Consider the following 134,958-nt stretch of genomic DNA (forward strand, 5'->3'; position numbering starts at 1 on the left):
AGAAATCTAAAATTTATTACATCACTCAATGATTCATTCATAGGTAAAAGTGTTTTGCCTTCTGAATTAGCTTTCTCTTTTGTTGCCAATGGACTTATGAATTCTTCAAGGTTAGGTCTCTTCGTGTAGCTTCTAAATTATAATATCAATTCAGTGTACAATCTTGGGAAAATTGTTTGTTTGTTTTTTTCATTTCTCTGGATCTCCATTTCCTCATCTGTTAAAGGACACAAATCATCTCTACTCTACCTAGCTCACATTGGTTCTGGAAAGGCCAGAGAAGAGTGCTGAAGTATTTATAAGGAGTTTCAAAATATAGGATAAAATAAATTTTTCAACAAGATGATGAGTTTAAACTTATTCGACATGACTTCAAACTGTAGGGAAAATGTATTCTATTATCTTCTCTTTAGTCAGAAGCATCCGTTTTCAAGTGTACTTTTTTCAGTTGAGAGATGAATCCACCAATTTCTTTCCCCAAATTTGTATCTTGGGATAAAGTTTACTCTGAGTTCTTTAAGGCTTTTTCTACAGAGTAAAATTACCATCCTAAGATATGTTTCCAGGGTAGAAAACTGGGACAGATAATAACATGAACTTCAGTTTGGATAAACGGAAAGTTCTGTCCTAATATTCAAATACCAACTTTAAAAGTACAGGATGATGGAAGGAACCACTAGGTAAAAATTCTCATGAAGATTTCTAGAAGCTTTAGTGGATTTGCTATGGGCCTGCAGTCAGGAAGACCTGAATTGAGGTCCAGTTTTAGACACGTAATAGCCGTGTGACCCTGGGCAAATTACTTAACTCCTGTCTGACTCAGGTTTCTCAATTATAAATTATGATATAATAGCATACCTATCTCCCAGGGTTGTTGTGAGGAGAGAGAGAGAGAGAGAGAGAGAGAGAGAGAGAGAGAGAGAATGAGTGAGGGTGAGCAACGTAGTTCTTGGTTTCTTTAAACTAAGTAAATTTACTTCTTTAGTTCATTTCCTTTAGCCTGACCACAGCTCCTGGTTCCTTAGCCTATTCATCTAAATGAATGACTATTAATTATAACTCCCTCACTGCCTTTGCTTTACCTTCTTCTCCTACTCTCACTCCAAAGGTTTCCTTTGCCCATCCTCTTCTCTCTGAGAAGACTATCTCTTCTACCTTCAAAATTTTTCAGTTTCTACCATGACCATTTCTCAAAACAACAATGACAGTAACAAGAACAACAAAAACAAACAAACAAACAAAAAACCTCCCCAAATCACATGGAATGGAATTCCTTATTAGAGTATAAACCCTCAGGACCATTAGTTCCCTTGTCATTCTCCATGAGGAGAATTTCTAGAATTTAAACCAATATATGTGTAGATTGATGATATTTCATAGCACAAAGCTCTTCTTAGAACATATGAAGACATACTTTGTTGGTGGTCAAATATTCAGCCCATTTTTTTCTTTCCTTTCATCCTTTCTCCCCTAACTAGTATTTTGCTTCTGATCACCCCCTCCCTCAAGCTGTCATCCCTTCTATTAGCTACCCCTTTTTTTTCCCTTTCCCCTCCCACTGTTGCCTTCGCATCTGCCTTCCCTTTTATCAACCCCTTCCCCTTCTTCCCTTTTGCTTCCCTTTTCCCCTTCTCCTTCCATAAAAGTAAGATACATTTCTATTCCAAAATTAGTGTGGATGTTATTCACTCTTTGAGCCAAATCTGATGAGAGTAAGATTCAACAATACTGACCTCTTCTCTTTTTTCTCTCCTATAGGTCTTCCCTGCCTGTTCATCTAATGTAATTTACCCTATTCTGCATTCCACTTCCCTCTTCTCCCAGTACAATCTTTTTTCACTCATTTTTAATAATGAGTCAACATACCTACACCCTCTGTCTATGTATACTCCAAGTGCCCTGATAGAGAGATATAGTTCTCAAAAGTTACAAGTATCATCCTCCCATGTAAGGAAGTAAAGAGTTTCACTTTATTGAATAACATTTTTTCTTTTCCTGTTTACCTTTTTATATTTTTATTGAGTCTTCTATTTAAAGATCAAATTTTCTGTTTAGATCTGGTCTTTTCATCAGGTAAGTTTGAAAGTCTTCTCTTTCATTGGATGTCCATCTTTTCCTCTGAATGATTATGATCAATTTTGCTGGGTAGTTATTTCTTGCTTGTAATCCAAGATCCTTTACCTTCCAGAATATCATATTCCAAGTCTTCCAATCCTTTAATTTAGAAACTGTGAAATCCTGTATAATCCTGACTGTGGCTACTTAATATTTCAATTGTTTCTTTCTGGCTGCTTGCAGTATTTTCTCCCTGATGGGGTAATTCTGGAATTTGACTACAATATCCCTTGGAGTTTTCATTTTGGGATATCTTTCAGGTTATAGGTGTACTGTTTTAATTACTATTTTCTAGGTCAGTTGTTTTTCCAATATTTTATTTTTTTCTTCTATTTTTTTTCATTCTTTTTATTTGGTTTGACTAATTCTTGATGTCTCATAGAGAATTATCTTCTACTTGCCCAATTCTAATTTTTTTTAGTGAGGCAATTGGGGTTAAGTGACTTGCCCAGGGTCACATAGCTAGTAAATGTTAAGTGTCTGTGGCCAGATTTGAACTCAGGTCCTCCTGACTCCAGGGCCAGTGCTCTATCCACTGCACCACCTAGTTGCCCCCCAATTCTAATATTTAAGGGATTATTTTCTTCATTTATCTTTTATACCTCCTTTTCCATTTGGTCAATTCTCCTTTTAAAGGAGTTATTATCATCAATGGCTTTTTTTTCCCATTTTGCCAATTGTATTTTTTAAGGAATTGTTTTCCTTTTCTAAGCTGTTGACTCTATCTTACATAACTTTCTTTTCTTTTCCCAATTTTTCTTCTATCTCTCTCATTTGATTTTAAAAAATCCTTTTTGAGTTCTTCCAAGAAGGCTATTTGGGCTTGAGACCAATTCATATTTCCCTTTGAGACTTCACATGTAGTCATTTAGACATTGTCCTCTTTTAAGTTTATTTTATATCTTTCCTGTTACCATAGTAACTTTCTGTGGTCAGAAGTGTTTTTTGTTTTGTTTTGTTTTGTTTTGGGGGGGATGTTGCTCTTTTTCCTTTTTAGCCTATTTTGTGACTATTAAGGTTGAACTTTGCTCCTGGGGTATGGAGTATACTGTCCCAAGCTTCTAGCACTGGGGGCCAGGGACCTGTTCACTGGCTTTCTGTGCTTTGACCTCTGGGAGACATAGCTTGCTTACTGCACTGGCTTGGCCTAACCTAGTGGTGCCTATTGAGCCCAGTTCTCAGGTTGGCAATTTAATTTCTCTGCTGGGGTTAGAGGCCTTATAGCTGGCCTGCTAGCAATAACTTGCTGATGCAGGACCAAGAGGCCTCAGTTGCTGATTTATGCTGTGGAGAATTGCCTCCTGATAACTAGCCTGGACATCACCTGTACTAGACTGTACTCTTTTTCTACTCAAATGAAGTGGACCTTTCCTGAAATCCCTCTGTGCTATCTTGATCTGGAAAATTGTTTAACTCTGCCTTTTTGTAGGTTCCGCCACTCCAGAATCTGATTAGAGACTTCATTTAATGTTGTTTTTGAGGGAACCTGGGGAGAGTTCAGGCAACTTCCCAGCTTCTCATTGCCATCTTGAGGATTATGATTTTTTTTAGACAAGTATCAATTATTCTCATTTTAGTATGACTTAGTGTAATAGGATTACTCTTATTTTATGCAAATGAAATTATAGTCCAGGAATGATAGGTAAGGCAAGCTGGAAGAATAAACAGAAGGTTGGAAAAGTAGTACGGTGTAACAAATAGGGTATCAGGCTTGCTGCTTCCAAGATTTTGGTTTACATCCTACTTTTGATACAAACTAATTATGTGATTATTTGAAAGTCACTTGATCTCTCTGTATACCAAAAGGAATCTCCAAAACTTCTGTCATTTGCCCTGAAACAAAAGGTTTCCATAATGCAGGATACCTATGTAGGATGAAGTCACAGGTTTCACAAAAGCAAACGTAAATAGAACAAAAATTATGGAAATAAGAGCAATGAGAGTGTCACAAAAGGACAAAGGAGAACATAGGAATTACAGACAGAAAAAGATGCAGGAAATAAAGCCAGATTTCTTCTATAATTTTCTCTTGGCATTATGAATGCCCTAATAGTTTAGTAGTACATATAATGTATTTCACAATTTCTTTATGTATTTGTAATGGGATTTATTTCTGGTACTATCTTCAGAAAAGCAAGGACCAAGAAGTGTCTTCTATATTGCTTATGTACCCGTTGAGTATAAAGTGAGGGAGGGAATAATCCTGCTATACTATACCCTTATCATTCCACAGAGGAAGTATTGTAATATATTTTAGAAAGGGAAATTGACCACTTGGAGTATATTTGGAGCATGTTGGCCAGGATAGTGTGAAGACTAAAGATCATTTCATACAAGAATCAAGGATTATTTAGAATAGTTGGGGGGCAGCTAGGTGGCGCTGTGGATAGAGCACTGGCCCTGGATTCAGGAGGACCTGAGTTCAAATCTGGCCTCAGACCCTTGACACTCACTTGTTGTATGACCCAAGGCAAGTCACTTAACCCCAGTTGCTTCACCAAAAAAAAAAAATAATAAATAATAATAATAGAATAGTTGGTAAGCAATGATTCAGTGAAAGTGATAGATTCCTTCAAGTATTTTAAAAAACACACACACTATAATATGAATGATAACTTTTTTTTCTACTTCATCTTGGATTGCACAGATAGAACCAACCCATGTACTTTTTTTTTTTTTTTTTGGTGAGGCAATTGGTGTTAAGTGACTTGCCTACGGTCACACAGTTAGTAAGTGTTAATTATCTGAGGCCAGATTTGAACTCAGGTCCTCCTGACTCCAGGGCTGGTGCTTTATCCACTAAGCCACCTACCTGCCCCACAAACATGTACTTCTAACTATAGGTATGTCAAAGTCGAATGGGTTGTCTTTGGATTTAAGCAGTAGGTTTGACCTCTCTACAAGTGTTCAGTCAGAGGTTGATGGACCACTGGATGAGGATGATATAGGTGAAATTCATCATTGGGGCAAAAGTTGGACAAGATGGCCTCTGAGGTCTTATGTATATGAGTCTATGATACAGACAGAATGAAAATTCAGATGGAAGGGAAACCCACATGCTCAAAGTCAGGCAATAAATGGACACAAACTATTTGGATATTTCAGTATAGTAAGGCAAGTTATTTCTCCCTGACTCCAAAGCAGTAGATAATGGTAAAGAATCAATGAAGTAGGTTATGTGGCAGACTGAAACAATCCCTTCCTTCACATTACAAAAGAAAAGGAAATCATATTCGACTAGATTCAAATAATTCTTGTTGGTGTGGGTGTGGGATTTTAAGTGAATTGTGATTAGGTCTATCTATTCTTACTATTTTAATATGTTGATTTTAACTAATTTAAGATATTTGTTAAGGTCATGGAAATGAAGCCCTTTGACCTTTCTATGAAAGTCATTATACAAAGACACTCGTTGTTTTTACTTCCCCTGTTAACTAGCAGAACCAATGATCCTCAAGTGGAGACCAGGAAATGTCCAGCAGAAACTACACTCAAGTGACTGAGTTCATTCTTCTGGGATTAACCAGCCGTCCAGAGCTGCGCACTGCTTTCTTTGTCCTGTTTCTCATGATTTACATGGTCACTGTGGTTGGGAATCTTGGCATGATCATTTTAATCAAGATTGATTCTCGACTTCACACCCCCATGTATTTTTTTCTCTGTAGCTTATCATTTCTGGATCTATGTTTCTCTACAAATGTTACCCCAAAGATGCTTGAAAACTTTTTATCAGACAAGAAAACCATTTCCTATACTGGTTGTTTGGTCCAGTGTTACATTGTCATTGCTGTGGTGCTGACTGAACACTGTATGCTGGCTGTCATGGCCTATGATCGTTACATGGCCATTTGCAACCCACTACTCTACAGCAGTAAAATGTCAAAGAGCATCTGTATCCGGTTGGTCATCATTCCCTATGTCTACGGATTCCTTCTCAGTGTGATGGAGACCTTGAGGACTTACAATTTATCCTTCTGTGATGCTAATGAAATTAACCATTTTTACTGTGCTGACCCCCCTCTCATCAAACTAGCATGCTCTGATACATATAGTAAAGAGCTATCCATGTATATAGTGGCTGGTTATAGCAATGTCCAGTCCCTTCTGATTATTCTTACATCATACATGTTCATCCTTGTGGCCATTCTCCGGAGCCGTTCTGCTGAAAGCAGGCGCAAGGCTTTTTCCACGTGTGGGTCCCACCTCACAGTGGTCACCATATTCTATGGGACCCTGTTCTGTATGCATTTAAGGCGTCCCACTGAGGAGTCTGTAGAGCAGGGGAAAATGGTAGCTGTGTTTTACACAACAGTGATCCCCATGTTGAACCCCATGATCTATGGCCTCAGGAACAAAGATGTAAAGGAGGCCCTGAATAAAGCAATTGGAAGGAAAGTTTTGACTAAATAAAAGTGCTAATCTGTTACCTTTTCACTTGTATAAACTAGCTAGATAGATTTACATAGAATTCCATATCCCTTAAATTTAGTTGTATGTGTATATATGGTTAATTTCTGAATTAAATAAAATTTGTAAAGGGAAGAGTCATGACAATTGTCATGCAAATGATGATAAAATCATGGAATTGCTTCTGTCTTTGCCTACATGGGAATGGGGCCAATGAATTTATAGTTGGTTGAACTACCTCAGAAAAAATTACTTGAATCACAAGATAGCTTCATAACTCTCCCATTTTGCCACCAGCCTATATCTTTTTCCATATGATTACCTTGTCACATCAATTCTGTTAATAATCACAATAATAATCATTATTATAATAGATGGCATTAGCACTTTGAAGTTTGTAAAGGACTTTATATTACATTATCTCATTTGATAAAGAAAAACAACTCTTCCTTTCTACTACCACTATAACTCATTTAATTCAGGGTTTTTATTATCTGTCTATAGTGATGGAGGAGACTAAAAAGATTAACAGTTAGCCTAAGACTTGAGTTATCAATAGTAGCAAAAAGAGTTAACAGAGAAACCAAGGTTTGAAGTTTTATCAACTCTAACTAAAGGGTTCGAGTCCCTGTCAACCAATACTATCCACAGAAGTTTAGAAAGTAACCTGGGATAGTTAAAAAATAATAGCCATTAATATTTCTAGATGACAGGATACCTTAGAAACCAGATTTTAGTAAGGAGATACCATAAACAGAGAGACCCTCTTGCTCTGACAAATTTGAACATTTCTTTAGGAACATGTGCAGAAAGACCAAATGTGTCCTCAGGTTCAACTTAAACATTTAAATACCAAAAACACACCCCTTGGGAAAAGGTGCCTGCGTTGGATGATGGCTTAGGACCCCAGGAAGTCCAAAATATCAAAATATGATGTGAATCTCCCATGAACCTCCCATAAGGATAAGATTAAGAAAATGATGGAAAAACCTACTTTTCTCACTATAAATAAAACCATTTTCCTCTCCCTATTGGAGACACCTATCTCCTTTGGGTGACACTCCCTATGGCCTCACAGTCTTTTAATAAAACTTGGGAAACTGTCTTGTAATTTTTTGGGATGTCTCATGATCAATTTGACCAATTAAATCCTTCCCTACTTCAGAAAGGACTACTACAATAGCTCTTGAGTAGTACCTCAGCCCCTGGTATCACCATCAACTTCTTCATCTTCTTCTAATTGTTTTTTTGTTTTTGTTTTTGTTTTCTGGGGCAATGAGGGTTAAGTGATTTACCCAGGGTCACATAGCTAGTAAGTGTCAAGTGTCTGAGGCCAGATTTGAACTCAGGTTCTCCTCAATCCAGGGCCAGTGCTTTAACTACTGTGCCACCTAGCTGCCACATAAACTTCTAATATATTACAGCCTTTACCTCAATGATGAAGTAATCTTCCTAATAGCTCTTACATCATTCTATTGTTGATAAAGCAGAAACAGCACCAGATTAGGAGACAGGATGATGTTGAGAGATATTATAAAGGTAGAAATGTCAGAATTTGACAACTGATTAACCCTTCCCTTTCCTTCAGGGGGAAAATGGTATGATATTTCTTTTTTTTTTTTTTCAGAAACATTTATTTTTTTTTTCCAGTTACATGTAAGGGTAGTTTTCAACATTCATTTTCATAAGATTTAGAGTTCCAAATTTTTCTCCCTCCCTCCCTCCCTTTCTTCCCCCCTCCACAAGATCACAACCAGGTTATATATTTACAGTCCACAAGTGCGCTTTTTTATCAGTTCTTTCTATGGGGGTGAATAGTGAGCTTTGTCATTAGTCCCTTGGGATTGTCTTGGATCATTGCATTGCTGAGAGTAGTTAAGTCATTCACAATTGTTCATTGAACAATACTGCTGTCACTATGCACAATGTCCTCCCAGCTTTGCTCACTTCACTATACATCAGTTCATGAGTATTTCCAGGTTTTTCTGGGATCATCCTGTTTGTCATTTCCTATAGCACAAGACCATTCCACTGCAATCATATAGCACAGCTTCTTCTGTCATTCCTCAATTGATGGACATTCCCCTTATTCTCAATTCTTAGGTACCACAAAGAGTTGCTATAAATATTTTTTGTACAATTTTCCCTTTTTTCTCTTTTTCATGATTACTATTGTCAACCATTTCCCTTCCATCCTATTCCTTTTCCTGTGATATTTATTCTATTATCCATCTTCTTTCATCCTATCCCTCTTCAAAAGGGATTTGCTGGGGGCAGCTAGGTGGTGCAGTGGATAGAGCACTGGCCCTGGAGTCAGGAGTACCTGAGTTCAAATCAGGCCTCAGACACTTAACACTTACTAGCTGTGTGACCCTGGGCAAGTCACTTAACCCCAACTGCCTCACTAAAAAAAAAAAAAAAAAAGGGACTTGCTTCTGTGTCCCCTCCCCAATCTGCCCTTCCTTCTTTTGCCCCTCTTTCTTTATCCCCTTCCCCTATTTTCCTGCATGATTAGAAAACTTACTCCACCCAATTGATTGTGTATGTTATTCCCTCCTTAAGCCAATTCTGATGAGATTGAGGTCTTTGAGCCAAATCTGATGAATGTTAGGCTCATTTACTGTTTATATTAAATAGATTACTCCACCAAGTTGGGTGTGTGTGTTGATTCCTCCTGATGAGTTTAAGGTCTTAGAGCCTTTTCTGATGAGTGTAAAATTCAATTACTGCTCTGCTCTTCCACTACTCCATAAGCCATTTCCTGTTTCTTTCATTGAGGATTTCACCTCTGCCTTTCCCCCTCCCCCAGTGCATTCCCTTCACCCCTCAATTTAACACTGAAGATGTCATCATGGGACAGCTAGGTGACAAAGTGAACAAAGCATCCATCCTGGACCCAGGGGGATACCAGCCAAAACCTGGCCTCAGACTCAAGACAGTCACCCACTGCATGACCTCAGGTATGTCCCCCAACCCCAATATTTTATGGTTCTCTAGAGTCTTGTATTTGAAAGTCAAATTTGCCATTCGGTTCAGGTCTTTTCATCACAAATACCTGAAAACCCTATTTTTCATTGAAGTCCCATATTTTTCTCTGAAAGATTATACACAGTTTTGCTGGATACATGATTCATGCTTGTAATCTCAATTCCTTTGCCCTCTGGAATATCACATCCCGTGCTCTCCGGTCCTTTAATGTAGAAGCTGCTGCATCTTGTGCTATCCTGAGTGGGGTTCCAATAGTACTTGAATTCTTTCTTTTTGGCAGCTTGCAATATTTCCTCCTTGGCCTGAGAGCTCTGGAATTTGGCTATAATATTCCTAGGAATTTTCCTTTGGGGATCTCTTTCTGGAGGTGATTGGTGGATTCCTTCAATTTCTATTTTAGCTTCTGCTTCTAGAATATCAGGGCAATTTTCCCTAAGAATATCTTGGAAGATGTTATATAAGCTCTTTCCTTGATCATGGTTTTCAGGTTAACTAATAATTTTCAGATTATCTCTCCTGGACCTATTTTCCAGGTCAGCAGTTTTTCCCAGAAGATATTTCACATTGCCCCCTATTTTTTTTTTATTCATTTGGATTTGCTTTATTGTGTCTTGGTTTCTCATAAAGTCACTAGCTTCCATTTGTTCAATCCTAATTTTTAGGTAATTATTTTCACCAGAGAGCTTTGCACCTCCTTTTCCATCTGGCCAAATTGACTTTTCAAGCTGTTGACTTTTTTCTCATGTCTTTCCTGCATCACCTCATTTCTCTTTCCATTTTTTCCTCTACCTCTCCAACTTTATCTTCAAAGTCCTTTTTGAGTGCCTCTATGGCCTGGGACCAATTAATATTTTTATAAGAAACTTTAGATATAGGAGCCCTGATGTTTACATCTTCCTCTGAGGGTGCCCCTCGATCTTCCTTATCACAGAAGCAACTTTCTATGGTCCTCACCTTTCTCTGTCTGCTCATCTTGCCTTTCTTTTACTTGACTTTTAGTTCCTAAAAGTGGGTCACTGTTTCCAGGCTGCAGTATCCCATGCTTCAGAAGTCCCAAGTGATATGATTTAAGGAGGATCAGGTTCTTCACTTGCCTGGCCTGTTCCCTGGTCTGTAGATGACCCCAGAACAACTTGTTAATCAACCAGCTTTGTGTGTTGTGGTGTGTCCCTCCTCCACCTGGGCCACTGTTACTCAAGCCCACCTCCTGGTTCCCAGCAAGGGTGAAAAAAACCAAGTTCTGCCTCAGCACCAGCAGAGACCCCTGTAGTTTCCCCCCTGCCAAGGGCTCAGTCCTCTCACGAGACTGTGAGCTTAGTTCCAGATGACACTGGTGCATCAGCTGATTCAGAGGCTCTGGGCATCTCCTTCTCTGGCGAGGCCTTCCTGGGACTGGATCTGTGACAGGGTGACTGTGGGGTTGGGCTTGACTCCTGTGTTAGCACAGCAGTTCCTTCCTTCCAACCTTCCAAGCTGTTCTTGGTTAGAAGATGATTTCAGCACACTCTTCTGTGGATTTTGCTGCTCCAGGCATTATCCTATGGCATTATTTGGATGTTTTTTGGAGTGATTGTGTCATGGGTTTGAGAGCTCACTGCCTTTCCTCTGCCATCTTCTGTATGACATTTATAAGGTTTCTAATTTAATTGGAGGCTTAGTTTAAATTTTATTGTGACATTAAGAAAGTGAAAGGATTGCTAACCTAAAGGATATATTTAGCCTAGCTACAGGCATTTTTCAAAAACATCAAACAAAATATATTGAGCACACTTATATACTCTGGAAACACCATTTACAAAGACAATTGTGCTAATAACAAAGCATTCTTATCTGTCTCATTCAAGACTGGGACTTCTGTTTCTTCCTCTTTCCACAGGCAGAGGAATGGCAAATTGGGACAACTTAAGAGAAAAACAAATTTGAAAAGCCTCAAACACATTACAAGGCCCATGTATATTATGCAATTCATTAATTATATTTAAAAAAAATTTGTCATTACTGTGCACCTAAGTTATCATTTTTATATTCTAGCCCTCCCTTAAATTATTACATGTAGAAGGTAAGGAGACAGAAATTGTCTCATGCCCCAACCAAAGCTGGACATTTTTCCTTTTCCTTTCTTAAAGTACTAATGAGATACTAGAAGATGGATCCTCATTACCTGCTGCCACTGAAAGGTTCCCTTTCCTTAAGCAGCTATTATTGCCCTGTTGTCCAGTTCCTAAAAGTTATAGTAAGTCTACTGTCAAGTGACCCCTCTGTCCCTACCTGTGCTGGAGATAATACAAAGTTTCATTCCACTCTAATCCTTGGAATCATATACCTTGGGTATAGAACCCTATGCTATGCCATGGCCTCCAGGCCTTGCCATTTGCATTGCTGCTTTCTTTATGAGAACCTATTTCCTGGACTTTTCACCTACATTTCATTCAACACAAACTCTTCTTTATTTCTTGTCTCCCCCAGTTAGAATGGGAGCTCCATGAAAATAACAACTGTCTCAATTTTCTGTTTGTACCTCTAGCTGTATGTTGTTCAGTTGTATTTTTTCTTTTGTTTTTTTTTCATTTTGACCAACTCTTTGTGACCCCATTTAGGGTTTTCTTAGCAAAGATACTCGAGTGATTTGACATTTCATTCTGTAAGGAGCTAAAATTCTAGCTAGTCTGTCTAAAATATCTAATGAGTGGTCACCAATAAATTATAAACTTTAGGAAGAGTATTTAAGTGTTTAAGTATTATATTAAAGAGCATTGAGATTAGAGAGAAAGGTAAAAATCTAACTATTTCTAAGACACCCCATCATCTGACCTGCAATGGCGAGGTCAGGAACAAAAAGGACCCAATGCTTCCTCCTTCCTCGCAGAAGCCTCCTGTGAAACTGGGAACATCCCCCATCCACACGCACACACAGCTCCAAGCTAATTGGCTGGTATCTTTGATAGACAGTACCCACTAGCAAACGTCACTTTCTGACACCAAGGAAAAGCTGCATGGCTTGCCTTCAGATGTCTTCTCCTCATGGTGGAGCATTCCTACAGTAACACTCCAGCAGGTGGCATCACTCCAATCATTACAATTCTCCAGCTTCTTTTACAGATGAGGAGACTGAGAGAAACAGAGTTAAGTGATTTGCCAAGGGTCACATAATTAGGAAGTGTCTGAGGCCAGATTTGAATTCAAGAAAGTAAGTCTTCATGACTTGAGGCCTAGCACTCTATCCAATGTGCAGGCTCCTCTCTGTGGTGAAAAGAGAGGGCACCATTCCAACAAGCAGCATATTCCTTTCTTCCAGGGAAGAAGGAAAAATAATTTCATCCAATCTCCTGGTTGGAGTCTTGTTTGGGAGGAGAATAATATAATTCCCTCAGTTCCAGGTACTTCCTCCTTTGCTGAACTGCCTAAGGCCTTGAAAGGATTCTGGACTGAAGTGAAAACCCAGAGAATATTGGCAATTTGTAAAAATCTACCCTTAATGGTTAATCTGCCCCCCATCATTGATTAGTGTGTCTCCCCCTTAGTTCTAGTAATTTTTTTTTTCTATTCTTTAGGCAGCAAGGTCACATAATTGATACAGAACAGAACCAGTGTCACGGAGACATGAGTTCACATCTCTAAAATGAGCTGGAGAAGAAAACCATGGTAGAGAGGAAAAAAAATGGGTTTATGGGAGGGGGGGATGTTTGTTTTTAGAAATTTCAAATTTGTGAAGAGTACAACTACAAAATGAACCCTTCTATAACCAGTGAATGCATTTCCACTAAACTTGGAAATCCTGTAGAGTATAAACCCACATATAAAGCACTTACAAGTAATGCATATTTTCTCTCTCCCATGGTTAAACATGCCATATAAAGAGGAGGGGGAAGAGGCAATATCCATCTCTATAAAACCTTTCAACTCTTTCCCCTTACTCTCTCCTTCCATTGCCACCGAAACCATACAAATTAGCCTCACACCCGGACAGACCTATAGTCTCCTACCACATTTTTCCACATTCCCTGCCTGTATATGAAGGATAAGGGAATTTGTCTTCTGTATCAATGCCAGATTTTTATTTCTTATGTCTAGGTTCAATGCAGGGGTAAACTAGAGCCAGCTCAAATCAGATCATGAGACTTAGTGTTCCCTATTTATATTTAAACTACTGGAAGAATGATGAAAAATTCAAGATGGTACATAATGTGAAGATGCTAAAGTGTAATAATACAACCTTGGTGACTATCAATGAAGTTAGTTATGAACAACTTATCTTTAGTTGTATTTTTCTCAACATTTTCCTTATTTTGTGAGGGATTTCATCCACAACCATAGACATGATTTCCTGTAGAACTAATTAGAAAAGCTAAATATTACCCTAACATATATGTCATTACCTAATTAATTGGAAAACACTGACTTGTAACAACTAGAATGGATCCTTTGTACTATCCTCATTTGTACTGGTTTATTTCACAACAAACCCAATCTATTCAAATAGGTCAAGCTAGTGAATCTTCACCATGTGATAAACAAAATTTACTGAGAACTGGCTGATCCTCACCTACTCCCCATTCCCAGGTTATTGAATTGCCAGATCCTTGATTGTTTTGTCAATCCCAGATCCTTGATTGTTTTGTCAATTCCAGATCCTTGATTGTTTTACAGATCTCCCCCAAACAAAATGCCCCCTTCCAAAGATTCCCCAGCATACTCCCTGGATTTTAGATTATTATGTTAGAGGCCCATTTACATTAAGTAGTTTCTATTTAAAGTCAAGTAGTTTCTATTTAGAGTTAAACAGTTTCTATTTAGAGTTGAGAAGTTTCTATTTAGAGTTAAGTAGTTTCCATACTTAACCCAAGGGCAGTCTTATAGCTCCCTTTCTTCTATTCCCCCATATAAACCCTATCCTCAGTCCCCATCTTTGGGTATTACTAGAATTCTTGCTTTGTGATACTCTGAGTTATAGCTCCTCTACCTTGATTAAAGATCTTATTTTTCCTATATTGATTGCTTCATTAATTTTGACACATGTAACAGTTAAAATTAAGATAGACTGAGATGCAAAGCTCTGAGCATGATCAATTTATCATTAAAGCACTAATTTACCAATAAATAGTATCTCAGCTTCCTCAGGAAAGCTAAGACCCTGAATGAGGGGTATAACTCTTATACATAGTTTTGGGGAATACAGCACAAAGAACAGGACTTCATAGGCAGGGAACAATTTATGGTTGATTTAAAAAACTGGACATCATGAAAGGCAAAATCACTTGCTTCCCATCTTTGAAGAGGTAAGAGATTCTTCCCTTAGATTACTGCATATACTCTCAGACTCAATTGATATAGTGGTTAATTTTGCTGACTTTCTCCCCTTTTCTTATTAATTCTTAATCATAAAGGATGCCTCTCAGGGTGGAGGAGAGTAAAGTGAAAAAAGACTAGAAAGATAAGAAGGGGAAGGGAATTATGAAGGAAATGAAAGGCTTCTAAAAACATGTGAAGGGAACAGCTAGGTGGCAAAATGGATAAAGCACTGGCCCTGTATTCAGGAGGACCTGAGTTCAAATCTAGCCTCAGACACTTGACACTTGCTAGCTGTGTTACCCCAGGAAAGTCACTTAACCCTCATTGCCCTGCAAAAAAAAAAAAGTAATTGGAAGAAGAAGAGCACAGAACAGAAAAGGGAAGGCAAATGTAGGACCAAGGAGAATACTTACTGAGTTACAATAAATTTCAGTTCATCTGGCTCAGATCCTTGTTTCTGTCATTTATGGAGATGCAAGTAATTTTCATTCTTAACACTTTCAAAATTTGGCGTACATTCATTTTTTTTTCCATTACCACACGTTCCCATCTCAAATCATCTACCCCCTGAGTTCTCAACTTCCTTATTTTCAGTGATGTCTGTCTCTAGTTTTTCTCAATCAAACAGAAATGTTCATACTTAAGACTTCTCTCTGTCTCTGGCTCCTCTCTGTCTCTCTGTCTCTGTCTCTGTCTCTCTCTCAAAAGAATTTGTCAGGGGAAAGGATTCATAACAGAAACTGGAATTTCAGGTGACCCTAGAAAGAAGCATAACATTTATCTGATGAGGTAAAAAAAAAAAACTTGAGTTACGATAGTTATTTTATTAACAGTAGCAAAAAAGAGACATTTATTTGAAAGAACAAAAAGTATTTTTCCTTGTAAGTCTCGCTGTCCAATTAGTTCCTTTAACTATGCACTTTTTCCAGTTAGAAACAGCATTAGGTTTTCAGTATTGAAGAAACCCAAAGTAGCTTCTAAATTAACATCCAGTCTACTTTAGGTTCCCCAGGGAGTTTGTACTTAATTTCTTTCTTAAAGACTGACTGAGTCATGATCTTTAGGGACAGAAGACAGTTATCCTTTTGGGACAGAGACATCAATAAAACTTTGTATTTCACTGTTGTGCCTAAATTTTGTAAGGAGACAACTGTTTCCTCATTCTAGGTAGGTAAGAGTATTTAAGATGGTCTATAAACATGAACAAACTGATAATATTTTAACCATATAATTAAGTCAGCTAAATAGCTAGGAGACACCATGTCAATAGTTAAAAACAAATAATAATACCACTGTCAGAATCTACAAGAATGAAAAAGTTGAATGCCATGTTAATCACTGGAAAATCTGAATAGATTTTTGGAACACATTCATTTAAGAATTATGAAAAATTATTTGTGTGACCATGACTTCTTATCATTTCTTGAAAAAGGTTGTATGGTACAGTGGAAAACCCACTAGAATAGGGTTGAGGGTATAAAAGTTTGAATCCTACCTCGATCATTTTATTATTTTAATGGAGGTTCAAATCTCTAACTTCATTAAATTAAGGGGTTGGCGGATAAACCTTCTGAGGACACATCCAGCTCTAAATCTATGATTTGATAACTGGGAATCTTATTTAAATTAAGACTTTTACATAATATATGAAATACTGGGTCTTTGATTAATTCTCAAGTATGTTTTGTTTTTGTTTTTGTTTTTTGTGGGGCAATGGGGGTTAAGTGACTTGCCCTGGGTCACACAGCTAGTAAGTGTCAAGTGTCTGAGGGCTGATTTGAACTCAGGTACTCCTGAATCCAGGGCTGGTGCTTTATCCACTGTGCCACCTATCTGCCCCCCCTCAAGTATGTTTTTATAAACAAAAGCCAGAGGAATTGCTTTGACCCCATGGATTATGTCCAATATGTGGCTAATGAATAATTAGTAATCAGCGAATTAGTGAACATGATTATATTGTCTTTTGGTACCTTAGTAGCCTATCAGAAGAGGTTCCTTTAATATCAGTAAAATTAATGAGGGAGAGATCAAGATTTTAGAAAGAACTATGATTATACTTTATTAAGAATAACTTTTTAAAATGATGACTACAGACAAGTGAATAACATTTATTTATTTTGAAAATATTCTCCCCATTTACATGTAAAAGTAATTGACATTCATTATAAAATTTTGACTATCCCCCTCCCCTAATCCCTCCTTGGCATAGTAAGCAATCTGGTGATACATGTGTAATTATGTAAAACATTTCCACATTAGTATTTTTTTAGCGAAAAAAAAATAGCATTTATACATGGTGAAATATACAAAAAAAAAGTATATTAAAAGAAGAATCATGACGGGAAAATGAGATAATTTCCCTAATAGTAATTTAATGGAAACATGTTATCACTGGTACAATATCTTTCTTTCTTTCCTATTTCCTTCCTTCCTTTCTCTCTCTTCCTTTTTTTTTTTCCTAAAGTTAGGTGAAGATGGCAATTCTGACAGTGACTGAGTTCAAGACAATAGGCATGTAATTACCAGGTGAGCACAATGAACTAATAGGGCTCTGAGGTAAAATGAGACTTTGAAGGGCTGTCATTGATAGTACCATCCTGTATGTGAGTAGATTAGCTTCCTTAAAGGGGCTTTTTCAGTTATCATGATTGAAATTGAGGTCAATTAAGGCATAAAGGTGTGAGCACACTCATTGTTAAGGCTAGTGATTACCAATAAAAGGATTCTTTAGATCCACAGCAAACAAAAAGAACTAGAATGTGGGCAGAGAGATAAATTTTACATGTAGAATTCAAAAGCTAGAGGCAGCATCACTGATGGGGAAAACAATAATTTATCACAAAGCACATAGCAACATAGATGGAAAAACACTATGATTTGCTGGAAATTTGAAATTTGGATCTTGCAACAACATCTCCTTGTCATTGAGGAATGATGATTGATTTATAGAACCAAGTTACATCTTGCAGGGCTTATGAGTAAGATAACAGATCTCCCTTAATTTTATATGGGAAGTAAGATGTGTAGAGGTAATGTTTCTTTGAATTAAGGTGATTAATTAATGTGCTTTTTGAGATAACAGCTCATAAGAAAGCTGAATTCTCAACTCAGAGACAAAGAAAGGGATTTAAGTAGTTATACAAAATCCAAGGGAAAATATCAGCTACCACTAGAATTAATTACAAAAATAGAATTAAGAGGGGTCAGCTAGGTGACAAAGTAGATAAAGCACTGGCCCTGGATTCAGGAGGACCTGAGTTCAAATCCAGCCTCAGACACTTGACACTTACTAGCTGTGTGAACCTGAGCAAGTCATTTAACTCTCATTGCCCTGACCCCCCCCCAAAATTAAGAAATGTAATCAATTTTATTTTCTCACTGTATTGGTCAGTATATAATCATATAGACTAAGGCCAAATAATGGTGAAGGAAACCACTCCATTGGAGCTTAATGAGTTCCCTGTACAGGATTTTGAGAACCACTAATGGGCAGGGGTTGGGAGAGGAGATGGTTGCATTGGGCAAGACCAGTAAGGCTCATGTGCAGAACACAGAGCTTAGTCAGTACAAATTGACATTTCTCCTGGCTTGAGATGTCATTTAAATTCAAGAGTCAAGAACAAGAGTCCAGAAGTCAGAAGTGTAACATTTGAAATTTCATGTGACTAATGTGAAAAGTTTTTGTATAACTGCACATGTATGAAATATTGAATTGTTTGATTTCATAGGGTGGGTTGAGGAAGGAAGGAGGAAGAAAATTTAAAACACAAAATTTTAAAAAATCAATATGACAAAGGAAATTCTAAATAAAATGAAAAGGAAAAAAGAAAAAAAGAATAAAAGTTTGTGCAGTCAACCCTTCCCCATAATGAATTGTATATTGTCTTAAAAGAATTGACAGAACAAATCAAACAGAAAATTCAAACTTCTCTATGGTCCCCTAAACAGGTAAGGTCAAACTTATGTTGATTGCTCTGGTTATCTGTTCCCTGCTGGGTTCCATACTAGATACTGGAAGAATAGGATTTGTAACACTAGAAATCCATTGGCAAAGATCATTATGATTTCATTTAGATTCACTGTCCATGGTTACTGTCATCTTCATTGTTTTCCATTAATGCTATTACTACAATTCTATTGATTCTGGACTTGTAATAAAAGTGAACTTAATCCAAGTTAGAGGCACATGTTTCAGCAAAATTCAAAACATGTAAAACTGTATTCCACAAAGAAACCAATTATGACTATGTCATTTCCTTGATCAAGAATCTCTACTTATTCTTCTCCATCTACCTCCAGATCCAACATTCAGAGTAAGGATTCTTAACCATGTTTGTCTGTTTTTTTGAATCATGGAACTTGATAACAATGAAAGCCAATAGACTATTACTCAGAATAATGTTTTTAAACAAATAAATTAAAATACATATGATTTCGCAGAAAAAAACAAACATGTAGTTATTGAAACATTTTTAAAATAAACAAAACAAAAAACATGAATAAATATTACTTCACTGTAAGTACTTTGTGTTCCAGTCAAACAGACCTATGTGCTATTTCCCTAACTAAACTTTCACTATTTTAGGTCTGTCTATTCATGCAGGGCTTTTTTTCATAACTGAAAACCGTTACTTAATCCCTTTAAGCCATTAGTAGATGGTGAAGTGGTTAGAGTTCCGGGTCCAATTTTGGAAAACCTGAGTTCAAATAAGTCCTCAGATGCTTTTGAACTGTGTGACCTTGGCCTAGTCATTTAGCCTCTGTTGGTCTCAGTGTCTTAAACTGTAAAATTGATATTAATATTACTTGCCACCAAGGTTCTTATGAGAATCAAATGAGATATTTGTAAAGTATTTAGCACAGTGCCTGACATGTAGTAGGCACTTAATAAATGCTTTCCTTCTTTCCTTTAACTTCTTGAATACTCACATTCCTATATGTCAATCCACCAGTCAATAAACACTTATTAAGAGCTTTCTACATTATAAGCTACGTGCTAAGCACTACAAATACAAAGAAAGGCATAAAACCCTTTTAATGTAATTATAATAATAAACTCAGATGCCATTTTACATTGGATATTTCTTTTGTTACCATTTTCTATGTCATTAAAATTCATTATATATTTTTAAAATATTTAAATGTTGTTTCAACATCTGTAGAATATAAACTTCCTGGGGATAGGAATGGTTTTCTGTTTTGTTAATACCTGGAATCTAGGAGAATATCTTGCATTTGGCAGATGACAAAAAATGCTTATTGAATTGGATAAGTGGAGGCTACACACACAGTGTCTGTGCTAAGATACATATAAACATGCTTCTTATGTTGAGGTTAACACATTATCGTATAGTTGGAAAAGAAATATATTGAAGACATTCAGTTGTGTGATCTTGAATGGCAAATTGAGCCTCAATGTTCTCAGCTATGAAATGAGAATTGTAATCTTTGCCCTGCTTATCTAAAATGATTAATTTCAAGCAAAACTGGTAAATTACAAAAGTATTATTAATTATTGATTATTGATAGCTATGATAATGGCAGTGAGGAAAACAATTTACAGGAGAGGAAAAGGGTGACACCTAACCAGTCTATTATCATTAATCCTCCATTTAGGTTCCCTGATGGAATAAATGGCTGAGATTAATTTCACTAGGGTGACGGAGTTCATTCTCTTGGGCATCACCGACAAGCAGGAGTTGAAGATGCCCCTATTCATAATGTTCTTGTTCATTTATGTGTTCACAATGGTGGGCAATCTGGGTCTTATCATAGTCATCAGAATGGACTCACGACTGAAAACTCCAATGTATTTCTTCCTAAGTCATCTTGCATTTGTAGATTTTTGTTATTCTTCTTCAATCACACCCAAGATGTTGGGAAGTTTTTTATATGAGAAAAATATAATCTCCTTTTATGCATGTGCTATTCAATTAGGCTGCTTTATTAACTTCACAAATGTAGAATGCTTGCTGCTTGCTTCCATGGCTTATGATCGCTATGTGGCCATTTGCAACCCCTTGCTTTATATGGTTCTGATGTCTCCTAAAATCTGTGTTCAGCTTGTTGCTATACCCTATATCTACAGCTTTCTGGTTGCATTATTCCATGTTATCCTTACCTTTCGCCTCTCCTACTGTGGTTCTAACATTATCAACCATTTCTACTGTGATGACATGCCTCTCTTGAGGCTGTCCTGCTCTGACACCCATTTCAAACAACTGTGGATCTTTGCCTGTGCAGGAATCTTACTTATTGTTTCATTTTTGGTTATCTTTGTCTCCTACATGTATATTATCTCGGCTATTCTAAAGATGCAATCAGCTGAGGGCAGGCGCAAAGCCTTCTCCACCTGTGGCTCACACATGGTGGCTGTCATGATTTTCTATGGGACCCTGATATTTATGTACTTACAGCCCAGCTCAAACCACTCCCTTGATACAGATAAGATGGCCTCAGTCTTTTATACAGTCATCATTCCCATGTTAAATCCCTTGATCTATAGTTTGAGGAATAAGGAGGTGAAGGATGCTGTGAAGAAGGCCTTAAGAAATAGTAATTATGCCCTTCTTTTAATTAAATCAAGAAAGTGACTTAAAAACTAAGTTTTCTCATTATCTTAATCCTTTAAAGACTGATGAATTATAATAAAAAGAAGAAACATAATTTTACATAGAATGTTAAAACTAGAAGAGACACCGGAAATCTTCCAGTTCAACTCTCCTCTCAATTCACCATCACATAAAAGATGCTCAAAATCACTCTCAAAAGAGTTCAACTTGATCAAATCCTACAACACAACACCATGTATGTGTATTTGTTTTAAAATGTTATCTTATTAGTGCTGGGGGGTTTTACATCAACAATTTCAATTTCTCTCTTCCCCATTTGTCTAACCAAAATAGGTAAAACCTTTACTACTCTTCAGAAACATGAGAATATTTTCTTCAAGAATGAGAAAAAAGGAGGTCAGCAAAAACAATCAACAGTTCAACTATGTCTGGCAATATAGATGTAATATTCTACCTCATTGACTTCTACATCTTTAATAAATATATTATTTAAATTAATATTTTAAGCCAAAGTTATATAGTCTTTAGAATCCATATTCCCTCAAAATAAAATTCTAATTAACAAAAAAAGCCAAAACATAGACTTAAATGAAAACTTAATAACAACCTAAATAATAAGTAGGTTAGGAAACAAATCATAGAAATAATTAGTAACTAGGTAAAAGAAAAATTATAACAATGAGGCAGTATTCCAAAACTCCAGAGCTTCAACAGAAACAATCCCCTCAGAGTTCTGAATAGATGAAGCCATTTTGTAAAGTGATTGGGAACTATGACAAAAAAGTTCCTAAACTCTGTACATTCTTTAATCCAGTTATACTATTACTAAAACTATAAACCAAAGTGATAAAAATGAATGAGGGAAAGAACCTGTTTGTATAAACAAAAAGTGGAGGAAAATAGGAACCTCAATCAGTTCATGATATATTTATGGATGAATCTCCCAACCATCTGGAGGCCTTATAGTAGAAAGTCTCACCACTGTTGAAGGAGAAATAAAATGCTACAAACCATGCAAGGACATGGTAAAATAGATGGTCTCATCTATTGTTATAATAACTCCTTAGTGGAAGATAGCTAGGTGGCTTAGTGGATAGAATGCTGGGCCTGGAGTCAGGATAGACCTGAGTTAAAATCTAGCCTCAGACACTTACTAGCTCTGTGATTCTAGGCAAGTCACTTAACCTCTCTCTTTAATCCACTTAATCCACTGGAAGAGAAATGGCTCTCAAGTATTTTTGCTAAGAAAATCCCATGGGCAGTATTGACATGGTATGGTCTACAGGGTCACAAGGAATCAGACATAACTGAATAACAACAATAAAAACTCTTTAGTATCCTTGGATATGTGAGATTTAGAGCATTATCAATTAGATTTTAGAACTCATAGCTAGAATTTTATGCCCTTACTGATAAGATACCTGTAGTTTTGTTTAAATGGACTCCTTTAACAATTGATAAAAAATATTTGGTCACTTCCTTTTGTTCTTGAACAGGGAATGTTTTCTCATTTTGATTAAAAATGCTGACAGATTTATGGAAAATATTCTCCCCAAACACCCCTCCTCCTTTTTTCCTTGACTGATTCCCACTTTTCTCTCCTCATACTTCTCCTGTGAAAGGTGTTACTTATCAATCCTATAGTGTGCCAGAATGCTGGTGATTGATTGGCCTATACATAAAGAAGAACTGAAAAATTAGGAAAAATTAAATCTGAACCACTAGAAACTGAAATTGCTACTTAGAGAACAGTCCCCTTTGCATGTTAATACACCTCTGTACTTTCAGACTGGCCTCCTATCTTTGATACATAGTCATAAGCCACCCTAAACCCCCAACAACTGATGAATAAACCCCTTGCAAGAGACCCCATCCTTCTTGATTGAGAAAATTATCCAACAAATTGTTATGAGCACAGAGCACCTCAGAAGTTCTCTGGGGCACATCAAGGAATCTTCTCCCTGAGAAACTAAACCAGAGGACAGATATGCCTAGATAAGCGGAACCAGTTGGGACTGAGCTAGCTCTGTGACCCCCACCCTTCATTCAAGTCTCCCTCAACCCCTGGGTGATAAGATTAGGTGTGGCTGCTTCCTTTGTGTTGAAGAGATCTGCAGCCACCCCCCACCCAATCCCTCCAGCCACCACAAGTGGGGGATGGTCCTCCTTCACTAAAGGAACTTTTCACAGTCAGACTATCACCTCCATAAATCTTCTATAAAAGTACCTGCCAGTCTCCTGCTCAAGGAGATTGGTATCTCAAAGCCACATGCTTTGTGCCATACCTCTCTCCCCATGAGAAGTCCAAGGATGTCTTTCATGGTGTCCTTTCCCCTCCCTTCCCTTGCCCCTAAATAAACTACCATCTTATTTTAACTGCTTTTGTGTGCAAGAGGGTGTTATTTTTTAAAGAGGAATTCCTAAGGACCCCAATCCCAAACCCCAAACCCCCTACCCCATTCTCCCATAACAAAATATTTGAAGCAGCTCTCTTTTGTGGTGGCAAAGAATCGAAAACTAAGGGAATTCCCATCAACTGAATAATGGTTGAATAATGGTATATGAATGTAATGGAATGCTATAGTACTGGTTTCAGAGAATCCTGGGAAGAATTACATGAATTAAGGCAGAGTGAAGTTACCAAAATTGTAAATTGTAAAATAAAATCTTTGAAAGAATTTTAAAAAGTGATCAATACAACAACCAAGTCTGATTCCAGAAGATTTATGATGAAACCTGTTACCCACCTGCTAACAGAGGTTAAGAACTCAAAATGCAGATTGAGATGTGTATATGTTTCTCTGTGTGTCTGTGTGTGTTATGTGTGTGTGTATGTGTGAAAACATGGCCAGTGTGGGAGTTTGTTTTGCTTGACTGAGCATATTTTTTTTCAATACAGAATAAGAGTAGAAAGGTAGGATAGAGAAAAGATAAATTTTAGTCATTTAAAAAAAAATTAAAAGAAGAAATAGTTCCCTTGGAAAAAATAACAAAATTGAAAAAAATTAATAAAGTAAAACATTTTTAAACTATAAAACCAAAAGTAGTAGTAGTAGGCTTCCACCTGTCGAGAACAACCATGAATCAGTGCCTTGAAGAGCCACAGGCCACAGTGTGACTGTGCTGTCCCATACAGAAGCCACAGCTCCTGCCACAATGAGGACATTGGAAAACTGCACTCTCTGTTGCCCCTAGGTTCCTGAGTCTCATTCGTTTTTCTTCCTCCCAAGCTTGAAGGCCCATCTCAGCTGTGCGCCAGCTGCTCCTGAGTACTTTAAAATATACAATTTTGAGAGATAAAATTACAATAAAATGAATAAATAGATAATTTTTTGAAAGGTATAACTTTGGTTAAGTTTATAGGCAATAGGAAAACAAGCAGAAGACTGGGGAGAGATTAAAGATAAATAAGAAAGTGGGGCAGATAGAAGAGCATGCTCAGTTTGATACTGGAAAGTAAAGAGAAAAGTGATAAGTCTGAAGCTAGTAATCAGATAAGAGAATTTCAGAATTCATTAACATAGAAGTGTTATAGTTGTGGGTTATGGCAAGATCAAGGGCATAGTTATCTGTGTGTGGCTGAAGTAGAATGGAGTAGGTCATAGCAAATGAATCTGTTAAGAAACTGGGAAGTTTGGGTGTGTGAGGAAATACTAATATGAATGATGAAATACCCTATTATGAAGATTATCAGTGCATTTAATTACCATTTCTACAATGACAGTTCTTAAATGGACCTATACTGGAAATCAATAGAAGGAATCAATCCCCTCTAACAAGAAACAAACAAACAAACAAAAACCTAAACAAAGCACTACACTGAAAAGAAAGAACTGCTTCAAGGAAAGAAACATGCAGTAAGCCAACCACCACCACTGCACATTCAACTGATTTAAATGAAAAACTGAATCAATGGGATGGATCAAATTGGTGCAGGTTTTACTTATTTTCTTTTAAATTCTAAGAAACAGTGAATCTTAAATCAAAAAGGGGATGTTTGTGGGTCCTTAAATAAGGGAAGTCATAAAAAATAATCCCTTTGAGGAAAGCTGAAGGAGGTACATAGAAATGTATTTTAAGTAATTCAAACCCTCACAACTCTGAAAACTAAAAATAAAAAATACATTTTGAAAAAGAAAAATTATATTCTCAACATCTACAAAGTTATATATTATGACTTGTTAATTAAGACCCTGCCAAGGCAAATGGAAATTAAGCTGGCAGACTGATTAGTATCAGGCACTGAAAAAGTATTATCCATAGGCAAAAAAATTATCATCATCATCGTCACCAATGAATCACCACTAAAGCACTCACGTTTAAGTGAGTTTAAGGAAATTAATGAATAAAATAATAGATGGAAAGTCGTATTTTAAATTAGAAGCAAGTGCTAGACAAAATTTGAAGCCATATGTCAATTTGTCAGAAAATAATACAAGTTTCATTGATTTTTATTAGCTTGCTGTGACAGAAACTATGTTTTCTCTGTTATTTTATTCATTTTAAAAACATAATTCAAATCATTTAAATCTATCCATAGAGTATAAATGACAAGGGTAGCAGAGGGCCTTGCAATTAACTAAAGGCACCTGGGATGTTTTGTTTTGTTTTGTTTTGCTTTTTGTTTTTGTTGATTTGTTTTTTAACTTAGATAAAAGATAAGGCGGTAGGTAAACTCAATAGCAGGGACTGTTTTGTATTTGACTTTCCATACGTTGTTTTGCATGCAGTGCATACAACATTAATGTTTATTTAATTGAGTTGAAAGGTTCACAGTAAGAATGATATTTCAGATGAATCATAAAGGGAAGATTGGATTTATCCAAGACATCCACGAAGCTAGAGAGTGATTATGGTTGGTTGTATTCGTATTCCTTGATAGCAGTATTATTAATAACTGAAAATGTTCTGAAAGCAGAATTTACTTTAAAAAATCATTCTTTGCCACAGTGCTCACTCTGTGAAAAGCATGCTTAGATTTTCTGTCCCCACAAAACCCCAGAGCAGCTCATCAATTAAAATTCAGTTTGTTTAGTGTTCCCCATGGTTGCATTTAATTTCTTTTTCAGCATCTGACTGAGTTATGAGCTTCACAACCAGATTCCTTTGGGAAACATTCATCAATAAAACCTGGTATTCAAATGCTATTCTATGGATTTATGAGGATCTAGCTACTTGTTTGTCTCAGGTAAGACAAAATATTTCAGTTGATTTGGGAGAGTAAATCAATTATTTAACATCCTTAATAGCTTAGAATATTTATCACTTTAACAATAAATTGGGGTAGGAACCAGAATTAGGGCAACACAGTAACAGAAATGGTATTGCTCTTGTGGCTTAAAATGGCAAGGCCATAGTTTATATTAATATTTCTAGAACATTTAAACAGAAAACATAAGCTAAAGCACTCTGAGAAAATCTTAGGGGACCATTCTTTCATCTTTTGTTATGTAAGCATTCTATTACAATGGAAAAAGCAGTGGATCTGAATTCCAAGACTCAAGTAACAGCAGATCTCAGCCACTTCTTATCTATATGAATTTAGGCAACTTTCTGGGTTTCACTTTCTTCATTTGTAAAATTAAAGGGTTGGAACAGATGCTTTCTAAGATCAGATCTAGTTTGAAATCTATGATCTCATAAGTGGGAGTATTAACATGAAGAAGAATATTGTATAATACATGAAGTACTGTGTTTTCATCATATCTAAAGGTCATATATTATAGTTTGGGCCAAATAAATTGGTCAAATACAGTTTATTGGCCAAAACATGTATCAAATATGTACCTAATGAAAAGTTAGGAATTAGGAAACTAGCAAACTTGACCACATTGACTTTTGGTGCCCAAATAATCTTCCTGGTATGTCAGCAGTAGACTGGCTTCTTTTATTATTTTATTGGTAGAAGATGGGAGGTTGTGGTCTTGGAAGAATAGGGAAGCAACTAAACTGTTAATCTATTATTTTAAAAAATACATTAATTATTGAAATAAATATCACTCATAAATGATGGGAAGGATACTAATAAGTATTGTTAAAACAAGGACCAAGAAGGGAGGAGAGGATATTTGCTTGAATATCTTACAAATGTTTTATCTTGAGTAAGTTGATTTGTTATTTTTTTTTAATAAGTTGAGATAGAGATCTGAGGTTTTGTGATATTCTGCAAGGCTCTCCTAGATAGACCCATGCTGTTGGTAAGTTAGTTGCTTCAACCTTATAGGGTTTTCTTCTTGCTCTAAGTTAATAAAGAATGAACCACTTTGAACACAGATGACAGTCAACAGGTAAACCCAGGTCAACTGGGCTAAGCTTAAGTGGGGGTGGATCTTGTGAGTAGTGGAAGTAGGGAAGAGGTGGTAGTTATATTATAGGACAGACCTATAAGGGCTGCAGAATTTTTCTTAGTGGGTGGGATATGGAGTGGACTTAAGTCAGTTCAGACTCTGAGGCTGGGGTCTGGAAAGTCCCCAGCCCCCAGTCCCTGTCATTGCTAGACCATTCTGTCGATATTCCATCCTGTTGCTAAGGCACCATCCCCACCCCTTGCTCTGTGGACAAGCAGGAGAGCTGTCTCTTGTCAGTGCAAACCCATCCTAGTACCACCCCTCCTTTCTTGCATTCCTATGTCCAGCTCCTGGTACCATTCCTCTCTTTTTCCCCCTTCCCCCCTCCTTACATGGGTGGAGTGGTTTCACTCTTTTACCCCCTCTCCTTCACTTTCATAACCACCTGCACCCTTTCCCCTTCCCCTTATCCCGGATCTTGGTTAGAACAGTTGGGATTTCCTTTGTATAAGGAAGTTGGTGACATATTCCTCCAATTATTTTTTGATAGCATATGTTCAGAAACCAGAAGGGGATTACCTGATTTTTTTTAAGTTAGTATAATGATGATGAAGTATAATGCAAGATGCCAAATTCCAGATGTGGAATTTTCATGTTCAGATGTCATTTATTATGAATCCCAAACCCTAAGAAGATATCACAATTGCTAAAACAATATCCTTCCTTCCTTTTAAAACAAGCACCAAGCTAGATGACTTGACCTTTTTGCAGCCATCACACTATTGTTTTCTCTGACTCATTTTTTCAATCATCATTGGGAACTCTTCCACAAAAGAACTACATCAGGTAGAGTCCTAAGATTCATTCTGTTTATACATCTAAAACATGGTTTCCTGTGAGTTTAGATTATATCTACAGCATACTAAAATAATTGATTGAAAAGTAGAAAAATATTGCCAAACTAATATTTGATTTACATAATGCACAACCACCGATCTATTTTTTTGTTTCCCCTCACTGAAATGGTTGGTAGTTTAAGGGAAATGTCAAAGTTAAAATCAATAACCTAATTTTAACTAATTTTCTCCTAAACAGAATATGTTATATTTACTATGGCTATGCTGGTACATAGGGTTTCCTTCAGTGGAGAAATCAAATGGGAGACATAATTTTGAGGTCATTAACTATGTAACTGAATGCCCATTTCCTTATCATGGAACTACTAAAAGTCAGCTCTGGTCTTGGTTCTAAATTTATCATAGAAGCAATAAAAAAAAAGTTACATGTGTAGGTACTTAATAAATGATTATGGACTGACAATACTAGGAAAAATTCAATATGGGAAAAGTAGTCCATAGAGTAAGCTCAAATATATATTTCACAAGTGGGTGAACTCTTCACCTATTGCCTGGACTAAATGAATAGCCTCCTAATTGGACTCCTGATTTCTAATTGGATTCCAGTTCTCCTATTTGGATTTCTTACTTCCAACCTTTTCCTTTTCTGATTTTTTTTGGGGATAATGAGGGTTAAGTGACTTACCCACAGTCACACAGCTAGTAAGTGTCAAGTGTCTGAGGCCCAGTTTGAATTCTTGTCCTCCTGAATCCAGGGCTGGTGCTTTATCCACTGTGCCACCTAGCTGCCCGTTCCTTTTCTGAATCATCCTTCCAGCAATTGACAAATTCATCTCATAACAATTCTTTTAATCTGTGATTTATAGTGGCTCCCTAATGCATGAAAGATAAATTACACACTCTTCATCTTGGCATTTAAAGCTTTATCAGTCTGGCTTCAGCTATGTTCACACTTAAACCACATTAATTGTACACATTTAAGTTTGAGCCACAATGACTGATTTGTTAATCCTCTAACTCAAAAATCACAGTGCTACCTTGCTTCTCACCTTAGTTTTTGTTAACAATCAACTGAATAACACCTCCAGTCATGATCCCCTAGTTATCTTTCACCTTTCCTCAAATTGTATAAGAAGTTCCAAAAGTCTTAGTGTTGTTTTAAGCTATTAAGGTATAAAACTACTCTAAGACTCGTGAGAGTAAGATTGAAAAAGAAAAGGAGATGGCAGAGGATGAGTTGGATAGACACTATCATGGAAGGGATGAATATGAACTTGAACTAATTTGAGTATGGCAAGCTTTGGCCCATTTGGTCACAAAGAATCAGATTAGACTGAAAAGCAACAGAATTCTGGAACATCCTGTACTTCATTAATTTATTTATTTAGCTATCTATCTAGCCATTCATTCATTCGTTTGTTTATTTATTTATTAGTGTTTAGTTGTTGTTGTTTTTTGAGGGGGTAAAATGAGGGTTAAGTCACTTGCCCAGGGTCACACAGCTAGTAAGTGTCAAGTGTCTGAGGACACACTTGAACTCAGGTCCTCCCAAAACCAGGGCCAGTGCTTTATCCACTGTGCCCCCTTGGTGACCCCCATTTATTTATTTCTATAAATCAAATTAAGTTATTAAAAGGATTTCAGAGGTAACCTAATGCAATCCCCTCAGTATATAGATGGGAAAACTGATGCAAAACTGAGGCAATTAGTTAAGAGGAACTTAGGTCACAGAGGTACTAAATGGCATAGCTGGGATTTGAACCAAGGTCTTCAGACTCCAAATTTCAGCATTTTCTCCACTATATACCAAATCATCTCCCTTCTCACTCTGCTGTCAGTAAATCATTTTGCTTTGAGCTCATTGTCTTCTCTCCCTGATTATAGAGTAAAAGGAAACACATCAATGGCAGTTCATAATCTATGTTTTTAAGAATTGGCCACTCAGCGTTCTTTCTTTCTTTCTCTTTTGTTTTTCATTCCCCTCTCCCCTAGTTCCTTTGCCCTCTGGAATATCATATTACATGCCCTCTGGTCCTTTAATATAGAAGCTACTAGATCTTGTGTTATCCTGAATGCGGATCCATGGTATTTCAATTCCTTTTTTCTAGCTGCTTGCAATATTTTCTTTGACCTGTGATCTCTGTAATTTGGCTATAATATTCCTGGAAGTTTTCCTTTTGAGATGTCTTTCCAGAGGTGATTGGTGGATTCTTTGAATTTCTATTTTAACTTCTACTTCTAGAATATCAGGGAAGTTTTTCCTGACAATTTCTTGGAAGATGATGTCTAAGCTCTTTCCTTGATCATGGTTATTAGATAGTCCAATGATTTTCAAATTATCCCTCCTGGATCTATTTTCCAGATCAGCTGTTTTTCCAAAAAGGTATTTCATATTGTCCTCTATTTCTTTATTCATTTGGATTTGCTTTATTCTGTCTTGGTTTCTCATGAAGTCAGTAGCTTCCCTTTGTTCAATCCTCATTCTTAGACAATTATTTTATTCAGAGAGGTTTTGTATCTCCTTTTACCTTTGGCTTTTCAAGCTGTTGAATTTTTCTCATGACTCTCCTGCATTTCTCTCATTTCTCTTTCCATTCTTTCCTCCAGCTCTCTAAATCTTCCTTCTGTCTCTCCTACTTTCTCTTCAAAGTCCCTTTTGAGTGCTTCCAAGGCCTGAGAACAATTCATATTTTCCTTGGAAGCTTTGGATGTTGGAGCTTTGACTTTGTTATTATCTTCTTCTGAGGGTATATTCTGTTCTACCTTGTCCCCAAAGAAGTTTTGGATGGTCTGCTGTCTTCTCTTCTTACTCATCTTGACCACCTATTTCTTGGCTTTTAACTTCTTCTTAAAATGTAGCGTTGTTCTAGGACACACTGTTCTGAGCTACAGCTTGGTCCAGGGGGTAACTGGGCTTTTTCTCAGCTTTCCTGGCCTGTGAATAACCACAGCCTGCTTTCTCTTTGACCTGGAAACAGAAGTCTGATTGAAATCTGATTCTCTATGGTTAGAAGATTGGTGTGCCTGTGCCCCTCCCACACTGATTGGCAGTCTCTCTAGTTTGCTTACTGGTTCAGAACCTGGGTGCTCTGCCCCAGTTCCAGCAGAGACTGCAACTATTCTCCCCAACCACTGGCCCCCTCACCATTGTGTGAGCTGAGATTCAGAAAAAGCAGCTGAAGATTCCAAGGCTCTGGAGGTGCTACCTGCTGGAGGCTTGTCCTGATCCACCTACTGCCCTCTTCTCTCAGCCCAAACATCAGGTGATCCCAGTCACCTAATTAAGCTGTCTTTGGCTGGAAAAGAGTTTCATTCTCTTCTTATGTAGCTTATGCTGTGCCAAGAGTTGTTTTTGGCATCATTTTTGGAGGTATATTTGGATGGTTTGTCAGGAGCTGGGAGAGTCACAGCCTTTCCTCCACCATCTAGGCTCTGTCCCCTATCATCCAGAGTTCTTTCATTGGCAAATTGTTGATTACACACAAGGTATTCAACCTTCATGTTAGAGGTTGGGAAATGGGGTGGATTTCTAAATGTGCTGAATCACCTTCGCTATAGAATGTAAATTCCTCAAGAACAGGGATTAATTTCAATTTTACTTTGTATTCTCAATATCTAGTGTATTCATTAAATGTATGAATAAATGTATGTTTATATATATATATATACACAAACACATACACACACCTATACATACTATATATATATATACACATATATAATACAAATATATACATATGCAGTATATATCATATACATATATACATACATCCCAATAATGCAGATCAACAACTACTGTGAAATGCATTGCCTAAGAGCTCTCTTGAAATCGACTGAATGTTCCTAGGGTCACAGAGCCAGCCCATGAAAGAAGCAGCATTTGAATCCAGGTTTTTCGACTCAGAGACGAGCATTCAATACACCAAACAATGTGTCTCTCACATAAACACGAACAAGAATCAATTACAAACTAAGCCTGAACTACCAAAAATCAAGATGAAAAACTTTGCTGTGCATAGTTGTGTTTTTCGTTCTCTAAGAAGACCATGACATCAGGATGATGGCATGACTTGCAGTGAATTAGATTTAAGAAGCGATGGCTATGCAATGTCACCAACTTTACTATCTCCTCCAGAGACACCTGGGTTCAGTGGCAATACATACATCAGGATGACTGGAGATGGCCTGTGATGTTTAAGACAATTTGGAAGTGACTTGTCCAGTGTCACACAACTACTAAATGTCTGAGGTGAGATTTGAACTTAGGTCCCTCCTGACTCAAAGGCCAGTGCTTAATCTACCTACATGCCCCACTTAGCTTTGGAACAAAAGGCAGTATGGAATAGTGGAACACATATATACTTGGAATGAGAGACAAAATTAAAATCCATTTCTTGACATTTATTAATGGAATTATTTTAAATGTAAAATGGTATCTTTATTTCCTCAAAGAATAAAGTGGGAATACTAATATGCATACAACCTACTTCACAAGATCATTATGAGTTCACTACTTGGTAATCATACCAGGTTTTATTTTATTTTTACCATTTTTACCATTCACTCTGATAATGATGACAATGATGAAAAGTGTGATTTAGAGGCAAGGAAAAATCCAGAAAATTAACTAATCTTTCATCTTTGTTTTTATCTTGGCCAAACTCCCAGATGGAATAAATGGCTAATTTTACCCAGGTGACTGAGTTCATTCTCTTAGGCATCACTGACAAGCAGGAGTGGAAGATGCCCCTCTTCGTGCTGTTCTTCTTTATTTACGTGTTCACAGTGGTGGGAAATCTGGGTCTCATCATAGTCATCAAAATTAATTCACGACTAAAAACCCCAATGTATTTTTTCCTAAGTCATCTTGCATTTGTAGATTTCTGTTATTCTTCCTCCATTACTCCCAAGATGTTGGGGAATTTTTTGTATGAAGTAAATACAATTTCTTTCAATGCATGTGCTATTCAACTAGGATGCTTCATTGCTTTCATGGATGCAGAATGCTTGTTGCTAGCTTCTATGGCCTATGATCGCTATGTGGCCATTTGCAACCCCTTGCTTTATATGGTTCTGATGTCTCCTAAAATCTGTATTCAGCTTGTTGCCATACCCTATATCTACAGCTTTCTGGTTGCATTATTCCATGTTATCCTTACCTTTCGCCTCTCCTACTGTGGTTCTAACATTATCAACCATTTCTACTGTGATGACATGCCTCTCTTGAGGCTGTCCTGTTCTGACACCCACTCCAAACAAATATGGATTTTTATTTGTGCAGGAGTCATGCTTATTGCTTCCTTTTTGGTTGTCTTTGTCTCCTATATGTATATTATCTCTGCCATTCTAAAGATGCAATCAGCTGAAGGCAGGAGCAAAGCCTTCTCCACCTGTGGCTCACATATGGTGGCAGTCACCATTTTCTATGGGACCTTGATATTTATGTACTTACAGCCCAGCTCAAACCATTCCCTTGATACAGATAAGATGGCCTCAGTCTTTTATACAGTTATCATTCCCATGTTAAATCCCTTGATCTACAGTTTGAGAAACAAGGAAGTGAAGGATGCTCTGAAGAACACTTTAAGAAATAACAGTCATGGCTTTAAGTAAACTTAGATATTGACTTCAGGAAAAGTAGTATTTTCTTATTGTCTCCTTGATTGGAACATTATTTGGTGAAATCTCTTTAATGAAAAGAAATGCTGTAAAATGGTGAAATGTTCAAGGTAGAAGTGACTTTGGAAATGATCTGTCAGCCATCTCTCCTAATTTTTCAGCATGGGAACATCCAATATCAATATCCAGAGGCAACTTATTAAGTGTTTACTATTTGCCAGGTTAGTTATTGGAGATACAAAGATACAAATCAAATAATCCCTGCCTTCAAGGAACCTATATTCTAATTGGGGATTTTCTGTCTCTCAGAAAACAAAATAAAACAAAACAAAAACAAAAACAAAAAAACCTATTTGATTCTTTCACACATCAAAATATTCTGTATAGAAAACTTTTAATGAAATATTGATCTTCTCTTCCCTCAAATATTTCAGGGGATGCATTGATGTCTGAAATTCCTTGTTTAGTTCCTTTTGGGATAGTTTCTATGGAAGACATCACTAGATTGTATCTTTCCTTAAACCATTGTTACTGGCTTAAAACTCTGTCTCTCAAGACAGCCATAGGGAAGATGGTCAAGTTTCAAACTTACTATCATAAAAGAACCCTATCCTCCTTTTTTTCTGAAAATCATATCAATAAATACTTAACTCTTATTGGAAATCAGGTTCACTAATCCTTGGGTCTAAACATGGTCAAAGCACATAGAAAACCTTGGAGAAGAAAAAGTGTGCATATAACATGGCATTCCAAGGCTTATTTCCTGCTGTTCAGCACACCAGAAAATACTGTTCAAAGAGACATGTCCAAATCAGGCATGTTTTTCCAGGGTCTTAGATAATACCATCATGGCATTGTTGAGCCCTGTGGCAGGAAGGCATGGCTCTATTCTCTGTTTTGAAAATTATCAAGTTTATATTAAGGCAAAAACCTTATCATATATTAGATGACAGATAAGGGCCATTACTCCCTCTTAAAATTCAGAGAAAATGCAACTTTGACTCACTTTAATTAAAAAAAATTATCAAATATCAATTATACCCAAAATACTGTGCTATGCCCAGGAAATACAAAAACAAAAATAAATTATTTGATGCTCTCAAAGGACTGATATTCTACCTGGGGAATGAGAAGATACAAAATACACAGATATAATCAAAAACAAGATAAACTTCATGAAGGAGATGGCACTAACCACCAGAGGATTCAAGAAGGGCTTCACTTAGGTGTTGGTATCTTAGGTAAGCCTTCAAGAAAGCTTGGGGTTTTAATAGGCCAAATGAAGAGGAGAGGTTTCCCTGTCAAAGACAGAAAGTTGGAACAAAAAGTATAAGGGATGAAATGTAGAAATCAGGGAATAGTTAGTCATTTCATTTATCTGGAAAGAGAGTGTATGAAAGGAAGTGGATAACGAAGAAGTGATTAGAAATAAATACAAAGCTCTACTATATCCTTGAAAAGAGAAATAATAAGATCAAGTCTAAACCCTTTTTCCTCTTACAATCTTTCCAATATTAGATGATAGTTATCACATCCTCCTTAAAAATTCTCTTCTGCAGACACACACAAAAGGAAAATGCAGTTAATTCCTGAACACAACTAATACCACAGCCTTTTTAGCTATTCCTTCATCATAAGCTGGCATGTTTCATGAGTTACAGATCTCTCTCTTTACATTATCACCCTTGCAAATATGTCAAATAGGAAGTTTTGTTTTGTTTTTGTTTTGTTTTTGATAAGAGAGATGAAGGAAGTGAAATGATTCATTTTAGCTCCTCTAAAACAGGGGATGATATGAGACTTTGTCATTTGCCTTGGAGTTACTTGAACATTAGGAAATTCCATCTTAAATATTCTTATGAAAACATGTTCCAAGATCAAAGAGGAAATGTTTTAAAATTACGTCATATGACTTTCCCCTTTCACCACATCATCCACTCGCTAGCATGGGCACACATCTCAGACATTATGACCTTTCAGAATTGCATGGCTTACAATCTCTTGAACTTTGAACTTTTGTTCACCAACCATAACCTTTTGTCTTTTCATCTCTTCTCCTCTCTCACTCACAGTAGATCTTTTCTTGTCTCTCATTACTATGCTTAGGAACTGTTCCTTGAATACTCCAGATGGTTCCAACTGGCACTTCATTTGACTCCAAACCCAGTCTTGAATCCATGGTTTACTTTTCAAAAAATTTATTACTAGCCACTTTGTTAGAATCCCTTGCCTTCTAACATTCTGAGGTTACCAGTTTGCCAATCTTCCTTCCTGAGTAACCTCCACCTTTTAGTTTACTTGTTCCTACTAAGCATCACTGAAGAAAACCACTTACCAATCATGATTGCATCATACAGCACATAACCTCAGCTGCTAGTTATACTATCTTTAGTAGTGTCTAGGCTTAAAGCAAATAGCCATATCCTCCTATTTAAGAGAATACTGGGATTGCTGTTTATAACCATTCATTCATTCTCCACTTCTGAACATCTGTATCATCAATTAGTCTCACCTGCTTTTCTTTAATTACAGAAAAAAAATGCCTTTACTTTTCCCTAATTCTAAACCTTATCACTAGTCCTAATCCCATTTTCCTCTAGCCTCTTCCAGGAAATGGATTTAAAAAGTCATCTATTCTTTCTCAAGCATTTTCAAATTCTCCTTATCAACTTTGTCCTTCAAAACATCCTCAAATCTCACCAACCATGACAAGAAGTCTTTTTTTTTTGTCATCTCCAACCCACTGAGCTACAATCCCATGCTCATTTCCTAATTTTCTTTAGAAGATGATGAAGTACAAATGAAATGAATAAAATAGATGTGTTCAAAAACTGAATTTGTTAAGTACATTATGGGAATGATAATAGTACACAGCATTTTCTTTCAAATGATAGGAAGTTTAAGCAGGGTAATTGTAAGCTTAATTTAAGAGAACAGTGTATCTTGATAGTCACCAAAACTATCTTAGGCATCAGTAGGAAAAACTTTCCAGAAGGAATGAGTGGTTCAACTATGATTTAGCCCACTCCAGACACATTCTTTGGTCTGTCTGTCCTGCAAATTATAATTTAGAGAGAACATGGCTGGAATTTGACAGGAATCTAGTAATACTGATGCTGAGAGGAGTAGGGAAAATTCATGAATTCAAGGAAGAGTGGCTGTCCAATCCTGCAGAAGAAACTGAGGGGTTCAAGTCTGTGAAATCTATCATAGCACAAGCCTGGTGTTGCTTGTCTCCAGAGAAAAGAGCTACAAATACAGGGTACACTTTCCTGAGAAATCTATTGAGGGTGGGGTATAGAAACTTTCATAAAAATTAGTTGTTCAAAAGTAGAATGGGCTACCTCAGGAATGAGTATTTGCTTTTTACTAGAAGGCTTTAAAAGAAAGCAGGGTTTTGCCTATTATCAGCTGGTTCCACATTAGATAAGAGGGCTGGACTTTCAATCAGCAAGATCTGGGTTCCAATCCCTCCTTATATAGTTAGTAGCTGTGTGACCTTGGGCAAGTCATTTGATCACTCTGCATCTTAGCCTTCTTATTCTCTCCAGAGACTCCCAATAGGATCCTGGGTCACCTTAGGCAAGTTGCCTCCTCCATGTCACTTTAGGGGAGCTTATGCCTGGTGGCCCTGAGTTCCCTTGGGGTTTTAGCTCTCTGATCCTATGAAAAAGGAGGCTGCACCCAGTAGAGAAAGAAAAGAAATTAAGGTGTGGAAATATTAGAGATAACAGTGAAGATGAAGGACAGTGTACAGGGTTGGAAAGAAGAGGGCATGATGGGAGGAAAAAGGAGTGTGATCAGATAAAGGAATTTCAAAGTTCATGAACATGGAAATGGAACAGTTATAGGTGACAGTAAGATCAAGGGAATGACCAAGTACTGAATTTATTGAAGAAGAAAGGAGACTAATCTTGGAGTTTATCAATAATAGACACTGGGGCATATATTGATCAATAAATTTTATATTGTGAACCTTAAAGGAGGAGGTTTTACTCAGTGAAGGTAAAAAAGGAGAGTTTGGAAACAGCAATGGGAAACAAGGAATAACAGGGACCTTGCTTATTGACGATATTCTCCAGCAATCACCAAACTCCTTCCAGCTGTCTAGTTAGTTTCCTTACATCCTCTTTGTGTGAGAAGCAGCTTCAGATACTCACTTTTTCCAATACCCAGGCTGGCTCCTTAATTAACACCTGACCTGCTTTGGATTCCCCATAGGGATTAAAATTAATCTCTTTGTGAATTCCTGTTTGAGCAGTGAACTTCTGGAACAGGTAAGGGTTAAGGGCCTTTGGGACACAGGCATCAATAAACCTTGTACTCTGTTGCCATTCTCTGAATTTCTGGGGAGCTTCTTGCTTACCCTATGCAATTCAAAATGCTCCAGAAAATTTGAGAATTCTGACTAGCTGTTTAACATTTTAACAACATAATCTAGTCAATCAGGTAAGTAATTTGTATGATTTTATTTCATTGGATAATTTCAATAGAAAATTTCACACTAGTTAATTAGGAGAAAAATTGAAGTGATAATTCCTCAGCTTATTTTCAATCAATAAGCATCTATTCCGCATGGTGTACAGGATACCAATGCTGGGGATACAAAGAAAGACAAAAACATCATCTCTGCCAGCAGACAGGCCACATTCTAGTGACAGAGACAACATGTAAATAATTGGGTATGTGCCAGATATGTAGAATATAGATGGGAATATTCAAATAAAGAATCTTGCCTAGTTTATGAAATATTTGGTGATTACTGAGTCCTTAGGCTAAACCCATACAAACATCTCATTGAATAGTTTTGATCAAATAGGATTACCAATTTATAACTGGGAGGGACCTTCTAAATTACCTTGTCCAGCCTTCTCATTTTACAGAAACAGACTTACTACATCCAGAGAGAGTAAATGATTGGCCCAAAGTCAATCCAGGAATAAGTTAAAGAAGAATCAAGATTTGAATGCTGATCTTCCAATTGCAGAGCCAGAACTTTTACCACTGTACCAAAGTACATTGTTCATGGCTGATTAGCTAGATCAATCAAACAGCAGATTTATGAACAGTTTAATAACCATTGAACTAGCAAAAATAGTCTAGTGGCAGGAGTTATTTCAACTTTGTATTTTATCTCTAGTACTTAACACCTTGCCTGACACTTAATAGGCCCTTAATCAATTCTTGTGATAAGAAAAAGAATAGAGGACAATTACAACACTATTTGGGAGGTAAAGAAGGACCTATCAACTGAGATTAGACTAAAGTTTTATGTAGGAGCTAGCACTTAAATGGCCTTGAATAGAGATAAGGATTCTAAGAGATCAAAGTGGAGAAACAGAGCCTTCTCCATGTGGGAAAGCACTTATACAAAAGCATACTGGTAGGAGATATATCCTGATTCTAGCCAACAACAAACATGATAGCTAGACAAGAAAGAAGAGTCTGTGATAGGGATTAATATGAATTTATATTGGAAATGGAGATGGGATGTAGATTGTGAAGGTTTTAGATGTCATGCTGAGCATTTTATCTTTTATCATGGAAGTAATAAGGAGGCACTGATAATATTGTGGACCGATAGTGACAAGTTCTGATCCATAATTTAGCAATACCATCTGGGAAGTGGTGTTGGGAAAATTTCTAATTCTAATGGAGGAACAGAAATAACAAAGTCTCCAGGATGAAGCAAATAGGTTCATTGGGAGAAGGCTGCCTCATCTTATCATAAAGCCAGTCATCCAGGGGTTGGACCTGAAAGACCCAGAGCGGCAAAATCCATGGGTTTATATACCCTTCCACAAGTTGCACTTATATAACATAGTATTAATCTTAATTATTAATTTCTAAAATTAAAGCATAGTCTTAGGAAATATGGGAAACTGCCTATGTGACCATAATGTCAGCATTTTTCAATACTCTTATTAGTCTTATGATGAAAACAGGGTGGGTCATAGTCATGCTGCATGACCCTTCTATTAGTCAAGCATGCCACTAGTGAGCTTCGTGAACTCCTTGAGTCAAGCGTGTCACTCATAGTTTCTAAAATATAATTTTGCTGACTACTGTATCTTCAGATATTACTTAATGCTTGACATTTGAAAGTTATTTAGAAGAGAGACTTAACCTATTAATATAATTGTAATAAAATGATATCTAAATATAATACATCACAATTTTATTTAATACAGTTATTATTATCTTAATTAAATCACTTATAACTATAGTAAATCTCTTATAACTAAGGGAGAGGGAAAATCTCACTCACAGTTGCATGAAGGATGTACTAGACAGTGAAAACACTAACAGGAGGAATTTTGTAACACTGCAGGAAAGAATTTATGAGCACACAAATCAATGTGATAGCTATGGGAGTAGAAAGAAAGGAAATAATATGAGAGACAGAATTTAGATAGAATCCGCAAGATAGCAGCTGATAAGATATGGAATGTGATAAAAAGGAAACAATAAACAACCTAATGTGAAAGACCAATATGATTGTATTAGCTCCACTGTTGATTTCCCTTTTCATCATCTTTTCTTTTTCATTATTGGGGGTTACTAAAATTCAACCAAAATATTGTCTCTATATAATAGTTATCCTAAAATAATGTATATAAATAATAATACCAAGCAAAATTCAGGATGATAAATAATATTTGGACAACAAAATAAGCTTGGATTCACATATCCAAGAGATATAAGGGGAAAAAAAGAGGGGAAGGAAAGGAGAAATACAGAAAGAGAGAAGAGAGAATAAGAGAAAGAGAGAAAGACCGAGATAGAGAGACAGACAGAAGCAGAGAGACAGAGAGAAGGGGGAAAGAGAGACAGAGAGAGGCAGAAACAGAATGAGACAAAGACAGAAAGAGACACAGAGACACAGAGAGAGATTTTGGGAAAAAAGTGGCCATAATAGTAACTACACAAAGTACATATCAGCATAAGCAAATATGAAATTTATTATGTACTGAGGGTAATACAGCATTACATATTGGAAAAACTCTAAGACTGGTGATCATAGCCAAGACTCTAAGCTATGTATGCTGATATTTGTTAGATATACTATCTTGGAAAACTCTATGAGCCACTTTATTTAATAGTAAACTGGTTATAATAAATGCCTAGTTGGTGCAGTGGATAAAGCATCGGCCCTGGATTCAGGAGGACCTGAGTTAAAATCCGGCCTCAGACACTTAACACTTACTAGCTGTGTGACCCTGGGCAAGTCACTTAACCCCCATTGCCCCGTCCCCCCCCAAATTTAAAAGACAAAAGAATGCTTTCTTACTATGAACAATTATTCCTAGCTATGATAATGAAGGCAGTGATTAAGAATACTATTAGACAAGAAGAACCTAGAATCTGACTTCTTTTATTTATGTCTTCCTTCCTCCAGGCTTCCAGATGGAATAAATGGCTGAGATTAATTTCACTGGGGTGACGGAGTTCATTCTCTTGGGCATCACTGACAAGCAGGAGCTGAAGACTCCCCTCTTTGTGGTGTTTTTGTCTATCTATGTGTTCACAGTGGTCGGCAATCTGGGTCTCATCATAGTCATCAGAATGGACTCACGACTAAAAACTCCAATGTATTTCTTCCTGAGTCACCTTGCTTTTGTTGATTTCTGCTATTCTTCCACCATTACTCCCAAGATGTTGGGGAATTTTTTGTATGAGAAAAATACTATTTCTTTCAATGCGTGTGCTGCCCAATTAGGTTGCTTTCTTGCCTTCATGACAGCAGAATGCTTGCTGCTAGCTTCCATGGCCTATGATCGTTATGTGGCCATTTGCAACCCTTTGCTTTATATGGTTTTAATGTCTCCTAAAATCTGTATTCAGCTTGTAGCTGTACCTTATAGCTATAGCTTTCTGGTTGCATTATTCCATGTTATCCTTACTTTCCGCCTCTCCTACTGTGGTTCCAATATTATCAACCATTTCTACTGTGATGACATGCCTCTCTTGAGGCTGTCCTGTTCTGACACCTACTCCAAACAAATATGGATTTTTGCATGCGCAGGGATCATGTTTATCTCTTCTCTTATGGTTGTCTTTGTCTCCTACATGTATATCATTTCTGCGATTCTAAAGATGCAATCAGCTGAGGGCAGGCGCAAAGCCTTCTCCACCTGTGGCTCACATATGGTGGCAGTCACCATTTTCTATGGGACCTTGATATTTATGTACTTACAGCCCAGCTCAAACCATTCCCTTGATACAGATAAGATGGCCTCAGTCTTTTATACAGTCATCATTCCCATGTTAAATCCCCTTATCTACAGTTTGAGAAACAAAGAGGTAAAAGATGCTTTGAAGAGGGCCTTAAGCAATAGCAAGCATGGCCTTATTATAATAAAATTGAAAAATTGATAGAGAACTGTTACTCTTATTGTTTTCTTCTTGCTCTGAACATTTTTTGATGTATAATGAAAAGCAAATATAAAATTGTAGAGTGTTACCAATCCAAAAGACTGGAAATCATCTATTCCAAAAGTCCTCCCCTACCATATTGTCTTAATAACTAAGCAGGAAGGTTTGGAAAAACTGAAAGCCTGGTAAAAAGAAACATGTAGCTCATAAAAAGAGCGTAAAGTAAACCAGCCTTGCTGTGGTAAAATATTCACAAAAATAAGGGGGACACTTAAGAAGGATGCACACAAGATATTCCAATGGATCCGAGATTGAGTTAAGTACCCTGGAGGTCTTCCTGGGAAATCCAGGTGTAGAGATGTCCATAAACCTCCTATTCCTCACCTCACCTCATCACCAAATTTGTCATCATGGAAGCAAGCTTGGCCACATACTGAACCTCACATTTGGAATGGGGTAAGGTGGGGAATGTAAAAACATGCTGTTCACAAAAGTTTCAAATGAAGTAGTATGTTGCTGATTGGAAAACAAAATCGTATTCATTGTTATGGGTTCCTTGTTTAAATGTACTTCAAATGCATTTGATCCCTCTTCTGTGATAGTCTCTTCAGGTCTTGCAGGTACTGGGAGAGAGATGCCGTAGTGCTGGTTCTAGAATTTTCCCTAGCCTTTGAGCCTTCATAAGGACCCTTTGGCAAGCCCCATCTTTTTTTTACCAGCAGATTATAAGCAGACCAGCAGATTACGAGAACATCTGAGAGAAACTAGCATTGTACCTGGGTCCAAAGGCCCAATACACTCCCTTCCATGTCCTTCCTCAAAGAGAGCTGAATTGTTATCATGTGACAGTATCATTCCTACTAAAACAAACAACCAAACAAAACCAAAATCAAACCAAAACAATCCAAAAACTGTGACTCTAGGACTGAACTTTATAAAGAGAACTATCCTGATAGCTCAATCTATAGTCATTTATTTCCCTGAAGACTTTCTCAAAAAAGAATGGTTGTACTGAGGAAGGAAGTAGGGGCAAACAGGAAGAGGGGATTGTAAAATAGCAACCAAGTGTCCAGTATGGCACATAGTCCTTCCAATTGCCTCTGAAGTCTTTATGAATCTTCTTGACATATTCATTTCTCTGGCCTCTTTCCTTACCCCAACCTCAGGGTTTCATTGGGATATTGATATTGGCATAAAAATGATTACTTTTAGGGGGCAGTTAGGTGGTGCAGTGGATAGAGCACCCGCCCTGGATTTAGGAGGACCTGAGTTCAAATCCAGCCTCAGACACTTGATAATTACTAGCTGTGTGACCCTGGGCCAGTCACTTAACAATCATGGCCCTGCAAAAAAAGAGAGAGAGAGAGAGAGAGAGAGAGAGAGAGAGAGAGAGAGAGAGAGAGAGAGAATGATTACCTTTAAATGCTATTTACATTATTAAAATATTGTACCTTTATTTTCTTTGCATTTCAGTAGTTTTATTCTAATCATGACAGAGTCACCTTTAAACAATAATAGCTGACATTTGTAGAGCTCTTCATTATTTTAAGGGTGCTTTATTTTTTAATACATTTAAAATATGTATTTCAATAAAATTGTTTTTCTTTGTAATTCTATGCATTTTATGTTATACCTCTAAAAACATTATTCTGAGATAGGGTTCATAGGATTCACAAGACTGCCAAATGGGTCTGTGAAACAAAACAAAATGATAAAGAAGGATGCTTTTAATTGAAGCTACTTATTTTGAAGAAGAGGAATTTGTGATTCCCAAAAGATCAAATGAATAAAAATTAGCAAAGTCAGATGCCTCCTCCTCTCCCCAACACTACATCACAAGGTTTTTACTTGCATCTGTTCAGTGATATAGAACTCAGTACATGACAAGTCAACCCATTTCCTGGTTAGAACACATTAATTAGTACCTTATGCTAAATTCCCAAGGGAAAGTGTCATTGTAATTGTCAAGAAATACTAGACCACTGAAATTTAATAAAGTCTTCAGAATATTTATGGTGCTTGTTCATATCCATTGCTCTCTGTAATAATAGACTAAATTAAAGAGGTCTAAAAGATCCCCAGACCTAAGTCATAATCTTGCTGTTTCCATGAAAAATCGTCTTAAGAAATGGAAAAAGGGAGAGTATTCACTTGGTTTGAGACCCACTATCTTTTTTTTCATCTTAGCCTTGCTTTGATTGACTTTTAGACCTATATGGACCATTGTTATAAAAACTCAATATAAGAAGAATTTTAAGACTATTCATGAAAATAACAACCTGGTGCTTTAGGATTTTATGATGGGGTAATAAGAGCACTGCCTTTGGGGTCACAAAACCTAGATTAAACCATCACCTGTGACACTCCCTGCTTGTGTTTGACTTTAGTCAAGTCAAAACATTAATGGCCCTCAGTCTTTTTATTATATAAAACCTAGACATTCTATTATTAACTTCTGAAGACCCTTTCAGCCATAGAGCTATAATTCTCTTGTCTTTAGATAAGGTAAAAAATGTCAAAATCGATGTTGTTTCCTAGAGCACATATGTGTGTTCCATGTCACCTGATCATATATTCTAACAGGAAAGTCCCATTCATCCTCCCACAATGTCCTCACTACACCCATTCTTAGAATTTTTCTTTTTGATTCTGAAAACACAAGTCTTCCCCCCCCCCACCCCCAATTCTACCACCATATGTCCCATTTGTTTGGATGGCAAGATAAAGAGAATACTTTCCCCACAACCTTGTGAAATAGCTATCAAAATGTTATCCCATTATACAGATGAGAAAATCAAGGGTCCAAGTAGACAAATAACTTGCTTAGTTCTACTAGCAACTATTGACGCCAGAATTTGGACCCACGTCATCAGACTCCAACATCAGTGATCTTTCTGCTACACCAACTCCCTACTCAGTAGGACACAGAAGAAGATTTCTTTCAACATGCTCTCTTTCTTCTGCATGCAGGTGAATCATTGCATTTGCTTCTTCAGAGGAATGATGTAATATGGGCATAAAATCCCAAGGGAGTCATTATAACTCAGACAAATGCAGTCAGGTTCAGTACAGTCTCACAGCCATTGGTGTTCACAGAGGCTGGAACCCCTCAGGTATGTTCAGCTCTGAGGTTTTTGTAGGACATAGAAGTAATGTGTCATTTCTTTATTGTGAACAAGGAAATCAGGCAGAAGGAAGAAATAACTAGATAGAAAGAGTTCTTTAACATAAAAAGATAGGATGAGAAATAATTTTCCATTCTTCTGCTGTTCTACAAAAATGGAGATCTCAAAATGAAACATTTAATTTGTCAGAATCTTTTTTTTTTTTGTATTTTAGTGTTTGGTTATGCATGAGCTTCCTTCTTTTTTCTGCTCTTATATTATGATACTGTATTTTAGGTAGCACATTCTGAAGGTTCTATACAGGAGCAAAGATATAATAATTGCTAAAAGGAACCAACCCTATGAACCCTTTCTTCCCTTTGTCATGTGGAAACTACCACTTTGTGGGAGGGTATATATGAGGAGAATAAAATAAAATCTTGCATTTTTCTAATGTTTTAAAATTTACAAACCACTTATCCACTCATAATCTCACTTGATATTTACCAAGAACCCTGTGAGGGAAGCAATGCATTTAATATAACTGGTTTGATAGAAGTGGAAAGTGAGATTTAGAGAGGATAAGTTACTTACTTGTTCAATGTCAGCAAAAGAGCAAATGACAGAGAGACTACTGGATCCAGGTCTTCTGACTGCAGCTCCAGAGATCTACAGTAGCACTTTTCACTTCTAACCCTTAGACATTATACTTTCCTTTAATAATATGCTAGTATTTGTCACCCATGAATGGAGGAATACTTGTGATTCAAAAATGTCTACTTTTAGCTTGTAGCACCATGTGGCAGAGAGGAAATGTCACTGAATGTGGATTCTGAAAACATGAATTTGATTCTAGGGTTGGTCAGTTACTCCCAGTATAATTTCGTACGATTCTTCTCCATGAATTTCAGTTTCCTTACATGAGAAATGAAAGTATTGAACTAGATGATTTATGAAATCCTTTCTAGCTATATTTCTCATGACCTGTCCCTTTGACTAAGTGTCATGGACAGTTTTCAATTGTTGGAATGTAGAATTGAATCATAAATATACATTTATAAGATTTTATTTATTTTCTTAATAGGAGGTCTGAGGATTTAAAAAAAATTGAATTTCCATCTGAGTAATTCCTCATTGTAATGAAAGACTAGGACAGTTCCAAATGCAATTATTAGACCTTGTCAAGTATCCCTAGTCCAAGAAGCATTTTCTGGCATTCCACTGATCACAAGCAAAGCCAAGATGATCTACTAGTGAGTTTGCTCTGGCGAGTGTGGGATGCTACACTTAAACACGCATTCTATGGCCACAAGCAATCATTCTATGCTGACTGAATTCATTCTTCTGGGTCTCACAGACAGGAGAGACCTCCAAGACTTCTTCTTTGGGGTTTTTCTAGTAATCTACATGATCACTGTGTTGGGAAACCTTGGTTTGATTTTCTTAATCCAGATCAGTCCTCAGCTTCATACCCCCATGTATTTTTTCCTGAGTCACCTGGCTTTTGTTGACTTTTGCTATACTTCTTCCATCACTCCAAATATGCTGGTAAATTTCATGCAGGAGGTTAAAAGGATAAGCTTCTTTGCATGTGCTATCCAAGTGGGATGCTTCATTACTTTTGTAGTTTGTGAAGTGTTTCTCCTCTCTGTCATGGCCTATGACCGTTATGTGGCCATCTGCAATCCCCTACTCTACACAGTTGTCATGTCTCAAAAAGCTTGTATCCCAATGGTTATCAGCACATATAGTTATGGCTTGTTTGTTGGTATCCTACAGACCACTGTTACATTCCATTTGTCTTTCTGTTCTTCTAATGTCATTAATCATTTCTACTGTGATGATGTCCCTTTGGTAGCCCTGGCCTGTTCTGATACTAATGTCAAAGAAATGCTACTGTTTGTCATTGCTGGTTTCAACACTCTTCTCTCTCTTCTAATTGTCCTCATTTCCTATGTGTTTATCCTTATTTCCATCCTGAGGATCAACTCTGCTAAGGGGAGACAGAAAGCCTTTTCTACCTGTTCTTCCCATCTGATATCCATCACCATATTTTATGGTACCATCATCTTCATGTACCTTCAGCCCAAATCAAGTCATTCCTTGGATACTGATAAAATAGCTTCCCTCTTCTACACTGTGATAATTCCCATGCTGAACCCCCTCATCTATAGCCTGAGAAACAAGGAAGTAAAAAATGCCTTGCAGAAAGTGCTAAAGAAAGTAGGTTCCACAACACTGCATTGTTCATAGAGTTTGGAACTTTAATCTTGAAACTGGTATTCAATTTTTCCTTTGGAGACAGCTATTTATATGATTGTAGGCAAACCATTTTAAACTAACTTTCTTCATCTCTAAATTGGTGGTATTAATAATTGCACTGTTTACTTCCTAGGGTTGTTGTAAGGAAGGAACCAAGGCTCACAACTTAGGGGTCATTCCAAACTACTTACTATCATATGCATATCCAATCTGCTGCCAAGGCACTTTTGCAACAGCTCTCAAATAAATCACCTTTTCCCCCATGATACTGCTACCACCCTTTATTAGACCTTTAACACTTCACACTTGGACAATTGCAATATCCTGCTTGTGGGTCTAAATGCCTCAAATTTCTCCTGACTCCAAACTATCTTTCATTCTGCTACCAAAGTGATTTTTCTAAAATGTAAGTCCAATCATAACACTCATCTCCACTAAGTAAAATCCAGTGACTTCCTATTAACTCCAGAATAAAAATGTTTTGCTTAGTATTGAAAGCCATTCAAACTGTAACACTTCATCCCACACACCTTTCCTATATTCTTCAACCTTACTCCCTTTCTACCTACTCTTCAATCTAGCAACAATTGCTTTCTTGTTGTTCCCTGAATAAAATATTACATTTTTGGGTCTGTGAGTTTTCTATAACTATATCCTATGTATAGAATGTCCACCTCCTTCATTTCTACCTCTTAGTTTCCTTCAATTAGTAGAGTAATTATATATTCTATAGCCAACCATTCCCAAACCCTCGTAAAATCTATTGCTTTCCTTCTGTTGATTTTATCCACTTTTTCCTGTATATAACTTCTTTGTACATATTTTTTTGCTTGTTACCTCCCCCATTTGAATGTGAGCTCCTCAAGGGCAGTGACTATCTTTTGCCTTTCTTTGTATCCTCAGCACTTAGCACAGTGCCTGGTACTCATCAGGTGCTTAATGAATGTTTATTGAGAGACTGAATATACGAATGTGTTATTAGTAGACTATCACTGAATAAACTGATCTCAAAATATCAAATAGCTCTATTTAATTATGCTTAGTTGCATTCAGTAAATATTTAATTTATTTCATATGAAAGGTACTGTGTTAGGCATTAGGGACACACAGAATATCATGACATATTTAAATCATTGAGATAATTTGATATGGAAAAATAAATTGTATGCTATAGAATTTCTTTGTTGATATCTTTTATTCATTAAGTATACCATGCACCTCACCATTGTTTTCTGTGTGATCCTCATTTTCAGAGTTGTTTGGAGATAGTTTTGTCCCATATTTCAAGACCACACAATTACTCAAATGAATACTGATACTGATAATATTTACATTTATTTGATGTGTGGGTAAAGTTTGGTGTCATTGAAAGACCTTTGCAATTTCCTCAAAGCAATTCATTCCACTCTTCTTTTTCTCTGCTGGGCTTAATTCTTTGTTCATTTGCACTGTCTGTCCTAGATACACATCTCTAATGCACAACTACTATACATTGTCCATTGATTTCATAATCTCTGTAATAAATAGTCTTTATACATTTGGGATTTTCTTTATTAATAGTTAGACATCACTCTCAGATCTATTCCAGGAGACTCTGTAAAGTTTTGGGACTTGATATAACCTAATCAATGTCACCCATAAACAAGAGTATCTGAAGCAAACCATCCTCCACAGGAATCTCTCTGTTAACGTATCTTTTTCATTTCATTCCCTCCATCAAAGTAGTAAACATTTTTTCATGAATTTCCTTCCTTTGCTTTTTGAAAATTTTAACATTTGAATTATGTAATTACCGGGATAATTGTTGGGCAACATAGAGTATAATTATAAGAAAAAAGAAATCATAATAGAATATATCATAATAGAATATAATAACTTATTAGTTAAAACTGTCCATGTACCTGTGCTTTTATATATATATATATATATATATATATATATATATATATATATATATATATATATATATATATATATATATATATATTATATATATATATATAACTTTATTGAAGTATTGGTTCATACTTTGTTTTTTTTTAACTAATCTTCAGAATAAGTGACATAAAAAAGGTATTTTATTGCTATATTGTGTTGCTCAAATATCTAAAATTTATAATGTGGTTTTTTCCAATATTCAGTGCACTACCACTTGTGGCAAACAAAGAAGAATATATCTGCTTGATTGAACCAAATTTATTCAGAAAAAATGTTTTACCAAGCAATAAAGAGAAAGGAAAACCATATGCAAATATCCATTGGCCCCTTTTTCAGTGTCTTCAAGGCTTCAAGTTTAAACTTACCCAAGTCTGGAGACTGTCTTGGCCTTCTCTATAATCTGTTCCCCAAGCTCTCCCATATTCCAGTGAAAAAGATTTAGCTGTGTCATAACAGCCATTGCAATGTGTTTTTGCATTCAGTCTCTCCTTTTTTTCATCTTTTCCTCAGTTGATCTCAGAGAACCCATAGGTAAACAAAGGATTCTACAGTCTTTTTTTTTTTTTTTACCAATCTTTCTGAAGTAGGAAACACCAGATAGACAATATTAAAAAAAAAGAAACTTGAAAGGCTTTAGGCTACATTTTTAGAAAGTTTTCATTTTTAGATACCACAGTCAAGGAATGTCATTTAATGATCCTAAACAGTATACACAGGCACAAACAACCCCACACATACACACCCCCAAATCAAACAAACAAAAAAACCAAATAATCTTTACTTGAACATCTCAAAATAGGTTGAAATATTTCATTTCATTTTAATTTAATTTTTTTTTTTGCAGAGCAATGAGGGTTAAGTGACTTTCCCAGGGTCACACAGTTAGTGAGTGTCAAGTGTCTGAACTCAGATTTGAACTCAGGTCCTCCTAAATCCAGGGCCAGTGCTTTATCCACTGCCCCACCTACATGCCCATACAAATAAACTTCAAAAGAAAATATTTTAACATTAAAACTACAGGAAGTCAAAATTGGGGGTGAACAAGGGCCAATGGAAAAATTTACATTAGGTATAAATGAATTGTAGAATGTTACCATCCATGATGTACTCAAGAAGTAGATTAAAAGACACTTCCCAGGAAATATATAATAGGAAAAGAAGATTGTCCAGACATATAACAAGAGAGAATGATTAAAGACAATGACATAAAATGATAAAAGTCCTACGTTGGTACACTCAAAATGTGAAAAGACCTAGAAACCGGCATCCAATAAATTGGGTATATCCCCTGTGGAAAGTTTGTATTAGACCATGGGAAGGAATCACAAAAGAAAAGGTATGTGTTGTCATCTGTGTTGTCCAAGATTATAATGATGATATAATCTCATGCTCCCTTCTCAGTAAATTTCCCCAGAAGCATGGGCAAAAGTTGAGAAGAGATGAGTAGAGACTTTGTCTCCACAGAGTTATCAGATCAGCAGTTTTTACTGAATGGACCCACAAGCTCAGTTTCACATCCAATATTATTGATTCCCCCCCCCCCCGAAAATGAGTAATATCTTATATCCCCAGTGTTTTTTATTTACTTCATATGATCAGTAAAATAGTACTCTGTTGCTTCACTGAGTCATGACAGTGCTCCTGGATTCAGCATCAGCTCATCACATGTTCTACCAGTTTCTATGAAGTTGGAAAAGCTTCAAGCACAGAGCAGAAAAAAGAATGTATTTCTGTTAATAAGAACCACCTTACCAAGGTTCTGAGGACTTCATCATCATATGGACTGTAATGGAACACATTTTATGCATAACACTTTTTGGTTTTTTGAGGGGCTTTGAGGGTCAAGTGACTTGCCCAGGATCACCCAGCTAGTAGGTGTCAAGAGTCTGAGACCGGATTTGAACTCAGCTCCTCCTGAATCCAGGTTCAGTGCTTTATCCACTGTGTCACCTAGCTGCCCACTTACACATAACTCTTTAAGAACAATTGCCGAACTGAAGATCCATTGCATACTGCACTGGTATGAAGTACCACAGCAAATCACAAATTCTTCAACTCTGGAAGTAAGAAGATGCCACCATACTTAATTTTGATTCTTGTTGGATCTGTGTGATCTCTTTATGAGTACAATGTATTTTAACCTTCTTATCTTTTGTCACACTTGTCTATGTGCTCACAGAAATTTCCATAATAGGACCTTTTTCTATGACTTTTAGCCATCAAATTAATATTATGTTGGACACATGACTAAATCAAAAAACAACTGCTCATTAAGTACATACTATCTACCTTTCTTTGGGGAAGGCACTGGAGATACAAGTACAAAGAATGAAACAATCCCTACTAAAAATGAGTTTATATTCTAATGTGTTATATACTAAAAGTGACATATAATACATATATTGACTAAATATAAAGTTTAAAATGCATTTATTAATATGTGCGTTATATATTAATATGTATTATCTATGTATATTTTTTGTATGCATATATAAACAAGGACAACAATACACACATTTACTTATAGAGATAGAGGGAAGGAGATCAAGGAGAGACATGGGATGGAGGGAGTAAGGAAGGGAGAGAGAGATCACTATTTCTTACTCTGCCTATCTAGTAGGCTCAACTCCTCTCCCTGTCATATATTATATAAGATGCCAATTAGACTGATTCCATGCAATTCTAGACTGATAATAGGATATGCTTTTAAAGCCTCCATGCATCTACCTTCCTTTGTGTAACCCACAACTAATTTTTTCAGAGGCTGGTATCCCATGATTCATAGACATTACAAAAAGCTCAATGATGCTTATAGTAAGTACAATTTTCTTCCTCAAACAAATATCACCACACTGATAAGTACCCACATTAGTTCCATTCTCTTTAATTTTCTGCTTTGTGCAGGGCACTATATTGATAAACAGGGTTTAGGGATATACATTGGTTTGATGGTGATATTGATGTTCCTAGAATGTCAAAAATGGAAAGGAACTTAGAGATGATCCAGACCAACTCTGTCATAAAGATAATATAGATGTTCATAGAGAGGTAGGTCAGCCAAATTTGAAAGCTATTTTCCTTAGCTGTGGTGAAGCTATAAGGCTTGGCCACCTGATTAATCTTTCTCTTTTCAGTGATGATTTAACAGGAGAGGAGTTGTGAACTATTGGCCCAGGAGCTCCTTGGCAATCAGGATTTCCAAGGGATGTTCCAATGGTGTATTGTCAGGCGAATCAGAAGGAAGATACATTTAGGTATAAAATGCAGAGGTCAGCTCTAGCACTGAGTCTTTTGGAAGAAAATAAGCCAATAAGGCCCTTCTATTACCAAGCTGTGTGTCCTGCTAATAAAGGGTATCTTAGAAAAATTGCCTCTGCTTGCCCTTTGATAAATTCTGGACCCCATATGCCTCTAGGCCTAAAATGCTTTAATTACTATAATAGGATGTTACACAAATATACATGATAATCACAGAGACAGAATCAGTGACAAAGAAACATATTGGGAAAAGAGATTCAACAGGAGATGGTGCTGAGATGAGAATAGAATATAATACAGAATTCTAAGACTTGTAAGGGATAATGGAGTCTTATCTAAAGTGACACAGTAGCAAGTGGCAAAACCAGGATTTAAACTCAGATTTCATGGTTCCAAATCTACAAACTTCCTACTGGATCATGCTGCCTTCATCATATCCATCTTTCCATTTTTATTTTAATTCTTCATGTTTGTAATGTCTTATGTCACAGTAATACTCTATTATATTAACACATGCAAATTAGTTTAGCCCTTCCATAACAGGTGGGGGACATATGCATGCACACACATATATTGTGGGAAGTAAGGCATGAAAATGGAAGACTGAGGAATGTTTCACCTAGCACAATCAGTTTAACAGTAATGCATGTAACTTTTAACAATGTGGGTCAGACTGGTCCTCTCATTAAGTAAAATGAACCCCATCAGAAGGGAAATACTTTTTTAAAAAATTGACAAGCAATAAAGGAGGGTGTCGGACAGTTGAGGAGATTTACAGTTGGCTATAGGTGGGGAACGTTAGTTAGCCCTCAGGTGTAGAAGATTATGCCCCTCTTTGAAGAATGTTAATTGCTTTATGAGCCTGAACTGCCTTCAGTAATCTTGACCATAAAATCAGAACCACCTAAATCTGATCCACCCAATCAAATCACCTTTAATGGCACAGGGAAAGGCAAGGGCAGAAGAATTATCTGGCCTCAGACACGTGGCACTTTCTAGCTGTGTGACCCTGGGCAAGTCACTTAACCCCCTTTGCCCTGCAAAAAAAAAAAAAAAAAAAAAAGAGAAGGGATCCCAGTTTAAGCTGGTCATTTGTTTACAGATTACAAACTGAAGTCCCAGGTTAAACGGATTAGGAAGCAAATATCCCAGTGTCTTATTACAAGAGTTATAACATTATTCCCTTTCGGGCACACCTTAATGCCAATTCTGACTGCATTTTTGAATGAGGTGAGTTTAGTCGGATGACAATCATTGCAGCATAAAATCAATTACATTTTAAAATCAGAAGAGAAGAAAACAGAGGTAATATGAATTTCTATATTTTTATAATATTGTTAACCTGGAAATTAAGGAAACGATCAGTATAGGAGAAAATAAGGTCTTTAATCAGGGCAGAGGAGCTATAAATCAGGGTATCACAAAGCAAGGTCCTAGGAATACCCATAGATGGGAACTGAGGACAGGGTTTATATGGGGTAACAGAACAAAGGCAATGAAAAAACTGTTCTTTAGTGAAGTATAGAAACTATTTAATGTAAATGAACCTTTAACAAAGGGAACTATAAGACTGCCCTTGAGTTAAGAGTAGAAGCTACTTAACTCTCAGTAGAAACTACTTAATGTAAATGGAGCCTTTTACTTAATAAGATATGTGATAAAATAATGGGATTTGGCAGGGGCCCCCACCTGAAGATTGATTTGGAATTGATTGAATTGGGTGAGACAGAGACTGACTGAGAACCTACTTAAGGATGATTAAATCAAGACCACACTTGGCTGGCCCTGAGTGGGGTGTTGTTCTCAGAGGCTGTGGACTATGACATCAACAGGAGACCACCCTCAACCAATCAGCTTGAAGGACCTCTCCTTGCAGGGAAGGAAACAAGAAGTAGGAAGGTGAGGGTAGCTTGCTGGATTGTTCTATTTTGGTTCGGGGCATCGGCTTGGTGGCAGAACTTCACATGGACTGCTAGGAAAAGGAAGGTTTTCTCTCTGGCTAGACCTAAGCTAGGGTTTTCCATTCTATAAGGGATCTGTTCTCAACCTCTCTTTCTCTCCACTAACTTCTAATACACTTTAATAAATAATTAAAAGCCTAAACTTTTGCTGAATTTATCAGTGATTTTAGCCAGCTTCCCCAAAAAACTGGGGGTGGGGTGGGGGGCAGGTTAAGACCCACATTAGATTTTAAACATCACACATAAAGTCCAGGGAGTAAGGTGTTAAATCCATTGGGAGGGGATAGTTGCTTGAGGGAGATCTACAAGGGTCTGGAATTGATAAAGATTGTTTAGCCCCAGGCAATCCATTGGCCTGTGAATGGAGAGTGGGTGGGGTTCAGTCAGTTCTCAGTAAATTTGTGGTTCTCAATATGTATATACATATATGTATATGTATATGCTTGTGGACTCCAAGTTGGGAACTATTTAAATAAACAGCTGATTCAAACACTTTCTCTTAACACTTTCTCTTTTTGTCCCTGTCACTCTAGGGAATAGCAGAAAAAAAAAAAAGGTTTTCAAATTTGTGTATAGGAGAACTTGGTTCAAATTAGTATATAGTGGTTTAAATTTTTGAATTTTCTTAATCTGTAAAGTGATGGGGTTGAAGTAAATTATAGCTAAATCCTTTCCAGTTTTGATGTCTATTTCCCAACAATGTCATGTTTCTCATTGACCAGATTGTGGAATAGAATGGCATTAAGAATATTCTTTCTGTCTCTCTCTCTCTATTTCTGTCTATCTCTCTCTCTCCCTTCTTTCCTTATTTTTCTTTCTTTCCTTCTATAGGAGACTTGAAAATTTATCTGACTTAAATGTCCACATGGAATAAGTTGCCTTGGGTTGAAATGCACAGTCTAACTCTTAGTTGAGCTGAAAGACATTTTAGGGTATACCAGAAAGTGAGAGTTGACTAGGAGGCATCTCCTGATATCCCCTGGACCCTAACAAAATCCCAAATGACTCAGCATACTCTTGCTCCATTGATCCATTCTTTGGCAAAAACAATTATTCAATTCTCACTGAGTTCATTCTTATACACATTACAGATAATATAGAGTGCCAACCTTTGCTCTTGGGTATCTTTCTAATGACATATGGTTAGTGTTGTGGGAAACCTTGGCTTGATTGTCTCAATCCAGATCAGTCCTCAACTTCACTCCCCTATGTACTTTCTCCTCAGTCATCTGGTTTTTGTTGACTTATGCTATACTTCCTCTATCACCCTGGATATGCTGGTGAACTTCATGGAAAATGTTCAAAGGATATATTTCATTGCATATATTACTCAGATGTGCTACTTCATTACATTTGTAGTTTGTGAAGTCTTCTTCCTCTCAGTCATGGCCTGTGACCACAATGAGGCCATTTGCAATCCCTTGCTCTATATAGTAGTCATGTCTCAAAAAGTCTGTATCCCAATGGTTTCAAGCAATTATACCTATGGCCTGTGTGTTGGAATCCTACAGACCATTTTTAAATTCTACTTGTCCTTTTGTGCTGTGATGATGTTCCTTTGATTGCCTTGGCCTGTTCTGATACTTATATCCAAAATCTATTGATAATTATCTTTGCTGGTTACAACACACTTCATTCTCTGTTGATTGTCCTTGACTCTTACCTATTCATCCATTTATCCTCCTAAGGATCAATTCTTGTGACATTTAAAATTTAATGTGGTTGCCTATATTACTGTACCAAGTGTAGGGAAAATTAGCTGTGGTTTCTAATATATTTGTTGCTTAGAAATTAGAGGCTACTGCACCAGTTTTGTCCATTAAGCATTTATTAAAGTATATTAGATATTAGTAAAGAGAGAACACATAGCTAGGTATAACGAATGGAATGATGCCACCTGTTGGAGACACTGTAGAAAAGCTCTGTCATGAGGTGAAGGTCTTTGAGGGCAAGACCATGCCTCTTTTCTTTGGTGTCAGGAAGTGATGTTTGCTTGTGGGAGGAAGAAATGGGAGGCTGGCACTCTGACTTGTACTCTTTTGCGTGGACTCTGGCAGAAAATGGAGCTAGGAATGCTCTCCCCCTTTAATAGATAGATGAATGCAGGCCTTTCTTTCTCTCTTTACCAATTTTTTATTTTTAATAAATGCTTAAAAGCCTAACTCTTCCTAAAGCTTATAATTTATTGGTGACCACTCGTTAGATATTTTAGACAGACTAGCTAGAATTTCATCCTTAACATCTCAAAGATAGGAAAGCTTAGCTAGGATCTATGGGAGAGAGAGGAGAAAAAGCCACCTTCACCTACCAGTCGCAGGACAAAAAGCAGAAGTCCCTGTACCTGTGTGAGCAGAAGCTCCCTATGTTCTGGAATAGAGGCAGTCCCCTTATACTAGTCCAAGCTAACTGGCTGGTAGCATTCAAGTCCATTGATTGACATGACTTGAAGGTGTTCTTAAGTTAGCTAACTTCCTTTAGTCAGTTAGGAGTTCCTGTGTGTGTGTTTGTGGGGAGGGGGTCTGAGTCACCAAACCCCATTATTTTCTCACATTCAGCTATACAGGAAAACAGAGGGCTTTTTCAACCTGTGCTTATCATATGGTCCCCCTCATGATGTTTTATTGGACAGTGATCTTCACATATCTGAAACCCAAATCAAACCATTCCTTGGATCCTGATAAGGTAGCCTCTGTGTTCTACACAGCAACAATCCCCATGTTGAACCTCCTCATCTAGTCTTCGAAACAAGGAAGTGAAAAGTATACTACAGAAAATGTTGGGGAAAGTGTGTTCTAAGATATAATAGGTTATATTTTTATCAATGAAAACATTAAATTAAGAAATGTGTAAATCAAGTAAATCTATTTTTTTTAACATGCCTCCTAAGATAAAGCATTCTGCCAGATATAAGGAAGCCATGGAGATTTTTTAAAATTAAAAGAAAAAACTTCAAGTGAATCATAATCTGTATTTAATAACCTAAGGAATAAATAATTCATCAAGGATTTTTGACTTGGAAACTTTGAAGTCTTATAAAATATTTTGAGAAATGTATTTCCATATGATTGATTTTTTTGGTAATCTTATGTACTTTATTCATTTAAAACAGTATTTTCTGTAAGCATTCACAGGCTTCATCAGAATGTGAAAGGGTCCACAATAAAGCAAAAGTAACTAACCCCTGATTTAGATAGACTGTGAGAACTAATAGAAGACTTTGCTTTTCAGTAGTAGATTTTGGGGGGATGGAACCAATACCTATCAACAACTATCCCATGTAATAACCACAGAATTATGACATAGGGAAGATACTTATTAGTTTTATTTCAACATGAAAGGAGATCTCTAGCAAAATGCCCTGGGGGATCAGTGGTTGATTAATATTTTTTTTAATCATTGTCCTGGAAAATAGGGAGAAGCAGCATGGAAAAACAGACAGTAAACAAAGGAATAGATAAAGCCCTAAGTAGTAGCTTGGTTGATTTCTGAGGTGTTAATGTTCACATTGAAAAATAAAATTAACAATAGGCTCTGAGGAGCAAGTTTGAGTTGCTTCCATTATACCCATGCTTCCAACTGACATTCTGTGATCCTATGAACTATAGGGTAATGTATACTATCATTTCCAAAGGTTAATATGCCTTCTTTGTTAGAGAATGCTGGAGATAGTTCTAACCTCTTGTGAAAAATGATCTTTAAATTGCCAGTGTAGGCATTTATGACTCGGAAATTGGCACGTTTGATTTATCGTTTTCTTGATTCTACTGACTTAAGAAAGGATTAATAATGCAGTTGAAACTAAAAAAGTTTGTGTATCTATTTTTAAGTAGAATTAGTTATTAAACATTTACTACCTCACCTTTACATTGTTCTACTATTATTGCTTGAGCTCACCAGAAGTCCAGTAAGAAATAAAGTCCACCTAAGAAATAAAATCATTGCCATACTGGAGGCCTGGAGATTGTAGGCTAATAATAATAACTGATATTTATGGAGCAATTTAAGATTCACAAAGTACGAATTTATATTCATTTGGCCCCTTGCCTTTTAGTCATAGAATCAAAAAAGCAGGAGTTTAAAATGAGAAAAAAAATATTCCTAGAGTACTTCACAATTTACTGTTAGGGCCAAATTTAGCGCTGGGAGAGTTAATTGGGTGGCTTACCATAACATTGGGGTAGTAAAGGAGATTAACAGCCTCTTCTCAAAAAAAAAGAAAACAGGGTTTATTTATTTTGTTTGTTTGTTTGTTTGTTTGTTTGTTTGTTTGTTTGTTTTTAGTGAGGCAATTGGGGTTAAGTGACTTGCCCAGGGTCACACAGCTAGTAAGTGTTAAGTGTCTGAGGCCGGATTTGAACTCAGGTACTCCTGAATCCAGAGCTGGTGCTCTATCCACTGCGCCACCTAGCTGCCCCCAAAACAGGGTTTATTAATGGGAATTAGACTAAATCTCTGGGGCAAAAGGCCCCAGGCACCCTGAACCTGCCTCTAGCCAAGCTAGCTAGCTTCACCTTAACAGCACAAATTCACCACCACCCAGAATTCGCAGTTCCAAGGAGAACCCTCTGTACAGTGTTCCTGGCCCGGTCTGAAGATCCACTGCACCAGTATCTCTCTCCCTCTCACACGCAAGAGAGTGAATGCCCTGCTCCCTTCTCTCTCCCAGAAGCCCCCTCTCCCAAAGGAAACAGGGCCTTCCACACACAGAGCTCCAAGCTAATTGGCAGGTAGCCCTGATTGACAGAACTAACAGGTGGCTCTACAAATGCAAGCTGGTCAGCTTCCAGACACCAAAGATCACCTGACTTGTCCTCACCAGGCTTCTTGTCATGGTGGGGCTTCCCTACAGTATAATTTGGCCCATCCCATGTAGGGATGTGGGTGTCTAGTGTGAGGTCAGCGCACATGGGCATATGCTGGGGTTTCCAATTTTAGCCAAAGATGGGGTCATAGGAACCCCAAAACATAATTAATTCCTTACATTACAAAATGCTTCATTAAGAGAAGCACAAGGAGGACAAGTGCCAACATTTTATAGAAAATTTTCAATGATCAACCCAAGGACACATTTCTAGAAGCAAGTAGAGCTGGGAGTTAAAAGGTAAGCACTTGGTGCTATGGCGAATCTTAAGGTAAAACATGTTATAATCTACACATGACTTTAGAGATCATGCAACACAGGGATTCTTAATGTGAGGTTCATAGGATAGAGGTTAAATTGTCCTTGATTTTTTAAAAAATAGATTTTGAAAAATATAATTCTTCATAATCTTATGAATATTACTTTATGCCTTTAAAATATTATTCTGATAAATGGGTCAGCAGAACAAAGGCAGATTATTTTGTGTCACATCATAATTTGCCTTTGTCTTTACTTGGTGTATCCAATCATGTTGTCCCCAATCCCATAATGCTATCTACCCTGTAATCAATAACATTGTCTTCTCCACCTACCAAACTCTGTTCTTTGTTCCTTATAAATTATGTTTAAAAAAGGTATTCTTGGGCCCATGTTGGTGTCTTAGCTTTAATGGGAAAACAAAGAATCTATTTATTGAAAAATAAATTGAATGTACTCAAATCTTTGTGCCTCAGTTTACCTTAATTTCAATTGTAACACTCTCAATTCTACAAAATGGTTATTCCCATACTGAAGTCTCTCATCTACTGTCTGAGAAACAAGGACATGAAAAATGCCTTGCAGAAAGGTATAAGAAAATTGAGTTCCAGAACACTACATAGTTCAGAGTGTTCTGGACTTTTAATCAAAAGCCTAAGGTTTAAATCTTACTTTAGTCACAAACTGTATGATTCTAGGTAAGTAATTTTTAATTCTCAGAATCTCATTTCCCTCATCTGTAAGGTGGAAGTATTAGTACTTGCACTACACACTTCCCAGGGTTGTTGTGAGGAAGGTGCTACATAAATATGTTATTTGACCATCACTAGGTGAATTTATCTCAAGTGAACAAATAGTTCAATTTAATAATGCATCCTTGGATTCAATAAATATTTGTCCAGTTTCTATAATGAAGGTACAATGCAACATATTAGTGATACAAAGATATTTTCACTTCAGAATTTCATGTTTAATTATACACCTTAGATCAAGTTGAAAAGTTCTTACTAGAATGTTATCTTCAAGTAAATAAGCATTTATTAAGTTCCTACTATGTACCATGCATTGTGCTAAGTACTAGAGGTCCAAAAAGGGCAAACATCCCCAAACAAAAATAATCCCTATTCTCAAAGAGTTTAGAATCTAATGGAGAATATGATATGTGAATGACTATATATAAACAATATCTATCTCTTATCTACATTTATGTGTCTACATATATATATATATGTGTGTGTGTGTGTATGTGTGTGTGTGTGTCTATATTTCTATCTACATAGGATAAGCGGAAAATAATTATAGATCAAAGGAAATAAAATTAATCTTACTGTAGAAGGCTAGATAGTTATTGAGACTTGGAGGAAGCCAGGATCCCAGGTGAGAGAGATGAGAAGGGAGAAAATTTCCATCACTGGGGATCATTCAAGGGAAATGCACAGGATTGGGCATAAAATGGTTAAGGAGACATGGCCTAGCCTCAGGGATAATCTGGAGATTATCAAGCAAATTGAGAAGATAATTATTTGAAAGTATTTGAGTAAGTGTCACATTCTAGCACTCTTGTGAGGAGCAAAAGTAGCACTGAGCTGTCACAGATAAAGGAGATATTATGAGAACCTATAGGAAATTAGAGCTGAAGGTATAGACTGAGATAGATACTGGGAAAGAAAAGAGATTGACTTTCTTGCCAACTTCCCCTCCTGATGCCTGTCCACAGGCTCTATAATATAACCTGTTGTTTTGTTACCCAAACTGAATTATCCCTCAACCATAAAGAAGATAAGGGCTAACTGGAAATATAAATGAAAAGTTAGGCAAAAACCTGCTTCCTAAATGTCAGGCATTTTCCTAACTGGAGGCTCACAGTGGTTGAGTTTCAACTTAAAAAAAAAAAATCTAAAATAAACTCCCTAAACTAAAAGAAGAATGAATCATGTAGCCTTTAGGTGTCATTATATTTCTCCCCTTGGTTTAAATGTCCTAATTATCATACCAGGATGTTATGCAACTATATGAGAGAGAGAGAGAGAGAGAGAGAGAGAGAGAGAGAGAGAGAGAGAGAGAGAGAGAGAGAGAGAGAGAGAGAATGAGAATATCAAGGTGATCAAGATTAAGTAATCCTTTCAACAGGAGATGGCACATGAGCTGAGTCTTGAAAACAAAAATGAAAGTAGAAATGTTGAATATATTTGTGGTCTAGGGGTATCACCTTTGCAAATTTGAAAGATAGAATGACAAGTTTATATGAATAAGATCCATTCCCAAAATGATCAATGGTCAAAAAAAAGAAGAAATGACAACTCACAAGAAATCCAATCTATTTCTCAAAGTCAGTAAATAATTAGAGAAATACAAATTAAAACAACCTTGAATTTATACCTGACATCCAACAGTTTGATAAGGTGTTTAGAAAATGATACATCTTCAAGATGCTATAGGAAAATCGACACGATACTTTACTGTTATTAGAGCAGTGAATTTGTGCAGATATTCTGTTTTAACCTACAGTTATTGAACCCAATCTATACTTTAAACCAGCATTACCCTGGTAGGGATATACCACCCTCCCCCCCAAAAAAAAAAAAAGTTCCAATGAAGAAAAAAAAAGTAGAAAATAGTTATCTCTTTTTTTTTTGGTGGAAAAGAATTGCAACCTAATGTAGCTTCCATATAACAATTGTTGAATAGCTGAACAAATTATGATATGTGATTCATATTATTGTGTCATTAGGAAAACTGGGATACTTTCATTAAAACGTAGAAGGACTTTGATACATTGAAGAAGAATAGTTTATATTGCCAAGAGAATACTAACTACTTCATTAGTTTTAATATATTTTATTTATTTTGTTAAATATTTCCCACTAATGTAAAAATATTTCATTCTTTTTTTTATAAATTTTGAATTTCAGATTCTCTTTCTTTCCTGTCCCTTACCCCTCATTGAGAAGACAAATAATTTGATATTAATTATACATATGAAGTCATGCAAAACATGTTTCTATATCAAAGATGTTGCAAAGGAAAAAAAACAATAAAGTTAAAAAATATGCTTCAATTGGCATTCAGAATTCATAAGTTCTCTCTCTGAAGGTGGACAGTATTTTCCATAATGCATCTTTTGGAATTGTCTTAGACCATTGTCTTGATCAGAGTGGTTAATCTTTCACAGTTGATCATCCTTCCAATATTGCTATTACTGTGTACAACATTTTGGTTCTCCGCACTTCACGTTACATCGGTTCAAATAAGCCTTCCCAGGTTTTATGAAACCATCCTGCTATCATTTCTTCCTTCCTTCCTTCCTTCCTTCCTTCCTTCCTTCCTTCCTTCCTTCCTTCCTTCCTTCCTTCTTTCTTTCTTTCTTTCTTTCTTTCTTTCTTTCTTTCTTTCTTTCTTTCTTTCGGTAAGTCAATTGGGGTTAAGTGACTTGCCCACAGTCACACAGCTAGTAAGTGTTAAGTGTCTGAGGCCGGAATTGAACTCAGGTTCTCCTGAATCCAGGGCCAGTGCTCTATCCACTGCGCCATCTAGCTGACCCTGCTATCATTTCTATCATTTTTTTCTTTTTTTTTTCTTTTTTTTTGGTGAAGCAATTGGGGTTAAGTGACTTGTCCAGGGTCACACAGCTAGTAAGCGTCAAATGTCTGAGGCTGGATTTGAACTCAGGTACTCCTGACTCCAGGGACAGTACTCTATCCACTGTGCCATCTAGCTGCCCCCTTCTATCATTTCTTAAAGCACGAGTATTCCATTACAATCCTATACCACAACTTGTTCAGCAATTCCCCAATTGTGATGGCCATCCCTTAGATTTCCTATCTCTTGCCACAACCAAAAGAGTTGCCATAAATATTTTTGTACAAATAGGTACTTTTCCCTTTTCTTTAATCTCTCTGGGATAAAGATCTAGAAGTGATATTACTGTGGGTGTAGTTCCACACTGTTCCCCAGAATATTTGGACTATTTCAAAACTCAACCAATGGTATATTACTATTCCAATTTTTCTACCTGCTTTCTGGCATTTGTCATTTTCCTTTTCTGTAATGTTAGCTAATCTGAAAGGTATGAAGTAGCAACCAATCATTGTTTTAATTTTCATTGCTTTAATGAGCATTGATTTAGGGAAATTTTTCATGTTGTTATTGATAGCTTTCATTTCTTTTTCTAAAAAAAATATCTACTCACATCTCCTGACCACTTATCAACTGGGGAATTGCTCACGTGTTTAAAAAAAAAATGGCTCAATTCCCTATGAGAGATTTGAGAGATAAGAGATTTATCAGAGAAACTTCTTATTATTTTTTGTCAGTTTCATGTTTTCCTTCTAATTTTGGCTGTAAAATTTAATTTGTGCAAAAACTTTTAATTTCATGTAATCTAAATTTTCAGTTTTATTTCTTGTCATTTCCTCTATCTCTTATTTGCACAAAATCTCTTTCCTTTTCTAATAAACTGAAGGCATATTTTCCCATGCTTACCTAATTTACTTACATCACCCTTTATGTTTAAATTATTTATTCATTTTGACCTTTCTTGATACATGGTGTAAGATATTTGTCTATGACTAATTTCTTCCATACTGAGTTCTAGTTTTCCCAGAATTTTTAGTCAAATGGGACGTTCTTGCTCAATAAGCTTGGATCTTGGGTATATTTAACAATAGATTATAATGTTTGTTTACTACAGTGTATTATATATCTAATCTATTCTACTGATCCACCATTTTATTTATTATGCAGTAGCTTTTCCAGATCCCAGGCATAAATGCTCACATTAAAAACTGAATAATCTGCTTTGATGAGCAGGTTTGAACTGTTTCCATCATTCTCTGCTTACTAGTAATCTATAATTCTAAGAAATATAGGTGGTTTGGTGATTACTGCTTTGTAATATAGTTGAAAATCTAGCACTTATAGGCCACATTTATTCATACATTTCCCCCCATTAATTTCCTTGAAATTCTGTACCTTTTTTTAGATGGATTTTGTTATTACTTTTTCTAGCTCTCTAAAATAGTTACTTGAAGTCTCAAGTACTAATGCTCTTTTCTTCCTTGGAATGCAGACCAGGGTCCCCGCTCCATCGTGAAGTACCACAAGCACTTTTCTTAATCCTGGATTTGTGACTAGTGCCTCTGTTTCCTTGTGGCCATAAGTGTTAGTGCTCTTCTTCACCCTTGCACTGTCATCAATAACTGCATACAGATAATACAATAGGATTCTGTACCCAGTGCCAGAAAATGGTCCCCTGTAATCTCTTTCTAACCAGATAGTCAATACTCTTACCATCTTTAGTATGAGAGCCCCTGAAACTACTGTTGCAGATAACCCTGAGGCCTGCTATTGGTGCTTTTTCATGATGCTCTGGCTCAGCCACCTAGCTCAATGTCAGAGGCATCTACTGCCAACTTCCTGAGTTTTCGTGGGCTGGTAAAATGCTTCATTTGGATTTGTTGTTAGTTCTGTCCACCTTGTATTTTAATTTAAGACATTACTTTTAAGTTGCTTGAGGGGAATCATATCAGAAAGAATTCACCTAAGTGGCTGCTTTTACTCCACCATCTTGTCTTGACACTTTTCATGTTAATCTCTATCATTAACATTTTCTCCATCACTTTCTTAACATTATGCAATCAACAAAGCAATAAATAGCACCCTGAGTAGTTGAATTTCCAGATCCCAGGCATAAATGCTCACATTAAAAATTGAATAATCGGCTTTGAGGAGCAGGTTTGAGCTGGTTCCATCATTCTCTGCTTCTTACTGATAATTTATAATTCTAAGAAACATAGGGTGATGTCTTTATAGGGTAATTACAGGAGTGCACTGGGACCAGTTCTAACCACTTGTAAGAACAGATTATTTGATTTTCATTGTGAACATTTATATCCCAGAAATTTGCAAGCTTGAGTTATTATTTTGATGATTTCCCAAACTTTAGAAATATTAATTAATATGATACAAAAAATGTGAATGAATATCTTTCCCTCAAGAGAACCAGTTATTAATAATTTACGAGCAAACCCCGATAGTAGTCTGTCAACATTACTTGAGCTTACCACAAGCACAGGAGAAAGCTCAGGGAATAAAGTCATCACCAAACCAGAGTCTTGTGCATTGGAGACTACAAATAATGAGGCATTTATGTAGCATTTTAAGGTTTGTAAGGTACTTTAGATCCATTGGCTCATTTGAGCATCTCAATACCCCATGCTTCTTAATCACAGAATCACAAAATCTGGAGTTGAATATGAGAAAAAGAAATAAAGTCAATCAAATAACTCTCAGACATAATCAAGAATATTCAAAATAAGTTAAATGAGACATATAGGAGTCATGTTTTATCTGTAATTGAAACTGCATAGAGATAATGAGGAAGAATAATCATTTCAGAAGTTTCCCTTATCTAATATTCAGCCTGTTTCAAAAGTCTTAATGCTTTTTTAGGCCAGATTTTAAGGCTATAAGGAAAGGTGCAAGAAGATTAGAAAAGTGACTTGCAAAACCATTTATGCTTAACTTTGTTGAAACATATTTGAATTCCAAAAATTCTTGATTATACATACCTACACACACATATATACCCACAGATGTGTATATGTATATAAATATATACACATGCATGCATATACATACAAATACCCATATATACACATTTACATATATGTGTATAGTCATATAGAGTGTATATATTATATGCATGTATACACATATATAGTCAAAATACATTTCTTTCTTAAACCTGGGTGTGTGTGTGTGTGTGTGTGTGTGTGTGTGTGTGTGTGTGCATAATTAGGGATAGATTAAGTGGGAATAGCTTTTAAGAAAGATGAGATAATTCCTTATACGTTGTTGTCATGTTTCTTGATATCTTTATGCAAGTTTACATTATTTTAATAGAAATATATCATAATAATTAAAATTACTTATGTAGAGTTGCTTTAAAAATTGGTTAAGACAGTCCTATGTAATATAAAGCATACCAAGAGAGTTTAAGAAATCTTGGTACTTCTTGAAATTCTACCACTAACTGTAGATTTGGTCAAGAATATTAACTTCTAGTCCTCATTTTCCTCATCTATTAGTTAGATTGGATGAACTTGAAGCATCTTTACAGCTCTAAAATTGTATGATTCTCTCTGTATACAACATCAAAACAATTGAATGGACAAAAGTGCTATTCTGTTTTTCAGGTAACTAAGCCAGCTATTTGCAAGACCAGTTATTCATGCCGGTATCATAACCAAGAACCATTATGCACCTGGTAATAGTACAGTCTCATTATCAGTGAAGTATATAGATGGTAACTGAAACTATCATTGGGATCCCAATTCAAAACAGTGGTGGCATACTCAGAATTTGATTTTCACCTACTTTCACAGTTGAAATGGAATATAGATGATACTTAATCTAACTCATATTTGAAAGGAAATCCTCACTAAAGTATATTCACAATATATGTTATATTTTGGCATATTTAGCTTCCCCTGAAGACCTCTAATGCAGGGAAACTCTGTGCTTACTGAGGTAGCTTATTTCAATTTTGAACATCTCCAATTGTTAGGAATTTTTTTTTTATTATTTCCCCTGATTTTAAGCCCAAACTTCCTTCCGTGTAAATTCTGTCCATTACTCCTGGTTCACTATGAGATCATTTTTCTTCCTGCTAGGCATTCCCAGTTCCTTTAATTATTTCTTAAATGGTATGGCCTCAAGGCCTTTATAGTACATCCAGGTAAGACTTTTCTGGATTTTCTGTAGCTTATTGATGACCTTAAATGACAGTATCTGAAATTAACACGCACATAACACACATGTACATAACTTCTAGATAGATAGACACCTATATATAATGTATCTCCATTGATGGATTTGTATTTATATATGTATATATACACATTCATGTACAGACACATATGTACATGTATGCATACATATGTATGTGTTTACATATGCACATGTGCATATGCATATATAATATTTGAATGTTTGTGTCTATATATATACACTTTATAAGTGGAAGGTAACTTCAGAAAGAAGGAATCAACAATGGGGTTAGACAAATATTATCACACAATAAAAGTATTCATGTTAAACTCTCCTCCAGCTATCTTGCAAAAAACACACCTCTAGATACAACTAAAGTAGATCAATTGTTTAGCTGGTTCCTTTGAAACCCCAAACCATCCCCCAAAATAATATAGACACAGAAGAAAACTCAAAGCTTATACATGATTGATGATTCACAGTTTCCCAAGTCATCTTGGAACTGGAGAGATTACTATAGACGACAGACTTCATAAAAATGTCTTCTAGAACAGAGGGTGTTTCACCTTTTGTAATCTTATCCATAAAACAATAAATATCCTTATAATATATGATATCTTATATGTTGTGTGGGATTCATAACTGTTTTATTTTTCATCACGTGACATACTTTCAAAGCACATTGTCTCATTTTTGCCTCACAAGAAATTTATGGGCTTGGTAGGGCACTTGTCTTTATTTTCTTTTCTATTCACAGAGAGGGCTAAGAATCTCTTTGTGATAAACTGTGAGCTAATTATGGTGAAGGATATCAGCATTTCCATAGCACACTCTTGCCCAGTGAAAAGCAGTTGTTCTTTGATGGAGGAATCCTGAGCAGTATCCAGTGTTTTTCCTTGTTTCCTTATCAAGACACAGAAGCAACCCAAGTTCTTGAAAGGTATGCCAGTGCGGGGGGGGGGGGGAGAAGCTAGGTGGTACAGTGGATAAAGCACCAGTCCTGGGTTCAGGAGGACTTGAGTTCAAATCTGGCCTCAGAAATTTGACACTAGCTGTGTGACTCTGGGCAAGTCACTTAACCCTCATTGCCCCTCAAAAAAAAAAAAAGAAAAAAAAAAGGTATGCCAGTGGAGGATAAGTTCCTTTAATTCTTCCAACACTAAAATGGCAACAAGATATAGTTGACAATTTTTTAATCTGAAAATCAGCCTACCTGAGTTTCATCAAACTCATGGGGATCACAGATCTACTGTAGAGCCTGAAATGCCTCTAGAGAGCAATTGTTTTAGCCTCCTTTTTACAGGTGAGGAAATAGAGGTCCAGGGATGTTAAGGGATTTGTCCAGGTTAGGCAGATTCAACCATAAGACATAGGAATGCTACTTGGTTTTATGATTCCAGAATTTGCTCTTTTGATGATACTACCAACTGGCTTACTGATTGATGACTTTCCTTTAGTCATAACAGCTCTCCAAGCTTATCTGTCAAGTTGTAAAGGAGGAAATATTCATAACAACATCATGGCTTCTTGTAGTATTGAAATGGAAAGTAGTGGTAACATTTTGAAGTCAGGGGTGCCCTGACTGGCACTTATGAGATCTTGCAACCTTCCCCAAAGGCCAGCCTTAATCCTTGTCAAGACAAAGATTTAACAAATAAGTAGCAGAAGTCAATTTACTGAAGGCAACATAAGTAAAAGGAAATGTTCTCTCAACTGTTCTTCAAACATCCTCTTCATTGTCTGGACTGAAGCATTTTTAATGTTTCATGTCCTCTAGCTTGAGCCTTCTTCAGGGCCTCTTTCACCTCTTTGTTCCTTAAACTGTAGATTAGAGGGTTCAACATGGGGATCACTACTGTGTAAAAGACTGATGCCATTTTGTCTGTGTCCAGGGAATGGTTTGACTTAGGTTGTAGGTACATAAAGATCAATGTGCCATAGAAAATGGTGACAGCTACCATATGGGAACCACAGGTGGAGAAGGCTTTGAGTCTGCCCTCTGTGGAACGGATTCGCAAAATGGCGGCAATGATGAAAATATAGGAGATGAGGACAATTGATGATGAACAGATCATGTCAAACCCAGCAAAGGCAAATATCAACATTTCTTTTGTGTGTGTGTTTGAGCAGGCCAGAGCCAAGAGTGGAAGATCATCACAATAAAAATGATTGATGACATTGGGACCACAGTAAGATAATCGGAATGTGACAATGGTATGGAACAATGCAACCAAAAAACTGTATATATAGGGAACTGCAACTAACTGAAGGCAGACTTTCTGAGACATAATAACTGAGTAAAGCAGAGGATTGCAAATAGCTACATAACGATCATAGGCCATAGATGCTAAAAGGAAACATTCTGTGATCATAAATGTCAGAAAACATCCTAGTTGGGTTGCACAAGCATTGAATGAAATGATATTTTTCTCCACTACAAAATTTACCACCATCTTAGGTGTGATGGCTGAGGAATAGCAGAAGTCAACGAAAGCTAAATGACTAAGGAAGAAGTACATAGGTGTATGAAGTCGAGAGTCAATCCTGATCAATAAAATTAGCCCAAGGTTCCCTACCACTGTGACTATGTAGATGGCTAAGAAAACTACAAAGAGTGGTGCCTGGAGCTCAGGGCGATCTGTTATCCCTTTGAGAATAAATTCTGTCACTTGCGTGAAGTTGAATTTCGCCATTTATTCCATGGGTGTAATCTGTGGGGAAAAAGAATGTAGATGCTACATAAATGGAGACATTCTAGAGATGAATAGGTACTATTTCCTGGCCATCCAACATTTATAGGATGAGAGGCATGATGGTGATCTGGTGGGAAAAGTTCTGAACTTGGAGTCAGAACTGGATTTGCCTTCTGCCTCTGATATTCCCGAGCACTGTGCTTTGAGTATGTTTCCTCACTTCTAGGATTAAAATGAGCTAGTTGAGTCAGATAATCTCAACAATGTCTTCTGTCTCTGCTGTACTCTAATTCTGTGACTCAGACCCTGCTTAGAGTCCTTTCAGTAGTTCTGGAGGCATCTTTTACTGAAATCCAGCTTTAGTTCCTGTCTACCTGAGAAAAGGAGGAAACATATCATGATCCATAGAGAATTGGGCTTAAAGCCTGGAAGATCTGAGTACAAATTCTGCTTCTGATAGATACTGCCTGCTTGACCCTGAGCTAGTCACCTAAACTCTCAGTATTACAGGAATCCATGATACTTATGTTGTGGAGAAGATGTGAACCTCCTTTGCAAGAGGGAATTCCCTCATCTGTGGAGTTTTTATAGCAATGAAATAACAGGTTTAGTTCCCTGATTGTGAAAGTACTAATCTATCTGAACTGGGTTTTTTATACATATTAAATTAATGATGCTTTTTGCTTCATTTAGTTATTTAAGCATTGCAGATCATCCATTATCTACTAAACACTTGACTGTATATTTTGGAAGCATAAAGAGAAAATGATCCTTGTTTGAATAAATGAGATATTTAAAGAACTTTGTAAACCTTAAAAAGCTGCAAAAATAATCATCATCATGACAACCTAATTATAACTTTGAGGGGATGGAAGGGATAAACACTTATTAAGCACCTACTGTATGGTAAACACTGTGCTGCGATTGACAAATATTACCTCATTCTCCTCACAACAAATTTGTGAAGTAGATACTATTGCTATCCCTATATTATCCCCAAATTGAGGCAGATAGAGATTAACTGACTTATCCAAAGTCACACAGATAGTAAATACCTGAGGCTGGATTTGAACTCAGGTGTTTCTGACTTAAAGACCAGTGCTCTATCCACTGCATCATCTAGCAGTCTCTAAAGAGGGTTATGTAATAAACAAAATTAATCAATAAGATGACAAACATTTATTTATTTTCTACCACATGTCAGTCACTTTGACATATACTGTTGGGGATACAAAGCAAAATATAATAAGTAGCTTATGTTCTTTTATGAAAAAACATATGAACATATATAATTAAATATGAAATGCAAAGAAAAACACAATTTCAAGAGATTAGCAGTTGGAGAAATAAGAAAAACCTTCCTGTAAGTAATGGCAATGGAGCTGAATTTGAAGGACTATGGGAATTCTAAGAGGTAGAGGTAGAGAATGTCCACTGTTCCAGGAATCAAGAGAGTTTTGATTCTGACTCTGACACTTCCTTTAGCCTTTTAAGCTTTGGCAAGCTACTTAACTTCGGTATTTCTCATTTTCCACATGAAAAATTTGGAATTACTAGACAGGAGGTTGAGTAGTAAGAGTTCCTTAGAGTTCCTTCTACTTAATTTTCTAGGATGATAGTTCCCAAGATACCAGTGTGAACAGAAAGATAGACAGCTAGATAGCTAGCTAGCTAGCTAGCTAGATAGATAGATAGATAGCTAGATAGATAGATGAGAGAGACAGAGAGACAAAGAGATGATAGAATTTGAGGAGAGAGTTTACTCTCTCCTCAACTAGAGAGATTAGGGAAAACTTCACATAGGAGGAAACACCTTAGTTGGGACTTGAAGGTCAGGATTAAAATAGTAAGGGGTGAAGAGAAACAGTAGTACTGTCATATGGGACAGTTTGTGCAAAGGTGCAGCTTGCATGAGAAAGAGATGTAAAGTCAAAGTCAGAGAATAGACTAATTTGCCCAGAAAGTAGGCTATACCAAAAAGAAAAATATTCATTAACTCTGGGAAAGTTACAAATGATATCTAAATTGTGAAATCTAATATTCTTTTCCCAATTCTCATCCTTCTTGACCTTTCTGGCATACCTGATCTCATTGGCAGTGAGGAAGTTCCCTGGATAGTTAAAAAAACACTGTAGAAATGTATAGTTTATATTATGTACTCTAATATTATCTACTGACCACCCTCTCCTCCTGGATACTCATCTCTGTTTTTCCATTAATTTCTCTCCCTTGTTTCTCCTTTTAACTTTTCCTACCATGTACGATCTTTAGTTAAATTTTCATTGACATCAAGCCAAAAATAATGACTGTGGAAATACCACAAGGTTCTGTCCAGAGTCCTTTTTTATTTCTTATTTCTCCTATGCACTTCCACTTGGTAAAGCCTTCAAGTACCATAAGGTGTAAATGACCTCTCTATAAAGATTTGCTACCCAGATCTTTATATTGAGCCTTTGTCCTTATAATGAGTTCTAGTCTAATATCACAAACTGCATTTTGGACATTTCAAACTCATATGAGAAAACAGATATCAATAACTTCTCCCAAATCACACCTCTTTCATACATGTCACTAGCAGAGGAAAATCATCATTCTCCCCAGTCACAGAAGCTCATAACCTTATTGCCATCCTTGACTCCTCATCTCACATATTCAATATGTTGCTAAATCTTGGCATTTATTCCTTCCCAATATATTTTGGATATGTCCTTTCCTCTCTACTGAAATAAGCTACCCCTTTAATTAATTTCTTGATTACTGTTCTGGGCTCAGGGCATTTTTATTCAGAGAGCCTGAAGAACTCCTGTGGTTTTTTTTTTTTTGCTATTTTTTCCTGGAGTAATTTCATCTTTCCTGGAATAAATATCCAGTCTACTCACACACCACCCGAGTGTGCTAAGAGAATAATCTAAAGGAGAGGATATAGAGATGAGACTCACCCAGGACATCTCACCTATATGCTAGAAGTCAGATTATTCTGGCTCTGCAAAAGATTATTCAGAAAAATCACTTATTTATTGCTTTTCATATCCCTTTAGGCCCAAATATGAAACTCCACGTAGGTTAAAACAACAACAGTGATAGCTCTCAAGGGAAGAAAGAACACATCTTCTTTTAATTGCACTTGCATACTTTAAAATCACTAAGGAACAGGAACCTACAAACCATTCTCAATGATATCTAATTCCTTTTGTCCCCCAATTCAGCAGTGTTTTAGAAGTGGTGTCATGGAAAGAATACTGGGTTAGAAGTAAAGAATCTGGGCTGTACTTCTATCTGTGCCTTCAATAATATGTGTGGATCGAGGCACTCTTTGAGCTTCATCTATCAAATGAAGACAAGTCCTGATTGTCTAGTTCACAGAACCATTTTGAGGCTTAAATGAGATCACTACCAAAAGTGTAATGATTAATGTATCTCTCATTGACCCTCACTTATTTGTGTGTTTTTATTAGTGAATTAGAGGAATCAGTCCAAAAGTTCCTATTAAGGGCTTACAAGTCCTTAGGATATGAAGACAAAGTTAGGGCTTACATTGTATAGGAGAAAAAGCACATGCTAATATTAAAAATATATACAAATAAATACAAGGCAATTTATGGGGAGAGGCCCTTGTAGCTGAAATGGTGTTGGGGGGAGATTAGGAGAAGTCTCATGTGAGAGATAGTGCTTATTTAAGCTTTGGGTTCAAAATGAAGTGGGAGTATAGTCCAAGCAATCATGGTAGACACCTTATATGATGGCATGGGAAAAAAAGGGTGAAATATTTTTCATGAGGAACAGCAAGAAAGCCAACTTGATTGCACTACACAGTGGATGAGAGGAAGAAGCCTCAAGAATAATGAGTGCAAGCCTGTAGTTGTTAGGATATTTTAATGCAGCTATGTGGCAGTGAATAGAGTAGGGAACTTGAAAGTCACCAACACTAGTACTCAAATACTTCCTTAGGAACTTATACAGCAGCAGCATCACTGAGGGAGACAGGAAGAAGCTTGGTACATTACATGAGTCAGAGCATCAACAATACTTCCATTACCACCTCTCCTGGGAGCTGGAAGATGACAGCCCAGGACCCTGAAGCTATGGTGTGTCCAAACAAATACATTTGCAATGGCTGTAGTTGCAGTTACTGAAGACCCAGAAAAAAGTCTTTGCTACCAAAGTCCTTGACATTTTCAAATGGTTAAACATCAGAAAATGATAAAATTTCACTAGTTCAAATGGTATTAAACATAGTGCATAACCATCTACTTTGCCACTGGACACTGAAGACCATAGGATCACAGTTGCCTGATGACTTTCTCTTCTTATTGGTGAATTTCCAAAGGATGCTCCATTTTGAGGAAGTATACAATTATTTAGAATCACATTCTTAGTGTTATCCTTGACTGTTCACTCTGAGTCATCCCATATAACCAATCTATAGTCATCATCCTGGAAAATTCCTCCACTATTTTGACTCAGATTGGAGATTTCCCCCATTTTGAGGGTGCACCCTTGCCAGCCATGCTCACTTCTTCATTCATCTCATATCTCTACTCATGACTTTTTGGCTTTCTGCATGATGCCCCTACAACTGATGCATTCCCTTTCCTTCTACTCCCTATTTTATTTAATGTATTGTCTTTCATGCATAAAATATAAATGCTTTGAGGGTAGGGACTGTTCTTCTTTTTGCTTTTAAAAGTATTCCAGACAATTAGCACAGTTCCTGACACATAATAAGTACTTAATATTTATTGACTAAAAAAGGGGGGTGGGGGAGGGAAAAATGGACCACATCAAGAAGTAGTGGATTTCCCAGAACATGGAGTCTTCAAATAGCTTGGGTTGGTTATGTTGTTGCAGAAATAATTCCTCACATTATATAAGCTTGACTAGCTTGATTCCAAGCTTCCAATTTTGAGATTCTGTGAAATAATAAATGGAAAAGAGTTTGGGATAAATATCAAGCCCCAAATATAGGGGAAACAAAAGGGAATAAGCATTAGGTCCTTTTATGTCCCCAACACTAGGCTAAATGATTTTGCAAATAATATCTTATTTGTTCCTCACAACAATCCTGCAAGGTAGATGCTATTTTAATTTCCATTTTGTAGGTAAGAAACTGAGGAAAACAGAGGTTAAATAATTTTCCCAGGGTCACATAGCTAATAAAGGTCTGTGGATAAATTTGAACTCACGTCATTCTGACTCCATACCCAGAGCTCTCTCCACCATGCCACCAGCTGCCTCATACATATCTTTTTTTTTTTTTTTTTTGCAGGACAATGTGGGTTAAGTGATTTGCCCAGGGTCACACAGCTAGTAAGTGTCAAATGTCTGTGGCCGGATTTGAACTCAGGTACTCCTGAATCCAGGGCCGGTGCTTTATCCACTGCGCCACCTAGCTGCCCCCTGCCTCATACATATCAATAAATAGTGTTTTTATAAATGATTACACTGTTTTGATGCACAACATTCCCCATCACTACCACCACCATTTCAGTGGTACACAGGGATTTGGAAGAGATCTTGTAATCATGAATGCTACAGCAGCAATACACACAGTCTTTGAGTTTCTGCCCAGATGGAAAGCATTCAAGTGAAGCTAATGAAAGATTCTGTCACCTGGAATTAGTCAAGCTTTGTTTGGAGAGGCTTGCTTCTATCTTGGCCTAACTTCATGATGATAAAGTTTTCATCCACATTAATTCTTAAAAATGTGTAAGCACAGTAGATAGTTCACTTAGATCTGGAGTCAGGAACACTTGAGTTCAAATCTAGACTAGTTACTTACTGGTTATGTGACCTTGGGTGATCATTTAATCTCTATTGTCTCAGTTTCTTTGACTGTAAAAAGGGGACTGCTTTGAGCACTAAATGAGATGATGTTTGTGAAGAGCTTGGCATGGTGTCTGGAAAATACTAGGTGCTTAATACATGCTTATTTCCTCTTTCCATTCTGCCTCTTTTTCTTCCATTCTTCCATTCATCCTTTTCTTTTTTTCTTTTCTTTTGTGGGGCAATGAGGGTTAAGTGACTTGTTCAAGGTCACACAGCTTGTAAATTTCAAGTGTCTGAGGCTGGATTTGAACTCAAGTACTCCTGAATCCAGGGCTGGTGCTTTATCCACTACACCACCTAGCTGCCCCACCCTTTTCTTTTCTTCCTTCCTTCCTTCCTTCCTTCCTTCCTTCCTTCCTTCCTTCCTTCCTTCCTTCCTTCCTTCCTTCCTTCCTTCCTTCCTTCCTTCCTTCCTTCCTTCCTTCCTTTCTTCCTTCTTTCCTTCTCTATAACTTGCCTCCTCTGTAAGTTTAACATCCCCACACTAGCCTGATCTCACTACTAATCAACATGGAAACTTTGACCTCTTTTTCTTATCTGAACAACTTTGCCCTTACTTAGGCCTTTGGATCAAATGACCTCTTCCAGCACTATAACTATGATTTTATGATGCATGAACAATATAAATCCTATGAATCTCATAAGCAATGTTTATTTAACTCATTAGTGGCAGAGCCAAACCATGAATGCAGGCTTTCAGTTGAGGGCTGTTATCCTTGTACTCCACTGCTTCTGTAAGAACAAAGCCTGAATCCAGGGCTGGTGCTTTATCCACTGTGCCACCTAGATGGCCCTGATACTGGTTATTTAAAGGACATATAGAAATAGGTATGATACTTTTTTTGGTGCGGAAACTAATATCACCTTGTCTTGTTTATAGTAAGTATTCAATAAATGTTGTTCTAATGACTAAAACAAAAGTACATTCTAACCCCAGCTACAAAGGATATTGTGGTGTTTTCTGCTGCTGTATGAGTTGATTCATTTACCTAAATCCTTTAAATAAGCAACCACCCAACTATTTCCCATCACTTTCCTGAGAGCCCCTTTCACCTCCTTGTTCCTCAAGCTGTAAATAAGGGGGTTCAACATGGGGATAACTATGGTATAAAACACTGATGTCATTTTATCTGTGTCCAGTGAATGGTTAGACCGTGGCTGCAAATACATAAAGATTAGAGAGCCATAGAAAATGGTGACTGCTACCATGTGGGACCCACAGGTGGAGAAGGCCTTGAGTCTGCCCTCTGTTGAGCGGATCCGTAAGATGGCAGCAATGATGAAGACATAGGAGATGATGACAATCAACAAGGAACAGATCATATCAAATCCAGCAAAAACAAATATCAACAGTTCTTTAACATGAGTGTCTGAGCAGGAGAGGGCTAAGAGAGGAATGTCATCACAGTAGAAGTGATTAATGACATTCGAGGCACAATAAGAAAAACGGAATGTGATGATGGTGTTAAAGAGTGCTATGGTGAAGCAGTATATGTAGGGAACAGCTACTAGCTGCATACAGAGCCTTCGAGACATAGCAACAGTGTAGAGCAGGGGGTTACCTATGGCTACGTAGCGATCATAGGCCATCGCAGCCAAGAGAAACATCTCAGTGTTTACAAATGAAATGAAGCAATACACCTGGATGGCACATGCATGGAAAGAAATAACATTGGTTTCCTGAACAAAGTTAATGAGCATGTTAGGGGTAATGGTAGAAGTAACGCAAAAATCCACAAATGCCAAGTGGCTGAGGAAAAAGTACATGGGTGTGTGAAGGTGGGAACTGACTCGGATTAGCAGGATCAGACCAAGATTTCCCACAGCACTAACCGAGTAGATGAAAAGAAATAGGATAAACAGTACAACCTGCAGCTCTGGACGGGCGGTGAGGCCCAAAAGAATGAATTCAGTGATTTCAGAATGATTCCCTTTAGCCATCTCTTGAACTTGAACCCTTATACAAGAGTAAGCTGTAAAATATTTGATCATGGAATTGACATTCTTATTTTTGTGATGAGGACGCAGATGTAGCATGTTGGTAGGCCATAATCCATTTTCAGAAAAAAAACGAGCTGAAGACTAAGAGAATTCTGTCAAGACTTCAGACATAATTGGCCATGGGGAGGTTATTATACAGCACCATCAGGATCTCTTCTCTGTTATTCTGAAAAATATGATTCTTTGAAGTAACTCTAAATAAATAAATGTCATAATTAGAAATTATGTATTACAACTAAATTGTAGTTTTCCCACTTTGTTTTTGGAATAATACTCTGCTTTTATTGGTAGAAGGAAAACCCAAACAAGCATTTTTAAAAACTTACTATATGTCAGGCCTCGGGGATCCTGGTAACTCATATTCTAAAGAGAGAGGCAGCATGCTAAAATATGTACAAAGGAGATACATAAAGTGTAAATGGGTGGTAATCTCAGAATGTAGACAGTATTAATATATGTGTGTGTGTGTGTGTGTGTGTGTGTGTGTGTGTGTGTGTGTGTGTGTGTAACTTTTGTCTACCAACAAAAATGGACACCTGATATACACCTTAAATTCTTAGAGAATTGTCAGGGTAATGAGAAGTCAAGCGACTTCTCAAGGGTCACGTAGCCAGTATGTTTCAAAGACATGTTAACTTTCTAATCACTAAAGCTCACTGATACTACTATTATTAACTATGTTTTAATGTTATTAATAATACCTTTCCTTTTCCTTAAACTTTTCATCTTTTAAGTATTATTGCTCTGTCCTAACACCTAACATATTTTAAATTATTTTGTAAATCTCATATTGTTTTGCTATTTATTATTCTAATACAAATGTCTTTCCTTTTGTCTTTTCACACTGGCTGGCCTAAGAAGGACCTTAATACATAATAAAATTGCTAAGGATGAATACAGAGAAGTATGGGAAAATATATAGGAACAGATGCAATATAGAGTGAACAGAGCCAAGAAAATGACATACCCTAGGACTACAGCAATGTAAATTTAAAGCATACCACCATGAAAGCAATCCAAAGAGAATGTTGCAAAATCACTAAGAACATGCTTAGTACCAAAGAAGAAATATGCAAACAAACAAGAAAACATCTCTCCCCACTGCACTGCGAATGTGGGAGGTCCATGAATGAAGAACATGTCAGAAATTTTTAGATTTTTTTTCCCAATGTATTGATTGGTTTTTACTGACTTTGTTTTCTTTTTTTTTTTTCAAAAACAATTCTTTGTGCTTTGGAAGGGCCATATAAATGGGGAAGAAGAAGGATACTAAGTTAAATTTAGGCAATTTAAAAATGATATGGTAATAAAAATATTTTAAAAATATATGGCTGGGGTGTGCATATTTACATATATATGTATCCATGTGTATATGTATATATGTATATACACGTATACATACATGCACACATATACACACAGAGAAATCTGTCACGTGAAATAAAACCATTTATTTTTTCTTACCAAGTGTATCATAATCTTGGGCAAAAGGAAGTCTCCAGCACCTAGATAGAGTTTGAATAAAAACTATGACTCCTCAATGTTTTTTTCAGTCTTATAGCTGTTAGAATTACATATTTATATCTCCCAGACCCCTTAGACATCTAATCAATGTCATAATTTTACAAATTTTACAAATGAGGAAACTGAGTCCAATGACTTGCTCATGTTCAAATGGGAAGTACAGCTAGAATCGCAATGCTGGTCCTTGGCTCCAAAACCAGGGTTCTCTTTGTTCCACTTCACTATAGAGTATAAAGCAAATCACATTTCCAGTCCAGATTTAAATTGTATAACAGGTCCCAAGGAGATCACAGCAAAGAACACAGCACAAAATCACTCACAGTATTGACCAGAATGGCATCAATTTCTGCTTCTAAAATGTGGGTCTATGGTTGCCCTGGTGTTAGCAACCCTGGGATGGTGAAAATATCATTGGAATGGTAATAAGAAAACACAGAACCAAATTCATGCTTCTTGTAGAGTGAATCTACCACTCTTTCTTCATTTGCAAAGGGAAGGGGGTAGCCATGATTATCTGTCAAGTTCATTTTATTTCAAATTTATGGCATCATAAATCCCATGATTCTTTGTATCTCTAACTCATTATCCTAGTGAATATTGCCATAGGCCAATGAAGGGGTAATTGAAATAGTAAAGACCACTAATAGCATGCAAGAGTCAGTAAGTCATGTAATGCCTTAGTAGGGACTACTCAAGCAGGGGTATCCCAGTAATGGAAGACAGAAACCTATTAACTGGGGATTTAAAAAAAAAGTTATGATTCCTTCTTCTGGACCATGCACTTCTGTTTGTGGATCTGGAATTTTAAATCATATCACTGAGAGATAGGGAGTGCGTCATTTATCTACAGAACCAGCCTCAAAGGCAGTAAGATTGAGGCTTGCCTCTGAAACACAGATTCCATGATCCTGCTGAAGTTGCATAATCTTTCAGTGTTCTAGGCAAATCTCTAAGGTTATGAGTTGCAGAGATTGCATTGATTTGTTTTAATAGAGGGCATTTCCTTATCTAGGACTTCTGAATAATAATATAATCACAGATCCTATCTATATGCCCATCTGTATGCATGTCCCAATTCATGTCTGTCATGTGCATCTTTCTCCCCATCTCCATCCTAATCCTTATCTCTATCCCTATCTAAATATAGAATTTGAAACAACTCTTGAATGGTAACTGTCTTAAAGTTACAGAAGATTATTGTAATCTAGTATAACTCCCATTTTATTTTATAGATGTGGATCCTTGAAGGCAGGGAAGGTGAAGTAACTTGACCAAAGTTACACAAGTAATAAGTGGAAGAATATAGATTTAAATGCATTGGTATAGCCTTAATTTTGGAACCTGAGAAATATTTAATAATTTTCCTTTTTCATGAAAGAAAAATATTATTTTAATTCTTCAAGAATTTCTATACTCTATTGCAACATTCATTAACTAGTTATTTTTGATATGAAGTAATTCATATCTGATGTAATTTTTATCTATTCCTTTTTGAAAATAATTTTTAAAAATAGAAGTAAAAAGTAAGAATGTAAGGTAAGAAAGAATCCAGGGGAAAACCTGGTAGCATACATTGTACCTGTAACTAGAAAACTCCCTGCTTCCCATCATTCTCTTTGGTTCTTCAGGCCAAATAACAACTGTAGGAAAATATATAACTGATTCTTGATCCCATTGGTATTTATTCCCTGATGATAATCATACAGCCTTTCAGATCATCTCCTGAAAAGTGTTTATGTTTTCTGGAAATAGATTCAAGTTGTTTCTCAATCTTTAATTTGTACAGTAGGAAAAGTGGGAGGATGTAGTTCCACCTGAAAGTATACTTACTAAAATCAATGGCACAATTAAATGGATATTTGTTTATAAATAATGACTTTTCCAAATCCAATGTCTTTATGTCTATTGATAGTTCTAAATCCTCCTAAGGTTTAGAATCTTGGAGTTATTTTGGATTCTCCTTCTGCCTTATGATCTAATCCTTTTGAGACTGTGCAATTATTTTATGGTTGAGTTCTTCAACTATAAAATGTTGGTCTGGCTAACCTTGAAGGGCCCACACCCTTCTCACTCTATACATATGATACCATATTCTAGAAGACTTGTAAAAGAACAAGGCAAGAATGATCACAATCAAGTTCTATGCCCTCTACTATTGAAGAATACTGAAATGAAATAGGAAAAGAGTATACTTATTTTTTATCTGTGAATGGCACCTTTAAAAATACCATTGTATTAAGTCATTAAAAGCCTTACAAATGCAGAAAAGCAAAAATATAAAATACATCTTTTGCTGACCTTAATACATTAAAATATGTTAAATAGTGGACCTTTGAAGAACATATTAAAATTAATTGGAAATTCCATAATTTAATTCTAAGGAATGGATGAGTCACAGAAAAAATTATAGAAAAAATCTATAATTTCAATAAAATAATGAAAATAATGAGACATATTTCAAAGCAGTATTTAGGGAAAATGTTTTTTCTCTAAATGTTTTCTCCAATAAAAGAAAGAAAATGCAGATCAACAAAATGGGTATGCAACTAAAAAAACTTAGAAAATCACAAATTAACAAAAAACCTTGATTGGGCACCAAAATAGGAACCATAATAATCTCCTAGCATTGCAATATTTTCACTTATTTCTATACATAGCTTGTTTGTACTGAGTTGCTTGCATGCAACCTCCCCATTAAATTGGGAGCTTCTTCAATGCACAGGGATTATTTCTCACTTTCTTTGCAAAGACATACTTCAGGGACATCACAGGTCCATTTCTAGACCATCACAATAAAGCTAGTCATATGATTTTTTTGTTTCCAGTGCATATAAAAGTTTTGTTTACACTATATTATAGGCTATTGTTTGTAATAGTATTATGTCTTTAAAATGTACATACCTTACTTTAAAATATCTTATTTCAAAATAAAGCTAAAAATCATCTAAAACTTTAGCAAGTAGTGATCTTTTTGCTAGTGGAGAGTCTTGCCTCATTGTTGATCATTGGCTGATCAAGTTCATGGTTGGTGAAGGTTGGAGTGTCTATGATAATTTCTTAAAATGAGAGAATAATGAAGTTTACTGAATTGACTCTTTCTTTCACATGAATGTTTAAAGTCCATTATAAAGTTATACATTTTCCTAATTTCAATATTGTGGTGATTCAGGGAATAAGAAGTCCTGATAAGAGGTAAAGATGTGGAGGGGTGAAACAATCAAAACAAATACAACAGGGATAGATTATATGTGGTATCTTATAAGGGTGTGTTTCCTGGCACCCTTCAAAATTATTGTAGTAACATCAAAGATCATGGATCACAGATTACCATAACATACATAATTATAATGAAAAAAGAGTTTTGAAACACTGTGAGAATTATGCAAATGTGACACAAAGACATGATGTGAGCACATGCTATTGCAAAAATGGTCTCAATAGATTTGCTCAATGCGCATTTGCTACAAACTTTCAATTTGTAAAAATGTAATATATGTGAAGTGTAATAAAGCAAAGTGAAATGAAATCAGGTATGCCCATATCTGTATCACTTAGCTTAATTTCTGGAACATAGAAAATGTGTTTTTTTTTGGGGGGGGGCATGGGCAATGGGGGTTAAGTGACTCACCCAGGGTCACACAGATAGTAAGTGTCAAGTGTCTGAGGGCAGATTTGAACTCAGATCCTCCTGAATCCAAGGCCAGTGTTTTATCTACTGTACCACCTAGCTGCCCCAAAAATGTTTTATTAAATACTTAGTGATGACTTGACTTGAGCATCTTCCCCTTCATTATGTAATTATGCTTTTCAGGGCCTTCATCTTTTTTCACCTAGACTATTCTTTTTCTTTTTCTTTTTTGAGGGGCGATGAGGGTTATGTGACTTGCCCAGGTTCACAGAGCTAGTAAGTGTCAAGTGAATGATGCCGGATTTGAACTCAGGTCCTCCTGAATCCAGGGCCGGTGCTTTATCCACTGTGCCATCTAGCTGCCCCCTAGACCATTGTTTTCCAACACATTAAAAATTGCAATGATGAGTACAGTAGTTAATCTCTCAGAAACTTAGGCAATTCTCTTAACATGTAAACCACAGACAAGTTGTTAACCTGACTTGCTGAAAGGAACTTCTATTACAAGTGTTCCCATAATGAAATCACAGATCCAAAAAAGCGATGATACATAATAATGATACTCTCTCTCCATCTGTTACAAAAAGCCTTTGAAATATTGAGGGAGGAGTCCCTGTACCATTACCATTGTGTAGTAGATGCTTCTCTAAATTTGTATTTTGGATTATGGAATGCTCATTCTCTAACCTCAGTTAGAGATGGTGCAAGGCAATTGCTTAATTAGATAGAGGTTCATGGGCATAATGACTGGGGCTTTAAAAGCCCACTATTCACCTTTGGGGTTTGAGAGTGAGCCTGGAGTTGTAGCTCTGACCAATGAGTTTCTCCAGAGCATAAGACTAGACTCATTTCTATGAAATAAGCAGAGAGTATTCTGATGAAGGTATCACCATTGCCTCATTGGGTTAAGGGAAATTCAATGACTCATGGGCTGATACATGGCTTAGTGAGACAGGTTCTGGGCTGTGGAATGGTTAGCTAATTAAGACAGTTAAGGAAGTTGAGGCACCACCCACTGTGTTCTGAGTATATGCTTCTGAAGTAAATCCAACTGGAGAACTCACACAGCAAACTTTTATTACATATCACATATACCTGTTATATGCATATTCCTTAGAAAATGAGCTGAGCTGGAAGGCGAATAAAGTCTTTGCTTCTGGGGAATTTTTAATCTATTAAGGAATGGAAATTAAATCCAAGAAGGACATTAGATATCAACCAGTGTTTTACCTCTTGTTGGGGAGAGGTAGGGGAGGAGGAATTCATCATCATTTGACAGGGACTACCCAAAGTTCACATATAAATCATAGACCTGGGATTTAAAAACAGGTCCTGTGACTCCAAGTCCAGTGAGCTTTAGAGATAAAGTTAATGCAAAGTAAAACAGCATGAGTCTTCTTCCTCTTCCTTGTTCCTCCTTAAGAGGTACAAAATGAGCTCCAGGCATAGTGTAGTGGAATTAATTTTGTTTATAGAGTCTAAGGAACTGAGTTAAAATTCCCTCTGAGATATTTATTACCTGTGTGAGCAGAGGGAAACTATTTCATTTCTTCAGGATTTGCTTCCTCACCTATAAAAATTAAGGGATTACACTAAATGGATTCAGGGACCCTTCCAGCTTGAAATAAATGTGCTTGGATTGCATGTTGAAGACCCTGAATCTCTCTCCCTTTCTTGCAGAGATGGGAGATTAAATGTACTGATCACTGCATACACTGTCATCCTTGGTAGGTGTATTGCTTTGTTTCTCTGAAACTCCCAGCCCGACTTTAATTTTTATTTTTTGTTACAAAAAGGTGACTTTCTGGAGTGGGGGGTGTATGCTATATTTAGAAATTAAGATCTTTTAAAATACATGAAGAAAATTAGAATCCAACAGAAAATAATAAGCACAAAAATATTCTTGGAGTTTCAGAAAAAGGAGATATCTTGACTGGCTGAAAAATGAGATAGGAGGAACAATCAGAAAAAAATCTGAGGTGAAGAGGATTTCTAAGTAAGAAGAAGGGACAAAATCCATCACCTTTTCTGTTCTGTAAAAAGTCTAATGCTAAATTTATGATGAGCACGATTGAGTATAAAGTTAAAGCAAAATCCATCTTAATGGAAAAGGGAGAAAAACTGATGTAGTTTCCCCCACCCCCCAGCACCGTTAGGTTCAAATTCTGACTCTGCCAATTACCACTTATACGACCTTGTAAAAATAACTGATTGTCTCTTAGGTTCAGTTTCAAAAAAACACAGAAAGTTGACCCAGATGACCATGAAGTTTTCTTTTGCCTGCAAATCTATGAGACTATAAACTAAAAGACTTGTAAAAGAGCAATAAAACGACCATGCTCAGTGATGCAACTATTTCATAAATATGTATATGTGTGTGTGTATATATGTTTGTATATATATATGCACATGTATATAATTCATGTATGCAGGTGTATATATGTATATATTTGTGGATGTGTTTATATGTGTGTATATATATATATATATATATGTGTACTTCTAGAAAAACTGGGGTTAGCTATAAGGAAGGGTAAAATAATGACATTAGGAATATAAGATTTAGATATGGAAGGAACCTTAAATATCAATTATTAAATATCAAATATCAATTTGTCTAATAGCTTAATTTTAGCGATGAGGAAACTGAGGCCCAGAAAAAGGGAGATACTTGTTCAAGGTCACATAGTTGGTAAGAAAAAGACCCAGGATTCAAACTCAGGTTTTCTGACCCAAATTTGTCCATGTATTTCCACTATTAAAAGGGCATAAATATATGAAAATAAGAAAAAAACAGGAAAATACCTTTCTAAGTAGTTATGTAGGCAGTCACTTAGGGAAAATAAAGGAATTAAATGACAGATGTTTTTAGAGAAAATAAAAGCATACAATGGATGTAGCAAGAAATAAATGGACCCATAAAATAAATTATTCCTTTCCTTTATATTACCTTTTCTTTAGTTTTTGTGGGGCAATGAGGTTTAAGTGACTTGCCCAGGGTCACGCAGCTAGTAAGTGTCAAGTATCTGAGGCCACATTTGAACTCAGGTTCTCCACAATCCAGGGTTGGTGCTTTATCCACTGCTCCACCTAGCCGACCCCATATATTATTAGTATAGCTATAAAATATGACAGCAAACATAAATTTAATTCATAATAGCAAGAAAAGTGCCAACACTGGGCTATTAAGTTAATTAGAATTATATTCACTCCATTTAAATTATATATTTTAATAGAAAGTAGAAAGAAAATGAAGAAAGATAAAGGAAGAAAGAAGAACAAAACAAAAAAGAAGTGGACAGAAGGAGGAATAATATGTATAAAGTATTAGGTTTGTCTTGCTTGAGATGGATTATAGTAAAATGTTTATATATGTGTGTTAAATTGTTTCTATATTGCTATATATGTGTTCATGCATACATATACACATATGTTTTTAAATATAAATGAAAATTTAAATGGAATTTTTCTTTTTGATGAAACCTTAAAAACAGATAGAGTAATTCCTGTATAAGAATCATCAGGGGGACAAATTGGAATGATGGTGAAAAGGGAAGAGAACTCTGCTTAAAGTCAGAAGACTTGGGCTTCAAGTTTAGATCTAATACCTACTGACTATGTACCCCAAGGCATATCACTATTCTTCCCTATCATTCAGTTTCCTCATTTGTAAAATGTGTATAAACACAAACATTACCTTTTTAGGTAGTTATAAGAACAGTATTCTATGAACGTCAAAGTGCTACCTAAAAGTGATTTGTTGCTAGATATGTACTTACAAATGAAATATAGGTAGATTTTTCCTACCTTATTTCTAAACACATTACCAAGTGAAAATAATAAACACTATGCAATATTGGTTTCATGGGGAAAATTAATGAGATTAAAAATATTTCTTTCTTTAAAAGATTGAGACCATTATAGGAATGTAATATGGGCCAAAGTAAAAAAACAGTACAACAATATTACTAACTAATGGTTTCCAACACAGTGAATATCCATATGGAGAAGAATTAATTTTGAGTCAATGTAGAAGGCACACCACCCAAGGCAAACAATTCTGTGTAGGTCAAAGATTTAAACCAACTATAATTAAGTTTATAGACTGTTATATTTATCCCAGATATAGAGGGAAGTAAATGTCTAACTACTTATTAAAAGGAAAGCATCAGACAAAAGGACAGCTATGTTGCACACTGGATAGAATGCTGGCCCTGGAGTCAGGAAGACTCATCTTCCTGAGTTCCAATCTAGTCTCAGATATTTCTTAGCTATGTGACCCTGGGTAAGTCACTTAAACTTGTTTGTCTCAGTTTCTCCATCTATAAAATGATCTGGAAAAGGAAATGCCAAAAGACTCCAGTATCTTTGCCAAGAAAACCCCAAATGGAGTCATAAAGAGTTGGACATGGATGAAAATGATTTTTAAAAAATCAGGCCAAAGCTAATATAAAGTAATTGGAATTTTTTGAGAGCATTAAGGTTTTCAAAGTACTTTAAGCATATTTATGTTCTTGATTGAACCTCACAACAACCCTTCTAGATAGATTAGACACACATTATTGTGCTTGAAGAAAACAAGATTCAGAGAAATTAATTGATTCAACTATAGTCACATAGTAAATGTGAAAGGCAGGATCTAAAATACATTGTTCATTCTTACTCATTCTTTTACATTGTGTCTCTCAGTGAAGGTGGTTGAATGTGTGAATGTGAGTGAGTAATTGTGTGTTGTGTTGTGTGTGTGTGTGTGTGTATCTTCTTTGAGAGGTGCAATGAGAAGTGAAAGAACTTGCCCATGGTCACATAGTATTTTTCTGAGATAGGACTTAAACCTACATGTTTCAAGGTTAAAGTCCAAGGTTAGACCATATATCCAATCTACTATATTATGTTTTAGCCTTAACATACATATATAAAATAAACACACACATGTGAGTCTATTCACACATATGTACATATATCCATGTATATTTATTTGTGATGAGAGGTCGTGTTGTGGAGTAGATATGATCTTTGGCAACATTAAAACTTGGGTTCAGATCCTTACTCTGCCACATATTAGATCTGATAATTTCTTAGTGCTCTGGACAGAGCTCTAAGGTTACAAGTTTTAAACAAGTTGCTGCTATGATGTAGAGTTTCCACACTTAGAGTTTTTATAACTTTCAATATAATCTAAATTCCTCAAGAGCATGGACTGTTTCATTTTTGCCTTTATACTTTCAGTTTTTAGCACAGTGCATGGAACCCAGTAGGTGATTTGTAATTACCTGCTTCTTTCTCTCCCTCCTCATCTATATAATCTAAATTACCAATCTTCTGTCTATCCAAAGGTATATAAATACTGAATAAACCTGACTTGTTAGTGAAATGGTAATGATGTTCTTTGGATGTGCATGGTCCTTTTCTATGTTCCTTTTCAATAAGTCTTTGCACTCAAGTGTTCAGTGCTTATGTTATTCTATTTATCCTCTCACAGGAGAGGATGATCTGAAACTCATTCATGCTAACATGAAAGAGATTTAGCAATTTAGTACCTTCAGAAATAGGTAAATTTCCAAAACCTACTGTTAAAAAATTGCTATACCCAAAGAAATTAATCTCTAATGGTAGAATTTCAGGCATCTCAAGAGGGAGATATCTGGGCATTCATGGATATAATTTGCTACTCAGATTCTATCATATAGACTATGTTGTCTATGTGGAAGGTCATTCCTTACATAAATGTGAAGAATCTCTGGCAATGAAAACAAATAATATCACGGAATTGGTATGGTGACTGTCAGAGGGGAAGGACCCTAAATGATGAAGGATAATTAGGAGATGTTCATGAGAGTGATAATGGTGAGGGTAATGTTGTTGATGGTGATAATGATTACTCACATTTCTTTAACCCTTTAAGATTTATAAAAATGCCTTCAAGATTATAGAATGTAGCATAGCTATTGTTATCCCCCTTTGACAGATGAAGAAACTGAGGTTTCGATATTTTGCAAAGCATCTCTTATTCATACAGTTTGTAGATAGGAAGAAGCTACCTTTCTAAGTTCAACTTAGCCATAGACACAAGAACTAGCTTTTGAACCTAAGGCTTGAGATAAACCAGTTTTGTAGCACACACAGCTGAGCAGTATCTTAGTGATCATTTAGTAATTTTATAGACCATATTATCTCCTCATAGTTAAAAGGCCAGTTGTTGGCCCAGGGAGGTTAAATAACTTGCCTAATTTCATCCATACATTAAATATCAGATGCAAGTTTTGAACCTATGTCCACTCACTCCAGAATCAGGATTCTTTCCATTGACCTATATCTACCAGGTAACTGAGGCTAAGAAAAGCTAAGTAATTTCTCCACCATCACCAAAGGATGAGCTTAATGAGAACCAGTAAATTATCTCTGTTAATCACTTTTTTCCCTAATAGAGGATGTAGGACTGAGGCCTCAGGTGTGACAGCATTTCAAATTTTCTGTTGCATTCATTATCTTTAATGGAAATTCTTTAGGAATATTACACAGAACTTTCAAAGGGATGCATTAAATTAAGTTGTTCTGTACAAACACAGATGCATAATAAGGCCCCCGGAAACCTATTAACCAAAGTCAGCTTCATTTTTTGATAGTCATTACTAGAGGGAATTATCTCTTTGCAAACACCAACTTTGTAATAGGACCCAGAGGCTTTTCATCATCATTTGTAAGCAAACTTTATCTCAGTTCACTCTCATTTAGATACAACCAATAACGGGTCAATTAATTTAAAGTTGTCATATGAAGGAGTGATGGACACTCAAATAGTGATGACTCCTAATCTCCCTAAGAAGTAGGATAAAGTGAAATGAATATTAGGTTAGGAGTCATAAAGATGGGTTCAAATCCTGTATCTGACATATATTATCTGGGTCCCCTTGAGTGGGGCTCATGCCCTTTCTTGGCCTCAGCTTCTTTATTTATGAAATGAGGGAATTGGCTTTGGTTGTATATTAATTATTTGAGCTCTAAATACAGTGATTTTATAATCTTCATGAGGATCCATTTACCCATTTGACTATTAATATACTGCAAATTAAATTAATCAGTTTAGTTCCACTCAAATGAAGTTCCAATGACCTATTTGAGTCCTAATAAAATCAATTCAATTCCACTCCAGAAACATTTATAAATCAGACAGTATAGTGCCAGAGAAAGTGTTCTATATTTTAAATCAGAGAAATTGGATTCAAATTCCATATGTGACTTGTTACTCATATCAACTTGTGGCAATTCAACCTTTCTAGGCCTCAATTTCCTCAACTAAAACAGAGACCTAACACTAACTCCTTCCTAGCTCAAAATCATAAGAACTAAATGTTGAGAACTTGCATTCTATTGGGGGGGGTTCAGGAAAAGGTTCTGGTTTACAACATATTTGCAGCTCATATTTATATGCATCTATATACAGAATAAGTACAATTAAATATAGGAAGGGGAGAAAACAACCCATGGGGGAATTATGGAAAGCATTGTGTAGGATAGGACACATTTATCAAATGCTAATGATGTTTGAGGTATCAGTCCTTGACCTTAAAGAAGGATGTAGCAAACTACACAGAGGATAGATCTTGATACCAAGGAGCCTTGGGTTAAAATTCCATCTGTGATTCACACTGTCTGTATGACCCTCTGCATGTGACTTAACCTCTATGTCTTAGGTCTGTAAAATGAATGGAAGGTGCCAACCTCCAAAAGTAGATGTAGTTTCCTTACCTGGTATTTCCTTGTATTGATGATATACCATTTCCAGGCTCTATACTTGTTCTAAAACACCTTACTGTTTACATCAAGTGATATATGTGTACATATATTGATTTGAGGAAGGGAACAAGCATTTGTTAAGTGCTCACTAGATATCAGGCACTATGTTAAGCACTATATAAATATTATCTCATTCTATCTTCACAACCCTGTGAGGTAAGTGATATTATCATCCCAGTTTAACAATTGAGCAAAGCAAGACAGACTGAAGTCAAGGGATTTGCCCAGAGTGTCTCAGATAGGACCTGAATCCAGGTCTTCTTGACTCCAGGCCCAGTTCTCTATCCATTGCACCACCTAGCTGAAAGGCAGTACGTGAAAACAACAACAACAACAACAACAACAACAAACAAAAATCAAGGAGGACTTTTAAGCACTGAAGAAGTTGAGAGGATAGACAGACTGGATATGTTTGGTGTTCAGAAAAGATATTCTGGAGGAAAATAGGTACCTACACTAGTTCTTAAAGGGGATAGAGTAAAATTAAGACTGAGGTATAGGGGATCCAAAAGGGATCTCTCCATCCTCAAATATTTCTTAAGCATTTTTTCTTGGATCTCTTTTTTTGCCTTATCACATTTTTTCTTATTATATTCATATATATGGAGTCATAGGAGTATTTAAAAAAAAATTAGAAGCATCCCGGAGACCATCTTGTCAAAATAGTTCATTGAGCATGATAAATCTTATTCCCTTTCTCCATTCCTATCTAAGACTGTAAACTTCTTGAGGGCAGAGTCAGTAAATTTCAACTTTATAAATCTAGTACCCTGAACAGGCCATTTCACACATCAGGTGTGCAATAAATTTCCATTGAATGCAATTCATCAAGATCAGAGAGTACTATTCATATTCTGAAAAGATCTGACTAAATCACTCCAGTACTCAATAAGCTCTAGTCACTCCCCTTTTCCTTTGGGGGTCAAATACAAATCTCTTTGTCTGGCACGTAAAGACCTTCACAACCTTGTTCCAAGATAACTTGCAAAGCTTATTACATATTACATCCCTTCACACTCTATACCATTTAGCCAACTTACTCTCCCATTTGTCCTTATACATCTCTCATCTCTAGGCCTTTGAAAAAACTATCCCCTCTTGATGGCATGTCCTAATTCCTTATCTCCATCCTTCATAATTCAGGTCAAATGACACATTCAAAATTTCCATATCATCCAAAGCCTAGTGCTTTCCCCCTAAAATTAGAGAGGATTGTGTAGCAGAGAGGGAATGTGTTTAAATATGAGGAAGAACTAGCTTTACATGCTTCCTCAGACACCATCTCTGTAACCCTGCACAAGTAAAACTTTCTGTGGGCCTGTGCTTCTTTATTTGTTAAATTTCAGTAATGGAATCCTTCCTGGCTGCAATTCTAAGAACCTACAATTTATGTTGGTTATATTTGATGCATGTCTTTATATATAAATATCATTTTCCTTTGTAAGCTCTTTTTGGACAAGGGCAGTTTCTTTTTTTATCATTGTATCAGCAATATGAACAACACATAGTAGCTGTTTAATGAATATTTTGTGAATTCAATACAATTTAACAAATTTTTCCCCCTGGAGCAATGAGGGTTAAGTGACTTGACTGAGTCACACAGGTAGTAAGTGTCAAGTGTCTGAGGCTGGACTTGAACTCAGGTCCTCCTGAACCAAGGGCTGGTGCTTTATCCACTGCACCACCCAACTGCCCCCTAATAAACATTTTTAAAGCACCTTCATTGGACTGTACTAAACACTAGGTATAAAGACAAAAATGAAACAATTCACTTCCATAAAGATCTTACTCCCTCCTGGAAAAATAGAAGAAGAGCAATGGGAAATTGAATGGGAAAATTTGTGCTTTTCTATACATTATGAATGTATAGAAAAGAGGTACCTGAGTTAACAATGAGAGGGAAAATATATAAATAATGAGGAAGTTGTTGTTCGGCCCTAATTTTTGGAAAGGACCAGTGACATCACAGGGTGATACCTTGGTGTGCATGAATTGGATTTAAGTGAGGCAGCATTACACAAAGATGTTAGCCTCATTCTCTCTTCCAGAGTCATTGATGTCATACCAAGACAAAAATCAGGACTGGTAGTGGCCTGAGATTCTGTGGAAGATCTTGGTGTCTTTAATGTCTGACCAAGCTCTAAGCATTCCACAGTGCCTTTGGGCACCTTCATGGCCACTGGAACAAATTGTTCCTATCTGCCCATTCTGCCAGGGGAAGTCTTCACTTCCTTTTAACTGACTATTAGGTTTAAGGCCTGTAGGTTTTCCTTAAGCTGGTTTGGCCATTTGCTAAGATGGTTATACTAGAGTATGGCCACAGTGCATGCTACAGCTTCTTGGAGCTCTCTCACTTGATGTGGATGTGGATTATGTAAATTTGGGGAGGCAGTTTACTAGGAATGCAGAATTTGTGAAAGGGAATTTTATGGCATGAGCCTGGAAAGGTGTGCATAAGCCATTCTGCCAGGGAGTTAAGTTTTATCCTTGAAATAATCATAATCATTATCATAATCATAAAAATATCAGCAACTAACATTTTATATTGTGCTTACTATATACCATGCGGGCATTCTGCTTAGCTCTTTACAATTATTATTTCCTTTGGTCCTCACAACAACCCTGAAAGGTAGGTGCTATTATTCTTTCCCCTTTACAGATGAAAAAACTAAGACAAGTGGAGATTAAATGACTTGACCAGGATCACAGAGCTAATAATTGTCATAGGCTAGATTTAGGGAGCCTTTGAAGTGTTATCAGACATGTGATCTAGGAAGGAAATTTTAACAATTATCCAGATGATAAGTATTATAGGAAAAAGATTATGGCATGGATCCTTATTAGAATGCTATTAAGATAGGGTCTATAACTAGGAGCAAAAAGAGAAATGGATATGAGAGGTTACTTCCTTAGACTGATATATCTCTGATCTCATTGATGTAGTAGAAATGTCATAGGGAAATGGAAAGAATGCTGCGATTTGAGTCACGTGTCTTGGATTAAATCCTAGTTCTTCCATTCGATTCTTGTGTGACCTTGGACAAACCACTTAATCCCTTGTGTCTCAGTTTCCTTACATGTAAAATTAAATAATTGGAATACATGACCTCTAAGGTTTCTCTTAACTCTAAATCCATGAATTAAGATTAATGTGGGTTTCTATAAAACAATATCGATGAAAAAACATCTATACAGCTTGGTGGTGCAATGTATTGAGTGTTAGAATTAGAGTCCAATAAGGGGAAAAATGCACAGGAACGTGGGGTATATAGAAGAGATACTGAGGCTAAAAGGGTTAAATGACTTTCTCAGAGTCATACAGTTGCTTAATGTCTAAGAATGGATTTGACAGATCAGGTCCTCTAGAATTCAGGCACAACACTCTATCCATTGTGCTACATACTTGTCCATCAAAATTCCTTCCATTCATATAAATGAAAACAGGATTTAGGCATTTTTGATGTTTCCCTGGTAATCTGTTGTTGAATGAACCATGCTGCTGCTGCCTATTAAGATCCTTTGGATTCTACTTTCTATTAACCATTTTATCAGCTCCATGAAGATGTAAGCTACTTTTGGTTATATTTGACTAACCCAGAATGTATAAGTAATTGAAAATGACTATTACTGCTTGGTGAAGTGATGTGTGCCCCCAAATATTTCCATTACGTTTTTGACCTATCGATCATGTGCTCTTGTTATAATATATATTTTAGTATTTTAAGAATATTTGATGTCATTATTATGTTTATTCCCTTCATGGATGAAAACTCTTTTACTTCTTGGGAAATGGTATTCCAGAGTTGATATGTTTTGTTTTTGTTTTATTTTTGCAGGGAAATGAGGTTTAAGTGACTTGCCCAGGGTCACACGGCTATTTAGGTGTCAAGTGTCTGAGGCTGGATTTGAACTCGGGTCCTCCTGAATCCAAGGCCAGTGCTTTATCCTTCCAGAGTTACTATGAACAAATAATTGAATGCCCTAAGATAAATCAAGTACTAAAATTTGGTAAGGTTGTCCCATGGGCTACAGGAACATAGTGTACTATCAATGCCAAATTCAAAGCCTTTCCTCCTGGGCTGATCTCTTAGATTTGGTGTTCCACTTCCATAGCCTAGGAAGGAAGGGTGTTGTTTAAAAATATAAATGTGGGTTCTCATCTGCACCCCCCAATTTTTTGGGGAAACTAGCTAAAATCACTGATAAATTCACCAAGGATTTAGGTTTTTAAGGGTTTATTAAAAGATATGATAGTGAAGAGAGAGAAAGATTGAGAACATATTCCTTAGAGCATGGGAATCAGCCCACGTGAAGTCCTGCCACCAAGCAGATGTCTTGAACCAAAAGAGAGAGATCCGTCTGCTAGCCTCAGCTTCCTACTTCCTGTCCTCCCAGAAATGGGAGATTCTTCAAGTTGATTGGCTGAGAGCAGTCTCCTGTTGATGTTACAGTCCATAGCCTCTGAGAACACACTCTCCTCAGGGTTGGCTAAATTTAAACTAGGTGGCTAACAGGGCAGGCCAGGTGTGGCTAAAATCTAATCACCTTTAAGTGGGTATTTAGTAGCTCCTCATTCACACCCAGTGCAAACGCTGCTAAGTCAATGAAGTTAGACACCTGGGTGTCTGCCAAATTCCATTATTTTACCACAGAAGGAAGGAAGGAAGGGAAGCATGCAGTAGTATATAAGTATAATTATTAAGTACCAGACACTCTGCTACAAGCTTTAGAAATATTAACTGATTTCTTCCTCTGAGGCAGGTAGGTGGCACAGTGGACAGAGCACTGTCCCTGGAGTCAGGAAGACCTGAGATCAAATCTCACTTCAGACACTTATTAGCTCTGTGACCTTGGGCAAGTCATTTAACCACAATTTCCTTAAAAAAAAACATCTGGAGGTGGCGCATTCGAGGCCAACCGAGCTCCTCCCCTTGCAGTGAGCTGCAAGGTGGCAGGACCTAGCTGTGCTGCCTCCTGTGGCCACCCCCCTCATCCGAGAGCTGAGTTGTGGTCCCACAGCGGGTCACAGGATAGTGTTGAAGTGGATCCAGAAGCAACTCATGAGCATGTACCACCATCTACTCCTGGTGCTGTTTGCCTCCGAAGAGGAAGTGCCCCCAATGATGACATCATAGATCCCTAAAGTATTGAAGTGTTGGCATAATTATACATTATCACACATCTATTAAGCCTGAGGCTCCCTTGCTACTGTGGTGGCTACCTGATAAATGAATTAATAATCCACTTGAATGCAAAAAAAAACCTAAAACCAAAACCAAAAGCAAAAACATCTGGATCCATTGCCAGTCATCTTGATCTTGCCACTGGACCCTCTGGTGGAGAGAGTAAGGTGGATAACATTGCATAGCCCTCCATCCCTTAAATCTAATTCATTGCAAGAAATGACATCACCCAAAGTCATGGTCCTCTTCAATAATGAAGGACAAACATATATATATATATATATATATATATATATATATGTATGTGTATGTTTATGTGTATTGTTTGTATATGTATGCACATACATATATATTGCTATTATCATTTCCATTTTACAGTTGAGGAAACTGAGGCAAGCAGAAGTTAAATTATATGTCATGGCCACATAGCTAGTGTCTGAGATTGGATTTTTAAACATCTTCTTGACTTCTGACTGAACATTCTTTATTCATCGGGCCACTTACCTGACTCAAGCTTGTTGAGTGATATAACTTTTGACATAAACTTTGAACTATGAGGAGTTGATAAAGTATGCTTTTCTTTGAAGAGATAAAGTGGAGTTTGGCAGTAATTAGAAGTCATTTTATTTATCTTCAATGTGGAATGAAGTCTCAACCTAGGTTTTGTGTGGTAAGGCAAGGAAAGATACAGTCATATTCATTCAGTCATACAGTGAATCTCAGAATGTTTCTCAAAAATCTCTCAGTAAGCCCATTACTGTTACTCTTATTCCAGACATCATTTGTTAAAATTTTTTAATACCACTATTTTTTTCGTCAAGCATTTTGTAGATCATTGATATGAGTGTGCTTTACTAAAATTTTCAGTGTTTCTGAGAGTGCATCCTCCTCAAATGTCTTTCTTACATATAATGGAAGTTCATTATTAGTTCCTCACTTATTCAGGAATTGAGAAACTTCCGGAGTGTATCTTTCCCAAATTATCTTTGTTTCTTATAAGGAGAGGTAATTTTAAGTGTAAGAAATAATAATAATAATAATAACTTTATATAGTTTTTTATATCTTTTCACTCATGCATAATTTAAATATGTGAGGCAGAGTTATGTCAAGTTGTCAGCCTCACTCTGTCTTCCAGAGTCATTGGAGTCTGGTGGCAAGACAGAAGTCAAGATGACTGACTAGGACTCCAGAACCAGTGGATGAACTTGGTATCTTTGATATCTAATGAAGCTCTAAGTCCTGTTGGAACAAACTGTTAACATCCAGCTATTATACTGGGAAATCTTCACATGCTTGATGTCGAGAACCCCTAAATTCACTGACAGATTTGAGGCTCCTCAATTACCCTCAATCTTTTTTAGCCCATCAGCCAAAATGGTTTACTATCGTGTGGCTGATGTCCATGCTACAGTTTCCTGGAACCATAGCTGAGTCAAGAGGTAGTTGGGGTGGGGGGAGCTAGGTGGCTCAGTGGATAAAGCAGCGGCCTTGGATTCAGGAGGACCTGAGTTCAAATCTGGCTTCAGATACTTGACACTTACTAGCTGTGTGACCCTGGGCAAGTCACTTAACCCTCATTGCCACCCCCCCTCAAAAAAAAGACAAAGAGGTAGTTGGATACCACAGGGAGAAAGCAGCCCTGAAAAGGCCTCAGCAGCCATCACACCAGAGGTACTGGTTTAAACTCAACATCTGTATTCTCTATTAACATAGCTCATATTATGGACCAGGCACTGCGCTAAGTGCTTTACAATTATTATTTGATTTGATCCTAACAACAACTCTATGAGGTACTTACCCCATTTTAAAGATGAGGAAACTGAAGGAAATAGATATTAAGTAACTTACACAGTATCCCACAACTCATAAGTATGTGAAATCGAATTTGAACAGGCATCTCCTTGTCAGCTGGCTGAAAAGCTCTGAGGATGATTTACCAGATCACATGGGACCCGGGTTGAGATCGGGGATGGAGCAAGGGCATGGGCAGGGGCAGGCACGGGGGCAGAGGCTGGGGCAAGGGCAGGGGAAGGGGCAGATCCAGAGCCAGAGATGGGGGTGCATTGGGGGCAGAGTTGGGGGGGGAGTGCGTGGACCAGTCCGCGGACCTCACCTTCTTTTGAAGTTAAGGAATCCAAGGAAAGAAGAGATTAAATGACATGCCCAAAATCATACAACCATTAAGTTTCTGAGGTAAAGGTTGAACCCAAATTTTTCTGACTCCAGGCCCAGGGCTCTAGCTACTACACCATGAGGAGGCCTATTAGAGAAATTATGGAAGTGAGTGATGTTCAAATGGATGTTGAACTTGATGACCTATGGCATGTCTTACAACTCTAGTATCCTATTTCTTAAACTATTGATTTGTTCATATTTGAAGACAATGGGTTATGTGGATTATTTCACAAAGCAAGCCCTATGAATAGCTTTGTTCATTGCCTCTTTTACATCCTTGTTCCTTAGGCTGTAGATCATGGGGTTCAACATAGGAATGACTGTGGTATAAAACACAGCCACCATTTTCCCCTGCTCTACAGACTCCTCTGTAGGGCGCCTGAGATACATGAAAATGAGTGTCCCATAAAACATAGTAACAGCTGTGAGGTGAGAGCCACAAGTGGAGAAAGCCTTCTTTCTCCCCTCTGCAGAGCGCATGCGAAGGATAGCCACAACAATGAATGTATAAGAGATCAGCACCACAGACAGAGAATATGTGAAGTTAATTCCTGCAATGACGATCATGGTATATTCCTTGATGTGGATGCCTCCACAGGCTATCTTGATGAGCGGTGGATCTGCACAATAGAAGTGGTTGATTTCAAAGTTTCCACAGAAGTACAATCCATAGGTCCACAAGGTACAAATGAGGCTTACAGAGAAGCCATAAACATAGGGTACTGAGATTAACCGAATACAAACTGTCCTTGACATTTTACTCCCATAAAGCAGAGGGTTACAGATGGCCATAAATCGATCAAAGGCCATGACAGCCAAGATATAGACCTCCACATGGACAAGAGCAATAAAAAAATAACACTGTATTAAGCACCCAACATAGGAAATGGTTTTGGTCTTGGATAATAAGTTTTCCAGCATCTTTGGGGTGACATTGGAGGAGAACCACACATCCACAAAAGATAAATGACTAAGAAAGAAGTACATGGGACTCTGGAGCTGGGGACTGACACTGATTAGTAAGATCATGCCAAGATTTCCCACCAGAGTGATAACATACACAATTAAGAATATCACAAAAAAGAGGACCTGAAGTTCCTGCCGACTAGTTAGGCCTAAAAGGATGAATTCAGTCACATCTGTGTAGTTTGGGCTTGGCATCACCTTACCTCTGCCTGAGGCTTAGAGTCATTGGCTCTATTATCTGTTGAAACAAAGAGAAATTGTTAGTGATTTCAGTAATGTTACCAATCCTGCTTATTATTATTTCTTAAAAAGAAAAACAAAACAAAAACCTCTCCACCTTTTCAATTTCTATTAGATTTTACCCATCTTCCCTTCCCCATATCCCAATGTTACTGTAGTTTTTAGAGATTATCCAGAGAAGAGAAGAGGGCTAGGAATATAGAGATGCAAAAAAAAAAAAAAACTCAGCACATCTTATAATGTGAGATGTAACAATGTACAGTAGATTGAATATTACACTCAAAACATGGAGACATGGTTGCAAGTCTTTCTTATGTCAGTTATTAGCTTCATTGCCAATTAATAGTTAAATAATCTCTGTGGCTCAGTCCACTCTATAATGCTCTAAGTTATAAATGCTTTGTTTTGACATTAGTGAGTACAGTTATCCAAAAATAAAATCCTAAAGATATCTTTGATAGCTTTCTTTTAGCAACTTAGCCTATATATATATATATGTATATGTATATGTATATGTATATGTATATGTATATGTATATGTATATGTATATGTATATGTATGTGTATGTGCATGTGTATGTGTATGTGTATGTGTATGTGTATGTATATATTGTATATATATGTGTGTGTGTATATATATATATATATATATATATATATATATATATATATTCATTTCATTAGACCATTAGATCTAGACCATAGTACATCAGAACTAGAATGGCTCTAGTTTATCTAGCCTAAACTCCTGATTATTTAGAAAACCTTTCATGGACTCTATTTGCTTAAATGATTTGCCCATGATTACACAACTAGTAATTGACTAGTTCTTCCATTGCAAACCCAGTACTCTTACTTGGGGTAGATGCCATTTCAATATATTTAAAATTAAAAATAACATAATTATAGCTTTGAAGTTGACAGTTACCTCAGAACTTGTATAATAACATTCCTTCATTTTATGGAACAGGAACCTGAGGTTCAAAGAAGGTAAGGGACTCAACAAAGATCACATGGTAATAAATAGGAGAGATGGGATTTGAGCCAAAGTCTTTTGATTTCAGGGCCACTTGGTGGCCCAGTGGATAAGAGTGCTGGGCTTGAAATCAGGAAGACTAATTTTCCTCAGTCTCATCTATAAAATGAACGAGGAAAGGAAATGGTAAACCATTCCAGTATCTTTGCCATGAGATACCTGAAATGGAGTCACAAAGAGTCAGACACATTCGAAACAACTCAATAACAATAAAAATTCTGATTTCAAGCCCAACACACTTTCCACAGCACAACATTGACTCCTGTGTTTGCTTTTATCTGTTTTTCATAAGTTATATGATTTAGAGTTATAATCAAGCTTGATCATTTTCCCTTGGTGCCAATGTACTCCCCCCCCACCGCCATATTGATCAATTTATTTCAATTTAGTTGGTTTCCTTTGTAACCCTTCTATTTTGTTTTATGCATTTAATCCTTTAAGTTTTAGCTGTTGTCCATAGGTTTTTTCTGACTTCCAAAGCAGTTCATGATATACACATTAGAAAAAAATATATATATCCATGGTCTAATCCAATTTCCTCATTTTCTAGAGGAAGAAACAGAATTCCAAAAGGGTTAAATGATTTCCACATGGTAACATCATGATAGTTTGGAGATACAAATAAACCAATGAACACATAAGTTTTCTATAGTCATTATTTGAACTGTTTGTGCAACGAACACATAAGAAGGCCCTTGACAATTTAGAAAGAAGTAGTAGGGCAAACTGAAGGACTGAATTGAAGTTTAGATATTAGAAGTGACTTACACATTGTACTGCAACTAGTAAGTAGTAAGGTCTAGTTTGTAAATAGAATTTTTTTTTTATTCGAGTTCTAGGACTATATCTAATAATTTATCCCTTAAACTCCATGTAACACTTTGTTTTACATCTCCCTTAATGCACTCATCATATAATATTTTGTATAATAATTTTCTGAGTGTCAAGTCCAGTCTTATGAGAATTAGAACTATATTTTATCTAATTCACATATTATTCATCTCCCAGAATCTATCATAGTGTTTTGTATATAGTAGGTACTAAATAACTATCTTGTATTTTAGCATCCTATAAATTCATCCTGACAGGTAGTATGGAGTAAAGGATACTGAACTGTCCTTGGAATCAGGAAGGCTAGAGTTCAAATATTGCCTCAATTATCCAGGAATTAGGTGGTACAATGGATAGAGCACCAGGCCTGGACACAGCAAGATTTAAGTTCAAATCCCACAGAAGATACTTACTAGATGTGTGAATCTGGGCAAATCACTTAATTCTGTTTGCCTTAGTTTCCTCATCTGTAAAATGAGCTAGAGAAGGGAAATGGCATACCTCTATAATATCTTTGCCAAGAAAAGCCCAAAAAGTATCACTGAGAGTTGACATGATTGATTGAACAACGACTAAACAACAACTACATTCAGATATTTACACATTTTTTAAGTGACCATTGATAAGTAATGCCATTGACTTGCCACTGGCAATTCTCAGTCACTTGAACTTGGAAAGTAGTTTCTGATCTGCCTTAGTAGGGAGAATTTCCACAACAGGAATAAAACAGACATTTTCAATGGGATTTATGGCTCTCTATAGGCTGTTTCCTTTGTTGGAGGTAGGCTTTATCTATGACTTTGCAAGGCATTAATGATGTGACTCTATTGTATTCTCAAAGTTAAGACAAAAGTTTGGAACTAGTTGGAACCTTAGAGTTTACTCTAAATTATATGAAAAATCTGAAGCTTCCCAGGATGTTAAATGAGTTAGTTAAAAGAGTTAGTCTATTTTTCACATATGGAATTTACAATATCTCTTTCCAAAAAAGTCACTGTATTTAATAATATTTGTTTTTCTCTCTTAGGGCCATGTTTTTTTTAAGTAATTAAATACATATCAATAAACAGAGATGATTACTCTCATTGACAGCAGAAGCTATATTCATGGTATCATGCCCTCTTTGAAGCAGTTTGGTCAAATTCCCATGTTGAAAGGCTATTAGAAAGTAACAACAAGGTTTATTCCTCTTTCAATGTGCCTTACCCCAATGGACCCCTAGTAAATGAACAAACACTCTCTAAAATAAAAATATAGAGAGGATTTTTTTTGTGGGGACGTTTTATGATTGTTTTAATAAGGATCTAAGGTAGGGGACTAATGGCTTCTGATACATAATTAATAATTCCTTACAAGAGGAGCAAGGATGATAAATCCTATCCTCAGATATATTTGAAAAGAGTGAAAATTCACTTGGGTGATAGTCCTTGGAATTCAATACTGCATAGGAACAAAGAGTCTGTGATGGAAAGACAGGAAACTTCGACAATGCCCCTCTTAGGCAAAGAATATGTGTCATGCAGAGAGGACCAGTAGGGAGTTTGCCACAGGTAGAAGGATAAGGGCAAACTGGGCAATGGAAGAGCTCACCTCAGATATGGATAGCTAGAGAAAGATACAAAATATTTTGGAGTTTATTATTTTAACAATGTTAGTGCTATCTGGTTACCACATTCGGTTATTTCAATTTGTTGATGTAGAGATGCTATTAGCAGCTCCTGAATTTCCGCATCCTGTGGTCAAACTTTCATTGTCTCACCCCTGTTGTAATGCCATGGATTGCAGTGGGATTGGGTTATTGAAAGAAGGCAAGGAAAATCTCAGACCTTTTTCACAGGTTGGATTTGTAGACCTTTTTTCACAGTTTTTTTTTTTGCTTTAGTACTTTTAAATTTTTTTAAAAGTTATTATCTTTCCTTTCAATAACCCAATCCCATAATAATAAATTCCAATGATTCTACAAATATTTTTATATTTTTGAGAATTTTATTTGATATAAATAATCTAATTTTAAAAGGATGACAATGATCACATTGAATTTTCTTTAAAAATAATTTCTTAAAGGATAAATCCTGGTCCACTTATTTACCATAGCCCAACACAACAATTCCTTTTGGATTTTATAAAAGGATCACTTTCATCCACCTGAAAAAAAAACACCAAAAACAAAACAGCAAAATAAGAAAAAATAGCAAGGCAACAACAATCAAGAAAGAAGGTTTTAAATAAGTACACTATGGAACCCTTTAAAAGATGCCTAGCTATGATACAGTAAAATGCTTAACATACAAGAGTTCAATCCATAAAACATAACCTATTGTCATACACCCAAATCAGCATTATTAATGATAGACAATGGATCTATGACTTAATTGAATGGAAAACTTTCTTTATAAATGCAAGACAATCTCTTGTCTTTCTACTTCTCCTCCATGTATAGTCTTCAAAAATCACCTACAACATGAAGTTACATGACTTGAACAATACCTCAATGGCAATACCTGTTGCCATTGAGACCAACATATGTATGTCTTCCTAGATAGTTTATGCATTGGTCCATCCTGTTTCATATGTATTGTAAAAGGTATATCTAATTCTTGTTTATAACCTATAAGTAGGATGTTAGTTCTATTCTACCATACCAATACTTTAGAAAGGTTTATAAAACTGGTTTAAGGAGTGTTCAAGGATCATTTTCATGTTCAGATTATTACAACTTGTTAATCCTACCTTTGGAACTGTGTTCTGTGTTTACCACAAAAGAGGAAAAATGAGGGATCCAGGCAGATTTATGGCAAAGTCTTTACCTTTGGGAGTACTGATTTCCCAGAAGTACATCAATTGTATCTCAAAGAAATGATTGTGATGGTGTTTCTCAAAAGCTCTCTGGCATTGGGAAAGTGCAAATACTAATTAGCCAAATTATGTTTTTAAATATCAATCTAAACAAGTGACTAAAAAGCTTTGTAATAATGTCTCTCTTTGCTTGCTTCCAACTAACCCCATGGGAATGTCATCACCCAAGAAGCCAACTTGGATTTAACACTGTAAGAATTGATTGTGATTTTGGGCCCTTTTACCACCTAGAGTATTACTTCAAACAGAAAGGTTTCCTCATTTCTAGCAATAAGTTGCAATCTTACAATATCCAATGAGTCTCATGGATTTGAATATCTACTAATAAATTTTTACAAAACTTAACATATATATTCTCACTTGATCCTCATGAAATGTCCATTTTACAGATAAGGACATTGAAACTGAGAAAGCTTACATGACTTTAACAAGATCATACAGGTGTTAAGTGTCCCAGGCAGGATTTGAATTCTCAAAGTCTTGTTGACGTCAAGTCTAGTTACCTATCTACTGTTGTTCAATATTTTTCAGTCATGTCCTTCATGAACCTATTTGGAGTTTTCTTGGCAGAGATACTGGAACAGTTTGTCATTTCCTTCTCTAGCTCATTTTATAGATGAGGAACTAAGGCAAATAAGGTTAAGTGACTTGTCCAGGATCACAGAGCAAGTAGGTGTTTGAGGCCACATTAAGCTCACAGAGTTGAGGTTTTCTGACTTCAGACCTGGAACTCTTTCGATTATCCTACCTGGTTATCGCTCTATCTACTGTACCTCGTAGTTACTTCAGGCATTATTCTACACTAACAACAGTTGCTCCAAGTGTTCAATATCATTCATTTGACTACCATTTATTAAGCACTTACTATGTGCCAGGAAGTATGCTGAATGTAGAATTCTCTTTCAGAATATGTATGGGGAAATAGTATCCAATGTATAAATCTGTGCCCCTGAGGCATCCTGCAATAATAACAACACTATTCCTTCCTTATGAGAAATCTGTTTGATTCCAAGCTTTTCTTCAGTTTTACAAGGAGGGTCATGCTCTCTACTTTGACTCTTAAAGCCATTTGCAGAATATAACCAGACTCGCTTTTCAGGCCCCTTTCACAACATATTCCTTCATTTTTTCTACCTTCCCATCTGCTTTTCCCAGTATACCATTACAAAGTTTGCTCCATAGGTTTAGCATTTCATTAATTTTTGTACAAATTCATTAAGTGACAAACATAAGATATGGATTGTGCCAGGTGTTGGTAAAAAAAGAAAAGGCCAATCAATGAAAAAGAAACAGTTCTCTAAGAGATTAGGTGGTTTAGGAGATAGAGTAGTAAAACTGGATTTAGGGAGATCTGAATTCAAATCCTTTGTCATACTTGTATTGGCTGACTGATTTTGGGCAATTCATCTAACCTTTCTTACCCTCAGATGCTTAAATAAAAGTAATAATAGAACCCACTTCAAAGGAATTTGTGAGTATTCAGTGAGATAATATACACATTAATTCATTCATTATTATTATGTATAATTATTGGCACAATGATGAATTATAAACTTTTCTATTTTTAATACTTTAAAATTTGGGGCTATCCAATTTTTTATGCCCTGGGGGAAAAAAGTTCCATTATAATAAATTCTCTGAAAAATAGTAATATTTGCATTTAGATATTATTTTAAGATCTGTAAAACTCTTTATAAATATTATCACTTTTTACACTTATGACAACCCTGGCAGTTAATTTATATTATTACCCCTTTTATATAGATAAGGAAATTTAGGCAAACATAGGTTAAGTGACTTGTCTAGGGATGTACAGCTAGTGACTCAGTTCTTCCCGAGGCAAACTCCCATTCTCTATCTCTTGTGCCAACCTAGTTTTTCACCAATAGAAATACACTGCTATCTACCTGGAATATCTATGGATGTGTCCATTATTCTGTAGTTCAGCCACCATTAATTCTTTTGAGATAGTTTCCAGAATTGGTCATCATATTTCATTACTGTGAGAAGCTTTGTTTTAAAACAGGGGATTGTGAAATGGGAGCAGGAATAGCTGAAGGTCATCAAGTCATGTTGGAATATCCCAAAAGGAAAACCTGCATTCTCTATTTCTGATTCTTTTCTAAGCCTAGGTTATTTCCCACTTTCACCAACTGTATCAGTAATAAACATGTAGTACTCATTCAATGGGCTAGCCCTTTATCTCCATATGAAATTCTGGATAGCAGGCATTTCTTTTCCCAGTCCTTCCAGCTTCTCCCAACAATCAACCAACCCCCTATGGACCTCGACACCCTTCTTCCTTTATTACTAGCTCATTCTGGAACTTCCTGCAGAACCTGGAACCCCCTGTCCTGCAAAAGCCTCTTATCCCTTGAGTCTACTAAGTAATGTATAGCTATCAGTGAGACCTGCCCTACTATCTCACTGGTGTGTTTGTCTGTAAATTTGTGATAAGGCTAATTCTGGCCTGACTTTATTCTCCTCCCCACCCTCTTCCAAACTTTTCTTGCATATTCCATACCACCATGTATGATGATAGTCTTCCTTCCATAGAATGTGAGCTTCTGGAGGACTGGGTTTCCTAAGTGCTTCACTTAGTACCAGACACATAGTAAGCCGTTAATTGTTGTTTCCTAAATATGTGTTTTAATTTAGTTTTGCCCGAGTTAATTAATGAATCTTAGACTTTCAGAAGCCTCATCAGTGGCTATCTGCCATAACCCTTACCTAAAAAAAGAAAAAAAAAAAGGAAAAAAGCATGTTTAAAGTCCTTCCAATATCCCAGTCACTAGATGTTAAGTGCTTTGCAAATATCATTTCATTTCATCCTTACAACAAGGCTAGGAGGCTTATTTTTCTTTCTAAGTAATTTTTTATTCTTCTCTGATTCTCTGTGAAGCCATTTAACTTTCAGTTGGCAGAAATGCTGGAGTGGTTTGACATATCCTTCTCCAGCTCATTTTACTGATGAAGAAACTTAGGTAAATAGGATTAAGTAATTTGGCCAGGATCACACAGATAGTAAGTGTCTGAGGATAGGTTCCCCCACCCCCTCGGGGCAATGAGGACTTGTCCAAGGTCACATAGCTAGTAAGGGTCAAGTGTTTGAAGCTGGATTTGAACTCAGGTCCTCCTGAATCCAGAGCCAGTGCTGTATCCACTGATCCATCCAGCTGCCCCTAATAATAGTTGGTGATTTGTAAAGATCAGCCTTGACCCCTGGCCCAGAATTCTATACACTGAGCTGACTAGCTGTCCTAACCTTGGAGGTAATTGCTATTATCACCTCTATCATACAGAAGCCTGATTTGAACTTTGGTCTTTCTGACTCCAGTTCTGGAACTATTGCCTGGGCCACTTAGCTGCTCTATTCTTCAATAATTATGAATAGAATTCTTCATGGAGAGGTCAAGTCAGTTTAGAAGACAGTGGGGATGATTTCATACTTAGTTCAAAGGGAATGAGAAATAGGATTTCATGATGAATTTCATGGGGGAAAGGAGTGGGAGATTGATGATTTTCTTTGGAGTATTCCTAAATAACTAGAAGAAATTAAGGTATCAAGGGGCAGAAAACAAAGATGATACATAAAGATAATTTTCAGACTTTGAGTAGCTCATTTTCATAGAAGTCTTTTTTTTTTCCTTAGCAGTATATATTCCAGATATATGTAAGGATAGTTTTCAACATTCATTTCTATATGATTTTGAGTTCCAAATTTTTCTCCCTCCCTTCATCCCTCTCTCATTCCCTTCCCTTCCCTCTCCCTCTCCAAGACAGGAAGCAATCTGATATAGGTCATCTAAGTACGATCACAATATATATTTTGACATTACTCATGTTGTGAAAGAAGAATCAGAGCAAAAAGGGAAAAACCTCATAAATGAAAGAAAAAACAAAAGAAAAAAGTAAAAAAAAATATTATGGTTCAATCTGCATTCAATTTCCACAGTTCTTTTTCTGGATGAGGAGAGCATTTCACATCATGAGTACTTGGGATATGTCTTGGATCACTGAACTGCTGAGAAAAGCAAAGGTCTATAACAGCTGATCATCACTCAATGTTGCTGTTACTGTGTACAACGTTCCCCTGGTTCTGCTCACTTCACTCATCATCAGTCCATTTAAGTATTTCTAGGTTTTTTTGAAGTCTGCTTGCTCACTATTTTTTATAGTGTAATAGTATACCATTACATTCATATACCCCAACTTGTTCACCCATTCCCCAATTGATGGGCATCCCCTCAATTTTCAATTTCCAATTCTTTGTCACCACAAGGAAAGCTTCTATAAATATATATATATATATATATTTTTACATGTGGGTTGTTTTCCATTTTTTTATGATCTCTTTGAGATACAGATAGTAGAGGTATTACAGGGTCAAAGGGTATGCTCTCCAGAATGGTTAGATCAGTTCACAACTCCACCTAAAATTCACTAATGTTCCAATGTTTCCACATCTTCCATAGCAGTGCTTTTAATCCAGTATTTCTTTTGGACAAAGTTCTTATTACATGTGAATTGGATAGAAAACCCCCATTAAAGATGATCACAGATGAAGCACTATCCCATAGCCTTTTTCTACATGCACTCCCTGATGTAGATCATTGGGAGGAACTAAAAGGTGAACAGAGTCTTCTAACAGCTGAGGGCTGAGTTGATCCTGGGGAAAATGTCTTGCCCAGTTGTGTTGCCTTTGTGTTTACCTGTGTGTTTGCCTTGCCACTTTGTAACCTTGATCAATTAACTAACAATCAATTAACATCATCAACTAGTACAAGGGGCAGTGCTCATCAGTGCCTAAAAGAATTCTGTGCCCTGAAGAAATTTACATTCTAATGCTTGAAGCACAGGATACCCTCAGAAAGCAGTTCAAAGTCATCTTTAGAGGGAAAGTCATTTGTCCCAAAGGGGATTGTAATAGTCCTCAGGTGAACAATGACATTTGAAATGAGTCTAAAAATAATAATAACAAAATAATGCTAGCATTTATATAGACTTACTATGTGTCAGGATCTGGGCCAAGTACTTTATATAATCATTGTCTCATATGAATCTCACAACAGCCCATGGACATAGGTGCTATTATGCTTTCCATTTTATGGATGAAGAAACAGGATTCTAAGAGGGTGAGGTGGGGAAGGAGAGCCTTCTAGTAATAAGGACCCTGAGTACAAAGGCATAAGTGTATTCTTGTGTCAGAAATAAAAAAAAAAGTAGGCAATATAGTTGAATAGTAGAGTAGGTAGAGGGAGATAAGATATAAGAAGACTGAAAACTGGGATGGGCTCAAGTTCTGAACATCATCAAATGTCCTTTATTATTCATATTTTAACCTAAAGGTAAAAGGTGATGACTAGTGTTTACAGTTATTCCTTCTCCATCTCAACTTTTCCCATTGTGGTTTCTATATATCATGTGTTAGCATAAGGAATTAAATGGCAATTTTTTGGAAGTTTTGATGACCAGATGACACAGAAAAGAAATCTAGAAACTTAGAAATGCATAAAATATATGTATAATATTGCATAATATCAACCCAAATTTTACAGTAAGGTATTATAAACGCCCCATAAAAGAAGAAAAGAAAAAAAATCAGACCCTAGCATGAAGGGAGTGCCCAAAAATTTTACACTGATTTTCCAGATTGCAGGGCAACTGTGTCCCTAAGCCTCAACATGTGGAAAAGATAACTGCACTGAGTAGGGAATAAATAACAGGGTCAGAGCCATTTAGTCAAAATACTGGCAGCTGTGTGAAAGAAGGAATATAATTGAGAGACATTCAAAACAGGGTGATGAGTTAAGAGTATTATAATTATCTATGTGAGAAGTGATGAGGGACTTAAAGAGATTGGCTAGTGGCTACAGGAGAGGAAAGAATAGAGATGTTGAATAGAAAGAAGTCAATTTTGGAAATTGATTACTAAATATCTGTTTAACTAAATAGGTAAGGGAAGAAGAGAGGAAATATGCATTTTATAGTTCCTACAATTTGCCAGCCACAGTTTTAATGGTTTTAGGAGCATCTAATTTGAGATACAAGAGCAATACTAACATATCTTTCATAAGTACTTATAAAGTTGCTCATTTTATTGTTATTGAGGATTGAATGAGATAAGCATATAACAGTGCTAGTATATATAAAGGTTAATAAGTGCTAAATAAATTCTCTTTTGCCTCACATTCCATTTTGTATCTAATTGGAGGACTTTATCCCTATTAAATTTCATCTTGTTGGAGGAGACAATTCTCTTGATATGAATTGATGGAATTCTTAAGACATGAATTCCATGGCATATTTTAAAATTCTTTTCCAGAAAACACAATGGTTTATGGAGGAAAGAATTATGAATTTGTGATTAGGAGAACAATCCACTTTTCTGGCTTCCACTTCCCTTCCTTTAAAAATGAATAGTTTGTATTGGACAATCTTTGAAATCCTTTCAATGGTTTCATGACTTGGCTTAGGCTCTAGGATGTATCATTTAGTAATCACATGACCTTTACATAGTTGATGTGATGCTTAAGTGAAATGGATGCATAACACATGTTGCAACAATAAATCTTTCCGTAGATGGGTCATCATTATTTTAACAGTATATGAGGTGATTTGGTGATAACTGGCAAATAGATGATACAGTATAGTACTGCATGATACAAACTCTCAATATCAATAGAGTGCTGGGCCTGGTTTCTATAAAATTTGAGGTCATATCCAGTCTCAGACACTTCCTTGCTATGTGACCTTGAGCAAGTCATTTACTCTCTTTGCCTCAGTATCCTCAACTATAAAATGAGGATAATTCTTATTAGTACCTATCTTATAATGTTATTTTGAAGATCAAATGAAATAATATGTGTAAAATCTTTAGCATGGTACTTGGCACATAGTAGATGCTTTCTAAATGCTAATTATTATTTTTATGGCATTTTATTATTATATGTTAATTAGTTAGGGTGAATGGGGTATTCAAGGAGAACAAACACCCCTGTTTTGAGGGCTTGCCAAGCCCTTTCCAGGGCTACTCGTTTACCTTTGGTTTCTATCTATCACCCAACCCTCACCTTGATCAGACTTCAACAATGCCAAAGTTGTCTACTTCATCCTGGGCGATTGGCAGTTTTCCTGACTTTTGTCTTGCAACTGGACTTTTATGACTCTGGAAAATAGAGTGAGGCTGCTGACTTTGTGCAATTCTGCCCCACTGAAATCCAATTCTTGCTCAAATCAAGATATCACTCTGTCATATCACTGGTCTTTTTTCAAAAATCAAGGATGGACTACAATAATATTAATGATGTATTTCATATTATTATTTTTATTATATATGGTATAATCATTATTCTAGCATACATAATTATTACATAATTAATGTTAAAACATATTTCTTGTATTTCATTTATTATTATACCTTCTTATCATAATCTATTATATAATGGACATGCTAATTATAGAATCATTACATATAATATAATATAAATTATATTATCACATAAATATTCTTTTTACCTGTGTATAGATTTAACATATTATCTGCAAAGTAAACCTGGGGTTATATGTCTTAGTGAAATGTTTTGCCATTCTATAGATATGGCCTCTGAAAAGTAGTTAGACCTAGATTTTCAAACCCTTCAAATTTAATATATGCAGTCATTCAATTCTGTCTATTTAGTTTCTATTTTGCCTCCTACTACCTTGAGACTTAATTTGTACTAAGGATGGCAGAACCTGTTGGATTACATAAGCAATAGTGTAACTCAGCTTTTCAGCCAACACTGAATTTAACTGTTTTGCTCATTGTAAATTCTTAAAATGTATACATTCCCCAATTAAATGTAAGTTTTATGAGGTTAAAAACTATTTCAGTGTTCATTTCTGTAAGTCCAGTGGTTACCCAATGTCTTGGATATAATCAATGCTCAAAGAGTTTATTATTGACCCTAGGGAGAGAATTAATCACACAATTAAAGGCAACTCTAGTTTTCTAGGCTGAATAATTTCTGTAAGGTCAACAAAAAATGTGGATGATGGAGGCATGGAATTTAAAAGCTGGAAAGGACCTTGGAGTTTATCTACCCTGTGATGTTTAAAATGCAATATGGGTCCTAACCTACCCCCCCCCCCAGTTTTTTTTTGGGGGGGAACTGGCTAAGATTTACTGATAAATTCAGCAAGTGTTTAGGTTTTTAAATATTTATTAAAGCGTATTAGAAGTTAGTGAAGAGAGATAGGATAAGAGCAGCTCTCTTATAGAATGGAAAACCCAAGCTTAGATCTATTTGGTATAGCCAGAGAGAAACCTTGTCTTTCCCTAGCATAGCATGTGAAGTTCTGCCACCACACCAAAGTCTGAGATGAAAAGAGGAAGATCCAGCCAGCAAGCCTCACCCTTCTACTTCCTGTCTCCCTCCCTGAAAGGGGAGGTCCTTCAAACTGATTGGTTGAAGGTGGCCTCCTGTTGATGTCTTAGTCCATAGTCTCTGAGAACAATAACCCACTCAGGGTGGGCCAGGCATGGTCTCAATTTTATCAATCTTAAGTAGGTTCTCAGTCAGTATCTCAGTCTCACCCAATTCAATCAATTCCAAATCAATCTTCAGGTGGGGCCCCTGGGCATCTGCTAAATCCCATTATTTTATCACAACCCCAATTTTCTCTTATTACAGAGGTAGAGTAACAAACAATATTTCTAGAAATTTAAAGCTTGAAGGAAACTTATCAATGATTAACAAAATGCAACTTCTTATTTTATAAGTGAAGAAGCCTGGACCAAGAGAAGACAATGATTTCAAAAATCTGATGGAATAGAGACTTCATGGAATATTACACCCATTTTACAGAGGAAGAAACTGAGGGGTCATAAGGATTATACATTATAGGTCAGCTCTAATAGATTTAGACCTAGGAGGACACTTGGAGTTCATCTAGTCCAATTCCCTCATTTTATAATTTAGGAAACCAAAGTTTAAAGAAATTGGGTCCCTTGCAGAGAGTCAGAGCTATAAAATGTCATTTTCCATTTGTATGGTGCTACACAATAGTTATATAAATTGATTCTTATTCTACCTACCAAATAGCCATATGAAGGAGTTAGGGTGGGTGTTCCAAACTCTCTCAGATCTAGCAGTAGAGGATGAGAAAAGCAAAGTTTCTTGAGCAAGATTTCAATCCTGTAGTACTACAATATCCCAAGTGGCATTTTCATTTTAAAGATAACATGGGTGGGGGGGAAGAGGGCTTAACATAAAGAATGGATGAATAAGAAAGGATATGAAGTCCTATGATACCTGTGTAAGTGAGATATTTTGGATAAAGGGCAGCTTTCTAGAAGTCTGGAAATAATAACTGAAGAAAAATATTGGTTCCATGGAAGGGAAAAGCAAAAACAACACTTTCACTTTTTTTGTAGCAGCAATGAAGCAAAAATAAATTAGGAACCAAATAATGGGGATTGACTAAAGAAGTCATTATTGCCAGGAAATACTATCAGAAGTAATTAATATGAAAAATATAGGGAAACATATATTTATATATGTATATATGTTATGTATGTATGTGTGCATGTATGTATGCATGTATAACAATGCTTGGTGAATTAAGAACCAGGAAGACAATGTATATCAATGACATAAAACTCAGATAGAACCATATAACCATATGTAAGCATCCTGTAGGCCATATCTTAGAAAACCATATATTAACATTATGTTCTATTTTATTTTGTGAATTTTTTCTTTATTGGGATGCACATTGGGTACATGTGATTTAGACAATTATTACAACAATTAAGAAGGAAAAATCAACAAAATAAATGTGTATACTCTATAATTAGCTTGGACATGTAGAAGAGTTAAGGGGAAAAAATATCTATTCTATTTAAGAGGAATGGAAGTGAACCATAGGTATGAAAGGGTATATATGCTCCTAGATGTGGTAAGTATATTGATTGGGCTTACTGACCTTTTTTTTTTTTCATTGTCCCTTTAAATGTTTGTTGCAAAGGAATTTCCATAAAAGAAGGAGGGATATATATATATAGAAATCCATGTGATATAATAATATAAGGATGATATTTAAAAAAAATTTAGGGATAACATTTTTTAATGTGAGAAAATTATTAATAATAGGGGCTTGGGGATGTCCAGGGTCCCCCCTTCTGAGAGAGCCTGGCTAACATTTTTTAAGGTCAGCCCAGCATCAGGAAGTTATCTTACAAAACCTTGTTCTTGCAAGACAATCTGAACTCTAACCTCAGCATGTGCTATTCACGGACCACTTTCAAGTCATGTCAATCAATGGACTTGAAAGCTACCAGCCAATTAGCTTGGAGTGGTGTGTAGGGACCACCGGTCTTCCGGACCACAGGGAGCTTCCACTCTCACAGTCACAGGAACTCTTTCTTTTTGGCCTGAGAGTCGAAGGTGAAGGTGACTTTTTCTTGTCTCTCTCTCCCATAGATCCTAGATAGCCTTTCTTATCTTTCAGAGGCATGTGTTCTCTCTTTACTAACAAATAATATACTTTAATAAATGCTTAATGCACCAAACTGGTGCTAAAGCTTCTAATTTATAAGTAACCCCTAGCTAGTTTTCCCTACACTTGGGACAGAAATCAGCAACCACATATGTAATTTTAAACGTCACAGTAAGAAATGAAAAATTTCTTTGAACTTCCATGGCTTCCTGTTATTTTCAGGATCAAATCTAAAATCCTTTGGCTTTTAAAGCCCTGCATTACTTGGATCCTTCCTATCTTTCCTGTCTTCTCATTTTTCCCCCATCCACATATACTGTGATACAATAACACTTGTGTCTTTGCTGTTCACCACACAAGAAACTCAGTCTCCCTAATGTAGGATTATCATTGGCCATTATGTTTGAAATGCTCTCCTTCCTTGTCTCCAGCTCTTGGTATTCCTCAAATACCAGTTAAAATTCCACAATGTATATGAAGTCTTTTTCTGATTACCTTTAATGTTAACGTTTTCCCTCAGTGATTATCTCCAAGTTGTCCCACAGATATGCCTGCATTTAGTTTGTGGGCAGTTGTTTACATATTATCTTCCCATTAAACTGGGAGATCCTCAAGGGTGGGGACTTTTTTCTTCTTTGGCATTTCTATGAAACCCCTATCCCCATATTTAGAACAGTGTCTGCCACATAGAAAGTGCTCCATAAATATTTGTTGAGTAGACTTAAAGACATCAATGCCTTTACAACTGAAACATTCATATAGGATTTTTCACATCACAGCCTTAATTGATTTCAATCGTTACATCCTGGAAGAGACTATTGGTGGTTATTATAGATGCCTTCTCTGGAACTTATCTGGTTGAAGTCTCCACTATTTCTTCCCCCACCCCCTCCACAGGATAGTACAAAAATCTAGTGAATCATGGTGATTCACTCCTACACATACACCTCACTCCATCCAAGTTCAATTGTTCATAGAACTTAGGAGGACAGAGAAAATTTTTATTTGGCTAAACATGTTCTGCTGACCAGTTTGGTCATGGCCTCTTTTACATCTTTGTTTCTCAGGCTGTAGATCATGGGATTCAGCATGGGGATTACCGTGGTGTAAAATACAGCTACCATTTTCCCCTGCTCCACTGACTCCTCAGTGGGGCGCCTGAGATACATGAAGATGAGAGTCCCATAAAATATAATGACAGCTGTCAAGTGGGATCCGCAGGTGGAGAATGCTTTCTTCCTTCCTTCTGCAGAACGCATTCGGAGGATAGCAATGAGAATAAACAGATAAGAAATAATTATGACCGTCAGGGAGTATGTGAAGTTAATTCCAGCAAGTATGATCATTGTATACTCCTTTACATATGTTCCACCACAAGCCATTTTGATAAGTGGAGGATCTGCACAATAGAAGTGGTTGATTTCAATATTCCCACAGAAATACAACCCGTAAGTCCACAATGTTGCTGCCAAACTAGTGAGAAAACCATATATATATGGGAAAGAGATCAATCGGATACAGACAATTCTTGACATTTTACTGCCATAGAGCAAAGGGTTACCAATTGCCATGTAACGATCAAAGGCCATCACAGCCAGGATAAAGATTTCTACATGGACAAGGGCAATGAAGAAAAAGCATTGAACTAAACAGCTGGCATAGGAAATAGTTTTAGTCTCTGATAGCAAATTTTCCAGCATTTTGGGAGTGACATTGGTAGAGAACCATACATCCACAAAAGACAGGTGGCTGAGGAAAAAGTACATGGGGCTACTGAGCTGAGGACTGACCTTAATCAGTATAATCATGGCCACATTTCCCACAATGGTGATTACATAAATGATTAGAAAGATGACAAAGAATATAACTTGTAATTCCCGGTGACTTGTCAATCCAAGAAGGATGAATTCAGTCACATCAGTGAAATTGAGCATTTTCTCAAATCTGGCCTTGATGTCGATCAATTGCTCTGTGTTGCCTAATGAGATAAATAGAGTTAATAAAGACACCAATAATTAATTCATCCTTCATTTCATTTTTGCCAAATATTGCCTTAGTTCCACTTGTTTGGGTTCATTAAAAGACTTTTGTTCCAGTATCTTCAACAATATTACTGAATCACAGTAAGAATGGCTAAAATATGGGATTAAAAATAAAAGCCTATTGGGGCAGCTAGATGGCACAGTGGATAGAGCACTGGCCCTGGAGTCAGGAGTACCTGAGTTCAAATCTGGCCTCAGACCCTTGACACTTACTAGCTGTGTGACCCTGGGCAAGTCACTTAATCCCAATTGCCTCACTAAAAAAAAAAATTAAAAAAATAAAAATAATAAAAGCCTATCACTGTATAAATGAAAATAATTGATAACTTATATAACTTTTAAAGATATTTATGGAAGGATATTAATCACCCTCAATTAGTAAACTGTCAATTGATGAAATACTCTATTGTTGAAATCTCATGATCTTTTCCTTTATAACTTTCTATATCTCATATTTCACTGAAAAAATACATTTTGCTTGTTCCTAGTGGTCCCAGAGGCAATTTCATTGAAATGGCTCAGATATTTCATAGAAAAAAGGCTTATGTTATTTTGTTAAATCCAATTATTTTGCTTGCTGGACTTTCTATATTTATTTAGATAAGTTAAGATACCCAAGCATTTCTTAGCACCTTATTATGTTCCTAGCACTGGACTAAAACCTAGGGATATAAAGAAAGCAAACAGACAGGTTCTACCCTCAATGAGCTTAAATTATAACAAGGGAGGAGATAGAATGTAATTAAGATATACAGAAAAAAAATATGGCATCAACCCTGAAAGTGGAAGGCATTGAAAGCTACAGGGATCAATAAAGACCCACCTCATATTTAAATGGCCCCCCAACCCAAAGGTATTCATTTATTTTTAAATAAGTAGATCAATAGTTAAGATAGTCCATCCAAGTCTTTGTCCCAGGACACCAACTTTTAGAAGACATATCCAATTCTTAGAATTTCAGGTCCAGTTAAAGCATGCTACTCCTTCTATATATTCTAGGTTTACCAGACAAAATTTTGAATGCTTTAAATGAATGAAGTATGTCTTTCACTCCATTTTTATCCTTAACATAGCACTGAGATACAGAACACAATATAGGGCACCAAGTGCAGACAATTATACTGGCTCTTTGATTATTGCAGGCTGTGTGTTGCTGAAATATGACTTATGGATTCAATTAAAGGGGAAATGGACAGCCTCCTTAACTAGCATTAGGGAAAAGTCTTACATTCATGTACATGCAATTAGTCTATGTCATGCACTATAGGTTGACTCCTCTTGCTTTCATAGTGGCCTGTTTTCTTCTTTTATATATCAATTTATCATAAAAAATAAAGTTTTCTTTAAAACCAGATCAGCCATGTCTATAGGACAGGGATTTAATTACAGCTAGATTAATAGATGGATAGATATTTTCATGGAAACAAAGATAGAAAAAGACAGTATACTATCTACAACTACCCAGGCAAAATGGAGTAAAACGAGATAATTATCAAAATAATTTTGACTGATATGTCTATCTATCTATCTTACTATTATCTATCTACATATGTGTATGTATGTATGCATGTATATATACAGATATACACATATACAGCCATTCCACTTTGAGATAGGACAAAATGCCAGGAAACAACTTGAACAGGATATCATATATATGCAGGCCTTTACCCAATTTTTTATTCCTCATATTTTAAGAGGTATTATAAATTGTGGTCATTATACAGTAGAGTAGGTAGGAATGGGTGAAGCACTTAGGTTTAGCAACACAAGACACCATCTGTCAAAATCTTCAAAACTAAATTTATAGTGACCAGACATATTAACCTTCATTGAAAACTGTCTTCTCTTGTCCTCACAAACAGATACTGATAACCATTCATAGAAGAGAATAACAGGATGAGAAGGACACTATTAAAAGTCAGGAAACCTGGGTTTCATATTTTTCAAGTGGGATTTACAACCGTAGAAACCTTTAAAGATCACAGAGTTCAAATCATTTTACAAATAAGGACACTGAGGCTCAGAGCAATGAAATGGCATATTCACTCCCTCGCCCTTGGAGCCTGGTATGGATTCCCTAATGACTAAGTCTTTAATTTGTTGTTATCATTGCTGTTAGTTTTATTTTAATGGTTTCTAAAAGTTGTCATAGAAAAAGCTAATATTCCTATAACACTGCTCAATTTATAGTACAATATCCTTTCCATCTATCATTTGACCCTCAAAGCAACCTTGAGAACTGGCTAAATAGACTAAAAACTATCCAATATAGAACGCTTTTTTGCTATAAAATTTCCTCAGAGAGGTTGAGTGATTTGTTCAGCCTCACATAAATTTGTTGTTGCTGTTCAGTCATTTTTGAGTCAGATATAGATCTTTGTGACCCCATTTGGCTTCTCTTGGCAAAGATAGAGGAATGATTTGCCACTTCCTTCTCCAGCTCATTTTATAGATGAGGAAACTAAGGCAAATAGGGTTTAGTGACTTGCTCAGGGTCACACAGTTAGTAATTATTTAAAGCCAGATTTTAAGTCAGGAAGATGAGTCCTCCTGACTCCAGTCCCCAGCATTCTATCCATTGTGGCACCCAACTACACCCTCCTTGCTGCTCACATAGGTAGCAAGTGGCAGAGCTAAGATTTGAAAGTGAGTCATAGGATCATAAGCCAGTAAATGTTGAGTTGCAAGGAATCACAAAGTTCACCTAATCCAACTTCCTCATTTTAAAATGAGGAAACTGAGTCCTGGAGTAGTTGGATCTTTCCCCAAGTCACATAGCTAGTAAATGATACAGATTGGATGTGAAGCAAGTTCTCTGACTCTAGACTCAGTGTTCTTTTCACTGTACTATAGAGAGCCAGGATGAATGTATAATCTAGGGTTATTTCCCCTGCTCCTCACTATGATTCTCTGCCTTTACTTTTTCATATGCACAATGAAAGATAGAGCTAAGTGATCTATAACATCCCTTCTAGATTAAGTAACATAGAGGTATGAAGTTGACAAAGCACTAAATAGATCATTTTTGAATGAATTGATTTCAGCATAGAGATAGAAAGGAAGAGATAACAAGTCTGATACTGCATTTCTAAGCAGGAACTTTCAATCCTACCTGTGGGTGAAGAATATTTTCAATTATTTCACACAAGTAATGTTTAAGTGATAAATAAGGAATTTGGAAGTATTTATAAATGAGAAATGAGGAGGAGTCTCCTTAAGACTTTTCCCCTAAGCATTTCTCCAGTACACCCAGGAAATGCAATTAAGACATCCCTTTTGGAGCCATCCTGGGGGAGATGATTATCACTCAAGTAATAGTTACTCAGTTTGTTTTTCAATGAGAGATTTAAAGGATTGTAGATTCCCCATCACCTTATTCAAGTAGTTAGTATGTGCGTGCGTGCGTGCGTGCGTGCGTGCGTGCGTGCATGCGTGTGTGTGTGTGTGTGTGTGTGTGTGTGTGTGTGTGTGTGTGTGTGTACTGGGAGTGTATACTTGGCTGAAATTATTTGATTTAAAGAAAACTGCTTTTAGTTTACCCCAGAGAATAATAAAAGCAGTAATGTCAGAACCACGTAGTCCCTCTGAACGGAAAAGATATGATTTACATCCAATCTATATCAGAAAAAAAATATCAGCGATGAGAGGGACCCTAGGCAACTGTGATATAGTGTGTATGTGTGGCGGGGAGAACTTAGTAGAGCCAGCTAAAGCTTGTGTGAAGTTAGAGTCTGCCTCTCACTAGTGCACAATATTGTTAAGGTTACTTTATTTCTCTACATTTAATTTCTGCATGTGTAAAATGAACAGTTTTTCTAAACTCTCTTCAAACTATATATCTATAAGCTTATGAATCTTCATAAAATGGGATGTTTCCCAGTCGCTTTGACCATGAGTCAATGTTCTTTCCAATCCCATCTTTGCTTTTAACAGTAAATGCAATCAGTGCAACTCCTTCTCACCTCTATCCCATAACTAAATAAGTCCCTCTATCTACATTGCTACCTCCCTAAGACCACAAAATTCCTACCTGTATCTCTCACTGATTGGTAAAAAACACAACTATTTTAGTTCATGATCAAGAGCCATAGCCCAAACGGCCACCCTCTTGGGCTCTGGAGGAAGGGGATTGGAAAAAGGGGATATTCATTAGAAATGGCATCTCCCTGATGACTCAAAGAAAAGAAATGTGTAGTGGAAGGAAAGTTGAATATTGATCACCATTACAATCTATTACCTGAGCTATGGAGGCAAATAATTTAGAAGGGATTGAGTGTGGGATGTGGAAATAATGCTATCTCATCCATTGTTTAAAAACATTGTGATTACAGTTCTTGAAGGAATACAGCAAGGTTGATAATGAGTGGGAATGAGGAGAGAAAGCATGTCAAGGATGGTGGAAAGCTTGGTCTCAGTTTCCTCACCTTCACAGGGAAGGTTCAATTTTATATCCTCTAAAGTCCCTTTGATCCTTGAAGACAGAGGGTTAACTATAATGGGATAGAGACTTGTTAGGTTTATAGGATGACTCAGAGTCATGTTTGAGTGAAGGTGGATATTCTAAATAATACTTTAAAAGACCAGTGATGGGGGCAGCTAGGTGGCACAGTGGATAAAGTGATGGCCCTGGATTCAGGAGGACCTGAGTTCAAACCTTACCTCAGACACTTGATACTTACTAGCTGTGTGACCCTGGGCAAGTCACTTAACCCTCATTGCTCAAAAAAAAAAAAAAAAAGACCAGTGAGGGCCTATACTCTCCCTTTAGAATATCCTCACTGACTTTCATGACTTTTGTTTAAAGTCACATATGAGTTGGATAGAGATTATTTCCTAAAAGATTTGGTGGTAGTCATAGGGGGCTACAGAGTAGGAAATCAGATTTCTATGGGACATCTAACTTGTGAAAGAGGTCTGAAGTGTATGTACAACATTTATACAGGACTCCCATAAACCAGGGCTTGAGTGTTTTCCAACAATTTATGACTTCACTATTGGGAGGCCTCTTTGTTCATTATTTTTACCAAGCTCTCAGGGAATGGTGTCTGAAGGACTTTCTATATAAGTAAAGTCATATCACCTTCTTTAAGGACAATAAACTGGTTTATAAGAACCCATCCTTCTTCTGCTTGATATTTTCCTATAGAGGGAGAGTAAAGGAATAAACAAATGCCAAGCAATCAGGTTTTGGATTATACTTTTTATAACTTCAACTGCAATAACAGCAAATGCATCTGTGGTATGATGACCGATATACTATTCCCCAGAAGTGATATGTTCTAGAAGTGAAATCCAGTCATTAGTCATTTATTTATTTTTCTCAGATGGACCTATGTATACTTGTTATGTTGCAAACTAGATAGGGTTAGGAGGTCTCAAGTTGCTTCCAACTCTAGGAAAATAGGAAATTATTTTCTTTTAAAAATCCAAAGACTCTTCAATCCACCTATAGAGAAAGAACTGATGGTATCTGAAAACAGATTGAAGTTTAATGGATCCACTGGGGTAAATGTTTACAAAGATCTGGATGAGAGTTGCACAGTATAGATAAACATATATGGGTAGCAATGTACATCATCTAAGAAAATAACAAATCAATGTCTTCAGATCCATTGGACAACAGGAGAATATTTTTGACATTTGAAAAAGAATAGGAAATTAGATTTTAAAGTGTTGTTTCTTTCCTGACACTTATATATGATAAAGATATGGATTAAGGTTGTGTTTCATCACTCATCTTGTCTTTCTGATGCCATCCAGTCAAGAATTAAATCCACTTTAGAATTCAGATATGAGGAAGATTTCAGAGCTATTATCTGCTGATCTACTGTGATAGAGAATTAGCAAGATCTAGGAAAGTGTAGACTTAGAATTATTTGAAGGACAATTATCTGTGCCTGGGTGTCAGTTCAGTTACATCCTAGCCACTGATCATGGGGAGTTGTACTTCCCTTTCTGAGCTTCCTGTTACACATCTACAAAATTAAGTCAATAATATTTACTTTACCCACCTAAGGGGTTTCTTAGGAGGAAAGTACCATATAAGCTCTTAGGATCTCGTAAATTTGAATCACTGCAGTAAAAATAAGGCAAGAATTATGTTGACAATAACAATTATGGATATTACATCATAACATATTTTATGTAAAAAGATATTTTATATACTCAATTATTAGGCATCATTATTGGTTATACATCCTAGAAAAATCTTTACGATATAGTATATGCTATTAATTATGCTGTGAATATCTAAATATGGTCAAAAATATGGCCCTTTGAATAAAATTGTTTCTTCTTTGGGAAAATAAAATTTGAATGTATTCATTTTGACTTATGGTGGGGTTCTGGAAATATAACCCAAGGTTACTATAGATAATGCCTGTTAAATTCTATGATAAGTGCTAATGGAGAAGTTGCCCAGTGAATAATAAAGTAGGGAAGTTATAGGGATTCACAGATTTCCATACTGGGAATAATTGAAGAGTTGAAATGGAAAACGTTAGAAAAGAAAAGTTGGGGGCGGCTGGGTGGCGCAGTGGATGAAGAGCCAGCCTTGGATTCAGGAGTGCCTGAGTTCAGATCCGGCCTCAGACACTTGACTTACTAGCTGTGTGACCCTGGGCAGGTCACTTGGCCCCCATTTCCCAGCAAAAAAAAAAAAAAAAAAAAAAAAAACAAAACAAAAAAAAAAAAAAAAGAAAAGTCTTTCCTCAACATTTAGTCATATTGCAATATAATTCATTTAAAAGTACTTGTTAGGGGCAGCTAGATGGCGCAGTGGATAGAGCACCAGCCCTGTAGTCAGGAGTACCTGAGTTCAAATCTGGCCTCAGACACTTAACACTTACTAGCTGTGTGACCCTGGGCAAGTCACTTAACCCCAATTGCCTCACTAAAAAAAAAAAAAAAAAAAAAAAAAAAAGTACTTGTTCAGTGACTTTCTCTGAAGCCTCTGTTGTAGTGGGAAGTTTTCCACTGTCAAACTTGTATGTATGAAGACAGTACAACATAATCACATTGTTTTTTCCTTAATGCCAATGGCTTGTGAAAGTTGAGGAATGACAGGTTTGTCTATCACTTTGTTGGACACATTCTGTTGATGGCTTTGCCCATTGCTTCTTTCACATCCTTGTTCCTAAGACTATAGATCATTGGGTTCAGCATGGGGATAACAGTGGTGTAAAACACGGCCACCATCTTCCCCTGTTCTACAGACTCTTCTGTGGGTGTCCGCAGATACATGAAGAATAGGGTTCCATAAAAGATGATCACAGCTGTCAAATGAGACCCACAGGTAGAAAAGGCCTTTCTCCTCCCTTCTGCAGATCGCATCCTAATGATGGCAATAAGAATGAATATATATGAGACAAAAATGACAGACAGAGAGTATGAGAAGTTAAGCCCTGCAAGTGTACGCATTGTATATTCCTTAATATGAGTCCCAGCACAGGCCATTTTGATGAGTGGTGGATCAGCACAATAGAAGTGGTTGATCTCAATGTTTCCACAGAAGTATAAGCCATATGTCCACAGAGTTGAGATCAGACTAATAAAAAACCCATAAAGGTAAGGGAAAGAAATAAGTCCCATACAGACATTTCTTGACATCTTACTACCATAGAGCAAAGGATTTCCAATTGCCATATAACGATCAAAGGCCATCACTGCCAGGATGAAGACTTCCACATGGACCAAAAAGATGAAGAAAAAACATTGTACTAAACAACCTGCATAGGAAATTGTTTTAGTCTCAGATAACAAATTTTCCAACATTTTTGGAGTAACATTGGAGGAGAACCACACATCTGCAAAAGACAAGTGGCTGAGGAAAAAGTACATGGGGCTGCTGAGCTGGGGACTGATTCGGATTAATATAATCATGCCTACATTACCAATGAGGGTGATAATGTAGACCACTAAGAAAACAATGAAGAAGAGCACTTGTAATTCCCAACGACTGGTCAATCCCAAAAGAATGAATTCGGTCACATCAGTGAAATTAAGCATTTTCTCAGATCAGACCCAGAGGAAGATGCATAAATCTGTGCTTCCTGATAAGATAAAGAGAAGTCAATAATAATAATAATAATAATAAAGAAGCCATAAGTTTTACCATCTAGTATCTTTTTTTTCTAACACATTTTCTCTAAATTCCTTTCATATAGCTTTTTTTTTCCTCCACTACTGTTCACCCACAATCCCCCTTTTTTCATTTCCTGTCCTAAAATGCTCAGCAGCATCATAAGCTATTATGTGGAGCCTAGAGCACTCTTCAGTTCAGTCACACTGACTTCCTTTCTGTTTCCTGACCAATGCACTTCTTCTCTTGGTTCCAATTATTTCTAGCTGTCCTCCATGCTGGGCATGCTTTCCCTCTTCACCTTGGCCTTTTGGCTTCCTTTAAGGCACCATTAAAATCTCATTTTCTACAGCAGGTTTGTTCTAAGCCCACTTAATTCTAGAGCCTTCAGTCTGTTAATTATTTTCTCCTGAATATAGCTTGTTTATACATATTGGTTGGCCTATCGTCTTACTTAATAGATTGTGAGGTCCTTGAAAGAAGGAGCTGTCTTTTGTTTCTTTTGGTATCGCCAATCAACAACACATGCTTAGTACAGAGTCAGGAACATGGTAGGTGTTTAATAAATGTTTATTGGCTATTGACTGTTATCTAAAGCCTTTCCTACACCTCCTTCCAGTTGTTAGTACTCTCCTTTTCCTTGAAATTATTTTTTACTCACTGAGTATATAATAAAATAAATTACCACCCTACCTCCATGTCAAAAAGAAAATGTAAAAATGTAAATTCATTATTCTCAGGTACTGTTTTGTTTGTATGTATTTTCCTTGTGGCTAGTGTAGTGGTTGGTACATACTAGGTTTTTATATAAATATGGCTTATATAGGCATCCAAGAGGCCTTGGAGATTTTTGTTTTATAAAAAAGGAACCTGAGACACATGGAGGTTAACTTGTTCAAGATCATATAAGCAGTAAGTGAAGAGATCCAAGGCTGTCCCTTGACTCCAAATCTAGTGTTCATTCCATCATACCATGCTGCCTCCCAGTAAATGTTTATTCATTTGAATTGACTTTGATGTCTCTCACACTGAGATTCATATTTACTTTAACACAAAGTATTACAGCTCTTTCATCTATTCCCTGTTTGACCCTTAAAAATAATTTGACTCTCTGGGAAATAACTTTTTTTCTTTTTTTGTTTTTGTTTTTTCAGCTTTTTTTGTTTTGTTTTGTTTTTGTTTTTTGCAGGGAAATAAGGGTTAAGTGATTTGTCCAGGTTCACACACCTAGTAATTTTCAAGTGTCTGAAGCCAGATTTGAACTGAGGTCTCCCTGAATCCAGGGCTGGTGCTTTTTACAATGCATCGCCTAGTTGCCCTGCCATAAATTTTTCATCTATAAAATGATTGTTCTTTTAAATAAAGGTATTTTATTATTTTCCAGTTACATGTAGAGATAGCTTTCAGCATTTGTTTATATAAGATTTCCAATTTCAAATTTTTCTCCCTCCTTCCCCTCCCTCCCCCTTCCCCCAGACAGCAGGCAATCTGATATAGTTTATATATATATATACACACATATACACATACATAACAACATTAAACGTATTTCTGCACCAGTCATGCTATAAGAGAAGAATCAGAGCAATAAGGAAAAACTTCAAAATAGAAAAACAACAGCACCAAAAACAAAAGAAATAGTATGGTTCAATCAGCATCCATATTCCATAGTTCTTTTTTTTTTCTGGGTTTGGAGAGCCTTTTCCATCATGAGTGCCCTGGAATTCACTTGTACCATATAAAATGATTGTTTTGAACTAGATGTCATCACTGAGAATAAGCTTTCTTCTAGTTCTTAAGTATAAAAATTGCATTCTCACTTTTTCATTTTTCTCAATCTCTCTTTTGCTCCTTGTCGCCTTGGCTTTCTCTCATACATGTGAAAATAAACTGTTCATCATATATAAGAAAATAATCTATGTTTTAAACAACAAAGGATAGAGAAGTATCTGTAAATTTAGCATCAAGTTATGTGTAACACCAACCAACAATCTGCAGAAAGAAGTCCCTCCAACTTTCTTAATTGCAAAATTCCAGGATCACTATGAAGGTTCATCAATAGATGTATAGAATGAGACATATCTAAGAAAGGATTCACACTAATTACATCTTTACCTGACGGTGTCAAATGAAGAAAAATCCATTATCTCTAGAATTATCACTTTCCATTTGGGGACAGTTCTTACTGTGTTGTGGGTCTGTATGGTGTCCTCCATAGAAAGATGGCCTCAGAACCAAGAATATGTGAACTCATTACCCATCTCTGTCACGTTGTGATGTTATGGCCCTGAAAAAGTCAGGTACTGGGGCAGCTAGGTGGCACAGTGGATAGAGCACTCGCCCTGGATTCATTAGGACCTGTGTTCAAATCCAGCCTCAGACACCTGACACTTATTAGCTTTGTGATCCCGGGCAAGGCACCTAACCCCAATTGCCTCACAAAAAAAAAAAAAAATCCGGTACCTCTCAGTGATGCAGGCAAGTCTGTAAAACTACAAGTTACAGAGAAATTGTTGACCAGCACTGCTAAAAAGAGTTCCTATATTAGTGAAATTAGAGGTACAATGTCAATTCAACTGTTAGTTTTTTTTTTTCTTTTTTACATGATGGCTAGACTTATTACTATAACTTCTATGTGATGTTTCTAGTACTTCCCTTTTTTGGGGGGATTTCCTGTTAGATTGTAGCCTCTGAAATTCAAGGGTCAGTTGGTCACCAGTTACAATGATATATGGATAGCATTATCCATTTTTATTGATTTTTGTATCAATCACCTAATAGATGCTATATTCAGAGGATTTAGAGAAAAGGAAAAATTGAGTTCACCTAATCATCTCCCTTTCCTTATTTCAATATATGATGAAAATGAGGTGTATAGGAGTTAAGCTTTTTGTCCACAGACCCCCATCTAGAAAAGAGAAGAACGTAATGTTGATTCCATGCTCCCTGCCTCCAAATACAATACTTTTGTCAATGCACCACACTACCTGTGCCCTGGGGCCCCTTTTTCCACGAATTATGTATCTTCTAATTTTTTGTAGTGGCATCAAAGCCTTGATGGTTTAGAAATTCTCAGCTTTAAATAAAGAAATATTTATTCCATAACTAAATGTTTTATGACAACTGATGATTATAGGATATTTATCATAATGGGCACAAGTCTCAGAAAGACTCCAGTACCATATTTTTTGGTCAAAATTACTTTAGTATATATCTTCCTGACCATGATAAGCACCACAGTTATACTGGAAGTTCACTGTATAAGTTCTGGATATGTATTCCAGAGTTCAAGTTTGGAATTTTGGTTCCAATACTTCCTGGCTGTGTAACTTTGGGTCAGTCCTTTCACTGTTCTCCGTGTCAGTTTCATAATCATAAAATGAACCTACTATAATTGTATTACCTATTTTGGGATGGCTAAGAGTAAGATCCTTTCAAAATATTGGAGTGGATATGGGGGGAAGTGATCAAGCATTTATTAAGCGCATACCATTTTCCAAAAACTTTGTTAAACATTTTACAAATATCAGCTCATTTCATTCTAACAACTATATGAGATAGGTGCTATTATTATCCACATTTTACACTGAGGAGACTGAGGCAGACAGAAGTATAATGACATACCAAAGATCATATAGATAGTAAATATAAGAGATTGGATTTAGAATTAAGTCTTCCTGACTCCAGGCCAGGCACTCTATCTACTGGGTCACATAGCTTCTCCAATATGAGTTGTAATAAAACAGAAGCATAATATAGTAATTTATAATAAAATATACAAGGAAGTGTCTAGAATCATCTCCATTTAGGTAAATAGGATATTTCTCCCTTTAAGCCTTTATTCATTTACTCATTCAACACAATCTTATTAAGTGCTTACTATGACTAAGGCACAACGAGATTTTCAAAAATGAGTAACCCTTTCCTGGGCACATTTTTAGCCATCATATGATGTTCTGCCACAAGGTCATAGCACCTACAGTTAGAAGGGAAATCAACAATCATCTAGTCCAATCCCCTAGTTATACATTTCATGAAATGCTATATTAAGGGGTAAAGTTTCTTTCTTAAAGTCATATGGTTAGTGAATGACAGGAGAAAAATTTGAATCTACAGTCTAGTGTTCTAGATTTCAATCTAGTGTTCCTTCCCCCATTTAAAAGATTACAACTGTTTTCAGTTAGTTTTTAAAGAAGTATTTTCCTGTTCACCTAAGTTAGGCCCCAGAAATGAATTTAGCCCATGACTCTTTAATCTTGGGCTCTATTGGCCAAATATACATGGTCCAAATAGACCAGTAAACTGAGAGCTTTTTGGTGAAAAAGAGGGGTGGGGAGAGGAGTGCTCTCAAATAGGTTTTTCTCATTTCATCAATTCATAAGATCAGAGATTTAGAGCTCAAGGAACTTATAAGTCATTGAGTCTAACCCCCTCATTTTACAGATGAAAATTTTGAGGCCTACAGAGATGAATTGATTTATTCAGGGTCAAAGAACTAAGTGTTTGAGACTGCATTTGACTTCAGGGTTTCCTTACTGTAGACCCAGCACTCTATCTATTTTTTCTTTTCATAAATCTGCAAAGATAGCTTAGGCAAGAAGACCAACAATGGAACATCATATGTGATGGTTAATGATATAGAGTCAATGGGAGAAAAGAAAAAAAATCCCATCATTTGGGGGTATAAATTTAATGACACATATTTTGAATTCCCACTGCAAATTTATATTTATTTATCTCTCTCTCTTATATAGACCTCTTTGTTTTTACCTATGATGATATAATAGTTGGGCACTCTTTGTGTGGAAACCCCTGCCACAAATGTCAACCAACAATTTCTCTGTAACAGGGTCTTAGAGTTGCTTGGTAGCATTGAGTCAGAAAATTATTTGTCTGAAGTCCAAGTGCTTGTATGTTTAAAGGATAGGATTTTAACCTGCCTGTTACTGACTTGTAGGTCAGATTTCCATGTACTGCATACCACGATGCTCCTCATAGACTCCTATTGACATTTTTAAAGGATATTTCAGGGGATGAATCTGACTTACAAATGTTATTCTCTCTCTTTGTTTTTTGTGGGGCAATGAAAGTTAAGTGACTTGCCCAGCGTCACACAGCTAGAAAGTGTCAAGTGTCTGAGGCCAGATTTGAATTTAGTTCCTCCTGAATCCAGGGCCAGTGCTTTATCCACTGTGCCATGTAGCTGCCCCCAACAAATGTTATTCTCTTAAAAGTAATGTTATAGGGGCAGCTAGGTGGTGCAGTGGATAGAGCACTGGCCCTGGAGTCAGGAGTACCTGAATTCAAATCTGGCCTCAGACACTTAACACTTACTGGCTGTGTGACCCTGGGCAAGTCACTTAACCCCAATTGCCTCACTAAAAAAATAATAATGTTATAATTGTCAAGTAAAAGCATCCCCAGCAGATTTTTAAGTGTTGTAAACCTCCTGGTACAAGTGGAATTTTGAGTCCAGGTCTCATTTTTGTTGATTTTTATAAGTATTTCTTATGTGCCTAGTATGCTGAATGTGTTGCTATCAGAAATATACATATTTTTTTCCTTTTCTTCTACTTAGGATATCCATGATACAAGCTGAGAAAACACACACCATTATAGCCAAACTAATTTTATATCATCAGGGTAAAGGTGTGTATTACAATCATAGAATCACGGAGTTGGGAAGGACTTTAGAAGCCATACCTATGACTCAATAAAAACATTGCTTAAAAAGTACCTAACACATTATTTTGCAACCTTTGTTTGAAAAGAAGTATACTGGGGCACAGCTAAATGGTGCAGTGGATAAAGCACTGGCCCTGAATTCAGGAGGACCTGAGTTCAAATCTGGCTTCGCACACTTGACACTGAATAGCTGTGTTACCCTGGGCAAATCACTTAACCCTCTTTGCCCTGCAAAAAAAGAAAAGGAAAAAAAAAAAAAGAAAATCAGTACACTGTTAGGGAGAGCCCCATATTTCCTAAGGCAGCCCTTCCCACTTTGGAGCAACTCTCATAGTTGGGATTCTTTTTGTGCCATTGGATTCTAATTGTGATTCTCTGTATTTTCTCCATTGTTCCTTGTTCTATCTTGGGATCTAATAGAATGGGTATAATTTCTTTGTCAAATGGCAGGTATTCAAATACTTTAAGAAAACTGTTATATTCCATGTAAGTCTTTTATTATTCAGATTATACCTTAGTTTCTTCAACTGATTTCACACAACATTATCTGGAAGTCTTTCACCATCATTGGTCATGTCCTCTGTACTCTTTCTAATTATCACTGTCCTTCCTAAAAGAGAACACCAGGGCCTCAGAATGAATATATATACATACATACATACATACATATATGTGTGTGTGTATATGTATATGTATATATACATATATACATATGTAGCTTGATTCTCTGACTCACCTTTTAGAAATCAGCAATAGAATGTGTTTGGAAGACACAGGTTCTTATTTAGTCTAATAATTTATTTTTCCCTGCAAATAGAATTGTGGACAATACCCCAACTGATTATTCCATTATACCCCAACATAATTATTCCATGTTTAAAGTCATTAGACCAGTCATCATACTGATTTTATATTTATTTATATTTATATATGGTTTGACTGGAACAGAGTATAGCAGGATTATCCTTTCCATAGTCATGGACACTAAGCTTGTAGACTCACTCACCCTTCGACTTGCTTCCTTAAATTCTACTTGTAGATATCCTTGTCCTCCTGGAGACACCTTCTCCTGTAGGCTCTGCTCTTCTGATTGAACACTCATTTAACAGGACCACCATTTGGGAAGGACTCAAGCTAAGGCTCATTTCACTCACATTTGAGCATGCTCTGTACTTATTCTTCAATTAACTTGCTGCCTTGTGTTTTGGTGGGAGTCATTTCCCCCAATCACTCCCTAATTTGACCTTTTCCAATTAGTCTTTATGTATGGTCTTCTTCCATTGAAAGTAACATTTAATGTAAAATCATTAGGGGTAGAAACTTTTTTATTTGATTAAAATAAAATAAATTAAAATAGCATTTAATAAAGGTAAACACTTAATATAGATGATCTCTATCTTTCTCTCTGCACTTCCCCATCTTTGTCTCTGTATTTGTCTTACTATTTCTTTTTCTTCTTAACATAAGTTAATATCATTGTAGATATTTTGACTAACACATTATACACTGAACTTGCAATCCATGAAAACAGATAATGTTAAGAAAAATGGATGATGTCATTTCCTACTTTTAGTATCCTTTTATGAATCTTCAAATTATGCTTCACATAGGACATGCCTCCTCCTTGTACTTACAAAATTGATTTTTTCCATTTAATAGTGGCTCAGTGAGGCAACCTGTTCTAATGTCAAAAACCTTTTCTTGGTGAATTCTTACTTATATTGAGCTGAAATCTATCTTCCTATAATTTTTCCTGTTCTTGTCTGTGTTGGCTCCATACCGAATAAAGTTGGCTCTCTGTGGCTTACACTACTCTGAATCACACAATTAAAGAATTAGAGAGATAGAGACCTCAGAGTTATCTGATCTGAGTGTCTGTATGTGAATATTCTTAAAAATATGTCCCATTAATATGGAAATGTTTTGCATTACTACACATGTATAACATATTGAATTGCTTGCCTTCTAAAAGAGAGGGGAGGAAGGGAGGTAATTTGTAATATGAAGTTTTTAAAATGGATGTTAAAATGGCTTTAACATGTAATTGGGGGAAATAAAATGCTAAAAAAAAATAAAATAAAAGATATCCCAAAGTAATCTTTCAGACTTTTCTTTACGTCCTCCAATAATGTTCAATCCACCTCTCAAAGGAACAGCTTTAATTGTGCGGAAGATTTACATTATATCAAACATTATATTTGTTTTTTTTTTAAAAGAGGATCATGGAATTGTAAGATTTTAATGGTGAAAAGCATCTTAGATTTTAGATTCCTCAGGTCATATTTGCTAAATTTTACATGCATAGTTAGTGGTAGAAGGAAGGTTTTCTTACTCTATGTGAAATATATTTTCATGACATTTCATCTTCATTCATCTCTTTTTCAAATGGCAGACCTTCAAATATTTAGTAACTATTTTTAGGTCATCACTTCCACTCTTGCTCATCCCCTTTATGTATCCCCAGTTCCATAAACAAATAGTTTTGGTGTGAAAGAAGAATAAATCGAGGAAGCAAGAAAATTGAGTTGGAAGTAGAAATGATGTAAAAGAAAAGGTAGAATTATTATATTTCAGAAATTCTTTAGTGGAAAGAACAAAGGACTTGGGGTCATTAAATGTTGGATTTTTAATCCTAGTTCCGATTATAGGTGTATTGCTCTGAAAAAGTCATTCAACCTCTGTAAGCCAAAGTTTACTCACCTGCAAAGTGAGAACAATAAACAGCAGTAGTGATGAAAACAATAGCTAGAATTTTTATCAATCTTTAAGCTTTGTAAAGCACTTTCCATATGTATTATCTCATTTGATCCTTATAGCAACTATCTCTAAATCAAAGTATGGTTTCAAAGCAAGTGCTCTTTATATCTCAGTGAACCCGAAAATTTTAAATTATACTAAATGATAATTAAAATAATGATTGGTCTAATGACTTTAAACATGGAATAATTATGAGAGATTTTTTTCAATTGGGGTATTGTCCACAATTCTATTTGCAGGGAAAAATAAATTATTAGACTAAATAGGAATATGTGTCTTCCAAATACTCATTCTAATACTGATTTCTAAATGGTGAGTCAGAGAATCAAGCTACATATCATCCCTTTTAATTTGTTCCATATACATATTAATTCACATTGATTACCCCTTCACCTTCCTTGATTCTTCCTTCACCTACACCCCTATCTCCAATTTGAAAACAAACAAACAATGGGATGTTTCTTCTCTATAAAGAATTAAAGGAAGGTAATAAAGTCTTGGCTTGTTCTATTGGATTTCTAAAATGTTTCTGAATTTTGAAACTTACCTGTGATCAACAAGTAAGTGTCCTTGGTAACATTACCAATACCTCACACACATGGAGATTGGATGATGCCGAAGGGTTTATAACTCTAAATTGTCTCTACTTTGGGACCATTTCACAGGGGACTTCATTAGGAAATTTGAAGAAGCAATTAAAATGTTACTTCCTGAAATATTCCAAGCAGAACCTCCCTCTCAGGAAGAAACAATTATCATCTAAATTAGACTTAAAAAAAAAATAAGGACCTTAAATTTGAGAGCTTATTTTTTTGTCTTATTCAAGTTACTTTTAATTTTCTTCATGGGTTTAGTGATTTGAGACTGTTATCATTTGACTTGAAAAAGAAATGCTCTTAATTTGCCACATGCTAGCAAATCACTAATTGGCTTTGAGCAAGTCACTTTCCTGCCTTGTTTCCAAATCAGAATAGAGATAACAAACTTTTCATTGTATACACTTCTAGTAAGTGAAATACATTAGAAATTGTAGAATTCAATGTAGTTGGAAAAGCAGCATCTTTTAGTGTATAAAGTGCTGATCTTGAAATAAGAAATACATGAGTTTAAGTCATGCTTCTAATGGGTATAGCTGTGTGACCCTGTTAAATCAATCTATCAACCAATAAACATTTTAAAGGGCCTACTATGTGCCAAGCCATTCTATTAAGTTCTAGGAACATAAAAAAC

The 134,958-nt window shown here is 36.3% G+C and overlaps 8 protein-coding genes and 3 pseudogenes across 8 annotated transcripts; 6 read left to right on the forward strand and 5 right to left on the reverse strand.

Moving 5' to 3' along the window:
- Positions 1-5,586: 5,586 nt before the first annotated feature.
- On the forward strand, positions 5,587-6,525 carry LOC122731742 (olfactory receptor 1030-like). Its single transcript, XM_043972020.1, has one exon. It carries the CDS (start codon positions 5,587-5,589, stop codon positions 6,523-6,525), a length of 939 nt encoding a protein of 312 aa, XP_043827955.1.
- A 13,898-nt stretch (positions 6,526-20,423) lies between these two features.
- On the forward strand, positions 20,424-21,392 carry LOC122731526 (annotated as a pseudogene).
- An 11,791-nt stretch (positions 21,393-33,183) lies between these two features.
- LOC122731864 lies at positions 33,184-34,128 on the forward strand (annotated as a pseudogene).
- A 7,413-nt stretch (positions 34,129-41,541) lies between these two features.
- On the forward strand, positions 41,542-42,510 carry LOC122731865 (olfactory receptor 8U9). The gene has a single exon (XM_043972122.1). It carries the CDS (start codon positions 41,551-41,553, stop codon positions 42,508-42,510), a length of 960 nt encoding a protein of 319 aa, XP_043828057.1. The 5' UTR covers positions 41,542-41,550.
- A 4,403-nt stretch (positions 42,511-46,913) lies between these two features.
- LOC122731866 (olfactory receptor 5AL1-like) lies at positions 46,914-47,867 on the forward strand. Its single transcript, XM_043972123.1, has one exon. It carries the CDS (start codon positions 46,917-46,919, stop codon positions 47,865-47,867), a length of 951 nt encoding a protein of 316 aa, XP_043828058.1. The 5' UTR covers positions 46,914-46,916.
- Positions 47,868-51,125: 3,258 nt separating this feature from the next.
- Positions 51,126-57,836, forward strand: LOC122731867 (annotated as a pseudogene).
- An 11,819-nt stretch (positions 57,837-69,655) lies between these two features.
- LOC122731150 (olfactory receptor 1038) lies at positions 69,656-70,624 on the reverse strand. Its single transcript, XM_043971053.1, has one exon. It carries the CDS (start codon positions 70,613-70,615, stop codon positions 69,656-69,658), a length of 960 nt encoding a protein of 319 aa, XP_043826988.1. The 5' UTR covers positions 70,616-70,624.
- A 6,798-nt stretch (positions 70,625-77,422) lies between these two features.
- Positions 77,423-78,397, reverse strand: LOC122731507 (olfactory receptor 1038-like). Its single transcript, XM_043971651.1, has one exon. The coding sequence runs from the start codon at positions 78,380-78,382 to the stop codon at positions 77,423-77,425; it is 960 nt and encodes a 319-aa protein (XP_043827586.1). The 5' UTR covers positions 78,383-78,397.
- A 20,575-nt stretch (positions 78,398-98,972) lies between these two features.
- LOC122732334 (olfactory receptor 5M9) lies at positions 98,973-99,911 on the reverse strand. The gene has a single exon (XM_043972396.1). It carries the CDS (start codon positions 99,909-99,911, stop codon positions 98,973-98,975), a length of 939 nt encoding a protein of 312 aa, XP_043828331.1.
- Positions 99,912-116,162: 16,251 nt separating this feature from the next.
- Positions 116,163-117,095, reverse strand: LOC122732345 (olfactory receptor 5M3). Its single transcript, XM_043972409.1, has one exon. The coding sequence runs from the start codon at positions 117,093-117,095 to the stop codon at positions 116,163-116,165; it is 933 nt and encodes a 310-aa protein (XP_043828344.1).
- A 7,185-nt stretch (positions 117,096-124,280) lies between these two features.
- LOC122732336 (olfactory receptor 5M3-like) lies at positions 124,281-125,213 on the reverse strand. The gene has a single exon (XM_043972399.1). The coding sequence runs from the start codon at positions 125,211-125,213 to the stop codon at positions 124,281-124,283; it is 933 nt and encodes a 310-aa protein (XP_043828334.1).
- Between the last annotated feature and the right edge of the window lie 9,745 nt (positions 125,214-134,958).

Source organism: Dromiciops gliroides, chromosome 6, assembly GCF_019393635.1.
Source record: "Dromiciops gliroides isolate mDroGli1 chromosome 6, mDroGli1.pri, whole genome shotgun sequence".
Lineage (NCBI taxonomy): Eukaryota > Metazoa > Chordata > Mammalia > Microbiotheria > Microbiotheriidae > Dromiciops > Dromiciops gliroides.

Excerpts from the sequence above, each read along its gene's own strand:
- LOC122731742 (XM_043972020.1), top strand. The coding sequence starts at position 5,587 with ATGTCCAGCAGAAACTACACTCAAGTGACTGAGTTCATTCTTCTGGGA.
- LOC122731865 (XM_043972122.1), top strand. The coding sequence starts at position 41,551 with ATGGCTGAGATTAATTTCACTGGGGTGACGGAGTTCATTCTCTTGGGC.
- LOC122731866 (XM_043972123.1), top strand. The coding sequence starts at position 46,917 with ATGGCCACAAGCAATCATTCTATGCTGACTGAATTCATTCTTCTGGGT.
- LOC122731150 (XM_043971053.1), bottom strand. The coding sequence starts at position 70,615 with ATGGCGAAATTCAACTTCACGCAAGTGACAGAATTTATTCTCAAAGGG.
- LOC122731507 (XM_043971651.1), bottom strand. The coding sequence starts at position 78,382 with ATGGCTAAAGGGAATCATTCTGAAATCACTGAATTCATTCTTTTGGGC.
- LOC122732334 (XM_043972396.1), bottom strand. The coding sequence starts at position 99,911 with ATGCCAAGCCCAAACTACACAGATGTGACTGAATTCATCCTTTTAGGC.
- LOC122732345 (XM_043972409.1), bottom strand. The coding sequence starts at position 117,095 with ATGCTCAATTTCACTGATGTGACTGAATTCATCCTTCTTGGATTGACA.
- LOC122732336 (XM_043972399.1), bottom strand. The coding sequence starts at position 125,213 with ATGCTTAATTTCACTGATGTGACCGAATTCATTCTTTTGGGATTGACC.